Genomic DNA, 142,060 nt, shown 5'->3' on the forward strand with positions numbered 1-142,060 from the left:
TTATTTAGATTTTGAAACCCATCTGGCACCGAGTACCGTTCGCAAACAGGGGTTTGTCTATAATACGGGACCTTTTCGAAAATGTTTTCTGAAACACCCGGTATATAAATGCCACTTTGAAAGTACATTTAACTTTAAAAAACTGACTATCGTATGAAAAAAATTATTAATATTACGAATGTCCCTTCATTGAGAGTTTAATATAAAAAGACAGAATGGAAGCTGAAACAAATTCAAGTGCTGTCTTTTTTGTAAATCCACTTTCGGAAAAAACTCGTCAAAGGCTTAACGCACTTTAATAAACTTAGGGTCGTTAAAAAGGGCTTTTCCTAGACTATCGATCGTGCTATGAGCAAATCTTACCGTGGCACGAAGTGGGGTGTTCCGACAAAATCGCAAAATATTTTTTGCGACGTCGTTGGATTGTCAAATAAAGACCCCAGTGAAAACCGCATTTCAATATACTAAGTAAAACTCAAAGAAAAGGTGAACTTCGCGATGCATTTCAAATTATCCCTAATTTTTCAAATCAAGGGTTGACTTATTGTTAACGGTTCCAAATGAAATTTAAAATCAAATTAAGGTTCGTTTTTTATCTTTATTACGTTTTTAAAAACACTTCGAATCTCACAAAGTAACCTCGATTGCTAAGTTTTTCATTACAAATTAGCTTTTGTCTCTTAAACCAAACTACCCAGTTGTCAAAAAAAATTATCAGCTATTCAGTAATTAAAATAAGTATTGAAATAATCACTATTTTTCTTCGTGCCCTTACAAATCGATTTCTTCAAGTCACTGGATTGCGATGAACTCGTGAAATAAAGTGAATTTCAACTAAACTTCTTACTCTTTGACTAGGGCTATACCCTGTTTAATCTAGCTAATAATGCCCCTTGTGAGAGAGACGTCCAGCTATCTAGCCATCATTGTAGAGGTTTGCCTAGTGGCATCTCCTTGACCTAATCCATCTTACGATGGATCTGGCTCTGTTCTAATGGATTCGCTGCGCATCCGATCTCTTAGAGTGACTATTCTTATTTTCCTCGGTATTCTCATTTCCGCGGTACGGTGCATTCTTTTTGTTGTTGAGTTGTCGTCTCTTGTCTCCGCGGCATATGATAGCACTGGTCTCACACACGTTTTGTATATCTTGACTTTGCTTTCAGCTGACGTATATTTATTTTTCCAGAAAACCTGTCTCAGATATCTTCCAATGCGTGTCGGTTTATTAATCTCTGGAGCTGGATATGCTTACCTCTAAGTAATGACCTGTTCAATGATCTCGTTTACAACTAACTTGCACCGGAACTTTTTTTTACTAATTACCATAGCTTGTGCCTTTTCAGTGGAGATGATTATGTTATATCTCTTTGCAGTTTCCTCGAGTTAATGTAGTAGTGGAAATATATTTTATCGAATGCCCTCGTCAAATTCCCAAAGCAAACAAACATGGGTTTATTAAATTCTATTGACTTCTCAATTAGTTGCCTAAGAATAAATATGCCTTCCACTGTGGTTTTTTCTAAAACCATGTTGCTCGTCAGAAGTCTCTATAGATCCCGTAATCTTTTGAGTTAAGATCTTGACCCTTTCTTGAACCCCAGAATGGTTATGTGCGTTTTCCAGTCAGAAGGGATCAGTGCTGTGGGGATTATGATTTGGTACAGGCTTTGGAGATTTTCGCTTTTGATCACGCCTTATGACTGATCATACATTTTCTAATGTGATATTTTCGTTATCAGTGTTGATATTGCCTTTATCTTTTTTCTTAGTCTCTAATACCGTGCATGTGTCTATTTTGTATTTATTCATCTCCATAATGATTTTTTGGTTTTTGTTATATGATATTCCAGCACCCAATTCGTAGTACATATTTCTTCTCCGGATCATTCTTCCTTGGTAACTGTCCGTTTTCCGAGGCATTTCCACTAGTTCTATGAGCAAGTGATTTTTTTGCAAGAGGTAGGTTGCTAGCCTTACCTCTAAACCCTCCTCGTTTTATCAGGGCTTAGGACTGACAGACGCAGATAATAGGCTGCTCAATCCACCTATCGCTACCTCTGGCAAAGTTGCATATTTGGAAAAATGATGTCTTCTTTATCTGTCTAACTGTCTAACGCTATCAACGCAGTTTTTCATCAGAGAGTTTTGTTTTGCCATGTAAAAATAAAGCCTTGGTTTCATGGCGATCTCGATAATTAGAAGCGAATTATTTTTGTCAAAGGACATGTTTTTTTCTAGACTACTTCATACTACTAGTACTACTACCAAGTTAGATCCGGACGGTAGTTTACTTAATTTTGACGCTGAATCCCTCTTTACTTAAGTTCTTGTTCCTGAAATACTAAGCATCATCTCAAACATATTAAAATTCGAAAACCTTTCTGCACACATTCCCATTTTAATCGAAAAATTGTCTATTTGGAACATACTTCACATGTAATGGACAAATTAATGAACAAATACCAGAAACACTTTCCCCTGCCATCACAAATATTTTTATTAAACATTTTGAAAAACTAGCCATTGCTGAGTGGTGTTTTCGTTCTCTGGTCATATGAACAAGAATCACTTTAAAACTTAAAAACTTCATATCAATTGCACAATTGAATTAGAAAATCACAACATTCTTCCCTTTGTAGACATTCCTGATATACGGAAACCAAACCAAAGACTGAACCATTTCATTTATAGAAAAATGACTCATACGGCTTGATATCTTGCTTGTATTATCTTATCACCATCCAGCCCAAAATCTTCTGAGTTTTCTGAGAACTATCTCTGTCTCGACCCGAATCTCTCAACCGGGAATTGATATATCTCACTGCAGTTCTCTCAAGTAACTTTCGATTGAGATATCAGAGAGTGAATTAAAAAATACACTTCACTAAAACCATATAGTGATATGTAAATAACCAACCTACGTATGGAATACTTCCATCTGTTCAAAATGTCACAAATCAAATATCAAAAATGCCCAATAATTATATGTCCAAACTATGTAGTTTTAAATGTGGAAGCTAAGTTTTTATTTACTTTTTAAGTTTCCACGAACAAGAATAGTAAATTTGGTACTTGAAAAGCTGACGAAAATGGTCAATCATAAACTACACAGTGCAATAAAACTCTGATGGAAACTCCAGATCATGTTCGAAAATCGATAACAAGGTGATTCTGCAGGAAGCTTCATAACAATGGCATTCATTTGTCGTGGAAACCAGGCCAACTTTTGGAAAGAAATACAATACATTCCAGAACAGTTTCAGAAAGTGCTCTGAAGATGCATGAAAACCCCCAGCTTTTGCAAACTACTTATAGAGAGAAGACGGAACAAAAAAAATTGAATTTGTCTTAGCTTTAAAACTATACTCACTCTGAATACAATTAATATGAGAATATTTTAGTAAAAAATGAATTTTCAACATCAAGATCCCTATTACTAAAGAAAAACAATTTATATCAAATTTTTCTAATACCGTACATACGTTGGATACCAGGAAAACAAAAATAAATTCTGAAATGAAGGTGGAGTTTGGACGACGGACGATATAGTAAATATTTTCCATAACTCCATTATGCGAGGTTTCCATAAGCCGCCATTGCGGCAACGTCAAATTAAACAGAGAAGGCCGAAACGAACGCGTCTCTTTCTCAAATAAATCAAAATAACTGCGCACGGGGGTTACGCCGAACTAGTAATTATTCCCCATTTGCTTGACGTGTTTTCAGTAAATTTTGCAACGGTTCCTGCGAGAGACAAGAGCCTCACAATTGCGTAGAGAGTAAATGACAATCAGGAGCTTATTGCGCCTTAATGAGAAATTGTTCGCAATATTTATACTCGGCGACGGAAAGCGGGAAAGCCGGTCGCTGAATGTAGCTTAGCTTTTATTACACGTCGCGGTAAGAAGGCGGTGAATGTTCGGGGAGCCAGGTCCGGACTGTGCATTAGAAACGAAACAGTTATTGTTAATCGTTTTCTTTAACGAAAAAGTAGTTTGGATTGGACACTTACTACTGTATAGGAATTTACCCTGATAGTTTATAAATAGCGCAAGGTCAAATAACATACGAAATGGGAGATGAATATGAAATAAAAAAACTACAGACCTATTTTTTTAATATCAAACATGAAAAGCAATGTTAGAAAAGATTATGTGTAAGGCCGAACTGTTACCCTCAATGACATGCATATGGTTGGGATCAACTTGAAAGGAGTGCTATCTATCAAGCATTACTTGATATTTTAAACGTCCTAAAAAAAGGCAATAAAATTAAGGTTCATATTATTCGAATTCATTCAATTCAAATCCAATTCAACTAATCTCAAATTTAGGACACACCTTGAGAGGCGACCCTCAGCGCTCTGTGATGAATGAGACTCCGTAAGAGATGAACATGAGTTACAACGGTGACCAACTATTTTCCAGACCCAACGTGGTATTCCTTATATGGTATATATGGATAGGAAGTTGATCTGGAAAGTCTACATTTGCAGCTTATTAAATGACCTGGCCTATAGCTTTCCATTAGGGATGTTGTCATTGAGTGGGGACAATTAGGCAGCTCTTTCGGCATATCATCCTTAAATAGAATGGATACTTACCTATGGGGTTGTGGGATAACTCGGAAGGTATTTGTTATCCAAAAATATGTCTGAGGGGCATATTTGGGATTGGCCTTTGTCACAGTTGCAAAGCGGTTATTACTGAATACGATGCAAGTCTTCCAAGTTAGTTTGGGTGAACATCGGTATAACACTATTTGAGACGATCTACGATAAAGCAAAAAAATGTAGAATGTTTGATTAAAACAATACAACAAAACAAAGCCTGCCATTTAAAGAATTTAATTAAACACTTTCAAAATTTGTTGTGGAGAAGTGCTTTTATACTTCAGAAGAGTTCCTAGATATTGGTTTTGGACTTTAACTACTAACTTTCTGGTCTCTTGTTTAATTTTTCCCAAGGTTAATATACAATTTAGTTTTGTATTTCTATGTTTTATTTCACGAGCTGTACCCATTTAAATGGAATGATTGGAATTGATAAAGGATAATCTATCTACTATTAACAATTTATATAGAATAGAATATAAACGACTTTAATTTTCAACTCGTCTATTATTTACATTTTTATTTTTATGAAAATATTTTATGAAAAGATTATGAAAATTCACAGCATCTATAAAAAATCGCTTACTATCTCGCATCACATCTTGTATCTATTCAAATAATGTAAAAACCAGTAGAAAAACGTTCTCTTCTTAGGTTGTATGCCGTTAGCGAACACATACTTGTATCCCTCTACTATATATCTCCACCAGCACTTTTGTTTTCGATCACATTTGCTCTCGATTTTTGATTTGATGGCGGAAGTAGCGAACCTTCCTTTGATTTATTATCCTTAATAACTCCCTTTCCTTTCCTATTTGTTTCAGAACTTCCTCCTGAGTTATTCCATCAGTCTAGGATACCTTGAACAGTCCGCATCTCGAAGGTTTCCAATGTATTCAATGTGGTTGCATTTGTAGTCCGTAACTCCACACCATACAGCAAAAACAACAACACGTGGCACTAGTTTCTTTGTTTGGATTCCAATTAACTCCCCAATATTTCGATATTCATGTTATTGTCTACTTGTACGCTTGCGTAGTCGTTTGATATTTGATGATACCAGAAGAGACTCCATTAACTTTTATTCCCATTCATCGCTTCAGGCTTTTATTAAATATGCTTTCAGAGTACATATTGAACAACAGTGAAAAAATGCTGACTTTTCGAACTCCTGCTGTGGTAAAAGTTTTAGACTTTATATGTGCCGTTTGGTGAAACCACAGCTTTTCAATGCAGCTTATGTCTACGTCTATGAATACATCTTTGCGCACATCCCTGCAATTTTGCATCAAAGTCTGTGTGGCAAACAGAGCATCTCGTGTTTCTAACCCCGCCCTAAAACCAAATTGGACACCCTCCTTTTGGGGATAATTTTAAGGTAAATTTTCAGTGTGTGACTCATTAAGCTGATTGATTACACTCTCTAGCGCTGTCAGTTCTTAGGATTGGAATAAATGTTGATCTTAACCAATTCGTCGGTGTTAGGCAGACTTCTGATGACTGAACAAGGTTAGATTAAAGAAAAACTTACCAAATAAATAGTGAAATAAGTTTAGGACCGAAATTTCACTGATATGCCCAAGGATCTGCAACTATATGCTTCAAAATTATTTGCTTCAGATTATATTTTCGTTAAGGATAAAAAAACTTAAAATATTGAATTTGCATAACTTTTTTACGTCGCTTCGTCGGAGTAGAAAGTTCAATACAAATAGGTTAGTAGATACATAAGGGCTTGATAATACAAAAAGCACAAAATATTGGGAAGGGACATTTAATATACGCATGGGCGTGGTTCTCTGATAGTTAATAAAAAGCAACTTTTATAAAAAAAAATTTAAGAAAAATCAAGATATCTGACAGTTGAAAATTGGTTTGAATCTTAATCATAAAGTTTCCCTAAAACCAAAAAATTAAAATAAAACAATGTTCATTTAAAATGAAGACGTTAGTGGTGATTGACGTTGTAACCCGAAGATATGTGACCTTGAACGATTTTTAACTGAGAGAAAATCTTGAATAATAATAATCAACTTTATTTCACATTGTGTCATAAATACATTACCTAAAAATAATATACCAAACACAAAGGAAATCGGCGTCAAAAAAGGAAAAAGCGCTAAATATTGTTAAAAATTTCAATTTCATCGTATTAATTAAACAATTATTTAAAGATTACAGAAAATGTCTTCTATGTAGTAAGGTTTTAACTCTATCAATAACTTTTTTATTGTGTACTTAACGATTTTTAGATTTGCAATTGTTTTTACCTCATTTGGTAATTTATTATACAATCTCAGGCATATGTAATAAGGACTCCTTTCAGTTAAGGTTAAACGGTGAATAGGGTAATTTACATTTCTGGTATTATATCTATCAAATATCTGCAGTTCGAAGTCCTTTTGATTTTTAAAAAAGAATATCAATGCTTCATAAATATATAAAGCATATACAGTAAAAATACCTTCAGCCTTGAACACCCCTCTACAACTCTCTCTAAATTGAATTTTTTTAACAGTGCGAAGAGTCCTCTTTTGAACCACGAAAATTTTCTGTAGTTGACCACTACCCTCCCCCCCCCAAAAAAAGATAATTCCATACCACATTCGCGACTGAAAGTTTGCAAAGTACATAATTTTTAAAGTTTCCTTATTGATACAACGACTCTAATTCCATAACAAATTGAATTTAATTAATTTAGCAGATAATCAATATGTTCAGAACAATCAAGAAATTGGTCAATTTGTAAACTTATGAATTTAGTGCTATTTACAATACTAATATTTTCTTTACCTATCCCCATTCCTAATGATATTTCATCTCTACATAATTTAGTTCTGAAGATAATTAAATTTGTTTTCTCTTTGTTTAATATCAATTTATTTCCTAGAAACCAGTCATGAGCCCTTGTAAATATATCGTTGCCTTTATCACTAACCTTAGTGAGATTATTTCCACCTATAAGCAGGTTGGTTACCATAGCAATAGTTCCAGAATTTTTTTCAAACAAGTTTTCCCTAAACTCAAAAATCTGTAACACACGGCTGCGGTGAGAAACCACTGTATAGAATGTAGATTATATTTCCAACATTCTTGCCATAAATCTAATTGAATGATGTTTGCATAAAATTTTATTTCACAATCGAATATCTAACTGAACAGCAGGGGAGACATGCAAATTTGTATTAAGCATATAAAAGACAATTTCCTTTTTTTAAAGCTTAAAACTGTAATGGGAGTTATTTGTCAATATAGCGGGTACAATTTCTGATTTTGGAATATTTTGGAAAATATCTCAGAAATAACATGTAAATAAATGAATAAAATTATATTGAGTAACAATTTTATGACTATTATTGTTATGAGAAAACAGCTTGAATAATATACTAAAATACGGACTCTATTGCTCATTTGCAGATATAAAGAATATATTTATGAAATAAACAATACAACTCTTTCTATTTCTATTAAAGCAGATTATATACAGATCCGAAGACATTTATTTTATTTAGATTGCGGTACACTTTAGCGATAAAGAAACGACTAATAGTTTGCGCAATTAAGAGAAAGACTATTTATTTTTTTTATTATTTATTATTATTTATCGATAGGATTCTGTCAGTTACATTGAGGAAATGATTTTAAATCTTCCGATCCGATCAATTTAATATCTATCGAAAGCGGTACGGCCTTACTTAGGAATCATTAGATAGCGAATCCGATAAGAGATTAACCAACGCCGACGTCTATCTTTGCGCGTAATCCGACTCTGATATGGGCGGACGTTGCTGGCTCGTCTTTCATATAAACATATTCCGCTGTAGACGTAAAGCTCGAGAGAAGCCGGTAAAAGCTTAGAAAGCTGGCTGAAAGCGCCCTGTTAATTAATAATTACTGGCAAGTTGCTCTTCCTTTGCCTTAGTCCGTTCTACCGTCGGGAAGAGGAGGCGTTTCGCAATTAGTTGGTGATTTAATTAACAGTTTTGCCGCACCGTTACTTGCGTCTAATTTAATACACGGCGCGATGGCTCCGTAAGAAACTTTGAGAAGTTCAATATTGATATCTGGGCCACCGACGGGAACAATTTCAATTAGGGAGAGATGGATACGAAGAAATAAAATATTCGTCAATCCAAAAACGGTCTGCGCAAGGCACTGGCGAGCCGGAAACTCGTACTGTTTTGAGGTTATGTGTGTTGAACACCATTTCCACATATTTTTCGCATTAGCTTTTTTTGTTTTGTTTATTATTTGATTCTTTCTCCCCCGACTTAATTATCCAAATTTGCCAAAAAGCAGCAGAATCTGCTTTTTATTAAAAAACTTACAAATTGAAAACCTGTACCAACGAGGAAATTTCCAATAAATCAAAAAATCTTTTTGATTTTTGATGATATGTGTAAAAAGCAGTTCAGGTATTTGCTTTAGAAAATTATTTAGAAATTATTTATACAATCATTAACATAAATTATTCTGTAACTTGGGGTTTCAAAAAAAAATTAAATGGTTCCGCATCTGAAAAAGAGGTCTCAAGAAATTATTTTTTTCTTTATTTATTTGTTTAGCGGTTTAATCTATATTTGGGTAGATAAATATTATTATTACTACATATGTAAATTGTTCTATTTTTGATGGCATTAAATTATACTTTAATAGAAATCTTTTCGTAGGGTTTGCCAGCTGCCAGATTTATCATATATAACCACAAATATATTCCAGTCCGTGCTACCAGCTTCTGTGGCACGAAAATCTATGACCCTAGAACGGCTATTAGCAATGGAAATGTGTTAAACAGCCTCTAATCTGCTAATCGAAGGTCCTGGTATCGACATTAAGACTATGGTCGCTTGGAAACCGGCCAAACACAACCAATATTTCGGTCCTTTTACAGTTCCACGTCTTAGTCCTTGAAAGAGATTGTTTAAACTTCTTTTCATCAAATACGTTCTCAGCTACTAAAATTGCACTGGAAAAAAATTACGATCATTCATTCATCATCAAAACTAACCAAAACGTATAAAAACGTTATAAATCATTGAATGAATTGCTTTTATGCTACGGGATTCTAATATGGTATATATACTGATCTTCTTCGCCCGCTATAATTAATGCAAAATAATGTATTTAAAATTATATTAGACCAAAATTTTAGTCTTCTGTAGTGTTAGTATTTCCTGTATCTTGAGTATATATTTCTATATACATTCTTCTAAGCACTAATCAACCATAAGTATCAAACTAAACCAATATATGTTATAAATATGTTATCTTCCCTAAAAGTAATATTGCTATTAATCAGCACTTAATAGTTTTTTAGGGCCAAAATTTTATAATTCGTTTCCTATGCCTATTGGAAAAAATAAATTTTCTAGAGAAGTCAAAAACCTTTCTTTTAAATTATTCTTGCATGTTTGTCTGGTGTGATTAGTTTTTCTGTTAAATGTAATATTTTAATTGTTTTTAATGTTAAAATGGAACTTTTACATAGTGATAATGGGATGAATCAATTAATTTTGACACATATATGCTTCTCAAACTTAGGTGAGTGGTTCAAATAAATTAATATTATAACTTATGCTCATGCTTTCAAATTGAAATATTCATTGCTTCATAATTGCATGTAAATTAGGAATAGAAAGATAAAAAATTTAAACATGCTGTGCAAGTTTCAAAAATTAATATATTAAATTTTATAAACTATGCATTCCTTCGCTTATTGCTGCTTACGGATGTAAATATGTCCTTAATTTTCTAATAAAAAATCACTTTTCAATGAATTTTGGGTTACGACTATACAAAAACGTTGGAATGTAGGTATCTATTTTAAAATTTTGGTTATTTAGACATAATTTCCTTCTGCTTTGAACACAAAATAAGTTAAAATTAGTAATTAGCAATTAGATAATTCAAAATTTGCATTAGCAGGACCTATACCCTTAAAACACCAAATATTGTTTTTGCTTTTGCTTTAGAGGTAAAATAGGTTAAAATATGCAATTAATTAAATCAAAATTTGCCTTAACATGATTTATGTCCTTTAAACGCCCATTAATCCATTTGCTTCATTTAAAAACGACATTTATCTATCTCTCTATATTATTAATTTCCTAAATTACGATTGTCAGTTAATTATCACATTTCGGAACGCACTGAGAATTCACATAAGCAATAAAGAAACAAAATAGGAATTATGTAGATCAGTTCTACCTAGCTAAGCTCAGTTTAGTTATAACCAGGGACAGTGTATTTATTTTCGAAATTATCGCGTCTGGTTTAATTAATTAACCAAATTAAAAATCATTGCAAAATACCCTCTTTCTTATAAAATATTTTGTCTATGATAAGTACTTATTTTTTCTCACTCGGTAAAAAATGTCATAATAGTATTATCTAGAAACATTTCAAAATTGAAGAAATATATGACAGTAAAATTTAAAAATTGTAAAAATATATTCTCATTGCAAAGATATGGTGATGGTGTTGATTTTTGCCAATTAGATGTAGTTAAATATATCCGCAATCGCTAATATCCTACTTTCCAAAGTATATTAGGAATTATGCAGAATTGCTGACTGTTAGTGATTTTGCATAATAACTAAGAACGCTAGGAATTATGCATAAATACTAAATCATCAGATATATATAATATTTGGGATATTCTCGTTAATATTGATAATATATAAACATTTTAGAGGAATTATTCATAATACCTAATACAGTTAGCCATTTTGCATATTTCCTAGTTACTAGAAAATTTCAATTTTTCTGTAGCGTGAGTGCCAGTGTTAAGAATAGACGAGATCCTTCTCGCCATCTATATCTGACCAATGACAATGCACACCAAATTCAACTGTTCATATCAGTTGCTTTATGGTGAGTGATGGAGCAATCCATCATATAAAACTCTAACAAAACCAAAACAAAACAACACACGAATTTTTACTCAAGCTTTGGACCCACTGATCGACTACCAATCTATTTAAATTGAGAATTGCCATTTTAATAATTATTGCGCAATTAAGATTGAGTAATAATATTTTTTTGCTATTTTCCTATAAAGGCCTAATCAGAATCTGCTCCGTATGTAACACTAATCAATTTGAAACAATTTACCCGAACCATTTGCCCGATTTATAATGCCCTTCGTATCGTCGAGTTTTCCAATAACAACGCCTTTATTAAATTTCACTTACTCACTTGGTTGAAAACGTCTTGCTTATCTTATTATAAATATATTAAAGACCCGCGCCTTTCTAAGAAATAGATAGATCCCTATTAGTTTACTATTTTTTTTAGGCTTATGTAATGTCCGATGCGGATTTATTGTTGTGGAAATGTAATTTTGTGCGTTACGTCTCGATCGCGTCGTTCTGAGAACTAAACTGATATGTTTTTATTGAGATTCCCCGAATCTCCAAGTATCGTATTCGGATATGCGGGTAAATTGGACATCACAAAAGTATAATAATTTATTATAAAATACATATTATTAGCATAGGAAGTGGTCCTTGGAAGCTCCTCTGTTATAATTGAATCTGCATTTTGGCGGGGATCGATTATAATACCAATATCAGTGCTACTCTTATGAACAGGTACTAATTTGACACATTTCGAAATAGTGGATAAGTGTTACTATCGTCAATCTAGTCTTAACCATCAACCATCTAACTATTGTTAAGCGGTTTTCCGTGTATACTACTCAACTTTAATTCGCAGCTCTACCAGTGGCAAAATTCTATGAAAGCAGCGACGGGACGCTATCGCCAACTAACCGAACACGTGACCAACAATGGACGGGAGCCATATTGGCCAAATCTTTCCGTCGTCACGAAAATCTCGCTCGGAATTTATCACGACTATACAGTTTCCGCTATCTTTCGATCGCGGATCATGTAATTACACACTTTCCCGTTAAATCACCGTCCTGGACGTGTACCACTTTAATTTCGGTTATTCCTAGAAGATATTTACAATACGTAAGTGCGCGAAAAAAACGAAAACAATCCCTGCCGCTTCTCGGATCCAATTAAAACCGAGACAGAGCGCGGCTATTGCGATTTCCTTCGAGAAAAACAAGTCCGACGGATAAAAACGAAATTAAAATATTTACAAAGCCGGATGGAATCAAATGAGTTTCCTTTGAAATGGCAACGGAGGGGCATCCTTCGAGCAGACATGGAGAAAAGAACCGATTGTTTGAAGAAAGACCGAAAAGGACGCTACTTGACAAATTCGGTTTGCATTCCGGCCCGTAGTTTCCACGCGACTGGGTACCTCCCGCAGCGGTGGAATTGGGTATGCCGCGATTTATCATTCGAGAGGAAAAGATAAGGCTTTGTTTACGCTCTTGGTAATAACCGTAGAGAAACCCAATAAAAGAGAGAGTTATAAATACTCTAGTAAATATCGGATTCTTATAGCAAAATAAAAATGCAAAAAAGTAATAACACCAGACACAGAACATAGCTGAAAAATAAAACAATGGTGCAGTTATGCTGGAACAAAGTTTTCAATTTTTTGCCTAAGTAAACTAAACAAATATCAGAAGAAGCTTGTGAGTAAAATTAAATTATTAAATTAAATTAAATTAAAAAATTAAATATTTTATGAGATGTTGAGGATAACCACCATCTTGCAGCTTCTGAAGTAGCTTCAACGAACAGTTTTGGGTGTATTAAAAGAAGAAAGTCATCCGTACAACATCACATTACCACAGACACTAAACGTAGATGATTCCGACCGCAGGTTACAGCTTTGTGAAACTAATATGCAAATTTGCAACTTAAATCCGTTTCTTCATCAATGATGCCGTCACGTTTTGTTTAAATGGTACGGTAAATAAACAGAATTAAATGTATTGGAGTGTAAATAATCCCCGATAGATGACAGAATCTTACTGAACATATCAAGAAACTAAATGTTTGGGAAGAGATTGTAAATAACAATTATTTCTTGCATCAAAATCTTGTTGAAACCCGATATTTATAATTTCTTCAAAATTGCCACTCTAGCAGTTTCTTTCCCAAATTCAAGTCAGCCTGACATACCACCAGCTAGACAGATTTGGTTTCAACAGTTTGGTGCTCCGCCTCATTTTGCTCGACAAGTGCGTGAATATTTAAATACGGTATTTCCGGCACAGTGGATCGGTTCACATTTATTCCACTGGATTTTTTCCCCTGGGGATATTGAAAATCAAAAGTGTGTAAGCAAAAACCGCAAAATTTAGAATGAAATGAGAAATAAGGCAAATTAGCGATAATGATGAGCGAATTTAGAAAAATGGTCATCCATTTGAAATAAGGAACTTGATATCCGACATCTACTTTTTGACCCACCTTTTATATTTTCTATTTACTGCCCGAGCATTTTTCGTGAAATTCCATACTTAATTTTTACATGGATTTGTTCCATATTTTTGTCGCTCACTTTATATTAAAAAAAAATTCTCCATTTTGCCGTTTTTTTGAGAAAACAAATTGTGATCTATGGGATGCAGACTATTTGAAGAGGACTTAAATAAGTTAAACAAGTCTATAACAGCATTATAAAATCTTCAAAAAGTGATATTGCTGACCCCGCTTTAGAAGTTGTAGACCTCAGAATAATAACTGTTAAACTTTAAAAAAATATTATTATCGAAGGATTATATTGAATTCTTCTGTGTTACCAAATTAATGTTTCAATGGCATAATAGCAATAAATAACCTTTTGATATTTTGGATGAGTTTGTAGACAGCTGATAATCCTTAATTTGTATGTTTCTTTTTTACTTCACGATACATTTAAAAAATAAAATACTATTTCTGTAGATCCCCACAAACCGAACATTTTTTGAACTTTATTTTATTTCTTTGATATTTGTTTTAGTACGTGTCTAGAAAAATATCTCTTTCGTTCCAATGTGTGACGCTGCCAGATTTAGGTTGGCAGCGCACAGAATTCTTGTTATATTAAAAAACATAGTTAATTCTTCTAAATTGAAAAATGTTTTTTCTGACTATTGGAAAGCGTCTAAAATAATTCCTATTATTAAAAACCAGCACTAAGCAGTAAGCATTTTGCAGGTACTATTAAAGGTAATTGAAAAAATGTGAAACGTACAAATTAGACAGCAACTGAAACTATTTGACATATTACCCGATATTCAGTCAGGGTTTCAAACAAGCTATAGGTGTGCCACAGCTTTATTGAATATTACTGATGATATTATTGAATCATTTGACATAGGTCATGCTACAGTATTAGTTTTACTAGACTAATCCTTCATTATATAGTTGTTAGCAAAGAAGCTCTAAGTAGTTACCTTGGTAATAGAATGAAATATGTGCAAACAGAACAACATCAACATCAACTCAAACGGGAGGCGTCCCGCAGGGTTCAATATTGGGACCACTTCTATTCTCAATTTATACAAGCAGTACTATCTGGTGAATCAGATACTGCAAATTGCATCGTTACGCTGACAACACAAAACTTTACAAAAAGAATTAATGAAGACTTAAACCGTATAGTGGAATTTTCGAAGAAACATACTTTTCTAATAAATATATCTAAATCTGCATTTATAGTATTCGGGAAAAATAACCCATTTCTTCAAAAAAACAATAAAATTAAAGTCGGACGAATCAGGTTCCTCACATGGATTCATGTTGGAATTTAGATTAGTTGTTTGACTCTGATTTAAGATTTAAATCTCATATAAAAAAAATGTATACACTAACTTTAAAAAATTTACCCACAGCGACACGTTTTATCAAACTCTCAGAAGTTACAACTGTCGGATACAGTAGTTCTTAGTCATTTTAATTTTGCTGACGTTCTCTATGGCCCTTGCCCTTGCCCTTGCTTGGGCATCCTTGCTATCTCAGTTACAGGATTCGTTTCGGAACCGATGTATACTCATTAAGTTTAAAGTATCATGGATACTAGTTAGTGGACCCTACTCGGGTTCCTGGAAACTCTAGTTCGCTTCTTGATGTACTGGTCACCTCTAATTTATCCATATGTGACATCTCTCATCCATGAGCGACATCTCAGATCACGGTATTGTTTCTTGTAATCTCAGCTGCACAAAGACCGTCATCCAACCCTTTTTCGAACTTTTAGAGATTTTTCGGCATTCTATAATCAATTGTTTATGAATGGTCTTAGAGTAATTAACTGGGATCTCTTATACTCTTTTGATTATATAAACGGGCAAGTATAGAAGAGTGTAGAAAGAAAAGTAGAAATTGATTGCCGTATTAACAAAGTTTATTATCTGTTTGTAGTCATTCGAAGATTGATCAGTTTTGAGTTTTTTGTATTTAGATAATGCTTATTATCTGCTATACACTACATGCTGTATTATCTTAGCGAGTTTTCGAGTGTGGTTATTTTTCGCTATATATTGTTAATAATACTGTTCTTATTGGCTGGGAAGGAAACGCGAATCTTTTTTAAATTGACGTTCAGTCTTCTTTTCGCTATAGATATCACAATGTATAACGTATTGTCCCAAACGGTATTTTGATGAATAAACGTCCTACAATAATAATAAACTTACCAGTGGTTCCAAGGATGATTGGAACTATGATGACGCTGTCTTGATCCCACATTTCTTTGATTTCGTTGGCTAATGGTAAGTATTTGTTAACATTTTCTTAATGTTTTCGTTATAAGTTTGTTGATAATGGTACCGCTATATCAATAAGGTAAGTTTGTTTGGCTTTTTTGTCTACGAATACCATATCGGGTCTATTGTACAGTTTGTATTGATCGTGATCTACAACCAACTCAGGTTTGAATTTGTAGTATGGTGCTTGTTCTGTCTCTGAGTCAATTTTTTTTTTAGCTCTTGGTATACTACTTTTCCTACATTATCGTGTCTTTTCGTGTACTCCTTGGGTGCCAGTGTTTTGCATCCACCAATTATGTGATCTGTTGACTCCGTTTCATCCCCACACATACGGCATTTGTCGGATTCTGTTATTAATTTCATTATGTACTTTTAATAGTTCCGTCTCGGAAAACAGTTGTCCTTCCTTCAACCAGGCCACCGAAGCTTTCTTATCTATATGATTTTGCCTGAGCAGGATATCGACTATGCAGTTCTTTCCCTATCCAGTTTTCCATATTATTAGTCGGTACTCTTTCTCTGAGGTTTATTATTATTATTATTATTAACATTATTATTATTATTATTATTATTATTATGTACTAGTTTTACATTGAAATAAGGCACGAGCTTGATAGAAACATTTAAAAACAGTTCTACGTTTTCTAAACTACCGAATCGTATTCGGCTGTCCAGTTAAAAACCTGCCTCGAAACAAGATGTAAATCGAGACGTCTCGCGTGCACCCTCAGGCGTAATTTCCCTTATATCGGAGGCTTCCGGGGCGACGCCGACGGCCAGCATCGATGTAGCGTCTGTGGCGTCGGCGTCCCCGTCCGGAATCAACTTACAAATCCGCTGGGGATGGACAGCTGGCGATGATGTAAGAGGAGCTTCAGACGGACGAATTGCAAATTCACTTCCCTTGTCCGGAGGTAAAAAGCACTCCGTCCTCTGCATTTTAAACTCTACTTTCAAACTATCCCTTTTAACGGACCAGACGCTCTTTGGAAATTTATATAATGCGCTGCGCAAGAATTGATCTGGGTATAAGGTGTTCGATTCGATCGCTCGAAGGAAAAATAATTGCATTTCTGCAATAATCGTGTACTAAACTTAAACAAGTCGGACTATTGATTTCGATTTGTCCCCACCGGAAGCGTTGGGGGGACTAAATTCTGTTTTATTCCATTCGGTGAAAATTTTCGTTAATAGACCCTTTCATTTGTGAACGAGCATGTACCGGGTGCGCAATTCTCTACACCTACATATAAAAGTTTTTGAATTTTGTGAAAATTTTGATAATTTTGATAATTTAAAATTAAAAAATTCGCCTTGCACTTTACAGAACAAAGTATTTTCTAATAAGCAAAAGAGCTAACATTTTTCAGTATGACATCAACTAGAAACATTGAAATTTTAACATAAAAAATTATTAAAACATTTATATGTACCTGATATCACATTGGGGTTTTATGGACTATCTCTGTTATTTTTTAAGATAGAAAGTTGGGGTTTACACGATACTTGTAAAATCAGAGATGCCGTCAACAAAATTACCAGGGAGGTTCCTTTTGGTTTTTGAGATACGGACTGAATTTCAAAACTATCGATTTTATTACCACCCCCGTATCTCCGTTGTCTTTTAAGATGTTGATGAATTTAAAAAACGTTCATATAAAATTTTTCCCGTAAAATCCAATGTTTTTTACTGGCACTAACCGTTCATTAGTTATGAAGCAAAGATGTATATTTTTTAATGGATCACCCTGTGTATTGTTTTTTACGTTATTTGGAAATATTTGAACATATTTAAGCTTTTCAGAAATACGTATTAGTACAAAATTGTTTTGAAATTGAAGGCTCAAAATTTAATTTTATTCATATTTTATTTTATTTGTAGCAGTAGGCAACGATTAATCTATTAAAAACAATATCCAAGTAAGCAATTATTAACAAACAAGAAACTGAATACTTTAAAATTCAATTATTTAAATCTATATTATTACATTAACTAATACGAAATTACATCATATCTAAAGAATATTGTTCAAATTGGAGGTCATTTTGTCGATTGCAAAATTTGCAATATTTTCATTTTTTTTTAAATTGCATTTAAAAAATATTTTGGTACCCCTACTGCTTGTTCTATGTCTATGCAAGATGATGACGGCGTTGCTTCTATGTAACCTAATACGTTTGTTTCTCTTTGCTCCCTTGGATCCGTGCTTAACTAGATTTACTTTCAGACGAGAAAATATTTCTAAAAACGGTTGTCGTCTCTCTGGATATCTAATATAAACAAAACACAATTCTATAATATAAAAATTATACTGACTATATCATTTTCAAAACATAACCTGTGGTAATATAATTCCGAAACATATCAACATATCATATTTTTAAGAATTTTTGTACACTGTTATTATTATAGAAAAATAATTAAAATGAAATAAACACAAAAAGGACAAATGGATAGATAATTAAAATATTATAAAAACTGACAGACTCGTAAGTTTTTGAAACATTTGCTTTTTTGTTTTTAATAGATAAGCCATAGCCAACTATCTACTTAACATTATAATATGTGTAATAATGTATCATATTAATGAGACATTATTATTTTAAAAAACATGTTTTCATTCATTCATTTACTATGGCCTACTACTACTTTACTATAGAGTAAAAAATGGATAAAATTGAATTTTAAGCTTAATTTTCAAAACAACTTTATACTCATATATATATTTTTTTAATGGTTTTTAATAAACGTAAAAAATAATATATAGGGTGTTCAATTTAAAAAATATATATGTTTGCTTCACAACTAAAAAATAGTTAGAGTAAATAAAAAGCAAACTACGCCACTGGATTTTACGGAAAAAATCCTATATGAACGTTTTTTAAACTCTTGAATAACTCATAAGACAACGAAGATACGGGTAAAAAAAGTAGCATAGTGTCGCGTAAACCGCGACTCTCTATCTTCAAAAATAACCGAGATACCCCGCAAGGGTCCAAAATCTATACGGAATGACGCAGTAGTGCGTAGGATAATGTACATTCCTAATATTTACGTTCCAGCATTAATCATTTAGAGTTCAGTAGAGCACCTTTTCTAAACTGTTGCCAACTTGAAGAAGTTTAAACCAAAATTTTCTCTGATTTTTTAATAAAGCACGTTCGGCTATTGTTTCTCTATCACCTCTATTAAGTTTTTTGGTAACTGTCAATTCAGTTTTTTCCGTAATAATAATTTTTATTAATCGTTTACAAAAATAGGACAACTTAGCGCTTTCTGAGCTGACCTGAATATAAAATAAAAGTGGTCTATTTACATTTGAAAATTAAATAATCTATTTAATGAGCTGTTTTCATGTGCCTATTGCTATAATCGTGTTCTAAACTTAAACAAGTCGGACTATTGATTTCGATTTGTCCTCACCGGATGCGCTGGGGAGATTAAATTCTGTTTTATTCAATTCGGTGAAAATTTTCGTTAATAGACCCTTTCATTTGTGAACGAGCATGTAGCGGATTCGAAATTCGCTACACATGAGAGCTTCACAGTTTCGTGAAAATTATGATAATTTTATAAACATTCTGAAAATTAAAAAAGAACCAAGTATTTTCCTTAAAAAATCATCTACAAGTTCTCAGTATGATATCAATTAGATACATTGAAATTTTAACATAAAAAGTTATTTGAAATATTTCTATGTACCCGGTATCAACTTTTCGGCCCTTTTATGGGGTATGTCGGTTATTTTTTAAGACCAAAAGTTGAGTCTTACGCGACACTGGGCTAGTTTCTTTGTAAAATTAAAGATGCCGTCAACAAAATTATCAGGACCCTGCAATTGGCATTAAAATTCTAAATCGTTGACGTTGTCACATAAATATTATATAAATATAAGGGTGGTCCATTTAAAAACGTACATTTTTCTTCGTCCTATTGCATCATCCTGTACAGGGTGTCCCATTTTGGACAGTTTTACGGGTTATTTCAGTTATTTTTAAAGATAGAGACTCGCGGTTTACGCGACAGTATTCTGCTTTTTTGTGAAATGAAAAATGCCCAACCCAACCAAAACTATCGATTTTGGGACCACCCTCGTATCTCCGTTGTCTTCTCAGTTATTGAAGAGTTTAAAAAACGTTCCTATAGGGTTTTTTCTTTCGAAGAATCCAGTGTTTTTTACTCGCATTAATCGTTTTAATAGAACCATTGAAGCTTTTCAGAAATATATATTAGTATCAAGTTGTTTTAAAAAAGAAGCTCAACATTTATTTTTTTCATGTTATATTATTTGTAGCAGTATGTCACGATTAATCTATTAAAAACAATAATCAAATAAACAATTATTAACATAAAAGAAACTTAATACTTTAAAAATCAATTATTTCAATGGGTTTCATACGTTACGAACTACTATTTGTAATAATTTTCAATTTATTGTGATCTATTATTACATTAACTAATACGAAATAAAATTGTATCTAAAGAATACTAATATAATATTATACTTAAAACTGTTGTTCATATTGGAGACCATTTTGTGGAATGCAAAACTCGCAAATTTTTTAATTTTGTTTGGAAAGTTAAATCCGGAGATCGTGAATGCCATCTTATAGGTCCGTTGGCACCTATCCATTTTTGATTGCAGATGTCATTTAAAAATGGTCTTAAAAGTCCAGAGTTATGACTTGGGGCATCATACCGCTAAAGGTATATATTATTATAATATACCAAAGGAATATATTCGAGTAATTCTAGAACGACTTTCTCAAGAATGTCTAGGTACGTACTTGCTGCGAGACCTCCTTCAAAACTTCGGTAGGCTATTCGTTGTCCCAAAATAAAACCCCAAAGCCTCCTTATTGGGTCCTCTCAAAAATTAAATGGTGGTTTTCTGTAGAGAAGTTCCTCGTGTTATGGCGATTAAAAAATTCTAAACTGGAAAAGTAACATTCGTCGGACCATATTTCAAGTCTCCCAAAAGAATCGTGGATTCGGATTTGTTGCAAATACCAGTGGCAAAACTGCATTCGACGCTCGGCATCGCGATTTATTTTTATTTGTTTATTTTTAGAGCAAATATATCCGGAAATCAAAACACATTTCTATAATATAAAAATTTTACTGACTATATCCCTTGAAAAAGATTGCCTGTGGTAACATAAATCACAAGCTTCTTGGGCATTTTCATTGCATTGTATTATATAAAACATACCAATACATCATATTTTTCAGAAATTTCATACACTGCAATTATTACAGAAAATTAAGTAAAATAAAATAAAGACAGAAAGAACAATTGGATAGGTAATAAAAATATAATTAAAAACTGACAGTCTCTTCACTTTTCGACACGTTTGTTATTTTGTTTTTAATAGATGAGGCAAAGTCAACTATCTACTTCACATTATAATAACATAATATGTATCATATTAATAAGACAGTTTTTGAAACTATATTTTCATCCTATTTTTTGGAAATTAAGTAAAAAAATTCCCTTGTACAGGAATAACTGCTTAGATGCATCTTTGATGCAGTTGATTTACTATGGCCTACTTGTTCAACTTTATACTAAAATATATGTATTTTTGACAAGCTGAAATAATTTCCAATGAATGTAAAAAACAATATATAGGAAGTTCCACTCAAAAAAATGTGGACTTCATAAGTAAAAAAAAACTACGCCACTGGATTGGACGGAAAAGATCCTTTGTGAACGTTTTTTAAACTCTTCAATAACTCATGAGACAAGGGCGGTACGGCGGAGGGCGACCCTCTATCTTTAAAAATAACTGAAATACCCCGTAAAAGTGTCCAAAATGGGATACCCTGTACGAGATGACGTATGTATTTATATAATATTTATGTCACAGCCTTAACAATTTTCAATTTTAATGCGACGTTGTCAACTTATTGCGATAAAATAGAAAATATTTCAAGAAATGTTGTCTTCTGATATACCGTTCATTTTAGTTCTAAACTGATAAGAGTTAAGAGTTCAGTAAAGCGCCTTTCCTAAACTTGTGCCAACTTGAAGAAGTTTAAACAAAACTTTCTCTGATTTTTTAATAAAGCACGATGTATCGTTAGGCTATTATTCCTCTATCACGTCTATTAAGTTTTCGTAACTATCAATTCAGTTTTTTCCTTAATATTAATTTTTAATAATGGTTTACAAAAATAGGATAACTGAGCGCTTTCCAGTTGAGACCTGAATATAAAATAAACGTGGCACATTTATATTTGAAATTTAAATAATCTATAACATCTCCCTATCTATAATATCGTTGATGTTTTTGGTACCATAAGCTGATAAAGAACAAATAGAAAATCTAATTAAAAATAAACCCACCCCCTACGACGACGGATGAAATAAAAAAAAAACAAGAGGTGGGGCGATATATCCAAATTTCTGCCTTGAAGCAATCGTAATAATATACATTTTTGCATTGCAACGATATTATCAGAAACTACTAGTCAATTGTAAACATTTTTAAAATCTTTTTTGATAAATAAAAAGGGTTTTTCTGCTGTACTTATTGAAGTAACCAAAGTAAAATGTTCTGTTAAATATTTCAATATCTACTAGGGTAATAGGGTTTGAATAATATCCCGAAAATATGGCCCACATGCATATCAACCGAACCGAAGGATTGTTCCTGCTATCTTTTGGTTTTAGGATGTGCTATATTTTTTTATAAACCGCAACACCTCTTTACTGCCAAGACTTATTTTAGCAATTAATTTGAGTATTGAGAAACATACAAATTGGATCTTTTTTCTTATTTTTGTTATTCGATCATTAATATTTTCCAAAAAAAAATGGAATTTTAATTGTTAACAACACCTTTATGTTAGACAGTTCCTGCTAACTTTTGACTTTCAGATCTGCAAATTTTTTTATAAAACCTAACACCTGGATTGGATTCATATATTTAAAAATATATATTATATTATAAAATATAACTTGCAAAGAGTAAACCGTATTTACCGCATTTACTATGAAACATCTTCGTCATCAGGGCCAAAATTGGAACTGCTACTACCAGAAAATGATTCTTTGTCTACATTAATAACAATTATTGGTCTGTTATATCTTTTTCCCACTAATCTTTTATTATATTTTCTGTGTGTCTTATACAACGGACCAAATTTTCTTTGGTATCTATCTGGAGAGCTGCCTTCCAACGAGATACTACTGCAGTATCATCGTGCATTTCCATATTTTTCATTTTTAATATACAGGTGGAAGCAGGTAAAATACTGTTGTAAATGTGCATTTTATAACTCTCTCGCATCAAGAAAATAAATATGTATTTATTATAATGCCCAACACTTACAACACTATTTTAAGCCATAAGCAACTACGATCATTTTTATTTATATTTTTTTGTTATTTCAGCAACATTTTTAGACAAAATAAAATCGAATTTTTATTGTAGATAACACTTTTACGTTAGATAATTCCTGCAAACTTTTGTTTCTCAGATGTGCCATATTTTTTTATAAGAATACAAAACCTGCTCAACCCACATCACACACATACATTTAAAAGTTGGCAACCGCGGATGACGCGGGTTGGGGGCGAATATTCCCGACGACATCCAAATAAATCCAAGAAATTCCCAGACTCGGTTTGTTGTTTGCATTGACGTACCATAATGAATTTATAAAGCCGTATGATATTAAGTCGGCGTAAATTCACTCCGATAAAGGGTATGGATTCATAGGAGCGTAAACAAGGGATGAGAACGAAAAGATAGGGAGAGGCGCGACGCGAGGGAACGAGGGACGAGGGAAGCCGAGGCTGCGGGGGTGTAGAAAGGGAACGCTCAGGCGACAATAAATCAAGACTTGGATTTAATTAAATCTTGCATTGAAGTTCCGCGGGTGGCCGCTCGCCGCGCTGCGGTGTGAGATAAAGATGGAGCGGCGGCGTGGCGGTCGTTGGTGGTGGTCCCGTGCTCTCCTGCTGCCGCGTCTCTTCCTTGCAGGAATGGGGGCGCTGAGTTTTACATTCGACGACGGTTAAAAATTAAATGCGTCGCGCTCTTGACGCCGTGTCAAGAACCAGGAACTTCGAGATGTGTCGATCGCACATTATTTGTGTTACAATCCGAAATGCCCAAACTATTTTCACATCCTCTCACCAGACAATCATATCTTTGGAATTAAATAACAACTTTCTGCGAGTTTGCGAGTTTAAAAACAATTTTTATAGACCGAAACAGAGATTACTTAATATTTTGTAAAAATCTTTGAGTCACACTGCCTTAACCTTTAGGCATCAGATTATCCATACGTCAGTCACTCGATATCTTAATAATACAGTTCGCACACAGGTTATGGGGCATCATATTGCCTTTGTTAAGAAATCATTGTTATCATTCTGTGTACAGAGTGGCCCGTTTATTTTGTGGTGATACCTTTTCTCAGTGTATGTTAAAAATATCTAAAAACTCAGAGACAAAGACGACAAGTTGTTTCGATACATTTGAACTTTTAACACCCTGTTTTATTGCATATGCCGGCTGTATTTTTGTAGATAAGTAACAACTTTCTTGCGGAATTTTGCGGAATTTATACACATATTTCATATATGCTTACACACGTGAATCGTAGTTTTTTTGTTGCTCATTTTTTGCAGTAAACAGAAAATCCAGAGGGCGGGCCCAAAAGTAGATGTTGAAACCAACACACGACATTTTTAAATTAATTTTCGATTTCTGTGTCACGCATAATTCATATAGGAAACAGAAATTTAGAAGTAGTAGATTAAATTATAAAAATATGGCGCATCTAAATGAAACTCAGAAAATTGAAATTTTAATTTATAATGGATTTGAAGAGAAAACGACAACTCAAGAAGAAGTTTGTAAATTCTTTAAGACAAAATATCCAGGAAGACCCATTACAAGATCTATAGAGCACATCAAAGAAATTATTTTGTGTTGAAAATACCTTCTTGACCAAATATTATTCAGGATATTTTCATTAATTTGCCTAATTTCTTATATAATTCTAAATTTTAATTCATCTTAATTTTGTAGGTTGTACTCATACATTTTTAATTTCAAATATTTCCAGAAGAAAAAAATCTTCAAATCCACTGATAGCGAAATACCGTGTTAAAACATCCACGCACTTGTCGGGCAAAATGAGGCGGAGCACCATTCTCTTGAACCAAACTTGTCTATCTGGCATATCATTTTCGAAAAGAAACTACGAGAGTAGGAATTAAGTCATTTTGAAGAAATTTTAAATATCGGGCTTCAGTAAGTTGTTCAAAATCCCTACCCAGATATTTATTTTTTGCGTATAATTTGCTCTTATTCACCGGTGATTAGTATTTGACTTCATCACTTGAAAAAATGGATTTTAGTTGCGCAAAACCGTAATCTGCGGTCGGTATCATCTTCGTTCAGCTCCTGTAGTAACGTAATCTTGTACGAATGATACTCTTTTTATTTTAATACACGCAAAGCTGTTCCTTGCTAACATTACTATTTGAAGCTACTTCCAAAGATGGACGATGGGGATTGTGATTATCCTCCGTTTCTAATACAATACAATACATTAGTTTTTGGACGACTTGACTGCAGGCGATCTTTGATGTTGATATTTTAAAAATAAATAAATCCAACGTTGCCAAAAAGTAACATTAGAAATTTAAATGAAAAAATCGGTAAAATTTACCCAACTTTCATTTTTTATTGTTATGGTTACTATAATACAATAAAAATGGTTTTTTGTCACTCAGTGAATGTATTCGTTCCATTTTGCCCAAAAACTCGTAGAAAAAAATACTGTCGCAACTTCTTTAGTTACTGGGTAATTAAACACTAAACTAAGGTGGCGTTTAGTAAACTTCCAAGTGACACAAATAGGAAAGTAAAACATTTCCGGACTTCGTTACTTTTCGCCCCATAGAGTCAACTCCTGAAGTTCTTCCACATTTGTACTTGCCAAATTTTCCTCCCGACTTTGATTATTATATCCCCTCAAAAATCCCCACCACTCACAGATGGAGAGTTTGCTTTATTAATTACAACCTCTTCGCCCTTGGTTAATAATAACTTTAATGAAGAGCCCTCGCCAAGAAACTCGGGGCACGTAGGTAGGGTACGAGTTTGAAAAAAATTAGCATCGGGAGCGGGGACCCGGGGCAAAGGAAACGCAAAGAAAAATGTACACGCGTAAAGGAGACGGAAAAACCTGAGGGGGCCCGACATCCGCTAAAGACTCGGCTGGTTTACCTATAAACTACCCTTAATTCCTACATCCCTCTAAATTACAATCCCCATTCTTTCAGCTTACTTTATTTTCCCTTTACCTTCGTCGGGGTAACTAAATAACTGGGCTATTATCCGGTGATGGAAGCCAGCTCCTGCGAAAGCTGTTCTTTTGTGCGGGGGTTGTAAAGGCTGCTATTATAAGGCCTCATCCCCTCGCAGTTCGACGATATATGAAGATGCCGAATTGGCGGATTTGCATATACATGTGTTTTATGGTTCAATTGTTGTTGTTCTTGGCTTTCTCTTTTGATTTTAATTTTGTTTTACTGCTTAAATTCAAATTTATCCGGTCGGATTTCGTCCTCGGGGGCAATTTGTTCGCTGCGACTTAAAATTGCGGATTTTCGAGGTTTGGATTTTGCGGGACCGAACTCGAAGCCCCCTACAGATTAAAATACGTGTTTATATTATTTTCGAGTCGGCCCCATATGAAACTAGACTCACAATAGAAATATGGCCAGGGGGTTGTTTTTATGAGTTATAAATTACGGCAGGGAATGCGTGCGTATAAGTTTCCGAGTTAACCAAGCAAGCAAGGAGTTGGGAGGGAGAAGATATATTATTGTTCCTTCGTCCATGTATCATTTCTCTTGAGGTCTCGGAATGATATATTTGTCAGCGAACAATTTACCAATCGGCCCTGCAGGATTTATGCTTTGATTGGGACCTTGGCGGCCCCTAATCAAATCGAACTGCCACTGTTATCCATTTAAGTATCGATTTCGATAAGAAACGATCTTCGCTTTCGATGCATTTTCAAGTTTGCTCGGACAGACCTCTTGACTATATTCAGTACACTACAATTAAAATTTCATGTTTGATTGAAGTTTTTTCAATTATTAACTATTTTTTTGAATTATCATTAACTTAAAACAAAACGTACTACTAGGACTCACAAGCGACTGTCAGTACTACAGAACTAGAAGTGTACTTTGCAATACTTTGCATTCTGGTCCTAATGTAGATTTTTTTTAATCTTGTTGTACAGAATCTCTGCTACTACCGCAATTTTTAAAATTTAATAGAAGCTTATCAGAAGGACACTATTTGAAAATGTGCCAAAGTAGTACCTGTTCATAAAAGTGGCAGTATGATTGAAATCACAAACTACCGACCCATATCGCGTTTCTGGTAAAACGCAACATGACTTTTTTAGGGGTAGGTCCGTCGCTACAAATCTCTCACTGTATGTTCAGGATGTGTCTAAGGTGTTAAATGATACAGTGTAAAATAGATACTGTATACACTAATTTCTCCAAGGCATTCGATAAAGTACATCATCCTACAATGTTAGTAAAACCTAAAAACTTCAGTTCTCTTTAAAAAAATGTTCAAATCTGCCATACCTCAGATATCGCACTTGGGATCTGTTCTGTTTTCTTTGTTCATGGAGGTCGTGGGTAAATGTTATCGTTTCGCAAAATTTATTTCATATGCTGATGACCAAAAGGAGCCTGTCAGGAGCATCGACGACTGTCGCAAGTTTCAGGAGGACCTTGATCCGTTTTACGACCACTGCTTAGGAAACCGACTGTTTTAAATACTGAAAAATGTTACTATATTAAATTCAATAAATTTAAAAATGATACAGCTTTTGATTATTAATTCAATGGAGTAAATATTAAAGACGTAAAGTATCTTGCAGTAACTATAGACACAAAACTGAGCTTTGAAATTCATATTGAAAACGTAGTGAAAAAGTCTTACAGAAATTTGGGTTTTACTACAAGGATTAGCAAAGAATTTAAAGATTCCAAGTCGTTGGTCGTACTCTATAACGCCTCTGTGCGCTCCCATCTTTTTGCCAGTGTAAAATGGAGTCCTCAATATTATAAGTATGTAAACAGAATTGAAAGCTTTCAAAAAAGGTTTATTTTTCTGATGGATTTTAGATATAACAACAATTTAATAGGTGTATCGTATGAAGCAAGCCTTGACTTCTATGATATGTTGAAATTATCTGTTAGGCGAATAATATATAGTGCCAATTTTTTGCACACCATTGTTAATAACAAAGTAGACTGTCCAAAACTGTTGGAAATATTATCTTGCTTTATTCTATGCGCCAAAATATAATACAAATTTTGGAAGCAACTCCCTGATATCTCCTTTGCAAAGAAATTATAACAGTTACTTTTTGCACATAGATATTTTGGCTTTGTTAATAAATCTATTTAGGAATTCATCAATAAGAGTGTTTCGATAGGACTAAATTAAATTTATTTCTACATTTTTTCTTGTTTTTCGTTTTTTTTTTTAGGGTTTAGAAATAGTTTTGCTTATTCTTTTGAATTAAGTTAAATGCACTTAATTTTATTGTACCTTTGTAAATTGTGACGTTAGTTTATTTTCGAGTAGCATTTCATTTGTAGTATTAATTTTTTAGTATTAGTTATAAAATAGTACATTACGCAAGTCCAATTACCCCATGATGAAGAAATACTTCAATAATTAACACATCGGAAAATGATAACGAATTAAATTGTATAAAGGAAATAGAGTCACACAATACAAACGCTATAACCGGTTAGGATAAACACATGTATACAGGGTGGTGGCAAAGTACTTGCAATATAAAAATAGAAGTTCATATCATTAAAGGTTTCTAATTTTGGGCTGCTAAAGTTAGAGAAAAAGAATTTCGTATATCAGAAAAACCAAATAAAGGCATATCATTAAAATTCTTTCACGCATGTATACTCATGGTCCAGTCAGAAGCATTTGAATAGTTAGTAGTAGCTAAATACTTGACACATCGCTGACTTACTTGCCTGATACCACGAAAAGAGCTGGCTGGATTTTTAAAATATCTTTTTTTTTAATAAAATTTAATCACCTCTTTGGAAAGGCTTGGTTGGTTTTTGTTAGAATTGGGTTACAGATTATTTTGTTAAAACCAAACATTAGCTGAGTTAAAGTGCGGGTTCTACGTTTATAACACATATTATTAATTATACACTGATACGTGGAATTTAAAATATATTATTCGATTTTAACTTTCATTGTAAGTTAAAGTGATTTGTATTTTCTAAAAAGGACATCTATCTATTTTTCCTGGCGATTGATGGCATTAGGTTTGAGTAACTAAATACATAACAGGCAAACCAAAAAGAAAAATATGGTTTACGTTACGTTACGTGTCAATAATAATTTTCCCAAGAGCTGTTTTAGAACAAGCATTCCAAATTAAAGATGTTACAATACAAAGAAAAATGTGAATTGTAAATACTGAGAAAGGTCATAAATACTTAGTCAAATTCTACGTAGTTTAGATAGATTCCTCGAGAAATTTTATATCAAAAGCTATGAGAAGGAAAGATTTTTAAAGAATTAGAAGCCATTGCGTGAATGTTTTCTGTATTGATTTTTAGCTTATGTATAGTTTATTTATTTATTTATTATAACAAAGTACCCTAACATGATATTCTAATAAATAAATAAATAAACTATATATAAGCTTAAAATTAATACAGAAAAAATTCACGTCATGGCTTCTAATTCTTTAACAATCTTTTCTTCTCACAGCCATTGATATAAAGTTTCCCGAGGAATTTATCTAAACTACTTAGAATTTTACTAAGTAGTTATGACGTTTCTCACTCGAAGTTGTAACATATTTCATTTGGAGGGCTTGATTTAAAACAGCCCTTGGGAAAATTATTATTAACAACGTAAACCATATTTTTCGTTTTGGTTTGGGTGTTTGGTGTTGAGACTTAGTCATTTAAACCTAATACTAGGAAAAATAGATAGATGTCTGTTTTAGAAAATACAAATTCCTTCAACTGTATAGATCTGGTTTAATAATACGTGTTATAAATGTGGAACCCGTTTGTTGGTAACAAAGTTTTTCTCTGTTTTAAAATAAAAGCTCACAAGAAAAAAAGGACACTATACCTCAGCTAATGTTTGGTTTAATCAAAATAATCTGTAACCCAATTCTAACAAAAACCAAACAAGCGTTTCCAAAGCTCAAAACTCTTAAAAATATTCTGGTTTGAAAAGGTCAATTAAATTTTATAAAAAAAGGAATATAATGGTATTTAAAAAATCCAGGTAGCTCTTTTCCTGATATCAGGTAAGCAAATCAGCGATGTATTTAGCTACTACTAACTATTCAAATGCCATGAGCGTACATACGAACAGGCATATGAAACAATTTTAATGATATGCCACTGTTTATTCCCTTATTTTGTGTTTTTTAAAATATAGGCCATTTTTTTTCTCTAACTTTAGCAACCCAAAATTAAAAACCTTTAGTGACAAGAGCTACTATTTTTACATGTGTTTATCCTAACCGGTTATTGAATTATTGAAATATTTCTTCATCATGGGGTAATTGGGCTTGCGTAATGTACTATTTTATAACTAATCCTAAAAAATGAATTTGCTACTCGAGAATAAAATTCTATAGCGGAAACTCGACGTCAAATTTTAATTTTTCGCCCACCTGTTCGATAAAACGCCGAGTCTGCGAGACCTTAAAATTATGGGGACCTAATAAGACACCGTAGCCAAAAAGCATCCCTAAGGCGGCAGACCTTCGTCGTAATTACGAAACGGGGGTGTTCATTGTGTGTCACCTTGGTGATCATCCTCGAAGCGAAAGGTTGCTATAGAAGTGCTCTCTGGGTCGTAAATTTGATTCTACTGTAAATATCCTCTTGTTAGATTTCTGAAAAGTCTGACGAATATCGCGGGGATCGAATACCAGGAATTGTCGGTATTAAATTGCAAGTGGGGGATTTCTGTATTGCCCACTCATTCCGTGCAAATATAGAACAATCCAACTATCAACATAGTAACAACAGCTAGTCTCCGAAAGAATAATTTCTTTAAGCTACTGGTTTAATTAAATGCAAGAAGTTTTGTAAGCGACGCTTTAGTCACAAGTGACAATAAACGACTGTCTACAGAAGGTCATGCATAATATCTTTTTTCTACGATCGTCATAAAAAAATTTACAATTTAGCAAATTAGCAAATTATAATTAAACCATAGAGGAAAATATGCCTTGAGCGAAATTATTAATTTTAGGGAAAAAAGGAGCTTTGTCCTTTAAATTTAGCAATTTCAAACAATTTTATTTGTTATGTACTATTAATTAATGCATATCCATTAATTATTTTGCAAACAAAAAAAAAATAAATATCAAGTTGTTGAAGGAACGTAATATTAACTCTAATAATAAAGAGAACTTAATTTTCACTAATTCCACTAAGTCATAGACAATCTCGTTGAATGCATTCTATTAACAAATTCACGAAATATGTTCCTGATTTTTTTCTGGAAAAATTTCATGACATTTTTTAAAAATTATTTTTTCTAAATAATTTTCTCCCACATTTTCTCTTCACTGCTTAACAACGCTACCATATTAATGGATCAAAGATTTATTAGTTTGTTAGAACATCCTAGGTCATACGCAAGTGCAAATGCGCATTTCAAAAATGAATAAATTTTTTCAGTGTTTCAATTGCATATTTGAACGCAGTTCTTGGTTCTGGTCAACTTTTTTGATAATATATTTCGATATTTGTCAATTTAAAGGTACTTTAATTTTGAGAAAAATTCATGTTCTTTGAAAAAGCTCGAATTCTACAGAAAAACTTGATATCTGATGACTGTATTTTATATTTGAGAATATACAGAACATTTCATTAAAGGTTAACTTTCTTCCCTAAATAATAATAAAATTTTCCATACGGTTCTAGCTTCCTGAGACGTATTGTATTAGATAAGGATAAACAGAGTGCAGTTTTCTTTAGAATAAAACAAAACAAAATCACAATAATATTTTCTTAGCACTTTCTGAGGTAACAATGCTGTGTCAAGCAAAACGAGGAATATCAATTAATATATTTCGATAACTGATATTGATAATCTGCGTAGAAAACTTAATAGCTTATCTGATATTTAAATCTAAAGTCTATTATTGGATTGTGGAATATTTCTACCTACCTAGACACTTGTTGAGGAATTTTTCCAAAATAAATATGTTAAATATTTTAGTTTCTACATTTTTGGATGTTTATTATTTATCCCCAAAAATGAAGACAAATTTGATAATGTGCATTATGTACATGCTTACAGAGCCAGGATTCTACACCGTTCCTATCCAATGCTTGGATTAACTCATCAATAAACTGTTCTTTTTTAATAAATTCATTCACCAATTCATTAGAATTATTCACGAAGAAAATAAGAAATACTTTTGTTTATATTTTAACCGTGTTTAGTTTATCACTGTCGGTGCTTCCAGTACTTTAGTCGATACAGAATGTGTAATAGGAACTTACATTGTAGAATTACTTAAATAAACATTTACGAACTTATGAATAAGCTGTTCAAATACTGTAAAACTTTCAACGAAAAAAAATTTTCGATGAAAAATGAAAACACGCAAAAATTGAATTATTGGCCATTAGAATAATGTTTATGTCACTTACTTGACAAGCAGAAACATCGGAACCGAGAAACGTAATAATCTTGTCTTTCACAATCCGTTACTAAAGCACCAAAAACGGTGCATAATTAAGTATTTTAGTGGGAGGCATAAATATAAAATATTAAATTGCAACGTTATTATTGGAAAATGTTTTTTTATGACCTAAACGAAAACTTAAAATTTAAAAATTACCAATTCATCAACATTTAAATAGATAATAATATTCATAATAATAGTAACAAACACCCTTCTGAATAGAAAGATGACACTTTTTTTAAGTGGGTGTTGTCAAATTATGACAAATTAAATTAGAACAAAGAATGTTCAGATTTTCACAGTTTTTAATACTTTATGACAGCTGTTTCGGCAACACCGTGTCTTTATCCAATATATATAAAAACAGGTAGTAATAGATATTTAATTACAGGTATATACAATTGGTCATTAATAAATTGGAATATCTCATTTTGTTAATCTCCATAGCTTCCAACAAATTGAGTTTTTTGCTTGTTGAATGATTATGTAAAATATCAAAATTATCGTCAAAGTTGTTCATTTCTGAATTTAAATGGCATAATTAGAATCCGAACTTTTATTTTTATACGCCCTTTTATGTTCGTTAATGCGTTTCTTAAATGTTCTACCTGTTTGTCCGATATAAATTTTGCATTTCAACTTGTAGACTCCGGATTTTTGACTTTTTCGTAATTTAGTTTTATTGCTTTCTAGAAAACGTCCTATGGTGTTTTCAGTTTTAAAACAATATTAATACCAAGTTTGGATAGATGTTTCGAAATTTTCTTACTAGGTTCGCCTATGTATTTTATTGTTTTATAAATTTTGTTTTCGGTGTTTAATAAAATTTTTTAACAATGGTTATTGCCCCTCTTTGATAGAAAAGATTATAACCAAAAAGCAGTTGCAAATAACTCTGAACTCTATCTATCCCATATTAAACACCGAAAACAAAATTTATAAAACAATTTATATACAATGGTATAAATTTGGTATTAATATTGCTTTTAAAACTGAAAACACCATAGGACCCTTTCTAAAAAAAAATAAAATTAAATTACGAAAATCTGATTTAATTTGTGTTAAATAGATTTTCTTCAGGTACAAGCCACCACAGTCCGATATTTTTCAAATTATGACATTATACAGATTCACTCTAATAAATCAAGCTTTTATACTCAGTCTGACCCTCATTTCTACGCAACGTGTTATGCACACTAGTTAATGATTACCCGATACCGATAACAATTCTGAATAGAAAGATATCACATCCTTTTTACATGTTGTCAAAATGTTGAATTAAAAGTTGTTAATGAGGTGAATATGGTAAGTTTTGACAGCGCTATAGCTAAAGCAGCGTTTACATTGGGCTGAATTATGTTCTGGAATAGCGAACAGTTCCCTATGGCGAGTATTAACTGAAATAATATCTGAACTACGAGTAAGTTTCGGCCTTTGGAGACTGATTATTTGGTTTAGTTTAAAGTAAGAGCTGCGATCTAAACCGGAAAACGAATTGCTACTTTGTGGTATATTACAAAGAGCAATGGAATTATCAATCTTGCCACCATGTTTCTCTTATAGTTTGCGAGATATGTATACCTATGTATACTGCTGCCGTTAGAAGTGCAGTCATAAAAAATCCTAAGGATACACTAAAAACGCACAATCAGATTAGGACCACCGAAAAAAGCACAAGGAACGAAACTGGATAGAGCAAATAAATTCCATTAGCAAATTGGTTTCTGTCTATGGCTCGATACGGCGCTGTGGCAGTGTTTTTCACAGCTTATTAAGTTATACGATCTCTTTCGCTTGGTTTCGCGATCCGCAATTACCTGATGGCCGCAAATTAAATGCGAAGTTTTCTCATCGATGTTTCGTTTTTTTTTAGCGCCAGCTTAAATGTGTGTGCGCCAGTGAATTCTAATATAGACCGCCTTTTAATAAGTCCGTTCGCAAAGCGGGGGGTATAGGGGATATATTTTAATATAAATAATGAAACTAATTAAAGTACTTTTCGGAAACTTCGAATTTTGCTTTTAATGAAACCGGCGGCCGACAGTGCAAAAGCGGCGTTATAAAGTAGCCCTTTATTTGGTAATTGCTAACATAGGGATAAGGGTTGTAATGTTGTAATATTAAGGCCCGGGGGATATTCTAGATGAATCGTGAGGGAGGGAGGCTGCTTTGCGCGGAATTCTTTCTTGTTGGGAAATCGGGTATCGAAAAGTAAATACATAAAATTATGCTCCTCCGGGGCTTGCGCTGCTCTACGGATTTTGATTTTACGATGTTTGATTAAACTAAATTGTACGGCCCGATGTATGTTGATTTCTAATCAATCATTATCGGTGCCGGATCGGGACAAAGGAAATCTTTATTGACTCAACTTATTTCCCGAAAATATTAAATAAGTCTTTGATTTTAATTTTCTTATAAGAAATTACACATTCAAAAATTATATTTACGTCAAATGCGGATATTAGAAAGGTGCACAGTAGATGACCAATTAAATAACCGGAGCTATAAATAAATAATTAATTAATTAATATCCAGAACATAAATAGGCCTGTATTTAAAAATGTTGAATTATTACTTTTACAGACACTGAACCAAAAATGTGTCTAACTAAAATAAAAAATATATATGAATATGATGTTATGCGGACCTGCAATAATCTAATGAAAGTGATTCCTAGTTTCTATAATTCCGATTTATCAATTTACAGAATCCACTCATCTAGTTTTGCATTAATAAGCTTCAAACAAAATAATTCGTTTTTCTATCTACTGCAACTCATCATTTATTTATTTCGTTGAAGGTTAAAAGCTGTTGCAGTTGTTTAATTCACTAAAAGATTCTAGACCTTACCTACAGCTACATACTCGCAATCTGAAACCATGTCATATCCACTGCACTTTTACAAATAAATAATAAAGTAACAATGTATAGCAAATTCATGATTATTCAAATAAACACATACAATTTGTAACTTTGGGTACTGACAAGTACGTTTCATTTCACATTATGTCGATATTTTCATAGTTTTAGAAATTTGTTTTAGAAAGTTAAATAGAGTTAGGGGAAACGATTTGGTTTTGAAATTAGTCTTTTTATTGACGGTTAAGGCGTCTGACTGGACATCTGATTCTCGCTCTCTCTTGGCACAGGTTCAATGACTGCAAACGACCTTTGCTTTGCTCCAAAATAGACTTATTGGTTTATTTCTATCCGAATGGTTTGAAAAATAGAACTTTCAATCACAAAGCTAATTAAAGTTACTACAACTACAAATAATGTTGTTGAATGTTCCTTGAGACAATAAGGATATGATTCTTCACTAATATTATGAACTTTCACTGCCACTTTCGGATTTCCATTTGCTTTCTACCTCTTATCTTTTTGAAATACTTTATAGGATAGTTAACATTAAATTAGTAATGAAAAACAAAAACTTTTGTTCTAAAAATTTCAGTACAAGGAATTAGAACAATTTTAGTTAATTTCTTCGGTAGCATTTTAAAATAAAAGATAATCACTATCTAAAGAGTTTTAATTAAAAAAATGTCTTCTTGTAGACATTTGACAGTTCCAAAAATTCGAAGCGCATTAATCTTTTTAAAGGCTGAACATATTATTACAACACTTTACTGTCTCCTTGGCAATAGTAAGGAAAACCTATTCCGAATATTGAGACATAAATAAAAAAATCATAGTTTGAACAAAATTGGGAAAAGCGATGTTGATTATTCACACTAACCTTTCTAACTATAAAAATCTTTGTAAATCAATTTTTATTAAAAGTAGATGTAAATGGAATCCTAATAAATTATGCCTGAATGTGCAATGATAAAGAGAATTGATCACCATCATATTGGTAGGCTTAAAAAATGAAGTTAATTTTGAAAGAAAATTCCAGAGGCTACTGTAACACAATTTACGAAAGTTCTGGATTCCTTCCGAGTCGTTTGTTGTTAAATCGAACTTGCTGACGTTTCGCCAATCATCCTGTTGCCTTCTGCCGAGCTTGACTGAAACTGACTGGCATTTTACTCGGTGCCTGCTTATATATTGTTTGGCGGGGGCGGAGCTGAACGCGAATCATGATCATGATTGACATCGAACATTGCCGACAGGTAAAGACCTGAGTCGGTGTTAAAATTGTTAGGTTGCTTATAGATTTCTATAGACTCTCGGATTTTTCATTGGTAGAAAAATTGATTACATGCAAGAATTTTAGTTTTATCTAATTACATTTTATAAGCAGTTTCGTGATTATCTTCGGCAACTGTTGATAAGTTTATTTGTCTCTTTCATGTTCTTTGGGTCTAGTTAATATATTCTAGTTTCTCAAACGGAGTTTTGTCTTTGACGGATAGAAGGTGTTGAGAGATTTTTGGACAAGTGATAAGTCTGTATTTGACCTTATATTTCTTAAGAATTTTGAAATGTAGTCAGTTATGTTTTGAATGTAAGGAAGGACAAGAGTCGAACATTGAATTTTATTCGATAAAACTAAAACTCTTGCATGTAATCAATTCTTCTACCAACGAAAAATTCGGAAATCTATAGAAATCGATAAGCAACCAATCTTGACCGTAACTCAGGCCTTTACCGTTCACCACCCTCCTCCTCACCGCCCTCCTCAAACAATATATAAATAGAGAAGAATGCGAGGCAGTTTCAGTTAAGCTTTGAAAAAGTTAACAGGAATCAAGAAGGTTAGTAAATAGTAAAAAATGAAGTTTTGTTATTCCCTTATTTGTTTATCAATTATATACACTTCATCTGTATCCAGATCCGTAACACTTTTATTTTTAATGACATGTTAATTTTGTTTTGTTTACACGTAATCTAAAGCTGCTTCTTTGTTCTAGATCAATTTTTAATAAATCAGATTTTTTTAAAATCTGAGATCGCCCTGTTAACCAAGAGCTTTGAAACCGCCTATCTGTTAAAAGCAACAAAATTAATCGATTATCTTTATATTCCAGGTTTATGAAGACATTTTCGAATAATGGTTCCTTAAACGCGCGAATGTGTATTTACTATCTAATGACGGCATTGTAGGGTTACATTTGGCGCAGCCCTTATTGAAATTTCTACCGGATCCGCGCGAAGCTTTAAAAATATTATTTATAAAAAGCTCCGGTTCTTATTAAACTTTTCGACGAAAGATCCCGCTCGGAAAACAGATGTCGCCAACAGAAGTGCGCATGCAGCTGGTGTCGACACGGAATTAGGGCTTCCCGCTCCCGCCTTATCCACCGCCGTTTCTGGGATCACGACACCACTAACGCAACTACCCCTTTTCACGAACTACACCCTGGTCCGCCGATATGAAGCCGGGTTAGCCGTCGTAGCAGTATGTGGCCGAAGCGTAGTAGCGGCACAGAGACGGATTCACAAGCAAACTTTAAAAGTATAAATTCAATTGTTCGTTAACTTCTCAATTTCTACCAGTCGACGCTGGCATCCTCATAAAGATCATCATAAAAATAAAATTACGCGCATATACATTTGTACACGTTGTTTATGTACTGAGGAAGATTCTTGCCCTTTCGCTCAAAAAGCCACCCTACATCACGAGTCACGTTTTGCTAACGAACTAGCAACAATTCCCCTTTCCATATTTAACTACCCAAGTTCATCATAATAATGAAAAATTGCTGATCGTGTGGTACAATAATGGTACTCTTGGATGAGCGAAGCGAATGTAGGTTGAAGGATAGAGGATATTTAATTTTATTGCCTAAAGAAGATATCTGCTGAAATGAGTTTCGACACCCTAATTGGTGATTCGCATAACAATTTGTTGAATAATGGTGCCAATAAAGAGCGTAACACATTAATATCAGGAATTCTCACCCTGCTAGCTGCTTCCTATGACCCCGAGAATAATTACAAAAAAGCCGGTTCTGTTGGGCATTACATTGATTTGCTTACACTTGTCATCGGTACTTCTCCACCGGACAAATACAGCATCAAAATATCCTGAAGTATATATTAGAGAAAGGGTATGTAGTACTCGCGAATTTCAAAATTCAACATTTTAAAGGATGAAGTGGATAAATACAAAAGACGATTTACAAAAAGTAGTCCGCAAGGGACTCCGAAATAAAATGTCTTTAAAATCACTACCGATTAGTTTTATTTAACAAGTTATTTGATTAATAGAGTCACGCAGTCATTTGGTCAAGATCTTCATCCACATCTGCTGCGTTAGAACAACATTCATATCGCCTTTTTTATGTGTGTTCATTTGTGGCGAGAAAGAATTCTAATATCAGTAGTCACGACTCAAATGTCAAATCGAGCTGTAAAAAGGGAGGTCGAAAGCGATGCAGGTGTGTGAAAGTTGGATTGTGATCAACAACAATGTCATTTAATTGTGAGCAAAACACCAAAACGAGTTCAGCATTGGGTTTTTCTTCGCGAAAGGTGATAAAGTTTCCACCGTGGGATAGGGCATTTTTATCGTTTATTCACACTACTCATGCTAAGCCAAAATCGTGACTTATTAAACAAACAAATCCAAAAAAACTTATAGCAATGCTATTTGGTAAAGTTGTGGATGTTGATTCATTATTTGAACTAGTTGAGGAAAAAAAACTTGACTTTACGCTTGCACAGTTAATTGGCCACTTAAAATGCTTAAATGGTTTTAAAAATATTTTACACCAGTGACGTCGTCTGGAAATACAGCTTAATAATATTTTTTTGGATTAAATACGACAGGGCGGTTAGTCATAAACTGAAGGAAGTCCGATAGCTTAATGTGAAAAACTGACGATATCTCCACGAATGCAATCTTTATCACATAATTATAAGGTTCAATTATCCACACTATATTTTCAAGAAAATCGGTTTTCTGGAACTTTTTAATCATCTTTTACATATTACATGCCTAAAACATATGCATATTAGTCAGTCAATTACTAAACAATGTTTGTTGTATTTAAGTAACTTACATTCATAACATGTATGCCCTTCTATTTGCTTAAATCTTACTATTAATTTTTTGTTTTCTGTATGTGTATCTTTCCTGCCCAGAGCTACTACCTATTTTTAGGATTTGTATTCATCTGAACTGTTTCCATTTCATTTAACATTTTTATAATTTTTTTGAGCAATGGAGTCTCACGGTCATTTGGTCGAGACTACATTAGTACAGTATTCATATAGCGCTTTTCATAGTTACGACGCTACAGGTGTATGAAAAATGGTTTGTGCTGCACAACAATGACATATAATTGTTACGGACAGAGTTGTTGAAATTCTGTCGAAGACGATTTTCAAAAGGCAATGTTTCGTTAGGAATCTACGCTGGAAACTATTAAAAATCGGACCAAAAACTCTACCTTAAAGGTGGTGTGAAAACGAGCTCAAAGTACATAAGTCCGTTGAAAAATTATTATGGTATTAACAATTGCACATTCTATTATAGATATATGTAGAGAAAGAACTTCTCTTTAACTTCGATGGTTTTCAATTTTTGGCTCATACTGATAATTATCGAGATAAATAAAACTAACCAAAGACGGCGCTGGGTTAATTTTTCTCTTCCCGCTGTAAACTCTATTTCCCAAGATCATTTATCCAGCCCTGGGTTTAAATCACAAAAAAACATATAACATTATATTAACAATATAACATACAGTTTCAGCCAAGCGCTGAAGAAGCCAACAGGATGATTGGCGAAACGTTAACAAGTTCGACTCAACAACAAGCAACTCAAAAGGAATCCAGAAGTTTATTTAAAGTATTACAGTAGCCTGTGGAAGTTTCTTTGAAAAAAATAAATAAAAATAAAAATAAACTCTCTGTTGACATCATCATATCTTAACCGTAAATGTCTATACTGCAAGTTGGAGAATGTAAAACGTCATGTAGGAAAATTTGGCAGCATGAGAAAGTGTAGGACAATTCTGTTATTAAAGACAGCCATCCCGAAATTTCCCAGATACCGTTTAAGCCTCAATATTTGTAATATACAATCACGTCTTTTGTCCACTGAGTCAAGGCAAGCGCCATAGACAGAGCAGTGATTTAACTGAGATAAAAGCAAGGAGTTATACATGAGTTTTTTCTATTCCAATATACCAAATTAAACTTGTGACTAAAGTGATCATTTATAGAATTTGTTGTGTCAAATTATCCATTACATACTTTTTTATACAAATCAAGAGCATCGTAATTCTTAGGAAAGTCTCTAGCAGGTAACCGTTACGGCAATTCTATTCGCAAACGGTATAAAAGAACATGGCAGACAAACGCGAGCATAGAAGCGCTGCAATCGATAACGTCCGTTTCATCAATCAGTTTGATAATAACAAGAAGTGACGTAGCTGGCACCTACATCTTCTCTCTAACAAAGGCTTAGTTGATGGATGAACTTGCATTGTTGATAACGTGATGAATTTTCTCGCAACTTTGTATGGCGTTGTAGTAGACGCCAAAGTTTAGTAGATCTGTGTCGGGATAGGCACTGCGAAACTGTAATGCGATTTATATCTGCGTTTGCAGGATTCACGTGTCAATATTATGCAGCGACATTATTTATCAAAAGTAATAATGAAATGTAGTTATAGAAATTGTGAAGCACAAAACTTTTTAGATAAATATGAAGATAAGAATAGAAATACAACATGAGCAGTATATTAAAAACCAATTGTCCAAATGGAAAGTGATTTCAGCAATGTCCTATTATTTTAACCTGCAGAATATATGGTTATTCTTCAAATAAGGAGAATTTTAATAAAAAAAAAAAACGTAAATGCTAAAACCAATTTTTTGTAGTAGTAATTTGTATAATTTTAATGTCCTTTCTTTTGAGTTTTTCTTCACGTAATATTTTTTACTTACTGTGCTTATTTATTTTTACCCTTGTGTTAGCAATTTCAAAAACGTGGGATTAAAGGGGGCTATATAAATTTATCCTTTTATAATTCCTCATTCCAAAGTTAATGTTACTGTAGTTTCAATACGTTTTAAATACAAATGTTTACAAGAGGCATAAAGCTTAAACGGACTACTACAAAAGAAAATCGATGCGAATTCGTGGGCGTTAATCAGGAAAAAATGGGGATGGTATGAATATATAATATTCACCAAATTTGTATTTATTTATGTTTCTGAATGGCTTGGGAAGGCCCGCCTTTAGTGTGTTGATTTATAGAAAACGATGAAAGAGAAGCCTAAAAATATGTTTTGGAAGATTTTCTGAGCCGTCCTATTATTCTTGTTATGGAGAAGGTAAATTTTTGCAATAAATGTTTTTGGGAGATTCTTTTATGTTAATAGAGAAGTAGGTAACAAATGTTGATATTGAGAGAACATCTTTGTCTCTTTGTTTTTAAAATGGACCTGCACTCACACAGTTTTCTAATATATCAGCACATCCTGAATAAAGCCGATTTCAAAACAATTAGAGCGAGTTTAACCGAATAAGTTTCAAGTAGTCGGGTCTACCTTTTCTTAGACAAAAGTGGTGCTTAAGAAAAAACACTGTGTTCTAATTTTTACAGAACTTCTGAATCCTCCTGCGTCGGTTTTTGTAGGGTCGAACTTGCTAACATTTCGCCAATCATCCTGTTGGCTTCTTCAGAGCTTGACTGCCTTTCAGTTTATGATTCAGATCCTGTTGATGTTACTGACCCGCAAAAACCACTAGAATTACACTTGCTACATTGCCCTACAAATTCTTTTGAAGAAATCTAAAAAAAATAATTGGTTTCAAAGATTCACCCTGCAAGATTCCATCAACAAAATCATAATGATATGGATCTCCAGATCTTTTTACTATTTTGGAACTAAGTTTTGTATGATACTCGTTATTTTTTCACTAATACCGTTTCTACCAAAACCAAAAAATATATGGATCACGGATTGATCTACTTTTTGTGACACTTTGCACTAATGAACTAACTTATACATTTTATTTCTAAGTTTGCAGTATTTACGTGGCAATATTTCTACTCAGTTCAAATTAAAACCTGTGTTACTATTATTTTAACCTACAGAATATAAGGGTGTCTTTTAAATACATAGAGTTTAAATTTACAGTTACTTACACTTAATCTAGTTAAGGCGAAGTAAAGTAAAAAATGTATCATAAAAGGAGCTTCAAATCCAAATTTTTACGGTATACAGAAAAGTTAAACGAACTACCATTTTGCTGCAAAAGAAAATCGATGCAAGTTCTTGGGCCTTCGAATAAGAAAGGAATAAAGGCAACGAGAAAATTGTAATACTCTACTGCCTTGGTTCACAGAAAAATATTCTGAGCTGGTCTATTATTTTTGTTATGGGGAACGGAAGTTTTTGAAAGATTTTGTTAAGTCACTATAGAAGCAATTAATAGAAATGTTGATTTAGATAGAATGTCCTTCCAAAGTTCCCAAACTTTTGAGAAAATTCACAAGTGGCATTTTCAAAATGGACTCATTCACTCACGCAGTGAATTTTCTCGAGGTAGATTTTATAATTACATAGTTATGCAATTTTTGCACTGAAATTCAAGAGACGCTGAAACATCCACTTAGACAGTCAGCTAGCGGGCATGGATATTAGAACAGTCAGGATAAAACAGATTTAAGAATAAGCAGCGGGGATTAACGGTATAGAATGAAAGACAAAGAAACTGCTTGAAAAAACAACCTGCATTGTATTGAGGATATCATTTTAACTTTACCACTAAATGCCTATACCATACGTCTGCGAAGGTATAACGACATGGAAAACTGTAGGGGCTAAAAAAGATAGGTATAGCAAATAACAATTTCTAACTCTTAGCTAGTCTAATAAAACTTGTCGCTGCTTTTATACTGGTCTAGTATTAACTAGAAATAGTAGATAAAGTAAGAGTAAAACCTGAAAAAGACAGTATAATTTTCAATATTTCAATAGCCCAACAAGCCCTTTTGAATGGAAGAAACCTTCTATATCATTAAAACACATAAAGAAAAGAATGGAGCTCAAATATTTATTCATTTTGGCACTGTTGTCTAAGTTTTCTATGATTCTCATTATTTTTGCAAACCAATCAAACCCAAACACCCTACATTTAAAAACCGAACCTTGCTTTTCTAGCAGAACGAGTGAGACAATCGACCACAAAAAAACAAGTTCATTCATTTCCCGCTCGTTCGATAAGGACGGACATTAACCAAATGAAGACGCAGCGATAAATCCCAAACTAATCAGGAGTTGGCTTTTATAGTAGCGGTCGATAACGCGGCAAATCAAATTTCCAAGTAACAAATGTCCCACTTCTGGAAGTTGTTTGTTGGTAGACCGAACTCTGCCCAGACTGTGACCGTCCAAGTCCGCGGTTGAGGCTGACCAGAGGTCTTGTCGAGGATAAAAACATTCTCGCCGAGGGTGGACCGACGTGAGGGGTTTACTTAGGGAAGGGAGGGCTAGGATCGAACGCTAGATCGAGTGTTGGCGATTCGTCCGACCTTTTCGACGGTTTCGATTGCGGCGCGGATAGTTTTTCATTTGCATATCGGTGGAAAAAAGTTTTACAATTTAGCTTTTCCGGTTGGCGAAACGCGGAGTTTTCAATTTTTTTGGGTGCGGTTGGTCGCAAAATCCAACTAGGTAATTCGCTGTGGAATTTGTTCTAGAATATATTGGAATTTATTTGATGGAATAAAATGGAAGGTTGAAATTAATTAATTAATTATTTATTTAGCTTTAAGTAGATGATTTTTTTTTACTCAATAATTACTAAATTACTGCCTTTAATTATTTAGAATTCTATGGGATTATTATGGAATCATGTAAAGTAAGCCGGGATATTATTCTTTATTATATGAGAATTTATAAATCACGGAAAATAAGATATCTATGTTATTTATTACTGAAACAAGCTGCTCGATTCGGCTTAGAAGTACATTACCAGTAGTAATTTTTTTTAAAGAAACTTGCACAGGCAACTTAAAGAATATTTACAAAACTTCTGAAATTTCTTACACAATAACATACGTTTTACCATTGAATTAGAAACTAATAATAACCTCCCATTTTTGGATATTCTTATCAATAGAAATTCAGACCTAACATGGAGTCATTGTGTTTACAAAAAACCTAAGCACACAGAACCATACCTTAATGCATTGTCACATCACCATCCGGTCCAAAAATTGTCGGTTTTCAACTCAATTATTTACAGAGTCGTAAAACTATCTCAGTGCTAGTCACGGAAACCAGAATTTTACTTTTCTCTCTAATAATTTCCACCTGAAAGATATTAAGCGTTCCATCGAAAAATACTCTTTACCGCAAACTTCACTGACCACATATCAAAAGTTCATAAGAAATATAACATCAAAACAAGATTTACTACTTGTCCAAAAATCTCTCAATATATGCAATCAGTCAAAGACAAAATTCCATTTGAGTTTACAGCATTCCATGCATATACGGCAAAAAATACATTGGACGAAAAATATCAACTAGGCTAGAACATGAAAGAGTCTTAAGACTAAGACAAATGAACACATCAGCAGTTGCCGAACACAGTCACGAACTGGACATTAAATTTAATTAGATAAAACTAAAATTCTTGTATGTAATCAATTCTTCTACCAACGGAAAATCCGAGAATCTATAGAAATCTATAAGGAATCTTGACCTCGACCGTGATCCGAGACGATGTTCATTCACGTCATTTAGCTCCCCCCCTGCTCCTCAAACAATATATAAGCATATACACAGTAAAATGCGGGCCAGTTTCAGTCAAGCTCTGAAGAAGCCACTAGGATGATTGGCGAAACTTCAGCAAGTTGTATTTATAAATACCCGATGCAGGAGGAATCCAGAAGATTTTGTAAATAGTATTATAGTAAAAAAACTCATAAAAGTAGCTTAAAATCCAAATTGTTACATGATGTAGTAAAGTTCAACGAATTATCAGTTTACTAGAAAGCAAAATTGATTCAAAGTCATGGGTTTTGTTAAAAAAAATGGGAATAAAATACGGATATAATATTCACCAAATTTGTATTTCTTTGTATTAATGAAGCACACTACTATATTTTCTCAATAATTAGTTTTTGGACACATTTTTGCATGGAATGACGTGTAATATAACGGGCAGAACTAAGAAACAACAGTGCTTAAAGAATCTCACATCTTTGCACACCGCTGCATAAGTTTGTAGTTTTGAATAGACAGTAGAAACAATATTGGCATTTCAGAACTAGTCGACATGTACTTTCCAGTTAAAAAACATTTTTTCAAATTCCTCAGCAGTAATGATAATACAGAAACTTTCAACTTTATTTTCTTGCACAACGGAAATGTATAATTAATTTTCAATGAACAAAGTATAGAAAAAAAAAGAAAGAAAAGAGAAGACAAAAAATTAGTGACAATACGCATTAAAAGGAAACAAATAAATGTAACCAAGATTATAGCATATTATTTTGGATCTCTGAGTTGCTCTATATATAATTTAAGTTTTGGGTTAATTGATGGCAATGCCAGGCTAAGGGGATTCAGAAAAACTATTATTAGTTTTTACGACATTGCATATAAAACTCTGTTGAAAAAGAGCCGTATTCTGTATCTGAAAGTGAAAGAGGATGCCTAAACCATAGAATTTATGTCTCAATTGTTTTTTCTCATGAACAAAGCACTCTGCTTTACATCAAGCCTAGCGGCTTCACGTAGGTAACGATTGGTCCAAGAGTCGTCTCAGTGTATACCAAGCATGGCTTTACTCCCAAACGAGTTAGCACATGCGCACTGACCTCTTGTTATCGCGTTTTCCTGGTTTGGTCTGGCAGCTCTCCTTTAAGCCAGCTAAGGAGCGTTTAAGACAGCTAAGGGTAACACATTGCGAACAAGGGGACGGTGAGATTCTAATGATAGTCTGACGTAAAACGTGGTCTATAAAGTACCAGAACTACCAGGTGAGTTTCAACAGGTAATTTTCTTTGGGGCTAGAGTAATACCAGCCAGCTCTGTTTGCAGCACACTAAGCATCTTACCCATAGCCGCCACAATGTTAATTTTGAGAAATTTGAAGTACCCTCTGCGTTCTATTCCTTTTAATCCAAACCAATTAATACATATGAATAGACGTTAAATACGCCTGCCTCCTGATCCGTATATTCTGGTGTTAGATTTGGCGACAGCAAATAGATTCTGCGACGCGAATTCGCATGAATATCGGTAGACCCAACGCATCGTGAATGTGAATGGCTGCTTAAAAGCGATAATCGTGAAGCGTAAGTAACAGTTTCACATCTCTTTTTCAAATTATGAGAGCGGCGTTAAAAAAGAAAACATGATCGCTAATATTCACCAAATTGAGTTAAGTGTTAAGTGTATATATGAATTTTTTGAACATTATGCTGAATTATCGCAATAAGGTGAGAAAAATTTATCTAACTTCAACTCTTCAATTAAAATGATACACCGCAAACTCGCACTAAGCTGCGCTTGAATTACTATTGAGATGTTGAAACTATACCCTAATAATTTCAAAATGAATACCTCAGCTCAACTCTATTTGGTAGACTATTTTGAAGTTTAACGGATTTAAATATACCATACCCAATTTTTAAAAACCCAAACAGGATTTTCATATTTCGGATTTCACTTTAGTTCAAAAGGTTTAATTTTTAGTGAGGTCCGCAGATTGAAATCCAATGGCGCATTTAAAATTTTTTAATTGTCGTAGTTTAATGGAATTAAAATGCTGTTTGGGGTTCACGATTTGGACATCGAAACGACAATCATAAAATTTTGGAATAAATTAAACCTGACAATCAAAACTTTCCAAAAAATTAATCGCGATGTTACGTTTCAATTTAGGATATAATAGCCGGTTAGACTTTTCCGGGTTCTTTTGAAGTTCGCCGCTCCTTAGTCGAACGTCTTTGGTAAAAAACTGATTGACCGTCTAAGCGTTTGATCTTGCTAATTCTTTCGCCACTTTTTAAGGGATTTTCCAATATCGCAAATGGTACAAAATACCGGGCATTTACATTTGCCCCTCTTGAGGGAGGTCCGATTTCCGGAAGGTCGGTTTCAAAGCGAAATACGTAAGTGGTATTGCTGACGGTTAATTGAAAATGTTATCCTTTTGATAGGCTTCTTTTGCGTAGATATACGGTTGGTATCTCTAAAAATTTTTGGAACACGGAACATGGTATGATATTTGTGACTACCTATTGCTTCGATTTTTTGGACAGTAACGTATTAATTTATGAGTTAATGTAATATGGATTTCAGGGCACTCCACTTACAATCTCAAAGGCTGACCGTTTCCAATATATGGAATGGAATGGCGAAACAAGTAGTGTGTGGCCAATGCGACATGTTGATCCACCGTCGTCATTTCTCAGGCCTTTGTTTTTGATGGGTAATATGTAAATATAATTACGACCTGCATAGCTAGTTATTCGGTAAACTCAACAACAATAATTTGTTCATTGGTAAGGGACGAGCCAGGTAGATGTCGAGCACCTATCGGATGATGTCAGTGACACTGTTTAATAACGTATTTTACCGTGGATCACTTTAAATGCAAGATGTGACGTAAATCTTCAATAAGCAAAAGAATTCAATGAACAGGAAGCTTTTAAAAACCTGCCTGCAAAAACGCCAATATCTTCGATAAAGGAAATTGTTAATCGTGAATTGTTAAATCAAAGAAGAGAACCTAGTTTTCAAGTTCACCATCTAATAGTCAACATGATATGACAAGAAGGAAAGTATATTTACCAGAACCAGATGTTCCTACTTTGGATAAACTGAACTAGAAGAACATGAAACCCGTGTCATCTTCCATAGGGTTATTTATAGAATGACATCTATATAAAGCAAAATATACAAAAATCAAGTGATTATGCAATTTCACAGATTGTGCACATTGAGGTTTAATTAACTTCAGGAAATTAAAAAGTGTTGATTCGAAACATGTAATAGTTACACAGATGCACCTTGGCTCGATACATACGATACAGTATCCAACGAAAAATAACAGAGCAATGTATGAAAACGAATTATCATGATTCATGCTGAATGAGAAAAGTTTGCTGTTCTCTGCTAAGCATATTGAGGACTCTAGCTCTAACTTTTTGAAAACCGATTGCAAAATTAGAAAAAACAATATTTCGCCAGGTGCACAAAGCACCAAATTCATCAAAAACAAAAACTGAGAGTCAAGAATACTTGTCACAAAATGATATTTATTTTGAATCGACTTGCAGCAAAGAACAAGTTTCGGAAGCGATCTGTCTATTTCTTTGTCGAACATAACATGGTCATTTTAACCTCAGCTGAACACCCGTAAATGCTACTGCATAAAATAAGTGACCGTGAGTACTGTACAGAAAAATGTCACTTTTAGCTTCGTTAGTGACTGTCTCGAGTCAGTTCGGATTTTAGAGCGATTGGAGGTTTTTGGCAGATTTCAGCCATAGTTGATATTTGGACTTTATCAATGCTAACGATTAAGTCATATGTCACTCGGGAAATATATTCCTACTGTGGCATGTCCCCAAAAACTAATGGGCCAAAAAAATGATAGCATACCACAAGTTGATACATTTCTTCATGTCATAAGTCATAAAGTCATAAAGTACAATTTCTTCATTATTTTTATCCATAACCTTGACTTCTCCTATATTATCGTATATTATAAAACTATCCAAACTTGTTGTAACGGCATTAAGTGTTAAGTTTGTGAATTAAATCTTAAAATATTTAGTATTATATTAGCCACTCTTATTTCCATTTTAAATATTGGAAAATATTAAATTGAGCATTCAAAGCCTTCGTTTGTCCATTTATTTTCCATAATAAATATGTAAATCTAACCACATATTTCTGAATAGGCCATATCAACCTTTTTTATAAGTTTATTTATATTTTTGATAAAGTTTTATTTTTATCTTTTTTTATTCTTCAATTACATTTTATAGCAAACCTATATGGCATTGTTTTCATGTAGAATATGGTAAATAACACCCTGTATAGTAAAATCGTGCTGAACTTGCATCATTCATCTAGAACAGCACAGACAATCCGGAATCGATAATGCGACATTCGAGAGACTACTTGATATTAAACTGGCCGTATTATAGGGGCAATCGGGGCCCCAAAAAGAGAAAACTTGTTCCGGGCTGCCGGATCGAAAAGGACGGAAGAGCGAAGGAAACTTGGGAGCCAAAGTGACCGTGTGATAAAATCGTAAAACTTATCGATGGCGATGGAGATTATCAGCAGTTATGGGTTGTTTCTTGGTCGTTTCTGTGTTTCAGGGAAATTGCCGGCAGTTATCTTTGACTCGTTGTCCAATTTATGGCTTCCAGAGTTTCTTAAAATTTATCGAGATGACCGGCGTCTTGTATAGAAATTGTTTGTTATGGGGAACACGGTTAATATCAAGTCAAAATTTCGACTAGTATTTCTATGCACATTTTTATAGGGAAATTTAATTCCACGCCCGTATATTCGCAACTTTTTTATTTTGAATTTGACCTTATATATTTTATAGAGTTCATTCTATTCTTGATGTCCACTTTTTGTAAAAATTTTGATAAACTGAATTTCACCAAGAACAAGATGAAACTAAAGCTATGGCAAAAATTTACTAGCTAAAACCATTTGCAGTATAAAGCAAGATGAATACAATAAACACCAATTAATACAAACAAAATTAATTATTTTTAACAATGACATAACAACAACGCTTTAAATCAGTAACGCTAAATGGCAGGGGTCCCATGAATCAGGAGTGCTATAGAGCGCCGCTGAAGGTAATCAGGAGAAATTTCAACGTCAGAAGGAATGAGGTGTTTATTAGCGACTAATTACAACTTATTATTCCGCAGAGGGAGAATTTGAAGCCTATTAAACAATATTGTCTGAAGCTTAGACCCGTTATGGCTTAACTATGACTTCGTTTGACGGCTTAGATTTTCAGAAAAAAAAAAGATTATCGAGAGATACATAATTGTTATACATGTTGATTCAAATAAAATCAAAAACTTTATGCAGACAAATAACCTTTAACCTAAGACCTAAATGCTCTTTAGTATTCAGGACTTTTGTTCGGTGTGATTAAAGTACTAGTTGCTTAAGAAATGATTGACGTAGCTTAATAAATCATTCATTCAGTAGAACATCATTGAGTTCAAATCACTAAATAGGAATTTGAACTTAATGTTGTCTACTGAAATAAAATGGGATGTTATTGCATAATTCATTTAGGTCCCATACAAGGATTGGAAAACGCTATCATTAATTATAATAAAATATTCTATTTTTAGAAAATAATAATAACAATGTTATCAGGATTTCTAGGGATATGTTGTAACGATTTTCTGAGCATTATAGCCTCTTTGACAAGTAATAATAAAAAGTTCTCATGCTAACCCAACATCTTCCGAAGTCTGATATTTCACATTTATTTCACCGAAATATGTTCGTTCTATTAGCTCCTTGATATTGCCCATTTTTATTTACTATTTTTTTAAAACCGCATAATTTTTTAAATGTTAAAATTTTAGTAACTTTTTGATTGTGTGATGTAATCTATCAAATTGTATAAGAAAATACCAGGCGAAACACTATTAGAAATCTATTAAGGATCGAGGCAGATTGCAAATATTTTTATTACCTTATTTTCACAATTTTTAGTAGGTAATTGTAAGCTGTAAAAAGAAAATTTTACTAAAATAATAAATGACAGATGACAAGCACTTGCATATTTCTTTAGTATTTTTAGTAAACATTCAGAGGTACTTGAAAACAAAGATATTGGTAATAAGGTCAATGGAATGTAAGTAAATAACATACTTTTTATAAAACTTCTGGATTCCTCCTGCGTCGGTTTTTGTTGAGTCGAACTAGCTAACGTTTCGCCAATCATCCTGTTGTCTTCCTCAGAGCTTGACTGAAATTAGTTCGAATTTTACTCTGAGGCTTAATGAGGGGCATAAACACCGTCTCGGATGACTGATTCCTATATTGGTGACAGGTGACAGACCTGAATCGCGGTTAAGATTGTTAAGTTGCTTATAGATTTCTCTAAACTCTCGGATTTTTCGTTAGTAGAAGAATTGATTACATGCAAGAATTTTAGTTTTATCGAATAAAATTTTATGACCGGTCTTAGTCTTAAGACTCTTTCATGTTCGTTAAGCCTAGTTGATATTTTTCGTCCGGTCTCTCCAATGTATTCTTGGCCGCATATGCATGGAATATTGTAAACTCCTGAAATGGAATTTTGTCTTTGAAGGATCGAAGATGTTGAGAGATTTTTGGAGAAGTGGTAAATCTGGTTTTGACGTTATATTTCTTTAGAACTTTTGATATGTGGTCAGTTAGGTTTTGAATATAATGAAGGACAACAGTGGCAAGTGTGGCATTGCTTTCGGTTTCATTGCTATTGGAAGGTTGTGGTGAAGTGTATTTTGCGATAGAACGCTTAATATCTTTAATGTGGAAATTATTAGAGAGAAGAAAAGAGGTAAGGGGTTTTAATTCTGTGTCCAATGACTCGGGCTGAGATAGTTTTATAGTATTACATTACCCTGTGTAAGTTTCTTTAAAAAATTAAATAACATACGGTATGCGGATTACACAATTTTCATTACAGATAACATAGAAGATCTACAACAAGTACGTGGAAGAGGAAGATAGCCTACCTCGGTCACGTCATGAGAGGCCAGAAGTACCGACTCCTGCAACTGATCATAGAAGACAAGATAGAGGGCAGAAAAGGATTGGGACGGAAGGAGATATCATCTCTGCGAAGTTCAGGCGAACCATGGACATACATTCGTTGGTTCATGCCGCCCAAGATAGAGGAACAATGGAAAATGTATTCGCAAACGTCCACTAATGGATTTGCAAAGGTAGCAGAAGATGATATTTAATATTATAATTTATAGTTTTTGATAGTATATCTTTGGGAACTTGATTTAGTTGGCAGAAGTTATAAAGCCCTTGTCAACCGTCATTTGCAGCAGCCCCCCTTAATAACAAGACATTAGTTTCTCGCTCGGATTCTTTTCACTTTAAACAAATTGCTTTTACATGCTCCCCTCGCGAACTTACGAAGTAAAAATTTAAATGCAGATATATTTTTAAATTCTTAAATGGTGCGTACGGTTACGATAGCAAACCGAGGGCTTGTATCCCTTTCACATTCTTCGACGCAATGTACCGCTTTCTCCCGTTACGGGGAACGCCGACTGGGCGATTTTTGCAATTGTTTCGTCCAAGTATTCCCAATGTCCAGTCGCGTTTGCATTCTATAGTTACTTATTGGGATAATGCTTAGACGTAAAAATAATTTTATACGGTCACATTGGAATTAATTAAAGATCTTGTTTTATGCTGCGGGATAAATAAAACATACCTGGTGGGCCGAACAGATCGGTCAACTTGTTAATAGCACATTGTAGCAAAATATTGGAGTTTTAGCTTTGCTATGGGATTTGTGGAAAATGTTCTCATTTTTAAAGTAATTTTGTTTAACGAACCCCTTACATTGAATAACTCTTCTTCCTTGTTTATTTTTGATTGCCATTGTAGTTTTTAGTATAATGTAATATTTAATGTTATGTAATTGGCAGCCTATTAAACTCTAACAAACCTTTATTTAAAATGGTATTCAACATATCTGTAGTTTTACATCGATTGACTAGGATGAAATCAGTACGGTTTCTATAGCCATGAACATTCTATAGTTAGGTATGCTAAGCAATAAAGTTGAATAATATTGCAAACGTGGCGCCGCCAAGTTATTGTAAAGTAACTTGCTAAATTTTTGCCTGCTCTATATATGAAGCCCACCATTTGTGAGAGAACTTTCTCATTATATAATCACAATGTGCATCAAAATTTAATTGTGGATCTACCAAGATAGACTCAGACACAGACAATGTACATTAATTAGTAAAAAGTTGAAAAATAAACATCATTAAAGAACTTGTATCTTGAATTAATTCACTGTATACTTGTAACGCATTTGTAATAATCATTAGGTAAGCAAAGGAACTACAGAGTGATCTAACTATTCAATGCTTAAGCCACTTTCATTATTTCTCAATAGTTAAAAAAAAACGATGTACTTTCTTCTCTTAATACATACATATCTTCATTCTATAAAAAAGGAAACAACAAATACTGTAAGTATACGATGCGAAAAAAAAAATCACAGAATGCCCTGGTATGAAGCAAAGATATAAAGAAAAAAAGATGGTTAATTTTTTTTAATAATTTGGTCTTATAATTAGATGTAGATGTGCACTATTTTCTCTCATCAAAAAATTCAATTCTCTGCGTTTCATAGTGGCAGAAAAAATATGATGGACGTGTATGAACGTTTTTCTTTAATTACTATACCGGATTTATAAATTAACTTGTTTCACATTTTAGCCCTTTACTTTATATAAATTGACCTACGCATAAGGCAGACACCGAAATCGAGCGGAACTGGACGGAATTTCCAATATTATTACTCTAAGCTTTTCTGAAAAACGCCACCAGTATACACTTTTATGTGCATTGTTTTTTTCATTTTTATCATAAATCAATTTTATGATAAAAAGTATCTTATACTTTAATACTATTTGTATTTATGAATTTCCAATATTATTACTCTAAGCTTTTCTGAAATACGCCACCAGTATACACTTTTATGTGCATTGTTTTTTTCATTTTTATCATAAATCAATTTTATGATAAAAAGTATCTTATACTTTAATATTATTTGTATATCATAAAATACAAAACGACGTCCTTACGACTGGCGCCCTAACGCACCCAATTTATCCGAAATTCCCCAATAATTACGAACAGCCGCACCGGCCCCGAACCCCAAGAATGCGAAACAAATTGCGAAAATAATTCACATTCACGGAGGCCAAAAAACAAAAGGGGGGGTCACAGCCGCGCCCGCTGGTCCTAATCAAGAAATTGAAGTTTCAATAAAAGCAATCATTAATTCTGAGTTTGGGGTCTCCTCTGTGTGTTTCTAACATGACGTTACTTTCGTACAGTCGGCCATGCCGAACCCTCGCGACGGATGGCGCTATAGCTAGAGGGTACGGATCGAGATGGACCGTTGGCGTCGTAGCTGCGTAATTTGGACAAATGAATACAGACGCACTAAGCAAATTAGATTCGCACATGGGTGTCCACAAAGTCGACCGGAAGTTCCTAAAACGTTTTCACGGTTCCAGAATTCGACAATGCGAATCATTAGTTTTGAGCGTTGTCTTTGTAGAAAATAGATCCAGCAAGATGAGGGCCGACCAACAAAGCAAAATAAAATTGTTTGAAGTTACACGTCATTCAAAATGGCACGCTTTTGCATTCTCCACCATTACACACCTTCTTGCATCGTCAAATTTACTGTCCTAAGTATTTTTCGTTCAAACTAAAATTGAGAGGGGGGGATAAACGCAAGAATTTGAGCAGTTCCCTTCGAAAAAATATGACGTTCCAAAAACTCTTTTTTTATACAAGAATCTCTGGATTTTGCGCAATCAATTAAATGTTGGTATTTTAATGGCATGGATATATGGAATTTGTCTCATAGATTTCTCCTACATATGACAGTTTCAGACAGCCCTCTCAAGAAGCGTATGGCGAAACGTCAAAGTCATTTCCCCAGGAAGATGTGCAAAATTGCGCATTGCGCAAAATTCAAAAAATATAATGGAGGAGAACAGGAAACTCGCTTTTGTTGATGGGTTGGAAACATCAAGTTTATCCTATTTACCCAATGTTTTATTACAGTATTTTAAAAGATTACCAACTACAACACCCAAAAGCAACTGGAATCCAAAAGATCTGTATCTACAATAATAATAAAATTTCAATTTATTATTTGATTTTTTTTTATATTTAGGAAGGTCTTAATCTTCCCCAGGAAGCTGCGCAATATTTTAAAGTGATTGCACAAGATTCCAAGATTCTAATGGTTCAAGAAAGTTCTAACTTAATTGAGGTAAGGGAGAAGTATTGAAATTTGGGAGGGTCATTTCCCCAGGAAGATGTGCAAAATTGCGCATTGGTTATAGAAAATTGCGCAAAATTCAAAAAATATAATGCAGGAAAGCAGGAAACGCGCTTTTGTTGATGCGTTGGAAACATCTAGTTTACCCTATTTACCCACTGCTAATACAGTATTTCAAAAGATTGTTTGCAAAATTTAGTTAATTAAATAGGTCAGTTGTGTGACTACTTTAAGTCCCCCCCCCCCAACTTTAAACTTGACGGAGCCTGGTAACTGACCGATTCAATCAATTAGATTTTGAATGGTGGGAACCAAAAATTGTTCTACCTAAGTATTATTAATAAACCCCTGATATATACGAAAACTGAAATAAAACAGTGGGTAAAGAGTTACCAAACTTCAATAAAATTGTGTCCACCTCAGCGGTGAACATTTATTGGTAGATTAACATAACCTCACAAAAGCAGATGTTTTTGTTCCCATAGATAAAACTATGATAAAGTGCTTTTTATTTCATTGCTGAGAGCATAAATGACAAATCTGACAATGAAAGACATCTTCTGATTTTGTGACGACAACTCAACGAAAATCTACAATTATTTTTATAATATAATTTTTTTGGTTCATTATTACTTAAAAATCACAAATTACTGTTATTTTTCTCATTCGGCTGATAATGATTTTATGACCTTTTTATTTTACACCATTTTAAAATGGATGCAGAAAGATGGAAACTAAGACTAACCAGTTAGAGTAAATAGATTTGACCAGATATATTTCATAAGTTAATATTATTGATATTTAGTTTGCGTATCTGTAAGGATACAGTGTAGAATAATTTAGGATAGTGGAAAAAAATCACAAAATATTCCATGTACAAAATTCAAGATGGTACGAAAGCCTTCCAGAAAACTTCTATCATATTAGAATGCTTCTATTTTACCATTTAGCCATTTGTTCTGTTTTACGGCTACCACTCCTCTGTGCAAGGAATAATTTTAAGGTGGAATTGTTTTAATTTGAAGTTTTTGATGGTTTAACCAGTGTACATGAATTTAAACGAACAAAAAGAGAGACATATAATACAACAATTTATTTACAAATCATTAATTAATAATAATCAACAAAAAACCGAATTCAAAAGAGCCTAATCGATTTATAACAATGTATTTCATTTTACACGAATATTTACACAATATTTATTATCGACATAAGTGGGATAATGTTTTGTAAAAATTTAAACAGAAAAAAAATTGCAAGTGCGGTTAGGATTTTTAAAAGAGCTAGCACTATACGGATATTGAAGATAAAAAGAAGTAAGCACAAATTAATAACATAATTGAATTGTTTACAATTTTCCTAAGCAGCACATTTTAAAGTCAATTTCCTTGAAACATTTTAATCAATTTCTTGTTTTTTCCTTGTATCTCATTGATAAATATGTCTTTGTCAAAATTTATCATAATAAGTTTAATATAAACTGGCTCAGACTTATATACCGGGTTCGAAATACAATTACCGTTAATATTCAATTCAACAAGAAAAATATTATGACCACCGATATTCTCGAACCGAGGATAATACGAAAATATTGTTAAACATTTTTTCAAATTTACTTTCATTTAATACGGCCTCCACACATCTGACTGTCTACCACTGCTGTCGTTCCTGGCATTCTTCAGGCTATCTCTATCATGCGAAACGACATCTTTTTGCTTATCAAACTTAACGGATGATTTTTTCAGTTTTTCCACTTTGATGCTCAAATTTACGCCCTGGCAATTTTTCTTGTTCTCCGACGGTTCCGAAGTATCCGATTTTTCTGCTTTTTCCTCGTCGTCTAATTCAGTGACGTCCACCTTCTCGCTAGAACTGTCAGGGTGCTGAGAGTTATCTTCCAGTGGCGAATGGGACTGGTCCAGAGACGCGTGTCGTAAGTTGATCCAACTCCAATCGTGTGGGTAAAGTTGCGAATAAAACCACTGACTAGGAGCAGGCAGAAGAGGAGCGTTTAAGAATAAGCTAGCAGCTAAAGCGTTATTAAATAACTGTTGGTTGCTGTGAATGCCAGGATTAACTCCTGGGAACGCCGGTAACGGTTTGGGCGAAGGTGTAGGCGATGCTGTGACTGATATGTCGTCCTCCTGTGGTGACTTTGACCCATCGGCGGTGGCCAGTAATCCAACATGTACAGGCGAGCCTCTTGGGGACGTCGTGCTATGAGGAGCGCTCCCACAATTTATTGATATAGGTCCTAACGATGTGGAAGATGGTTCTGAAATAGGAATAGTGACCTGGTGAATATAGAGATGGCTTTGGTCAAACATTTTTTACCAGTGGAGGTTCGCGGTGACGACTGATGAGTAAGTGGACGGTCCAGCGACGCAAACATGTGGTGCGGAAAATGTGGATGATGATGGTGGTGGGGGATTAGAGGTCCGTGGGGGTACGCGTGGCGCCCTAACAGAGCCCATTCCGGAGGTGGGCCCGGTAAACCTGCCAGGTGATGCGCGATACCTGAAAAAATGATTACTTTAATCAGTCGTTTTCATTCTAAAAGGCTTGCTGCTGTGAAAAAAGTTATGGCCAAAGTGGCCAAGACAAAACGCTGGAAATTATTTTTGAATTTATAGAATAGCCGCAGATTCCCTCCCCTAATCAAATTTTGGATGTTATTAAGAAATCATCTTATATTCCAGACAGCTAAAATGAACACCATTTTAAAGATAGGATAGATTCGATTACTTTCAAAAATTTAGTGTTAAAATATATTTAAAATGTTAATGATATTTAATGCTGTCCACAGGAAGCTCGAAATTTTTAAAATGATGGTGGTTTGGATAACAAATAACAAAAATAATAACAATAGGGTATGAGTGTCAATCATATTAAGTTTGCAGCAATTTAGAGTGTATTTTGGTGACCTTATTTGTAAATATGCCTTTTCCACCTGTGGAAGCGTTTGATGTGCTTCGTGTTTATGATAGCATTCTGAAAATATTCCCAAAGATGCGACATTATTTCGAGTTCTTATTTCTTTATTAACATTATAGGCAAGGAAAGCAATACCAATATCCTGTTTTCATTAACGTATCCGACCCTAAAGTCTGTTCATAGATATAAGAAAGTGACCAACTGACATGAATTAAGGAAAGACCCGGACAAGCTGTAAGAATGAAATATGGCCGAACAGGTCCGTACTTTGCTTAGAATTTATTTATTTGAGGTTTTGTTAGGAAAGATACTAAACAATATTTATTTATTTATGTGTGTATTTATATTTAAATCTAAAATAAAATTACAATTACTTAAAATTATTCACATAATATAGCAGTATCACTATCGCTATCATCGCCTGATTTAATTATTATTTGTTCTATATTATTTGCAATATGGATATACGATTGTTCTGCTTTTTCTACATGTTTAACAGAATTTGCCCAACTTTATGGAGGGATGTTAAAAACTTGACGAATGGCAGATTTTAGTTGGTACCAAACATGTTCAATGGGATTAAATATACAGTGGTGAAGTGGAAGCCTTAAAACTGTATGCCCTAGATTTTTTGCATAATTAGCACAGAGGTATTCCTTTTGTAGGTTCAATCTTTGTAGAACCTCAATTAATTGCTTTGTGGTATAATCTTAGTAAAAATAAATGTCGTTATTATACACGTAGTTTTGGATTGTTGCTTTTGTGTCACATGAGGAAGGGGTTTTAGTCAATTGTCTACAGTGATAACTTGCATTGTCCAATACAATGACGCTATTAAGAGGAATGCTTGGAACTAGTTTGTTTTTAAACCAACTTTCAAATAAACCATCTTTAGAGCCGGCATACCTCTTTTTGATGGCGCGTTTGTTTTACACTTGTCAGTTGAGTCAACCCTTCCCTTTTTCAGGGTATCATAAGTGTCAAACCAGGTTTCATCCAAGTAAATAATTGGCCTTTGTTGTTCTCTGTAAATCCTAATTTTTTCTAGATATTCCAGTGGCCATTTCCGAATTCTAAATGATTTCATTAAAACTTGCCATTTGTCATTTTTTTAAATCTAAAACCCGTGTGTTGAATACACTTCCATAAGGTAGTCCTGCCACATTTAACACCGGTTTCATCTTTTTCAAGCCTCCTAATTAAGATATCTAATGTAGGCACGCTTTGTTCCTCGTATCACTGGTAAATTGTACGCCGCACTATATCTTGATCACTTTCATCTACACTCGAGAAAATGTCAGCATCGCTTCCTTTTTTCCTCGCTGAAATGGGATTTTTCACAATTTTCCATACAGTTGATTTTCCAATCTTCGTCAATGTGGCCGTTTCTTCTAAAGATGCTTGCTTGCTGGCACCACGTTCAGAGAGTCAAATAAACATTGTTTATAACTTCCTTAGCCTTTTGCATAATTCGCACACGATTCAACACACGCTGTATTACATACGAAATAATAATGGTTACTGATAAACTTAAAGCAAGTAGTATACCAAACCAAAGAATATTAAACAGAGGTAGGTATAAAATTATTTTCTATTACGGACCACAATTTTACCTGAATTTAAATTCTGAAACTTTAGGTAATAATCTTGTTGCATTGTATGTTAATGACCACCCTTGGATAATCCGATTCAAAAGCACTTGGTCACTTTCTTATATCTATGAACATACGATACCTTTAATTGCAGCAATAGTTATATTGTTGCATGCATGCCATCAAGTGCCGCGTTCATAGTCTTGTTTATGAGTTAAAAATAACGCTATTAGTAAAATTATTTGTTATAGCTCATTCGACTCTGAATAATGTCTAGATAATTGTGGGAGAAAATTGGACTGGTTCATTAAAAATTTCAAAAGTTATAAACAATTAAAGGTAAAAATTAATGTTTAGTTATTGCTTATAGTTCGTAAACTAATATTTTTTTTGGATTTTGAACGAAACATCCTTAAAGAGGAGGAAATATATAAAAAAAAATTGGGATTCTCCAAACTATTATTAATTATTATTAATTAATTATTATTAATATTAATTAATTAATTAATTAATTAATATTAATATTAATAATATTATTAATAGTGCCATATTGAGGTTGCGCAAATGGCGTCGCAAGTTAGTAAGTTACAATAAAAATTTTCTTTGGGAATATAAAGTACATTTCAAAAGCTAAAAAAAATTATGGTAATCTAAAAATTTCAAAAAACCTATCACCGCTGAAATTTTTCATTCAAGTTTTTTGTTTTTCGTTAACAATTTCATTGTTTATTGTATTAACAATTTGTTATAAACAAATTCTTAACTTGTTTGTGCGAAAGTTTTAAAAATTACAGCGTCATAAATCGTAAATGTCACTTCTTCATGAAGATGTAACAAAAAATTCAAAATGTGGTAATAGTCCATTTGTTTATAAAAAATTGATAAACAAATGCGATTACATTTTTTTTGGTGAAAAAATGTATTTTGTTAACTTAAAAATGGTAAGTTAATGACAAACGAAAAAAAAAAAACATTACATTACCGTGAATTTTCTTCTTATGTTCACTTCAAAAAATAATTATAAACAAAGCATAAAATTAATTGTAACTTTTATTCACCCCATCTTATTTTACTCATAAAATACAAGAAAGGCTCCATAAAGCGGAAAAATTGTACGGCAATTAATTAAATACATTTTTTTAATGTGCAATGATAAAGGAAGTCCCTGAAATAGTGTTTAATAAACGAGTGACTTCAAAATTTTACCGAACTTGTTACATACTATACTTTTTCTACGACCTTTAGTTTTTGGGGAAAAACAACACTAATACAATACATTCACTGACATGACCGTCAGTGAAAACACGAACACATCCGAAACGAAAACATCCGATTGCTCCCAAATCCGTGCGGTAATATCCCGAAAATGTCCGAAGAGGCTTGGATCCGTGGAACGAAAAACTCACGTTGTAAAGTGACGCTTCCCGCACGCTGGATCGTTGTGTAATTAGGCATTTTACAGACGAAAGCAGAAAAAACTTGTTACTTTACAATGGTCTACCATAATTGCTTTAAATTTTTGAATCTTCTTTATATATCCTAAAAAATGTCTTATTGTAACTCCCTAACTTGCGCGCGTCATGCGGCGACTTTCAAGGTTAAACTAAAATTATTAATCCTCCTCTTTAAGGAACCTTTTTTGAAAATATAAAAAAATTATTAATTCACTAACTATAAGCAAAAAACTTAACACTTCATTTTACCATCTTTAATTGTTTATAACTTTTGAAATTTTTAATGCACCAACACAATTTTTTCATTTTAGCAATTGTATAAATGTTCAATTAACGTCATTTCAAACTTATTAACTTGGGCAGCCTAAGAAGAGTATTCTCCAACAATTGCGAGTTAGAAAAAATGCTCGTTCTGACATTTAATTCTGGAAATATTCAGGCATCCCCACTTTTCCTTAAAAGTTGAAGCAAAAAACAAGAATGCACGCGCCAGTGGAACTGAAATTTTAAACGCTCCTTTTCATATAATATTGTTTCATATTTAAATAATTTACCAAATAAAATGAAAAACTTAATTAACCTCAAACGTTTTAAAACTTAAGTTTCTCAAAAGCTACTGTATGAATAAATTAAAGAAAGTTCCAAATAACTTTGTTCTAAATGTGATTTGACGATTGTCACATGAACACTAATCATTTTTGTTTGATATAAGTTACAACTTATAAAATGTAAATTTATATGCTTTTCTTCCTCTATTTCCTCGGGTTAATAAAACAGTATTACAAAGTGTTTATAGACTAAATCTCGCGTTTTTGTCAAATTGTTAATTTGTTATTGTTATATTAGCGATAATTCAAGTGAATACCTTTATTATTATTATTATTATTATTATTATTATTATTATTATTATTATTATTATTATTATTGATTGAATGATTGATATTCAACGAATTTTTCATTTTCCGCTTGTAGATCTCACGTTTACCGATATTCAGTCATCAAACTGCAGGAGTTTTACTTAATCATAACTGTGTTTTTCTCAGTTCTCATTTTTGTAACCACAATACATCTTAACTTAGCAACATTTAGTTATTAAAAACAATATCCTCTGAAAAGAGAGTGATTTCCTGACGTTCCCATTAAATTCCCACTTAATTGTATCAATTTCCGGATGTGTCCCTCAACAACAAAATTAACTGTAAGTGAAAACCAAAATTATAAAGACTGAGGATGAACGCTCAATTGAAATGTAATTGGAACCCAGTTTCCAATTTTATGGGAGATCTAAGTCTTCAATCTGTAAAATATACTGTTTTCCACAAGGTGTCATTTTAAAATATTTACGCTCAATTGCAAATTTTCTCATACTTAGGAATGAGTCAATCGAATAATTCATAGATAGACACAATTACGTTTGGCGAAATATCGGCTGCTTTATTACTAACTTAGCTCCACGGTTCTCATGAAGTGTTCAGGACTCTGATAGACCAAATATGGTTGTCCTTGTGATAATAAAATCGGAACAAATGCAGTCGCAGCAAAGAATTGCAACTTAAAACTACGTCTAGTAGAGTGAAATCGTCCATCCAGCGCTATTTCCTTACGAAACGAGCACAATTAAGAAACATGCAGGATAAAAAGAGCAGCAGCAGGGCATTTTTATTAAATTCTAAGTCGCAACGCTCTGCAGCTCGACATCTGTTCGTGACACGTTAAATTCCATCCGTCCAGTTGGTTCGCTGACTTCAACGTACAACGTACTCCGGCTTAAACGGAAAGGGTTAACTCTAAGATGGCTCATTGGTTAGAGTGGGGGAGGTCGCGGCCTCATTGGCGTCCCACACGACTACCCCGCTAAACTGTTCCATCAAGATCCCTGCGGAAAACCAGTTTTCGCGGCTTTTAGTCCAGGCGTGTGACGTACCAAGTTCGAAATGACTTTTATACGTTATACGCTATAACAACATTGGGCTCAAGGAAAAACAATTCCAATCGTTATAATCTATAACAATTCTTCAACTACTAATACTCATTTTGTACTCACTTCTGCAAAATACCTAATTACACACCGATCTAGCGTTCGGGAAGCGTTACTTTACCATGTGAATTTTTTGTCCCACGGATCGGAGTCAATTCTGATGGCCATGTCAGTCAATGTATTAAGTGTTGTTTTGCAAAAACTTACCCAAAAACGAACGGTTGTAGAAATAGTATACTTGGCAACACGTTTGGTAAGTCACTCACTTATCGTTTACCGCACTTGTTGCATAATACACTAATTTCAAAATGATATGAGTACACAAGTTTATGTGAATGTGTACGTATGTGCGAACAACCTTAGAGTTGAAGATATACAACTAACGGATTTGGGTGACCAGGACACTTTATTCTAAATTGAACTACAAACGACGTCAAAAATACTTTAATCAAAATCTTAGGCATATGGCTTTACTTTTTTTGTGTATCTTGGCAAACCAAACGAGAATTTTTAGCAAATGAACTTAATCTGTAATAATTTATATAAATGTTTAAAAGGCCCTACTGAAATAACCTTACGACCTAAATGTTACTAAATATTTTTGCAAAAGTGTCTTCGACCAATTTAAATATCACTAGTACAGACCCTGGATTAATGAAAATACCACAGAAACACAACGTATAGGCATGTGCAAGTCAGCAGTTTACTAAATTCCAATACCCACCAAAACGGTAACCTCAAGTTATTGAATTACTTCAATGTCACTACACTACAATTTTGACCGCACCAAATTGCACTAGAATAATATCTGACGTTTAAATCCATATATTAAATTGTGATGTGGAAATGGTCTTATTGCATGCAATTTTAATTGGACCCACTGTAGACATCGACAATTCAAAATAACATTTTTACATTGTGCCTGCAAAACAATTATATGTCAAACTTTCTTCCAGGCATTTCTTTATTTGAAAACTTACTAACATCCTGCGTTTTTAACATTCCACTTGGATCAGTAAAACGTTTCTTTCAACGACTTGGTTGTATCCATATCTAATCAAATTGTAAATGAAAGCAGCTATTTTTTCATCAGGTGTCGGTAAAATATCACAATAAACCATACGGGGCACACAGGAAATGGAATAGAAATACCAGGCAAAAGTAACAAAATGAACAAAGGTGAAAATAACGTTACGGACTTTCACCAAAATTTGACAGTAAAATTAATTATCACCGTCGGAAAACCAAATATTGAGTGTCTATGACCTGCTTCTAACGTCGTTGTAAAGCAGGTCCGTTATTTTAGGTATAATTATACTATAAATTGAGACTAACATTTAACTTAAATCAGATAAATTCTACTTGGCAGATGCTTATTAAAAAATACGTAAACTGCTTTTAAAAAAATGCGTATTACTAGGAGATTAAGACCAAACTCTTACTAAAAACGTTCTAGTCAGACAACGCACTGCAGGCATGAGCGGCGAACGCTTGCTTTAAGCCTGGACTATATCGTTCGCTCCCGCAGTCTGATGCTGGATGCTTTTCCGGAAGCGGAGCTCCCAAGTTATTGTTTGCAGGAAATATGAGGATTAAACTGACAAAGACGCTACCCTTTGCTTTCAGGAACTAAGAGGATCGTGTATACCGGTGCCGCTACGAACTTTGCATTCTGCATTTATATGACGCACAATGTTGTTGCTCGGGTGGTTTAAAAAGTGAGGTGGGCTATGCTTTTATTCCGCTTTTCCTTTCTTTGTTTTTCGGAAACTAAAATTGAAAACGTCACTTGTGGCTGGTAACAGACTTGAGCCAAGAAAATTTTACATATATTCCGTTCTATATTAAATATATTACATATATAACAAACAGAAATTCTAATTCTTTATAGAAATACACTGGATCCCCACTAATTCATAGAGAATCGAGAATGGTTAAAATGACGATAACGGTTAAGTTAGAGAAAAGCTTTAGAGCTTGTTAAAAATTCATTTTCGCTATTCGAAAATTTCCGTTAATTTCGGAAATACAAAGTGATTCAGAAAAATTGAAATATGCTATGTCAAGTATCAAAAAATCGGTTAATTTAGATCGACAGCAGTTTTATTATTGCGCTCTATACCATGGCATATTTGGATTTTAGCTGCAATGTTTCGTTTCCGAAAAACCATCATCAATTACGATGACTACTGGATTTTTCTCAGTTTTGCTTTCTGTTAGGTATTCCAAAAATCATAACATTTTGTATTTTTTGTGAATGATTATAAAAAGACAGATACGTATTTTAAAAAAAATACATTACATACAATACCATACAAACAAGTCCTTTATTTCTCAACCAATGGAAATTTGGCAACCGCGGGAAGATAATACGTTTACTGTCCCTATAATGTAACAAACTTATCCTTTTTTAAATATATCAGATTATTTTATGATAAGCAGCATTTGAAAAACAAGACTTTTGACGATTTTGTACAAGATGGATAAATCACGACTTTGTAAACATTAAACATCCCGAATTATATTACTCTACAGGAACTAGTACCAAGAAACCGCTAGAGATAAGCATAGGGCAGGAAAGTGAAAACAAACAGGAAAAGAAAACAATATACATGTTGCCTCATCTTTCAAAAAATCGTTTGTTAAGCACTCGATCCGCTTGTACCAATTCAAACTCGTGACTAAAATGTCCTTTATCAAACTGTTATTTACTACTCTTTTTTTTTTATTATTTTTGTACTTTCGCCATTCCAAAATTTCCGATAATTTTCAAAAATACATTGTGATTCGGAAAAATCGAGATTTAATATGTCCAATATCTAAAAATCGGTTAATTTTAGGAAAAAGAAATCTTTGTGCTCTATATCCTGGTGTATTTAGATTTTAGCTGCAGTGTTTCGCTACCGGAAAACTATCATCAAGCATAACTACCGCATTTTTTTCAGTATTGCTTTTCGTTGAGTTTCCTAATGTCATGGCATTTTGCATTTTTTTGTAAATGGCTATAAAAAACCACATCTCTATTAAAAAAAAAATAATTGACGAGAGGAGATCTTTAAATACACCTTAGCGTACCTAATCAATTTAATTCTTGTATGTATTCACATCCATTTTTTAAATCTGTGAATATTTGATGATAAATAGTGTTTCGATTTAGAAGAATTATAGAACTCTACACGGCTTAAGCAGTCGCTCCACTGGTATGGTATGTTCATAAATATAAGAAAGTGACCAATTGCTTTTGAATGGGATTATCCAAGGGTGGTCATTAACATAGAATGCAACAAGACTATAACCTAAAATTTCGGAATTTAAATTCAGGTAAAATTGTGATCCGTAATAAACAATAATTTTATACCTACCTGTGTTTAATATTATTTGGTTTGGTATAATACTTAGTTTAAGTTTATTAGTAATCATTCTTATTGCCTGTGTAATACAACGTGTGTTGAATCGTGTAGAAATGTAGAAAATACTATTCTATTGAGACTAAGGAAGTTATAAACAATGTTTATTTGACTCTCATTGAATGTGGTGCCAGCAAGCAAGCATCTTTAGAAGAAACGGCCAAATTGGCAAAAATTCCAACATCAACTGTATGGAAAATTGTGAATAATCCCATTTCAGCGAGGAAAAAAAAGAAGCGATGCTGTAATTTTCTCGAGTATAGATGAAAGTGATCAAGATATACTACGGCGTAAAATTTACCAGTTATACGAGGAACAAAGCGTGCCTACATTAGATATCTTAATTAGGAGGCTTGAAAAAGTTGAAACCTGTGTTAAATGTGGCAGAACTACCTTATGGAAGCGTATTGAACACATGGGTTTTAGATTTAAAAAAATTGACCAAAGTCAAGTTTTAATGGAATCTTTTAGAATTCGGAAATGGCGACTGGAATATCTAGAACAAAATAGGATTTACAGAGAACAACGAAGGCCAATTATTTCCTTGGATGAAACTTGGTTCGACACTTATGATAACCCGGAAAAGGATTGGGTTGACTCAACTGATAAGTGTAAAACAAACGCGCCAACAAAAAGAGGTAAAAGAATAACTATTTTGCATGCTGGCTCTAAAGATGGTTGGATTCAAAATGGACTTTCTCTGTCTGCGAAAAATATTAAAGATTCTTCTCTGGATTACCTTGAAGACACCACCGCTGATTTATTTGAAAGTTGGTTTAAAAACAAACTAGTTCCAAACATTCCTCCTAATAGCGTCATTGTAATGGACAATGCAAGTTATCACAGTAGATGGTTGACTGAAACCATGTGGTACAAAACCAACAATCCAAAACCACATGTAAAATAACGACATTTATTTTCACGAAGATTATACCAAAAAGCAATTAATTGAAGTTCTACAAGGCTTGAACCTATAAAAGGAATACGTCTGTGATAATTATGCATACAGGGCATACAGTTTTAAGGCTTCCACTTTACCACCGTATATTTAATCCCATTGAACATGTTTGGCACCAACTGAAATCTGTCATTCGTCGTAAGAATGTTTTTCCCCGGGTTAACTCCAATGTCCTCAAACTTATAGAAACCGAAGTCCTTAACATCTCTCCACAAAGTTGGGCAACTTCTGTTAAACATATAGAAACAGCAGAACAATCGTATATCCATATTGCAAATAATATAGAACAAATAATAATTATAACAGGCTATGATAGCGATAGTGACACTGATATACTATGTGAATAATTTTAAATAATTTAAGTAGGTAACAAAAATAATTTGTGATTTTATTTTAGATTTAAACATAAATACATACATAAATAAAAAAATATTGTTTAGTATCTTTCCTAACAAAACCCCAAATAATTAAATTCTAAGCAAAGCACGGACCTGTTCGGCCATATTTCATTCTTACAGCTTGCCCGGGTCTTAGTTCGTATCAGTTAGTCATTTTCTTATATCTATGAACAGACTTTACCAAATCAAACTCGGCCTTTATCAAACTGTTGTATAATATAATATATAGAAAACCTTAAAGATGGAATTTTGACGTATAACAGTCCGTTCCTCTTATGACTAAAGTGTCGTTTATAAAATTTGTTGCAAACATATTATCAAATTGACCATCTCAATACCGATCCGTATTTTAGATTTCCCTCTACAAGACCTTTCGCAAGCAAATTACGTATTTTACAACTTATTCAATTTTTTTATGTTAGGCATTCATGCAAAACGGAGTCAGCTTTTTAGCTGGAATATCGTTGCAGTTTTCCAATTACTTAAGCTCAATTGCAATTCTAAAATTAAATCAAAAAAGCTGACTAACAGTCCGATAATTCTCCAATCAAATATTTCCGAATTGCTTTTATAAAAGTTTGTAGAAGGAACGCAATTTTTTCCTGCATTAGGTCTATTGAATACATCCCCAAGTTAATCTGGAAATACTATTCCGTTCGGGGTAAACGCAGAACCAGGGTATAAAGGTCGACCGACACGTCGAGCGTCGAAACAAAGTGGGAAAATGTGTAATTGAGTTATAGTCTCGCCTGCTGTTGCTGATATCTCGGGGAGCTGATATCTCAGACGAAGCCAGCGCCCGTGCGTCTGACATTTGCAAATATCAAGAGAGAACCGGAATGTTACACGACCGGACTCGCCAAATGGATTTTAATTGTTTGAAATACGAGTGATTTTATTCTTTTATTGCCACATTTCGGTGGTATTAATTTGCTTATTTTTTTATTTTCGTTTTTGATTCGTAAACTGCTTTACCTTGCCTTGTACTGATGTCCGGTATTTCAATAACTATTAAATATGAATACGTCGTGTTATATTTTTAAATATGTTTTAAATATATTTCAAAATATGTAATATTGGTATATCATAATTTTCAAAGCTCTGAAAAATATTGAGAAGCATCGTTGGTAACACAAGGACGGACAGACTTACGAATGAAGATATCAGGTAAAAGTGCAAATTAGCTCATGGGTTCAATAGATGATGGCAGAGTGGAATATACATGAATTAAGACTGAATGAAGATCGGCCCGGAATTATTATAAAAATGCACTTTATTCGACAAAATTAAAGAACTCGATAAAAATTGCAAAATGTTCAATCATATTAGTTGACATACCTCTACAGATCATCTTGTGCCCATTTGTTTAACACCAAGTTAAATTTTAAAAAAGGTAAAAGCAAAAAATTGGCACTGGAACCAAAACTAGTAACCAGGTGTAGACTCGTCCTCCAGACATCATAGTCGTTATATAGGAATTAGTCAAAATCTAACAGAAACGCTGAATAACACAACAAATAATAGCGTGGTCCCAAAAAACCACACATATCCGAGTTGCTTTCAGACCAACATGTCCATTTATTTTTTTGGGTTTCCTCTACTACTTCGACAATTTTAACTCACGCCATCTAATTCGCCTCTCATCACACACAGCACAGCTTCGAAAGTAGCTCCTTGGTATAGCTCGTCGCCTCTGGTTTGGTTAACCTCAGTCTCGATAAGAGTTGACATTGGCTTTGTGGATATTTCCTCCACTGCAGTGACTGTAAACTCACCATTATTTTATCAGCTTTTCTTTTGTAGTTTATCTCCAGTAAATTTGACCGATAGACTTCTAAGGAATTCGTCGTTTTGTCTTTGGTCTGGCATAACTCTCCGCTAAGATACCTTTCCTTTCCTTTTATTTTACTACGTCAACTTCGTTACTAGAAGTCACTTCGGACCGAGCCATATGTGATGTTTTGATATGAACAAGCGACATTTTATTGCAGAAATATAGAAAATATTTAAATAATATATAGAATTAATGGCTTATTAGAGCAGTTATATTTAATTGACTACATCAACCACCATTTCCCTGTTGTATTATTTAGTATAGTGTTAACGCTCTGTACAAAAGAAAAGTCAACCTCAAACTGACATAGTGACACCAGATATAGGAGGATATTTTGATCACTTTCATCTATACTCGAGAAAATGTCAGCATCGCTTCTTTTTTTCCTGGCTGAAATGGGATTATTCACAATTTTCCATACAGTTGATGTTGGAATTTTCGTCAATGTGGCCGTTTCTTCTAAAGATGCTTGCTTGCTGGCACCAGGTTCAATGAGAGTCAAATAAACATTGTTTATAACTTCCTTAGTCTCAATAGAATAGTGTTTTCTACATTCCTACACGATTCAACACACGTTGTATTACACACGAAATTAGAAGGATTACTAATAAACTTAAACTAAGTAGTATACCAAACCAAATAATATTAAACACAGGTAGATATAAAATTATTTTAGGAGACGGTAAAAAGAAAGAAGTGTTCATTGGTATTTTCATTAAAAATTATAATACATCTCGAAAGATTTGCTTTGTTTTACCCTTAAGACAGCTCAAAGCGTTTTATTAAAAAAGATGCGAAGAGGTAATGGAAAAAATGGAACGACATGAATTTTAAGAAAGTACATAATATATTTATTATTATTATATTTAACATCGCGTAAAGAGAATCTAACGTAAGTCAGGTTATTATGTCAAGTTTGATTGGTTTGATTGATTGATTTTTTTTTAAGTTTTTTTTTCGGAATTTACCAGGGAAATATCCAACTTACGTATGTACCTTATACGTATGTACGAATAACAAAAAAATATATGTAATAGACGACCCAACCTGACTCGTCAGAAAAAATTGATTTTAATTAAAATTTCCTGCTTCATATCACTCACATATTTGAATAATATAAAATAGATGTCTATACTATCCAGATAAAATTGGGCTAGAAGTCATTGAACAAAGTGCAATTCAAAACAAAAACCTGGTAAATGGGGAAATTTGTTTAATTAAAAAAGAAATCACTTCCTATATTACTTTGTTCCGGTGTTATCAGGGGTATTTTTGGCGCAGACAGAATAATGTAACCTGGTTTAACGAGTCGAGTCGATCTTAACATTTTGGAAGACGCCCGTAACCCTTTTAATGTCGGAGTGGCATTATTCTGGTTCCGTTTAAAAGGGCCTGAATAATCGTCGCTGGACGGGCGACTAAGTCTGGCCCACCCCCAAGATAAATGTCATTGCCTCCTCCATTTGCCCAGAATGAACTTATTTAAATCCCACGTGCAAGAGGAATTCGGGACTATATTTAAAGCGGATAAATTACGGTTGGGACTACTGTAATTACATTTCCGGGACTTAATTGGTATTACATGTTCTTTCCGAACAAACCCCTATTGAGACATATCGATTTTTATGTTGTTATTTTTTATTAAAATTATATTCTAATGGTAGCGATTAAAACATCAAATTTTTTCAGAGAATTGAACTGAGGTGGCTTTTACTTGATGAAAATCCATTTATCAAAATAAATAAGAACTAAAAGTTCAGATTTTCACGAAATTATATATTATGACATGACAATTGTTTCGACAACACCGTGTCTTTATCAAATTCGTGAAAATCTGAACTTTTAGTTCTTATTTATTTTTTTCAGAGATGTTGAGAAGATATTCAAAGCACCTAATTTGTAGCTATTATAAGTTGACCGGGGGCTTTATCGTAGTTACCCTTTCCAAGATTGGTGAAATAACAAGAACATTTTTGTCCGCCGAGATTTGTATTTGCATTAGTTTAACGCAGATGTTCAGTAGGGTTTAAATATCCTCAGGAAAAGTAACTGAAGTGAAAATATTATGATATTGATTTTTGAACGATTAAGTAAGAAGAAACGTGCACTTCAGCCAAAAGCTTTGCAGTACTAAGTATTGGCAAGGTTGGATATTATATTAGATTTTTATTAGATTCAATGACACATCCTTTTTACTAGGTTCGTGGTATATTTTGAAGCAAACGATTAATGTACAGTACATTGCTAAGTATCATGTTATAAGTAGTCTCAAAGATAGAAAGTATGTTAAAATTGATAATCCTCCTTCCTCCCTGACTTTTAAAGCCGGTTTGAAACAGATTTATTTCTTTAATATCGATTATTATTCCGGTAAGCAATGTTGAGTTTTATAATACCTTTAAAGAATTTGAAAATATATTTAAATTTTTAAGAAGTGTGTTTATAATAAACAGACATTTACATCCGCTGTCTCATTACTAAAACAACGAATTATTCGCTATAGTTAAAAAATATTATATCTCCAAGACGTTTCGGACGTATTATTAAATGGTTAACCCTACTTAGCAAAAGTACAAATATAATATAGTAGCCATAAGAAAAATCTTAAAAATGTAAGCTTTAAGCTTTGTAGCGTAGCCCAGGAAATATGCAGGCAAAGTAGAATATTGTAATAAATATTTCATTACATTCAATGACATATATTTTCTCCTAGGTTCGTCATATATCTTCAAGTAATTGGAAATTAATGTAAATAGAGTGCTAAATATTTTCTTACATTCTCATAAGTAATAAATATAAATACTAAGTATAAAAATAAACATTCCTTACTGCCGCAAATGTAAACAGATCTTCTAGAACTATATCCACACTTTCATCGTAATTTCGGCATTAACATGTTCAAAATATTGAAATAATCAGGTTCAACAGGCAATGTTTCAACGATTCTCCATCATTTTATGAACAAATCTACTAACTTATGAACATGAACAATTTATCAATAAAACTTACGCATTAAAATTAAGTAATATATCAACAAGACGTTTTTGAAACATTCTTAAACTTCGAATAGAACAAAATTTAAAAGTTTAAGTCTCTAAAGGTTTTTAATAATCTTAATAAAAAGTGTGTGGTCAATAATTTAAATGTAAGTAAGAATATAAAAAATATAAAAACGGAATTAAATATTATAAATCGACGAATGATAAACGCTTGGGAGAAAAACGCCAAAAATACCGTTTTCTTAATTCTCTTCATCACATTACTGAAAAAAAAAAACAGTTTTTACCCACTGCCGATCTATTCGCAATTTCATGCACAACAAACGACCAAGGTTGTCCAAACCGGAGCTTAAAAAACGCTTCATCAATATGCCACAAGTTACGTTTTTATTTAACTGATAACGATGTAACCCGAAACGTCTTAAACGTTTTCTTTTAAGGTGACAACGAAAAGCCAGTCAAGGGGTTCTAACCCGGTGAGGGCAACGGATGTTGTCTTTTAGGGATTCCCTAACGAAGTTTTTTCCTTGTCGGGAAATGTTTTTTACGCCTTCGGCTTATCTTTAAGGGCTACTTTAATTGCGAGTGGATCTTCTAAATTTTCACCCCACCCTCGTCTTTAAATTGCCGTATTTATTTTATACTAAGCTCTTTCTCCTTTGATTAGTCGCTCGCTACTTCCTGTATATAGGAAATTTAATATTTTTCACCCGGCTCCGGTGCGTTCAGAACCTTTGATTCGTTTAACGAGCTTCGATTTATTAGTTTACGCCATCGCAGCTATTTCGAACTTGGATAACGCCGGCACAAGGAAGAAAAAAGGAATTCGTTATAGTTTACACTATAATCGTCTATTGCTAATATTCTAAATACAACACTTAATGCTATCTAATGCTAAATCAATGCTATATTAGTCCACCAACGACCGACAATTTCGTTTTCAACTGTTAGTGATCGAATATCTGCAAGTGCCTCTGATGAGTGACTCTTTTTATCTTGATATCATTGGGTACCCGAGTTGTCATGTGAATAAGCAAAGAAATGTAGTTTTTTTTGCGAAAAATACAAATATGAACAAATTAAAAACTCGTTTCTAATACGATCGTAAATTTGTCAAATCTTCCTAAGAAGTAAATTGTTATTTCCCTTTAATAATGTCGCATCCCAATCGAACATTTTCAACACCGCACGTAAACTATATGAGAAGTGTTCTAAAGTCAGTTTTGCAATATTTATACACTTTTCCATTAACCAGAAATTCCTTTTCACTCTTACAGTAACATTTAGCAATCAACATATTATTATTTCCTTAAGTGTGATTTCTATACATACGCACTTTATTGAATACAAATAACGAAGTTTCAATGAGCTTTTAAACGCTGCTTTTAATATAATTAAAAAGTTTGCACAACAAAACTAGCTTGTAAAGCCTTTTTTTCTGAAAATGTCTAGGATAATTTGCAATAAAACTATTAATAAATAAATTAGAAATTGAAATTTCGTTGGAAGTATAAAACAATATTCTATTTTTTTTATATACATCAATGATCTGTCGAATTGTTGTGACTTAATAAAACAGTTCTTCGACCCAATTACCCAAATAGCTTATGAAAAAATAATGCATCGAGCATTTAGGAAAAACGGAAGACCGGTTTCTGACCAATAAAGTCAATCTACTGAATAAAATCCAAAATATCTTTTTTACATTAAGAATGAACCAATAGAATGGACAGTCAGTGAAGTTTATCACTGACACTGGCTGGGTAACTCATGTTAATAGCTAACTTATCAAAAACAATTTTTTTGATACGAATTTTAACGAGATATTGTTGTAAGAGATAAGTTTGTTACAGTCCAACTACTATCTTTTCTCTGTATTTTTGCCTAAAATTTTATATTATATGTAAGGCAAAATCTAGAACTGTTCAGAAAGCACAACAATGAATATGAATGAATGATGAATGAAATGGGGTATAATTTTACAATATTCTTCATCCTGAGGGTTTAAGTAAAGAACTACTTGTGTTCTACTAGTCTAAGGTGTACGATAGCAGCGATTTTGCTATGTTTATATTTGAAATAGAATATTGTGTATAAATTTCTATTCTATATAAATCCGTCAAATTAAATTTAATGAAGATATGAATAGTTTTTGGATAAATCAAACTCGTTTGAGTAACATATTCGTATTTGTATAATTTTTTATTATGACTTGTAAAGGCGTAAGCTTAATATTACACTACTTGAGATATTGAGCAGAGGTGGCTTTTACTTGATGAAAATCCATTTAACAAAATAAATAAGAACTAAAAGTTGAGATTTTCACGAAATTATATATATATATTCACATGACAATTGTTTCGATAACACCGTGTCTTTGTCAAATGTAATATTTACAAACTAGCTGCTACTATATATACCGAAAAATAACAATAAACCCTTAATTAATGTTGTTGCGAGAATTTAAGTTTAATTATGAATTTAAATCTATAATAAGTATTTAGATCTAATTGATAGTTAAGCAATACATCAATTCAATTCAATCAAATCAATTCAATTCAATTCAATTCAATTCAATTGAATTGTCTCCATGGCTTCCAATAAATTTAATTTCTACATTTTGTGGCTGTATGTAAAATATCAAAATTGTTGTCAAAATGTGTTTTTCTGTGTTTAAGTGTGTAACATAATTTGAATCTAGACTATTGATTTGAAACGCTATGTTCGTTAATGCGTTTCTTGAAGGATCTATCTGTTTGTTCAATATAAATTTTAGGACAAAATCCGCATTTCAACCTGTAGACACCTGATTTTTGAGATTTTGGACATTTCGTTTTATTGTCTTTTAAAAATTTTCCTATTGTGTTCTGAAAGTTATTTTTAAACCATATTCAACTGTTTTGAAACTTTTCCACTGGGTTCTCCTATGTATGTAATTGTTTTAAATTGTTCATATTCTGTATTAGGTTTCAGATAAATCTAGTTTACTGTTGTCTGGATTTGTTTTTTACTTATAATTTTATCGATAATGGACAGATTGTAGCCGTTGTTCTGTGCAATTTGATTAATGATATTAAGTTCTTTGTTGTAATGTTCTGTGGCGTATTAGGAAGTCTGTGTATAAAAGAGTGAAATGCAGCTATTTTGTGTGTATAAGGATGATTTAAACAGTAAATGTATTACTGTGTCCGTTTGTGAAAGTTTATGGTAAATGGAAAATTCTAATTTGTTTTCGTATTAGTTAAGCCTAAAAAATTAATAGTAGAGTTATTAATAATAGAGTTATCCTGTTCAATTTCGATAGTGAATTTTATACGATTATGTAATGAGATAATATAATTTAAAAAAGAATTCAATTGTCTGTCCAAAAAAGCAAGCAAAGACATCATCCACGTATCTATACCACCATAGAAAACATTTACTTAAAAGATGTTCTAGTATGATATTTTCCAAATTATTTATAAAAATCTCGGCTAACAAAGGGCTAAGTGGGTTTCCCATAATCTTAGAAATGTAAATCTGTCCATTAAATTGAAAATAATTTTGGTCTAAATATACTATTAAGCAATCTAATAAATTTTGTTTCACCAATGGGTTAACCTGTTTCCGAGTGAGGGTGAAATCTACTAAATCTATCACACCCATAGGTGGAATACTGGGAAATAAGTTTTGTAGGTCAAAAGACATTGGTGAAACAAGATTTATTAGATTGCTTAGTAGTATCTTTCGACCAAAATTATTTTGAATTTAATAGACATATTTACATCTTTAAGGAAGGTTTGATTATGGGAGGAAGGTTTTATTGTTATTTTTCGGTATATATAGTAGCAGGTAGTTTGTAAATTTGATAAAGACACTCAACTTTTACTTCTTATTTGTTTTACTACTTGAGATACTTATCATCATCACCTCCATACGGCCGCACATCGCGAAAATTCTATTTTATTTTTTGGAACCTCTGCATGCATAATCCATCAAACAAATGAAGTGCGCCCTCTATCCCGCGGAGATCGAACGTACTACGCGATCAAAGGGTTGAACGCATTTCAAAGCGAGATGGCTACTTCGTCAAAATCGATGCTTTACGTGGCGCTTCATTACAGGAATTAACTGTTAGAAACTTATGCCTAGTCGATAACAAACTTCGTGCACTTTGAATTAAACCAAAAACATGCAAATTTCATTAGAAAAATATATAAAAATCAGCTTATAGGAAAGGAATGAAATTAAAAATTATTGATTTTGCAGGAAGAAAACTCTACAAATTTTTTTACAGCAACTAGTAAATATATTGAAACGACCACAGATAAAAGCAACAAAAGTACAAGCACCAAAATAAAAATCAATCAAAAAAATATCCATTCCTGTTTTTGATGGTACTTTTAACTTATTATTTGAATATTTGCCCTCTTTTCTAACCGCTCTTCTCATCGCAGCTCCATTATATAAGTACTCTTTTAATCTGACTTTTGTTATTCGTACAACGTATAATATGATGTAACAATTTTTTCTAAAGGAGGCTCCACCATCTAATGCTATGTTTATTTTTCTCACATTAGATCTGTGATCTTGCATTTTTTGTGATCCTATAATATCAAATTTTACTTTCTTATATGTTTATATTTTTTAGTAAAAAATATCACGAAAATGTAAAAACAAACTTGTAAGGATGTACATAGTAGTAATTCTAAATCAGACTTGTTGAAATATATCTAACAAATTACCTTTCATTTTCATATGGCCACAACTCCAGACTCGACACTTACTTCGATTATAACGTTAAAAATATTTTAATCGGATGAAGCCCATCGAGGTTTGTTAACTTGAAGAACTTTCCCATAACCAGATGAAGAAAAATCAGCTAATAAAATTTGTAAGTATTACAGAAGCATTTCAACTTTTTGATCCGTATACGTTTATACAAGGTGTACAATGTATCTTTTTTACTACTATTTATAAAACTTCTGAATTCTTGCTGGGTCGGTTGTTGTTGATTCGAACTTGCTAACGTTTCGCCAATCATCCTGTTGGCTTCTTCAGAGCTTAACTGAAACTTTCTCAGTTAAGCTCTGAGGAAGAATGTTAGTCCAACCAAATAACCAAATTTTAACAATGTGGATATCTTCATATACCAATAAAAAAACGGCTTAAAATAATCTCTGATACTCTGACATTTTAGAACATATGCTTGTATGAACTGCTTAAAATTAGGCTATGAATGAATAGTAAAATGGAGCACAAGCAACACCTTGTAGCAATAACAGCACATTAGTCCCTTGGATCTGTTGCCATGGATATTACAGACATCAAATTCATTATCAGGCCTCTATGTAGTTAATAGTTGGCATTTGCATTTTATTAACTTAAATTCAATCGACTTTAAATTAAAAATGGGCTTTCAACCACCGCAAACGTAAAACGTCCAAATTAGGGCGAAAAAAATTGAAACCGTAATTTTCATCGCGAAAATTGTGCGATATTTTACCACGCAAATTGACCTAATGAGTTTTTGATTATTCGGCTGGTGTTAACAAAATCGAACGCTTTTTTCGCATTCAGCCTAAATTAAACCGCTTTAAATAAATGCTCAATTCTGACAACCAAATGGAAATTCTGAGAACCAAAACAGATATTTCAGTTTCGTATTTTCAAGACATTAGCAACAACTTTCCATACCTTAGTACACAATATTATAAATATGAAACATAATAAAACAATTTAGATTGATTCCATAAAACCTTTAATAAAATAAAAAATAAAATGTTTACTAAACTAATATTATTCAATTTTTTAAGATTTTTTTAAGAATAAAGATTTCCATGTGCAACACCATAAGTGTCGGATAAAGCACAGCTTTCTTTTCCAATAAAGAATTTAAAATAAAATTTACGCTAGTTTTTTGAATCGAAGAATCGATTTAAGTGGACACCTCATATCCACAATCGACCAGTTAATGCAACAGTATTTATAATTAAAAGGGAAAAAAATCCGGTATTGTGTTGAACAGCGTATGCGAAAAATTCCGCGTAATTTTATTCCAAAGACCGGTTTAATTAAAAAACATTTGGGCTCCATCAGCAGAAGTCAATTTGAATATCTTATCGGATTTCAATTGCATCAAAACGGGGTGACATTTGTATAGGCGAAGTTTTTTTTGTGTCGAATTGGTTAAAATTTGTGATAGACACTTGATTACAGCTGTAAATGGAGTGTATGTATGGAATAAAATAAATCTTCGTTGGAAAAACAAAGTTTAAAATAAATTAAATTAAAAGTAGATGCAGGATGCAAATCAGGATTGTATAGGGAACACAAATATTAATTTCTAAGTCGAAAGTTTCTGATGTTTTCTTAAAATTTAAATACCATGATTCAAGTCAGGAATATTTAGTACAATATTCTATTCGCACAAAACTAAGCTTTAAGCTCACCACAACTAGAGTTCAAGCAACTTGTAAAATATCTATTCCGTTATTTTTACACCCACCAATTCTCAATAGAAGACTTTCCAGGCGGTCAAAATTTCACACTAACACAAAAGTAAAACAGGAAATATTCAACCAAAATTTGGAACAATCTCCGTGAGCAAAGTCGAATTAATAAGTAAATTACTAAATGAAATAATTAGTCATATAATTTTTTGACCAAAATTTGGAGAAAATTGCTCAACACGTTTTGTTATATTAAAATTGAGGATATAAATAAACCTCTAAATTAGTATTTAAATTATTACAAATTTTGGAGACTTTTTCAATATTAAATATTACTAGTGTGTTTAATTTTATTAGTAATATTAGACAAGTCAAAGCAGAATAATGAGCTTCCATCGTTTTTCCGTTCAATTCCGGATAAAATCCGTTTAACCATTATACTCGATTTAATGGGCTACATAAAGTCATCTTAATTTAAAGTTTATCGTCAAAATAGTCATCCTAATTACCATTCTTAGCTTAATCTTCAATAATATGTTACTGAATACGTGCGTTTTATGACTTAAGCCATACGAGTTGTAAAAGTGAATTGGTTTCGGAAGGTAATTTAATTAATGAAACCCCTTTAAGGGTCCTAAATGCAAATTCAAGAATGAAGCGCGGCTTTCTACCCTCTTGTAATAAGAGAATCCAACCGAAGTTTTCCTAACTGACGTCAGTTTTATATTTACTTATTCAGGCTAATCTAATGAAAGCGAAAACCCACTATTCGATCGATTGAATGTACAAGGAAAGCAAAGATCAGAACCTAAAACTACACGTTTACTTTAATTAATAATAATGTACTACAAGACCTCCCGAATTTGTTTAATCTATATGTTGGAAGAAACGTACATAATGTTTAGTGAATAAAAAAGTTTCATATGATCGAATACCCAGGAAAATTTTATTTCTTTTGATTTTAAATAATAATCCTTTTTTCGTTGTAAATATTGCACCATTTTTGCAGATTGCAGATTTTCTCGATTTTTTCAGCAAAGGCTCAGACACCACTATCTTGCTGTCCTGTTAGTTTCACAAAGTTTTCTTCTCTCGCTTTTTTGTTAAAATTTCTCCACAATTTTCACATATTTATTTTGAGTGTTTAAAATATGTTATTTGCGTTTTTACTAAAAGCATTTTCCTAAAAAAAAACAATAAATTATATACCCGTTGTAGATCAGTTTCGCAATTTTTTTGGTATTTTTCAAAATGCGAAAATTGAACCATTATACTAATAACTTAAATGTTGCTACACACACAAAAACAAATTATTACCAACGTTTATTGAGTGTAGTTAACGTCTGCGTGATTCTCTTTTGCAGATAAGACATTAATTTTTGACCTTCGTGGTAGATTTCTTGTGATACTTTACATATTCCCAATATTTTCTTAGATATCTTAGAATATTTTGAAAGAGGTAGTAGTGATATATTGAACACTGTGCTTTTCAATAATTCTTGACACATGGAAACTGATTTGGTGAAAAATCAAAACCTAACCGTGATATCGTATTTCAAAAAACAAATAATTTTGATACATTTTTGACATGTCAGTTTTGTTTATGTGAAAGGTTTCAGGATCTCCGAAACTAGTCATCCATTTATCCGTCCATCTATTGCCCTTGGAATTTCCACTCCGTCATTCTATGAAAAAGGCGTACTCTGGGTATGTACAAACTGGAGAAGAAATACTATTTACAACTCTCCTGGATCCTTCCTGCGTCGGTTGTTGTTGAACTTACTGACGTTTCGCCAATCATCATGTTGACTTCTTTAGAGCTTAACTGAAACCGTTTGTACTTCTTAAGAACTTTTGATATGTGGTCAGTAAGGGAAGGACCATATGGGCAAGTGTGGGGTTGCTTTTTGACTCATTTTCTATGAGAGGTTTGTAATGGAACGCTTAATATCTCTAATGTGGAAACTAATTGAGATAAGAACAGATATTAGGCGTTTTAATTCAGGGTTGTGAATCGGGTTAAGATAGTTTTATGGCTCTTTAAACCAAATGATTTTTAGGGCGGATTTTGCTGTGACAACTCTAGATTATTCTGGAAACTGAATGACCAAAGTTACGTCTCATTTTCTATTAATAACAATGTCTGAGAATGGGGGACAGTTTCTAATCAGTCATCTTAAAAAATGTTCATGTTCCTTTAGCTCCGCCCCTCCCCCCCCCCAGTTTTTCTTTGAAGAAGCCTACAGGTTGATTGGCGAAACGTCAGCCAGTTCGATTTATCAACAACCGAGACAGAAGGAATCCAAAAGATTTATAAATAGTATTACAGTAGCTTACGTCTTCAAAAATTAGAGAAGAATTTTTAGTAGGAAATAATGTATTGACGAATGCTTTTAATAATCTAAATCTAATCTAAATTATATTATACAGAGTTTATTAAGTGTTTGAACAAAAATATTGCGATATTGTAGCAATTACCTGTAATGATTTCGTTCACTCTCATTTGGTACTTCTTGTTTCTCGTGTATTTTATAAATTTTTCTACTCCCGTCTGTAAAATACCTAATTACACACCGATCTAGTGTGGGGGAAGCGTCACTTTACCACGTCAGTGGTAAAGTGACGCTTTACGGATCCGAGCCACTTCGGACATTTCCTGGGTTTTACCGCACGCGTTTGGGAGCCAGTGGATGTTTTCGGAGATATTCCAAACGCCTTTAATTTTGACGTTTATCAATTCTGACGGTCTAGTCAGTGAATGTATTCGAGTTATTTTGCAAAAATTTACCCAAAAACCAACGGTCGTAGAAAAAGTGTAGTAACTTTTTAAATCACTCGTTTATTAAAAACTCACTCCGCTGCGCTCCGCTCGTGTCAAATAAACTCGTGAGTCAAATGCCGTTTACCGCACTTGTTGCATAATATACTATTACCGCGCTTGTTGCACTATATACTATTGTGTGTTCTGGTTGTTTTGCAAACATGTATCCAAAAACTATCGCTCGCTCCGCTCGTGCCAAATAAACTCGTGAGTTAAATGCCGTTTACCGCACTTGTTGCATAATATACTATTAATTGATTATTACATCATTTTCTAGCTATGATACGTAAAAAAAAGTTTTCTATGAGCAGATTAAGTTTGCTAAAAAGTCCTGGTTCACCCTGTAGAACGGAAGCCCTGTTTGCAGGGGCAACCCTGACCCGGCATTAAAAAACCGCACATTTCAATTCGAAGGATTCTGTATCCAACAAACAAACAAAAATCGCATATCTGTTGGCTTTTATGGGGAAAAATTTTCGAAACCGTAGTTCCCGAACAAACCAAATGCTGAAAAAATATTCCAACTTAAACATACAAGTCGAATAAGGCCCAGTTGGGATTAAATTACGTTTCATTTTTCAGCATTTGCGTGTGTGTGTTTTTTTAGCCCGACCGTTCAAACATAATTGAAAATTGCACCGGGGAAATAAAGTCGGTTTATATTGCCAAGTCGTCATGGTGAATATTTTCCGTTTTGTGTGTTTATTTGGGCTATTATTCTATTTAATCTGGGCCTAAGCGGATTTCGGAATCAGTTCCACTTTCCATCGCAGCCGACGCTGAATATATTTTGTCTAGCACCGCGGATGCGGTTGCCATAGCGATATTTGGTAACCGTAACAAACCGCTTTTGTGTTAAGGTGCGATTAAAATCGGCTGCCATTTTGAATTTTTACTACGTCTTGAGGACAGCTTTTGCGTTCGTTTCGAGTTTTTCGGTTCCCCAATTTAGTAATTTATAGCAGCGTTTTAATTAAATCTAGATGGAATATCATTCTTAAAAATTATTAAACCATAAGCACCAATCCAAATGTGGTTTTTAAATCCGATTTAATTTTTTTTTGTTTAATTTTCCATAAATCATTTTAGGTCGAATCATCCGTGTTTATGCTGCAAGGAAGTACCCTGGAACTATGCCTGTACACTATTTATACTTGTCAGTTTGATCGGTCACTCAAAATGGCTTAAATATCATCTATATGCTGACGACACACTTATATACGTCTTCTAATGACATTAAATGCATGTTGCTTATAAATTTAGGAGGCCTATGATGCATTAAAACTACTTTACACCCACCGACATTGCTTATCACGAGAAATCAAGAAACTTCTGTGTAACTCCCTGCTTTTAGCACTTACGATACAGCAGCAGCGAGAAGAACTTTTTAAAAGATCTTACTTTTATAATATGTATTACCAATTTGATTAATTCACTGAATTTGAACAGTTTCGACGATATTTGCTACATTATGGATTTGCGAAATTTTAAATTTGCAAATACGTATTGCAGAAAGTTCATTGAATTGAATTTCAATAGTTTTATTATTACTTTGTTAACTGGGTAAATGTACTACTTTGTAATAGTTGTCGAAAATTGTGTTTCCATTTGTAACTACTGTGGTACAGGCAAAATAAGAAAATAGTAATAATAATAATAATAATAATAATAATAATAATAATAATAATAATAATAATAATAATAATAATAATAATAATAAAAATAATAATAATAATAGACTTTAGATTTTAGACTTTAGACTTTATTGGCCATTAATTACATTACAAGAACAACAAATGGCAAGTCACATGTGTGAATGAAAATGAATTAACACAATATCAAACACATCCTAATAAGTAAACATTGAAACTAGAATTAGCTACAAAATTTCCAATTAGTATTATGGAGATACTCGTGACGCACCACGGATGTACTCATCTGCAGTATAGAATGCATTCTCTAATAAAAATTATTTTATTATCTTACAAATTTTAGTGTATGACAGGTCCTTGGCATCAGTTGGTAGAACATTGTAATAATTAATGCACAATTTATTTAACTCGGATGAGCGCAGCCTAGAATGGCATTGGACAATTATTTCAGATCCCCTGATGTAGTGATTGTAGTGATCACAATGCTTAGAGATATCGTTCTTTAGCTCATGTATGCGAGTGACTGTATGGTAAATAAATAGTGATGGTAAGGTCAAAATATAAAGTTTTGAGAAGAGCGGACGGCAGTGATCATGAGGTTTTGCATTCGCAATCACACGTATCGCTCTTTTTTGCATAAGAAAAGCGTTGAGGGCATGCACGGAACCATCCCACAGGCATCTTAACTGGAGCATTATTTAAATTGTACACCTTGCTACAAGAGAAAATAAGATGGCTTGTTTTATTTTCATTTAACTGTAAGCAGTTCGAGCAGAACCATCCAAGCGCTCTTGTCTTGTTGGTCACACTATCGATACTAAGTTCATATGGGTTCCTAGCTCGGGATGAAAGTATTGTATCATCCGCGTAAAGGGTAGTATTACATAGTATGTGGGAAGACAAATCGTTGATGCAAACTATAAACTATGAAATTATGGCCCCGAGGACCCAGCCCTGCAGCACTCCAGACGATACCGGCAAGCTAGAACTACTGAATCTTCCATTCACTTCGACACACTGAAGTCTGCCGCTCAGGTAAGAGCGCAATAATCTATGAGGCATGCTATCATGCCACACCACTCAAGCTTCTGCTTCAGTACTCCATGAACCACACAATCAGAAGGCTTCGTGAGATCGCAAAAGGTGGCCTCTGCCAAAGCGTCAAAGCCCTCAACAATGCTCCCAAGAAAATTTAGCAGAGCAGGCGTGGTGCACCTTTCGCACCTAAACCCGAACTGTTCTTGGCACAAGAGTTTGTGTTTAATAGGTCTATAATTTGGGGGAACGTTGGTATCTCCCTTCTTGTGCAATGGCACAATCCTGCTTACTTTTAACTGATCTGGAAATATCCCAGTCTCGAACATCTGCTTAATTAGGTGAGCTATAGGGTTAGCCAAAAAGTTGCAGTATATTTAAGAATTTTTGAATTTAGATTGTAAACGTCTACAAAATTAGAATTACTCAAGTCTAGAATTGTGTTATAGACTAATTTACTGGAAACCTGATCCAGGAAAACGACCCCTGGAGCTTGATAACCTCTCATACAGAGCATTGGATCATTTATTTTTTTGTTGTTTCGGCAGTGATGTTCGATGCCACCTGAGAAAAATATCAGTTGAAATCATTGGGAGTATAACCTCGATTTAAGATTTTTCTAACAAACTGACCATAAGCTGCAGCTTTTGTCTACTAAACTTCTTTTTTACAGCGTTTAAATTTCTATACTGCTGCCAATGATCCGAACTGCCAGACGCTTAGGCCATGGCCTTTATGTGTAAGAGCTTATCATGCAGGAAACTTAAGTCGTTGTTGTACCAGTGAATTAGTCTCGAACTTTGTTCGTTTTAATAATCTGGTGATGATTAATATTTATGATAATAATAATAATAGGTATATTGCATAAACACCATTACAGCAACAAAATAAAATATTCATATGACACTATAGCAGCAGAATTCATTAAAAATTTAAAAATTATTTCCTTTGAAGATTTCTGCATAGTGGCGTGAACATGAACAATTTACATACTGGCAGAATATATTATTGAATTTAACGCCTTCTAGTAGAGTAAAAGATGTATAAGTAAAAGCCTTCGGTTTTCATTTGGCTAACTTCTGTTCTTTTATATCGGTTATTCGGTCGATAAGTAACACCTCTAACTTGGAGGTAGTTTCAGAATCTTCAGATTTCATTTTTATCACTTGAAATTAGTTCGTTTTTCTTGGGACTGAAAATCTTTCACCCAGTCACTTGGCATGTGATGGTAGAATCGTTTTTGCTTTTAGATCGATCTGTCGTACGCCAAGTAGAAATAGCCGTAAACACGAAACTTGTGGTAGAAATGTCTTTGGGAACTGTCATGTATGTACAAATTTATATTGCGGTTTTGACTCCCGCATTGGTCGCTATATAACATAAACACTGATATTTTTCCATAGGTTTTTACCATGTGTGCTTGATCTGTGCTTAGATCGCAGATGTCCAAACAATACGTACATAACTGTCTTTTACAATATGCCACTCCAGTAGAAATATTAAGAGTTGCTGAAGTCTTCAATAGATCAAAAGCGATTGTTGTTGAATAGTGCTTTGACTCCATCTTCCTTCCTCTTTTTCTTTTTCCGCTGTATTTTTCGTTGTCATTAGAGATTTCTATTTTCATATTATATGTAACATAAAATCTGAAACATCACTATCAGTTAGGAAACTAAGTAACCAAAAACCGTTGAGCAATTTCAATTTGAAAACCATTCTACCTTTTTCGAGAAATCGAACAAACTCTTGGCTTCGGATTTTTACTACGACACTGCGCGAACTACTTGGAACTTAACCTTACCCATTAGTAATAGTCTTAAATTGTTTTCGATAGATCTAAAGCACTGCTGCCATTTTGGCGTTTGTGAGTTTTGATAGCCACGCCATACATCACTAAGTCAATATATCGTATGCTCTGTTCGCGCTTAAACAGTGTAGTTTATAAAACTTGGTGCATAATATAACATTAAAATGTGAATATTTGAGAATTAAAATGTGCCTACATTCTCCGGGGATGCTTCCAAATAGCTACTGGGTATATAGAGGTCTTGCCTACGTTAATAACACGGGCACAAACCAATTGCAAATGTTCAGAAGGAATATTCAAGGCTTGAGACCTGTAACATAAGTGTCATAATATATAATATATATCTTGACTTCAGCCTACGTATGTAAGTATTCAGCAATATAACGTTTAACTTCTCTAGCTGTGTTCAATTTTGAATAGACTTTTTGGTCGTTTAAAAAAACTGTTTATATTCGTGCCAAAATGGTTCAAATCTGATGTCGTGTTGAATTTATATTTCGTTGTTGACTATTTCTTATTAAAATAAGGATTTCCCAAAATGTCAATCTAATACGAACAAATATTATCAAGCTTTCTGATGTCTTTCGCTTTTTTTTGTGATTCACAAAACCGTACCAGAACCTAGGTAACATAATAAACTAAACTACAGGTATTCTACTGGTATATAAAGCCCAATATCTGCACATCAGCCAGGTGTTTGCAGACATGATCAATGTTTATTAAGCCCCATCAGATTTTGCGGTATTTACGACCTCTATGAAATAAAAATACGAAAGAGATTTTAATTTCGAATTGTACACATGTGCTTAAGCACCATCACGAGGTTTTGATTACGAGCGAAGTTCTTTAAATTGTACATTACTGCCCTATAGTGGATTTTAATACAGATAGAAATATAATTTGACAGGAAGTAAGTAAACTTATTAAGAATCGAACAAGTATTAGCATAAGTGAATATTTTGCATTTTACAAAATATTCAATAATTCCCTTTCCTTCCGAATAACGACTTTTTTTTTAATTTGACACAAATTTTGGAAATCTGACTCAACTCACAGGAAGAAAAAACATGCAAAGTGAGAATAATATTATTATTATAAAATTTAATATTACAATATTTCAATATTAAAATTACAATGACTGTTTGACCTAGACCTAGATGAACGCAGTACGTTTTCCCATATTAGAATGCAGTATCATAGAAGCGGTTCAACTAGCACTTTATAAATAAGTGTAACAATTTTTCTAGAAATAAATTCTCGTAGCATACAAAATTTATGAAATAAAGATCTGATTTTTTTTGTTAAGTACACCACATGATTATCCCATTTAACATTTTTATCAACCATAAGTATTTTATAACATTAGTTTCCTTTATTGGTCCTACTAAAGTGTCAGTATATATTTCTGAAAAGGTGGGACGATTTTTCCCTGTCTTATTTACATTAACAGATATTGTTAGTATTTTTAAAGCAATTTTCATTTTCCACCAAAAATACTCACCGTGTCGTGCGTTTAGGAAACAGCCTTGCCTCAAATGTCTAACTTTACTAATTCATTTATAGATACATTAGATAATAGAGGCACAGTTCCTTGCGGTGTATCGGCTTGGAGCTTTGGTCACTTAAAAGATTGCCTATTTTTGTAAATTGAAGCCTATCGGTTAGATAATTTCTAAACAAATCGCCAACAATGCCACGGATTCCATTCTTTTCAAGTACATCAAGTAATTGTACATGTAACAGACGCCTTTTGTATGTCGAGAAAGACAGCAGCATACTGATTACCACAATCCAGATGGTTAGTAATTTTGTTACTGAGCTCCACAATTGCACCATCAATACTCATCACTTGAGTGAAACCAAATTGATGACTGTTTAATAGATCATTACCTCTAAGAAAATCGGAGAGCACTTATGAAGACATTTTGATCTATAATTACAGGCATTCGATTTACCTCCTGCTTTATATATAGATGATACTATAGTCATTTTAAACTGATAGGGTACATTGCCAGACTCAAATATCATTTTTATGATATGACATATATATGATCGACAATACGTAGTGTTGATTGTTTTTTTAAATTGCTATCTAATTTACCATAACTGGAGTTAAAAACACTGATGGTACACTTTTTTGTTTTATTATTATAGGAGAGACGGCCAACTCTACTTTAGCAGCCATTTTTTCTCCTACGTTGATGAAATATTCATTGACGTTATTAGCCAGTTCTTTTTATCAGCTGTTAAAATATTATCAATTTTTAGCATTCATTATAGATTTATTTAGCCAATTTCCATAAGTTTTATATTCAGTAAATAATGCAAGTGTGGGATTTTTATTCAGTTTTTTTTCATTCTATCTTTAGATTGTATAGCAGTAACGATTCCATTTGTAATTCTGTAATTCATGGTTTTATTTTAAGGTAATCTTTTAAGTTCGCAAACAAATATAAGCTTGAAGTCAAACGAAATGTCAAAAAACTGCGAATATATTAAAACGCTCTTTTGTGAGAATCGGCTATTGATTTTATCTCAAATAATCCCTAAAATTTTATTTTGCCTGTTTGGGCCTCATTTATTTGTTTATTTCGGACATTTTATTAAATATGCTTTTTGAAGCATGCCCACATGCACTGGCTAAGTTATTAGCGAATTATTAAATTATCAGTATTTTTATATATGGTCGCGAATTTAATGCATTCATAAATTCGTTAAAAACTGCCGACCGATTAAATTAAATATACATATTTCGGTTTGAAAATATTATTAGGGTTCGATTTTTCCCCCTCAAAGTTATATATGATGCAATATCTATAGAATTATCGTTTATCATACGTGACTGCGTATCTAAACTTAGTTAACGAACAAGTTACAATCGTTTGATTGAATAAAAACAAATATATAACAAAAGTAATTCGGGTGAAAAAAATATTGCGGTATAATCAAATCTGATGACATCTGCGTTCGTTTATATGAGTGGGCGGTGCGTGAAGAATGCCGTTCAAATTAACGAAATCAATAATTTACGTTATTTGTTAATACCGTTTTACTTCGACGCTTCAGATGCATTGAACGATTATCCACCATTTTGAAAATAATTTCTCGCAGAACCATAGGCAAAATTGTGTACAAATAAGAATCTAGCACACTAGTGAAAAGTGCATTTCTTAAGCTATAATATCAGTCAAACTTTTTGAATAATATACCATTTCCATAGATGATCCGTATCAATTTTTAATAAAACTTTTATATTATAACATTATTGGGAAAACGATCTCACTTATTTTTTATGAGTACTCAAGGGCCATTTTATTTTTTAAAGTTGGTCACCCTGTATACGGGCGCCAAAGGGCACGCACATGAGAGAGAGTGAGAAAATACGTTGTGGCCAATCTGATAACATGAAATTCGACTTTGACACATATCATGTGACCACTGGAACGACGACAAAGTTGAACAAACGTATATGAAATTGTCGATAATCAGATGGATTGAAAGAAAAAATTGCATTAATTGCTTAGAATTTAATTTCACACTTAACACTTTCACAATAAATAGCAGTAATTTTAAATTTTGAGTAATTTTGAGGTCGTGGCCACCTCTGATACACGCAGTTCAGAAGATGTGAAGCGCTGAGATTTGATACATATGGTTCATAGGCATGAAATTGGATAATGTCAATTCACATAACCTGGGTGTATCAAAATCGATACAAAAACACTGGCGTTATTTTTAATTATTACTAACAAAAAAAACTTTTACACTTACATAGTAAACTAAGTAACTTAAAAACAATTCAGACACATAAACTTTTTGTCAAGGCAACCTGCACATCTTGTAAAGCACCGCTTTGAGTTTTTTGTCCCACGACCCCTTTTGAAAAAAACTATAGCATACAACCCAGCTACCTCTTTTATCAAACCCTTCCAATTTATGTGTGTTTTCATAAACTGGGGTAATTTTTTTCACATATTTCATCAACCAGGTGCTCTCTGAACATACATACATAGCTTTCCCCCATTTATAACTCACGTATCTGTCAGAACTTCCATTTCTACCTTCCTATACGATTTAGTTTTGGGTAGTTGATTTAGTTGATCTTCGAACGGAGTTGCTGAAAGATTACCTTTGATCTGAAACATCTATGCATGATTTAGCAGAATTGTATTTTATTTTTATACTGAGCTTCCGTTTGATTCCTCTTTTCGTTTCTACTTCGAACATTTCAGGAAAGTATTTTGTTTTAAAAAAAACAGGCTTCGCGTTTATCTTCTGAAAAAACCTGTATAATGGCCTATACCGATTAATATTCTACCTGTTTTGTAAATAGGTTCATTCCATAACTAATTTACTGTCAACTGGCTGTTAGTTGTTTTCTAGCATAAAGTTTTGCAGTGAAAGTATATCCACTTCGCCAACAATTTAAACGGTTTTGTGCCATACTTATGAGGATAGCCGCCCTCTGATGTGCTTAACTTGAGGGGATCTACTTCAGGACATAAAGCAATTAGCAAAAAGTGCCTCAAATCAAATTCGTGACGTGTCGGTAAATCCAACATTTGTGAATAAAATTTGTACTCCAATAGTCCTTTAGACGTGGTTTTGGATTTTGCCCAATCCATATAATTATTCCCAAAAATGACCACATCTCTTCTTTATTCGTATCAACACAATAAGCAAGGAATGAGTTATGCTTTATTGTTTCATGAGGCCTTGGCTCTGATTAAAAATCACTAGATCTATTAAATTCATTAAATCATTAAATATTCTTGTACTTCCCTTGAAATTGGGACCTTTATTTGGCGGAACATACATTATACACTAAATATTAATTACTTTACTGTTAATTATTCTGATTAGTTTTTTACTTGTCGTACCGGTCACATGACATTTGACAAAATCAATTTTCCTAATCCTTATCGCTATGATTTAATAATAAGTATTATATACTGTAGAATGTACAGTGGATCTGACAACTTATCTAGGACAAACCAATATAAAATATACTATAAGTCATTATAGGATTTGATTCGTTCGTAAAAACATACAGGCTGTCTTGTAAAACTTACCTTTCGAAAAATTTTGGTAATTTTAAAATGGATAAGGAGTTTATAATAATATTCATCGCATTTGTGAAATGCATGTTTTTGTTCTATAATACGACATGCAATAATGGAATGAGATTGATTCAAATTCAAAAAAATACTGAATTTCACCTCTTTCTTCTTGAATTTAAAATTTCCACCCGTTTTTTCCATCGCAATTTTTTCAAGGATTTGGTTTTTCTGTTAACCTTTCATCTTCTTAAAATTTGTTGTTTGTTTGTTAATTAATAAATCTTAAATTATATTAATTGGTTAATAAAAATGAGAACCGAAATAAAACCCTACTAGGAAAGTCGACAAAGAAAACTTACCACTTAACTTAAAGGGCAAGCTGCCCGTAAGTGGGTCTGGGTGAAACGGCCTTGGTCCGAACGGAAAGTGATGAAATCCAGCTTGGCGCGTCTTGGATCTTGGTTCCCTTGGTCCATCGACAGTAACCTTGATGGCCTTGCTGAGTGTGGCCACTTGCGGTGGTGATGTCGACACTATGATGGTTAAAGTGAAACTCTTTCCTGAAAAAACAATCGAATGTCATCGTTTTATAGCAACAAGGCCATTAATCGTCGATGATTGCCAAATCAATTAAAAGTGGCGAAAAACGGAAAACCCAAATTCGTGTAAGAACCCAGATAAATTTCATTTCGATAACCCGTGGTGTAAACCTGCGTTTGACGGTTTTGACAAATGTTCCCGAGAAGGCATTAAATTACAATTTAAATGGGTATCGTTTCGAAGTATTTCATTTCAGAGGGGAGAGTTAGAAAGAGGGCGAGGTGATGACACCGTAGGTCAAATAACTTAGTTCCATTTTTGCGGAGTTTTTAGTTTGGAATGCATAACTAGTATTCATGTATTTTCCGTATACGTTCGTTAGCAGTGACATTCAGTAAACGTACATGAACACTTTCTAAATGTAGAATAATAAAAATAATCAAATAAGTTATTTCTTTATGTGCAACCAAATTTAAGGGTAGTCCATAGACGTTGGTTAGCCGTGGCACTCAGTAGACATATATTATGCTATTGACGGCGATGAAAACTTTCTTAAATAGGTCGAAAATGATCATGGTAAAATGAGTTCAGTGTGTGGAGTATGCTAGTATGCTAGATATACTATTTTTCATGTAATATACTCTATACCCAAATTCGACCGTTTTTGCAGGAATGACAAAATTTTTAATTTATTCAGTCCAGCAGAATTTAATTTATAAACGACATAATTAAGGATTTTAACGAATTGGTAAACTTAAATAATAATAAAAGCTACGATAAATCGATGAAAAATGTGCTTATTTTCACAAATGAACAAACTGATGTGCTTCGCAGTACGACGTTTTTTAAAGCATTGATGGTATTGATGATACTATCTTATCATATTGTTTTCAAATGCTAAGCTTCATTAATGACAAGTAAATGTGTTTAACAGGGCTCGCGTTTATTTTAGCCTGTATCACGCGTATGTTCATAGCAGAATAACTTTTGCTTCTGTCTTTTGGAGCCCTAATGTATACAAAAAAGTCAATCAGAATCGGTCATGTCGTAGTTTATCGTTGTAGTTCTTTGTTTAAAACAGAGAAAATAGACATACGTCCTAACTCAAAATTTCAGTTTCAAATTTCGATATAAACAAAACTGCAGATAAAGTTAAGTTAATTTTGTCTTAACTATAGATTGAATTTAGAGCCAATGGTGCAAGATTCATCCTTGCTCTATGTATTAGTTGTGTTGGATAAGGTAGCGACAATGTTCAATTGTTTATTTATTTATTTATTTACTTGCCCTTTGGAACACAAACAGGTTAAACCCCCTCTTAAAAATCCAAATATAACAACATAATATTATGTTAAGCTTAGTTAATAACAATAACAATGCGAAAGAACAATGTGAAAGAGAAAAATAAAATAACTAAATGCGATGAATTCAACCCGGCATAGAAAAGAAAAGTAACAATATAAGTTACATTTCAGATTGAAAAGCGCACAGATAGTACAATATTATCAAAGGGAAGGCAACAGAAAAGAAAACAAAGAAAAAAGAAAAGGTTCTGACTTATTTATTTATTTAAGTGATATACTTTGAATAGGGTGTAAGGTATATAGAAGCGCAATACACAGCGTCTCGTATACAAATGCCAAACTGACCTACACGAGCTACAACTTTAGGTGTACGGTACACCCTGTCTACTAACGAGGATATGGCGAGCGAAGGACTACCGGGATAAGTAGTCCCCCACCCAATGGTCAACAGTTTCGGGTGGAGGAAACATTAGGTGGAAGGACACCTCATTGTCCTGGGATTCAAAAATTGACCTCAAAGGAGGAATAATCATATGAAAGATCCACTGGATATCTCAAGAACAATCGATATGGCTATGTTCAGATCAAATCAGTCCGGAGTTTCAAGCTCCCCAATCGGATCTTTGGAGGGAGCAGGTTTAAACAGTAAAATGAGAAATGCTAGCATTAAAATAAGACAACCTAGGAGAAACTATAGAATATATTACTCCGAAACAACGGATGGAAGGTACGAGCATGGTACGAGTAATCATACGGACAAAAGTGGATAAACACGCTATCAATTTTAGACTTGTGAATGAAAGGATTATGCTTCTTCAGGTATATACTTCGCCTGTGAACACTTACATAATTCAAGTTTACGCACCTACCACAGACCACAGTGAAAATGTGCAAGAATTTTATACCAAGATTCACGACTTGATGAGAACGTTGCCGAACCCCTAATGCTAATGGGAGACTTTAAAGCTAAAGTAGGCAGAGGAAGAAAGAGCGGACACATTGGGCCTTACGGACTTGGAGATAGGAATGACAGAGGAGAAACAATCAGTATATTCACAGCCGAGCACAACCTAGTTATACTAAACAGATTCTATAAACTACCACCATCAGATCGATTACATCCTGGTAAATCACAGACACAGAAATAGTTTTACCAGTGTGAAAACATATCCCGGCGCCGATATAGAATCCGATCACAACCTAGTAATAGGAGACTATAAAACTAAAGTAAAGAGAGTACAAACCCAATGCCCTATAAAACATGACATCAAAAAACTCAAAGAAAATACAAACACAAATCCCTAATGATAAGTGCAGCCAGTTTTTAACGACCCGAATCAGCAACTTCAGGCACTAAACAGAACGGTGGAAAATGTAAAAAAAGAACTAGTTAAAAACGACAATGACAACAGAAAATCTTGGATAACAGAAGAAATTGGACAACTTATAGAAGAAAGAAGAAAACACAATAACGACATTGCAAAATACTAACAACTCAACAGACTAATACAAAGAAAGATCAGCGAAGCAAAACAAAAAGAAATAGAAGGAAAATGTCAAGAAATGGAAGAGCTACAAAGTAAATTTGATGAATTCAACTTACACAAAAAAAGTAAAAGAAATAACTGGAATGTATAAGAAAAAAACTGTATGTAAGCTATTCAACGAAAACTGAGAATTTACTTGTGACCGAAAAGACATTAAATAAACATGGGAAAAATATATAAACTATCAATTCCACGATAGAAGTGGAGACTCACCAACCTCCCAAGCAGAAACCTCCCCTAAAATACTAACTTATAAAACTAGGACCGCCATTAAGTCCTTGAATGAAGGAAAAGCTCCAGGGCCAAATGAAATACAATCAAAAATACAAATCTGTAGAATTACTAACGAACATTTTTAAATATTTTATTATCTATCTCTGAGTTCATAATGATACCAAAAAAACGTGGAGCCAAAACATGTGGAGACTACAGATTAAACAACTTGATGAGTCACTCGCTGAAACTATTTCTTAAGATAATTCACCGAAGAATATGCGAAGAAAAAGTACCGGAAACGCAGTCCGGCATTATGAAAGTAGTTGGTACAAGAGATGCTTTGTTTAGTGGACAAGCGCTGTTCCAGCGATGCTGTGATGTCAACTGTTACGTATATGTTTGCTTTATCGATTATGAGAAAGCGTTTGATAAGGTACAACACGAGAGTATGATGCAAGTATTGAAGAAGACTGGAATGAACGACAAGAATATTAGAATCATAAGAAACTTATATTGGAATCAAACAGGTATCATAAAGTCCGATGCAGATAAGCAAAGCAATGCCATTGCTATATATTTCTTCTTTGAACTTCAACTTGTAGTCGGAAGAAACATTCGCTACAGCGTTGGAAAATATCGACAAGGGAATTCTACACAACGGAGAACGCATTAACAACATTCGATATGCAGACGACACTGCTGTATTCGCTGATAGCTTGCAAGAGTTAATGTGGGTGGTAATATGGCCTAAGCATGAACATTAGTAAAACCAAGGTCATGATAATAACTAAGCAAAATATCCAAAACTGTCAAATGTTCATGTTAGTAGAACGGGTTCCTAAGTTCACTTATCAGGGAACGACAATAGAGAAAGCAAGGCAAGCCTTTATCAAAATGTCAAAGCTTTTTAAAAGCCGCAATCTAGACCTGAATATCAAAATCAGTCTCTTAAGAACAAGATCATCATAGCCAGAATGATCGCTAATATTCGAAACGAATAGGCACCACCTGAAGAAGAAGATACTTTATATAAGAAAAAGCAATAGAAGGTTACGAATCAGACAGCGATGTCTATTCAATAATCCCACGGTCAGTGTCTTCTTTAAAGAATCATGTGAGATCGTAAATAAATCCATGTCCAAACAGTGAAAATTTGCAGTTCTCAGCATACGCAGCCAGGGAGAATTTTGCATTAATACGTCGTTTAAATCTTGGGGTATTAAGTTAAGATTTTCTTTGCAAGAGGGGCATTTAAAAAATTTCGTCTGTAAACATTAAATCCTATTTTTGTATACATTAGGGCTGCAAAGGACAAAAGCAAGAGTTGTTCTATGGACCTACGCGTGATACAAGCTAAGATGAGCGCGAGCCCTGTTGAACGTTTTTACTAGGGTATAAATCAAGCTTAGCATTTGAAAAAGGGATGATATAGCGTAAGTATAGGCGGGGCACCATGACTTATCATTACAGCAGGTTAGCCGGTCTGTCATCCCCTAAGCTCATTTCTAATATTTCTAAATTGCTTTCTTAAACCTTCGCTGAGGACATCTGTTGATGTATATATTTCAATCACCTCAGTTCACATGCGCACCATTTTTGCATTTTGAAAATTACTCAGTTTTATAACTAACATAATTGGGTAAAGTTCGGTGTATTTTTTCGGTATATATTTCGAAAAAAAAATTGTGCCCAAGAAATTTTTACAAGATGAATTTTATATTGAGGCAACTGAAAATGATAGATTGGATAGTGATAATATTAGTGACTCTAGTAGTGGTAGTGATATTATAGTTACTAAAAGACAGAGAACCATACCTTTACCAATTCAAGCAGTAGTGAAGAAAACGAGAACATAACACAACCTGATAATTTTTGTCCATGGCAGGACGTCACATACCATGATCAGTTACCCGCCATTTACTTCTGGGTATAAAATGGTAGGACCACAAATTCCTGCTACTTGTACAAAACCCATAGATTTTTTTTAAGCCCTTTATTACCGATAAACTAATAATAAAAATAGTGGAACAAACAAATAACTACGCTAGACATAAAATAGCACAGAAGACACGTGTCAAAACGTGGGTAGATACTACAGTAGAAGAGTTTACCGCATTTATTGGGGTTGTCCTAAATATGGGTACGATAATGTTATCTAATTTTCAAGAGTATTGGTCACAACCTTCTAACGCCAAAATACCTTTTTAGTATCATGTTTAGAAGAGAACGATTTTTACAAATTTTTGCATGAAAACCATCTCTCTTAGGGCTCGACCTCACAAAGTCAGTCACTACGAAAAATCCGAGAGTCTATAGAAATCTATAAACAACCTAACAATCTTAAACGCGACTCAGGTATCTACCTGTCACCAATATGGGAATCAGTCATCCGAGACGGTGTTTATGCCCCTCATTTAGCTCCTTTTAAACAATATATAACCAGGTACAGAGTAAAATGGCGGCCTGCATTGAGTCAAGCTCTGAAGAATCCAACAGGATGATTGGCGAAACTTTAGCTAGTTCGAGTCAACAAAAACCGACGCAGGAGGAATCCAGAATCATTATAAAAAGATACTATTCAACCGCAAATTTAGATTTAGATAAAAAAAACAACATTCGCGGAAGATAACACATTTGCATGCAGATCAGGTAATTTGATCTTATTGGCATATTTCAGGAACACAACCTTACTACTTACAAGTTGTAAATAAGCCAAATGTAGCGGTCAATTTCAATAAATTTATGGGAAGTATCGACCGCACAGACCTTTACTCAGCGTCATACTGTTTCCTGAGGAAGTCTTTAAAATGGTGGCGAAAGTTATTTTTCTGGGAACTCGAAATGTTTAATATCAATTCATATTTATTATATAAAATTTGACAGCGGGATCAAAAAAAATCAATGACACATCTAAAGTTTGTTCGGGAATTAATTGACAAGATGACAAAAAAATTTTAGCCAGGGGTCCAAAATTTCTAGCAGACCATCATCTGTAGATATAAAAGAGCGGCATAATGGTAAATTACATATTCTACGTCAAAATGATGGAAAGAAAAAAGACTGTGCGGTATGTTCTAACCGTAAACTACAAGGCGGCAGGCGGGAACTAGGTATATTTGTGACACTTGCACCCATAAGCCTGGAATACACATTGGTGACTGCTTCGAACGGAACCATAAACTACAACATTACAGGATGTATTTTTTTTATATTGTGTGTGAAAAAAGAACATAGTTTTAATGAAGCGATTTTTTTTTATTAAAAAAAAATCCAATAAAAAAAAATCCGAGTAGACAGATAAGTAAATAAAATAATAGTCCGAGTACTGTGTACTCGCGAAAGGACATATAAACTAGTGCAAAAGGTTAGACGAGAGGTATTCTTAGTTGGACACCCAGTACACTTTTTCTAACAATCATCAATTTTTAATATCGCCGAAAATGTTTGACATCCGAAACAGATTTCAGGTTCCATTCGCTCCACAAATACTGGCTCAAATAATTTATGCGGCGCAAATGATTCCATCCTGTTTACTCTATATCTACGACAATAAAATGATTATCGATTAAAAAGGGGAGGTTTCTTTTAACAGTTTTCGCTGCGGATCCACACCTGTTCCTAGGCAATGTCCTCTATAGTTTTATGGCATTTTAAAGCGTCCTAATTCGACAAAATATGGCTACTGGCTGCCGTGTCGATAAATCAGGGATTTGTTAACTCTCAGGTATAATTCATAGATTAGAGAACGGGCAGAGCTGATCCGCAAACAACTTAAATAGTTGTGTTTGCTTAACGATGTTGGCTTTTAATTAAGGGTAGGTGTTCCGGTTTTCCCGTTTTAGGCAAAAAATAGCGAAAACGCTTGGTAGTTTTCAGGGGACTAATTTTGATATGTTAGTATTAAATTAAACAGGTTGTTTTCTAGCTGGTATACAAACTCCAGATGTTACATAATGTCAGTTTGTCAACTTGGGAGTCCCATTGAATTAGTAAATACAGAGCAACGATATTAGTAATAAATATATGGTATATTATATATTGTTTTTAATTCATTATCATCATTTTAATCATCTCCAGAAAAAAAAGAAAATTTACAGCTAAACAACCACAAGAAAAAAAAAAACGCGTGACGAAATTAATAAATGACATGTTATATTGAACGTTTGTACTTTTAAAATTTAAATATGAACATTTTTCTTGTTAGTGAAAATTAAACCAGATTATTTCAAATGTTGAAATATTTGAATATCTAAAAATTATTAATTTCACAATGCAAACCTGCAGGTTCATTTGAGGAGGAGGCCTTATTCTTAAATAGAAAAGAATTCTTGCCGGAGTAGAAAACAAGTAAATTGTGTGTGGCCTGCAATCTGCGTACATGGGAATGATCATTTTTCTCTAAATGGTTGTCAGTGACTTTGATTTCTATGGATCTACACCATAAATTTAAGTTTCAAATTCGATACAGAATCTTGCACAGTGGCTCGCCTAAAATCACACCTTAATCCATATAAGTCATATAAATATATCGTACTTTACATGAAAATGACATCGAAGTTGTAATTAAGGGTGCTTTAAATGTGACGTTAATAGGTAAGCTTCTTTAACCACTGTCGCTAATCACTTTTTGACATTTGTCAGTTGTCATTTCTTTATTAAACACACGTTGCGATGCGCTTCACTTTTGACAAATCAAACTCGTAAACTAAATTGTCGCTTATTAAACTTGCCGCATAATATGCTACTAACCGACCTCTTTTCATTACTTTCCGGGTGGTTTGGATTCCATAGTAACAAAATTAGGGAACCAAAATATTTTGCAGAGAATTTCCAGTAAAAATTTAATATTTTGTTGCTGATTTAAGAAAAAATAGTGGACGTAAAGCAACTATTATTCGAAATATGACTTGGTATAATTTGAGTTAGCCCTGTATAAATTAAATAAAAAAATTATTTTAAGATAAATAATATTATTGAATTTTTTAATTTCTAATAAATACATTAACCTGATTCAGATAAAGTTTTCTTTTTACTACAACAATCGTAAAATTTCATCAAAATTAAGCGGTTTTGAGGTTCCTCTAACTACCTAATAGTTATTTTGTATAATAAATAGTTTCCAAAAATCAAAAAAAAAAATTTTTTGACACGTTCCAACCAACTAATACCAAATTCAGATTTCCATTGCAATACAAAGATTTCATTTATAAACAAATATTTCCTGATAATGTGACATCGCCTTGAATAAAACTAACCCTTTGAAAACACTGACAGCATCAGAAATTTTGTTGAAATTTGTCAATAAAATAATACGGCACTTTCGTCACTGATCATGTAAAACGACCAGTCCCGAGAAGTCCAATTCGAAAATGTTGATATTAAACACGAAGCACAGCCTTTTAATTCTCAGGTTCCCGGAAGAACTTTTAATTACCAATATCATCGAAATTCCGCGAAAAAAAAATTCTATTTAACCGGTAACTTTCTGGTCGATTTCGATGTTAAGCGAATAAATAAATTTCGAAATTTAATTAAACACGCGAGACGTAAAAAAGGTTAATTCCAAAAGTATTATTTATTTCGATTTCGAAACTGTCCAAACAAATGCAACTATAAATAATAAAAATCGTCGAGACACGCAGCAATAAATAAAAATTAAATCCGACGAACAAATTTCCGAGCACCGAAAAAAATATTTGGAAACATGGACGGAACGGGGGTCTAGGACCGTGAAATCAATCAAACAAAAACCCTAAAATATGATAGGAGTAGTTAATAGCACAGGCCGCACTGTTTCAACCAACAACATGGCGATTCTTTTTTTTTGTTGGTTCCAACACAAAAAACTGCCGATTTTATTAAATTGGGGCAATATTTTCGATCGAACTGTGACTAGTGGGCATGGAACAGTTTTAATTTAATATTCTTCATCTCCCAAATATATCATAATTGATTAGGTTCATTGATCATTAGCATTAGAAAAATGTCTCACTTTCAATAGTATTAAAATTTAGCATTCGAAATTATCAGTATTCTACATCTCAACTTGGTTTTACGACGTGAACAGAAGCAAACCTGAAGCTATAAAGAAATGCCGATTTAAAGAAATAAATTTGATCTAATACTGGCTAATTATTGCCTAGCAAATAATTGAATCATCAAATAGAATATATCATTATTTATTTTAAAGCCTGGAGTTTGTCTTCTTCTTAAGATACGAAGTATTTTATTTGTAAATTTTGCGATAACAAAATACTTACATTGTGTTTTCAAAATTTTAAACGGTTCTTATCAGAACCATTTTCATAAACAAGAAAGTTATCTTTAAGTTAACTTCATATCTCAGTCGGTAATGAAAACAAATGCGGTTTTCACCATTAAATATTTCTCCAAAATCTATCTATTTCAGAAACATGTTTCCCATGTTCAAATACAAACAAACAAACAAACTTAAACTCTTGCACCAAGCATTTTCAAAATGTCAAAAACGCTTTAAATCGAATTGGGTGTCCTTGTTAAAAATAATTTAAAACAAGCCGATCCTGGGAGTACATAACTTCCAAATGGAAAAATTGTGAGAAAATAGTATATTATGCTACAAGTGTGGTAAACGCCATTTGAATCACGAGTTTTTAATAAACGAGTGAGTTAAAAAGTTTACCGAACATGTTTTATACTATACTTTTTCTACGACCGTTGGTTTTTGGGTAAATTTTTGCAAAATAACTCGACTACATTCACTGACATGAATGTCAGAATTGACAAAGGTCAAAATTCAAAGCGTGGGAAATATGTCCGAAAAGATCCGACTGCTCCCACATCCGTGCGGTAAAATCCCGGAAATGTCCGGAGTGGCTAAGATTCATGGGAAACGAAACTGACGTGGTAAAGTGACGCTTCCCGCACGCTAGATCGGTGGGTAATTAGGTATTTTGCAGACGGGAGTAGAAAAATAGTATATTATGCAACAAGTGCGGTAAACGGCATTTGAGTCACAAGTTTATGTGTCACAAGCGGAGCGAGTGTTTAATAAACGAGCGAGCGAAAAAGTTTACCGAACGTGTTGCATAATATACTTCTTCTACGACCGTTAGTTTTTGCGTACATTTTCGCAAAACACGAATACATTCACTGAGATGACTGTCAGAATTGACAAACGTCAAAATTCAAAGCGTGGGAAATATCTCCGAAAACATCCGATTGCTCCCAAACCCGTGCGGTAAAATCCCGGAAATGTTCGAAGTGGCTCGGATTCGTGGGAAACGAGACTGACGTGGTGAAGTGACGCTTCCCGCACCCTAGATCGGTGGGTAATTAGGCATTTTAGAGACGGGAGTAGAAAAAACTATATATTCCACATTTCGGCTAACGAAAGCACCAAGCCGGTGGCTCTGTAGCAATCTTTAGTTTTACAAAATGGTTTGATAGACAGGTTTGCAACAATAAATAGAAGGGCCCAATACAACTACTGATGTCTGTGGTTTTGTCTACCATAGTTTTGAGTTGGGTCCGGGCAAATTTTATCATTTTCCTTATTTGCTGTTGGTAGTAGATAGTGAAACAAATTTCATTACTTAGACTTTAATTTTCAATCGTGTAATATTGATAAAAAGAAACTTAAACTTAAATTCAAAGATCGTTCAACTGGTATACCTAAAGAAAAAGTGAAAAAGCCTGAAAGTTTTCCGAAATCCAAATTAGCTTTAATATCTTACGTTACGTCATTGCTACTGCAAAAATATAATGCTCGATAAAAATAGCTCCGCAAAAATGCTAAATAATAAAGCGCCATCAAAAGCAAAAGTCGGAAAACGCATATTTTCGCCGAGAATCATGAATTTCTATGCTGAATCTTGGGGCGCCAAATTGTGTTTCAATATTGCCCGGGTTTTACATAATCGTCGTAGTTTTTAGAATGACGCACATAAATGAGGCATTTTTCATCTCCTATTTGAATATTTATCTTAGTAACTGCGATAGAAGGCATCCATCGTAAAAAACATTTTTATTGTCCGCTTCTAAAGCGCATTCGCAAGTAACAGTATCAATCAATCAATCAATTTAATAAACTCATACCCAATTAACGAATGTTAACAAGCACCATTTTGAGGAAAACCATCCCTCAAAATAGTTTCGTATCCATCCTGTGTGGGAAGCAATTATAACTAAAGCTAGAAAAATATTATATACATGTTTTATATGTACTGGAGGAGAGAGGGTAAATAGGAGTACGTACAACGATATTTGTCCACTCAATAAAATCAGGCTGTCTAACCAACAATTCCGAATCAACATGAAAAAAGTTTTCTTGCAAAATGTACTATAAACCAGCTCGTTATGCACAGTTCCTGTCAAAGCATGTGATGTCAAGGATTCATATGTTGAGCGTTTGTATTTTAAAACGTTCTTTCCTATAATAAATTGCTAACCTTCTTTCCCAACTCCTGCCCTCGAATGGTGCGCAGCGGACTAGGAGATGAAATGTAATTTCTTCTCTAAGAGGCAGCATCGATTCAAGGTTGCATCACCAAAATAATCAAAACTAAACCAACCAACCTGACCTTATCCAAGGAACTAAATTGTGTCTTAACAAATTATTATTCAGCCCTAGAATTATCAAATCAACATTATCGCACCACCAAAGCAACCAACCAACCTGAAGATATCTAAGGAACTCTAAATTGCTTCTTAACAAATTGGACCAATGATTTGCCTTCCTATTCTTGTTGTTGGTGTTGTTTGTGCACTGTTTCATTTTTTTGTGCTGTACTCCTTTTCTGTTTCACTGCGAACAGTAGCGAAATTTTTCGAACCTAGTACATTAAATAATTACCTTTTTTTACCTACCAGAGAGAACGGGTCTCGCAAACTTGACAGGGTCCATTAGAAATATGCCGATCGGTTTATGAAGAATTTAAGCAAAATCGAATGGTCATATTCACCTCTTCGGTGTCCGAAGCGCGTTTCGACAATTCCGTGACGTTTCCGTGTCTTTTCGAATTCCCATGCAGGGACATATCTACTTCCCGGCGAGAACTGAATTTCATTCATTTAAGTCAAGCAATGTGACTGCTTGTTCCAGAATTGACGTTCGCATATCTAAACATTTTTATTTTTAGCCTTTCTAGTATATATATTGGATATGGGTAGTTTAATAAAACCTATGAAACAGGAGTAATACCAAGGGATGGCTCCAATCAACGTTTGTCACAATATCTAAGACACGTAGTACCAAAAAATGCGTACTATCAGCCTAATAAGTCATACACTAATTGTCTTTTTCCATGTCATCCACCGTAATAGTTAAACGAAACTGGAAGATTTAGCAGACACCCATTTCGGCTTCAGAAATGGTTTCGGCACAAGAGAGGCTTTATTTGCTTACAACGTCTTGATGCAGCGATATCTTGATGTGAAACCAAATGTGTACGCCTGTTTTATTGATTGAATTTTAAGAAGACCAAGGATATGATTGTTACCAAAACTAAGGTGCTCAATGAACAGTAGCACGTGGAAGGTGAAAAACTGGAAAGGATCAAAAGGTATGATTACCTAGTGTCGACTGCTCCGTCGATTACTATTTAGAAATAAAGGCTTGGCATTCAGAAGGCATTCTTTAAGAAGATCAAAAAACTGTTCTGTATCCGCGATCTGAGCTTGGACCTAAAAACACGGATGCTCAAATGTTATGTTTTCCCAGTCCTTTTATATAGTGTAAAAGCTTGGACTCTCAACGCATGCTGCGAAAGAAAGACTAGAAGCTTTCGACATGTGGGTCTACCGTAGGATGTTGAGAATACCTGTGACCAACGTGAAGGTCCTGAGAAGAATGGAGAAATATGTAGAAATCCGTCAGGAAGTGAAAAAGAGAAAGCTGCAATATCTCGGTCACATCATGAGCGGTCCTAAATATGAAATCCTGCAACTCATAGTCCAGGGAAGAATTTTAGGAAAATGATCTATTGGAAAGAGAAGAATATCTTGGCTCATAAATCTGAAAAAAATGATTAATATCACATCATCTGACGTGATAGCGATAGCAATGATGATAGCAAACGTCCGAAATGGAGGCGGTACATGAAGAAGAAGATATGGGTGGTACTCATCGAATAGAAGAAAACACGCACATATAACGTTGGCACTGTTATGGGATAAACTTTCGTAAATGATCGCTTTTGTGGACTGAACCAATAAGTAAAATAATCAACTTAGTACTGGGAAAATATAATTTGGGTAAATTTCTGCACTGAATTCATAAGAATAGCACCTCATATATCTGACACCATTTTAAAGCACGGATTTTGATTTTCTTGAACAAATTATAGTAGGACTATCGGCCCTTTTGCAATTAAAACTAAAGTATGACAAAGCAAATAAAATGGCTTATCCGAAATTAAAAATTTGAAAAAGCTAGAAGTCAATACTAAACCCAAAAAAAAGCACTTTCAAAAATATCAGTCAGTCTGTCTATCGGCCAATGTCCCTGCATTAATTAAATATGTATTTTCAAGCAAACAGATATACATTTTGTCTGTCATTTCTGACGGTCATCAGCACACTCAGTGATTCTGTATTAAATAAATTTACAAAAAAAAATACTTGTCGTCGGAAAAAAAGCATTCAATATAATAAGGACGTCTTCAGACACTCAGTATTTTATTATTTATTGTTTCAATTCATAATTAAAACCAATGAGAAGACTAAAAAATAATTCCAGTTGTTTCACATCTTTAAACAGGTTACTTCTAGCCTCGTTATAAGAAGTACATGTAAGGAGTACGTGGAATAGTTTCCTTTAAAAAAAGTTAGGTTTTGTAAAATAGTACCTCGTTAAAACTATAATCCTAGTTGCGTGGAGAGGCCAATTAGAGCTGAAGTATTTTGGAATGCATTTAAGTCACTTAAACTGTTCTAGAACATCGCGTGACGGGAATTTCAAGCAGTCGAAGTCATCCTGAAAGCAAATTTCTTTGTATTTAATACGGATGTTAGGCAAAATGCATTTTAGAGTGCGCGTAATTGTAAATGAAATTGTAATTGTCGATCGAAATACCTCCTTGGGAGTCCATCGGATACTCAAATTGCAAGAGAGCAGAAATAGATTTCGAAAACATTAGAAAACCTTTGAAGAACTTAGATGGTGACTTTTCAAAAATATCGAAATAAATTAAACTCCATACAGTTACTGGAAAAACAACTGACAATGATACTATCGAATTCCTGTATGTTTTCAGGCACAGGTTTACTAAATACTCACTCTGCTGGTGCCTAAATAAAACTCGGACTATAGTCTCATTTACAAAACTTGTTCCATAATATACAATTGTAATTTCAAAATGAGATAATTAATGATGCCTATTTTTAGATCTTTTCCTCATAGCAATTTACAAGGGTAAAAAATTTGAAATTTTACAGGGTTATTAAGATTAAGGGATGTTTTTCTGTAAATTTGTAGCAATTGTAGCTAATTTTTATCAAAATCATTTTGTAAGATACTGGGAACACAGTGGACAACAATTTCACAATGCATGTTTATAAGTAAAATATAGAAGCCCATTAACAAACCCGGTTTTCAGAACAAATAAAAAAAAAACCTAAAATACTTTTAAAAACCTTATGTTGTTTACAAAACCGAGGAGCGGCAAAAAAGAATGTAAGTTAGTGGAGAGTAATGTATATTTAAATAGCTTAAACGTGAATACAAGAAGCTGGAAACCAGATGTACCATTAATATTTCCATTTGCAATTTTCCACTTTTACGGTTTCACAGTAGCCCGGGGAATCGTAAATATTCGGCGAGCCACAATATGATTTGGAAAATCATTAAAAATTTTATTGTAACCGCCCGATTTCATCTTACAATCTCTCTGGCGGATAAGAAATATGTTCGCGGCGACTAGCAATTTTAAAAGCTTTTTCAGAATTCATATTATACTTCTTTCAATTAAATTTGTAGGATTTCTCAGAAATCAAAAAAATGTGCAAATCATACCTTATGTTGAAGAAAACAGATCAGTTTAAAGTTACAAGATAAAAATAATGACAAATCTTTAAAGAACACCAACTAAAAACATTCTCAACACTTTTAAGACTTCTTACACTAGTCGCTGCGATTTCCAGGCCAATTCCGACAACAGCCATCGTCAGTGTCTGGTAAAGTATAAAGCTTTGGTTTAAAAAGCAACAGACCACGGTCTAACACCAAGGAAAATCGCATTGATTAGGCCGTGACAGCTTATGCAACTCCTCACAATACACAAATTATTCAATACTTTATAAATGATGAACTGCATGAATCCTAGCTTGGATTGTCAAGCCCAATAATCACAATTTCATATGGAATCCCTGGTTAAGACTCTCATGTATATTATAATATATATACCATATAACTGAACTGTGTGCTATAACCGTTTTAAAAAGAACTGTGCTGAATTCGGTAGCCTCAAAATATCAGTAATAACTTTAGTGAACATAAGGACCAGTAGGCGCCCAAGATTGAAATCATGTATTGCTGCTGATGGTGCTAAGTAGAGAAACGAATTATATGCATAGGATTTCTAAAAACTAATTAGTTTCTGCAACAGTATGGAATAATCTATGCGATGGAACGCTTTAGCAAAATCTAAATATGCAACTTCTACTTGACCATGGTGATCCAATAATAACTGATTAAAGACTGCAAGGTCAGTGACCATAGTGGCCATAAATCTATACGAACTCAATGAAATCAACCGCTTCATAGAAGCTTCTACTCTATGGTAGAAAATTAACATTTTCAAGGAAATTGCTAACAGTGTCCGAAGCGCTTTAAAATTTTACATACTTCGAACTTTTCCATAAATCCAGAAATAAACATGTTTTCATAGCTAAAATAAAAAATTTCATATAAAAATATTTTATTTGATGCAAGTGCATATAATGTCTAAAAAATATTTGATCTATTACAGACACTTTCAAGCACTTTCACTATTGAAATTGAATTAAATTAGTTCATGCTTTATCAAGAAGATATCATTGAGTAATCTATAACCCGAGGTGCAGTTTTTGAATAAGGTATCAATCAGAGGTGAGCAGATTAAGGAGCTTTTCTCTTAATTTTTTTAACATCGACAGACCATTTATTTAGGTTATTAGTAAAAATATTTAATTTAAAGTTAAAACAAAATCTTTCGGACCGAACTTACCGTGACCGTGATCAAAGCTTAATGAAATACAAAGCATAAAAGCTGTAAAAGTTTTTTTGATCAAATTGCTATTGTTGTAAGTATTTGAAATGAAGGTACTGATAATGCTGTATAGCAAACACGAAAATATTGCAGTTTAAAATAGCAATAAAAAAAACTGCAACAATTGTAACATAAGCAGTAAGCAGTAAATAAGAACAGCATTTTCTCGTTATATCTGTTGCATAAGAAGGAAAACCCAATATAACCTGTTATCATAAAATAGCAATTTATTATAACTTTTCTTGCAAACACAGTATACTTGAGTATATGAAAGTAAATTAATTTTTTTTTCTGTTTCTCGATATTTTCTTGATGAACTTGCTGGGCATAGGTAGGATGTAGAGATCACACAGAGAATATTGTGATATAACATATTAATTGAGGAAATATGAAAGAGCGACAATTTAATATAAATTTAACCAAAAAAAGTATTTCAAAATTCTGCAAATTACTCTGTAGTGTGACAATTACTGACATAGATATACTGTAAAACATACAATAAAATATTACACATATAAAACAGTAATTGAGAAAAAAAAATAATCTGAAATAATCTAAATATAAATTGAACTATACGCTACTAAATGCAACAGATTTTTCTCTTTATCTGTTAGATGAGAAGAAAAATCCGCTAGAGAAAAAATTGTGAAGTTTCATGTAGAGAAGACACGAGAATATCGCAATATTAAATATTAATTGAGAAAATAGAAACCTCTGCTTGCAAGAGGTCGGAAAAAATCACACAAAAAATACGTTTAAGATTAAATTAAAATAAAGCACATTGTAATGAGAAAAAAATCTAAAAGATTCTCAACATTTTCTGGACCAACTTATATATGCTTATCTTATATATGGTGTAGAGCAGACACGTGAGTATTGTAATGTAAAATATTAATTGAGAAAAAAAAGCTCAAAAAAATCTCACACACAAACAACATATAAAAAATTTGAACAAATAAAGCTTAACTTCTTCTTATTTCCGTCTCTGTTTAGTGCGAACGAAAACCCATTGTACCTAAGAATGCGCGACAATTGAAAAGTAAATTTAACCATTGTTCATAGGAACCTCTCCTTCCAAAAGCTCAGAAAAATACCACGTGCAAAAAACGGTTCAAAAATATGTAAAAAGCGAGGCGTAGTGAGAAAAAATTGTAAAAATTTATTAACTCTTTGCAATATAAACTATTAATTGATAAAAAAAGAAGAAACCATGACAATTTAAATGTGAATTTCACATAGAAATATCCACTTGAAAAATCTCGATAAAATTCAACACACAAAAACGTATAAAAAAATACGAACAAAATAAAGTCTACTTCTACTCTATACCGGAGGCATACGACCAAACCTAACAGTTGTTTCTCTCTTTGTTTAACAAGAACCACCTTTTTACAACAAACTAGAAATTTATTACAACTTTTCAAAGACGTATAAAAAGCGAGAGGTAGTTGTAAAAGCTCGTCAACACTTTCTTAAGCAAAGACACGAGAATATTGCAATAAAAAAACAATCCGCGATAATTGAAATGTAAATTCAACCATCGTTCATAGGAACCTCTTCTCTAAAAACTCAGAAAAATCCCACGTACAAGAAATATAAAAAAAATATTACCAAATAAAGCCCAACAGCATATACAACAAAATACAACAGTTTTCTCTCAGAGTCGCTTCCAAAAGCTCAGAAAAAAATTGCACACACGAAAAACCGTATAAAAAGATATGAGCAACAACGGTTTGCCTCACTGTGTTTAGTGAAAATGAAAATCTAGTGTCTTGCTGAAAAAATTGTAGCGTCTTACCTCGGCCGCTGCGTCCGACGAACCTCAAATCGTTAAACTTGGCCACTTGGTTCTTCATGATCGCCGTCGCGTTCCTCAGCTCCGCACAATAATTCTCGTCGTTTCCCGCCCTAACAGTTACCACCGTCCCATCCCCCACGTCTCCCAACGCCACAACTTTAAAAGCAACCGGCAAAGTCTTGTTGGAACGCCAGTGCGGCGGCAACACGGTACAAACCACATGAGGACTTCCGGTCCTGACCAGTTCGCCCGGATGTTCGGCCAAAAGTCCATCAATCGTTCTTTCCGCCAATATTTCGGCCGTCAAATTACTATAATTGCGGTCATACTGACCCGTCGTCGAGCTAACTTCACTGGCCAAATGCATGTTTTGATTTTTCCCGCGCGTTCTCACCACTCGAACCGACGGTCGGCGTCGTCGTCGGCAGCAGCAGCGGGTGGCGACCTAACCGGCATGATAATGCAGTTTAAAAAACTCTCTCGTACGCGTTGATCGCAGTAGCCTGGTTTTTACAAGTCGAATGACTGACCGGTCGGTGCGCAAATATGATGAAAAATCACGCGTTGCTGTGGTGGTAGCTGCGGACCGCAGCAGTTGGAAAAGTGCGCGCGGAATTCTCCATCCTTTGCTTTCTTTCACCCGTTCCTGTTTTTCTAATTATGTGCCGCTGTCTCGCTCCCTTTTACTGATTGTTTTTAATTAGGCTGCACGACGGTCTCTCGCTCTCTACGTGTTGCTACTTTGTGCCACACAGGACCGCTTATTTTGGTCGACGTCCGGATACGTCGGATTAGAAGTCAATTTTCACTTTTCCGGGTGGCCGTGGGCGTTTGATGTTTATTTGGTTTTTCCCGGGGCCTGCAACGAAAGTATTATTATCGGCAAGGGTGTTTGGTTGAAGGGCTCGCCTTAAATTTAGGGAAACCATGATTTCGTAAAACCGAGGAACTTTCCTTCTTGTCCAAATACAAGACATCATGAAAAAACTACTTAGCAGAGAGACAGCAAAAAGCATAATAAGTGGAATTCCAGATAGCTCGATTCTAAGTAATATTCCTTTCTTTTTTCAAAGAAACTTCCACAGGCCACCGTAATACTTTTTACAAAATTTCTGGATTCCTCCTGCGTCGGTTTTTGTTGAGTCGAACTTGCTAACATTTCGCCAATCATCCTGTTGACTTCTGAAACTGTTTCAGTAAAGTTCTGAAGCTCCAACAGGATGATTGGCGAAACGTTAGCAAGTTCGACTCAACAAAAACCGTCGCAAGAGGAATCCAGAAGTTTTGTGAAAGATAATCATATTCTGTTCATTATTTTCACAACTAAATTCTTAGATTTTGTAGAGTATTGTAGCAAAAATTCATCTGCTGACGACAAGCAATGTTTTTGACCCCTCTGGCTTAAATGCCAAAATGTCAACGGCGACTTTGAACGAATTAACAGCATTACTAAGGATTAATTTTTCAAAGAAACTTCCACAGACTACGTAGTGCTTTTTACAAAACTTCTGGATTCCTCCTGCGTCGGTTTTTGCTTGGTTGAAATTGCTGACGTTTCGCCAATCATCCTGTTGGCTTTTTCAGAGCTTGACCGAAACTGTTTCATAATCCAGAAGTTTTTTAAAAAGCATTTCTAAGGATTATGCTCTTAATCCCAAAAATGTTTTTCGGCCGACCTGTGGATGTTTATCGCCTTAGGCAAAATAAATATGCCATTAGAACACCAAGCAAAAAATTTGGAAAACGCTTCTCGGCTTTTACACAAAGGATAGAGCACAAGGCATTTTCTAACTGGAAATCTTAGAAAAAGGTTACGCGTCGGATATCGGCGTATTAATTAAATTCAAAAATGCTACCTGAGCAGCATTTACTGCGTCCATTTTGGAAGACCCGTTAGCCACAATGTGAAGGATGCTGGTTGGACCAATATTTCAACATCATTAAAACGAAATACGTTGAATACCTTACAGAGAAAATAACTTTCAGGACACACGTAAACAACTTAAATCTAAAGCAGTCAATTTCTTTTCCAAATAAACTAAAAAACACAAATCTACAAATTTTTCATTTATATATATAGGTAGATACTTAACAAATATGAAGTTTTAGTCTAAACCATATGAGAATTTTTTGATACGTTTTCTGTTTTTTTAAGGATAAATGTAGAAATCGGCAAACAGATACATATGGGCACTGCACTCTTGTCTTTTCCTGTAATAATACTTGTCGAAATTACCTGAATAATAGTATACTATGCAACAAGTGCGGTAAACGGCATTTGACTCACGAATTTATTTGACACGAGCGGAGCGGGTGTTTAATAAACGAGTGACTTAAAAAGTTTTACCGAACGGGTTGCATGGTGTACTTTTCCTACGACCGTTAGTTTTTGGGTACATTTTCGCAAACAACATGAATACATTCACTGACATGACCGTCAGAACTGACAAACGTCAAAATTGAAGGCGTGGGAAATATCTCCGAAAACAGCCGATTGCTTCCAAACCCGTGAGGTAAAATTCCGGAATGTCCGAAGTGACTCGGATTCATGGGAAACGAAACTGACGTGCTAAAGTGACGCTTCCCGCGCTAGATCGGTGTGTAATTAGGTATTTTACAGACGGGAGTAGAAAAAGTATATTGTTATTATTATTATTATTAACAGTATTATTGATATTATTATTGTTATTAGAAACCTTCACCCAATAGAGACAAACACTTTTGATTGGTAAACCCACAAACGTCTAGTTTAAAAAGACCGCGTAAGTCATTCTAAAAATTCCTGTTCCGATGGAAATATAGCCACTGAGGAGTGTTACCTAAATATAAATAGTTGCTATGGTAACCACATAAGGTGGCAGAAAATAATTCCAGGAAGTCAAACAAAACAATTAGACGCATCAAAGTGTCCTTTGAAACCTTGCAAAAGAACAAATACAGAAAAGAAGAAAATAAGTCCGCCCGCCCATGAGACACGTCTTCTATTTGTTTACATACACATGATATGAAATTTCGGAATTCAAACCTCACAGTTCATTGTATGCTTTGTTGAGGCATTTTTGCTATCACTTTTTGTAATGGCAATATCTCAAACATCTTTTCACTTTCAAACAGTCACTTTTCCCCCTAAAAAACATCAAAAGTATAAGACGCACTCGAAAACTCTCCTATATTGGCGTAAACGTTTATTCTTGAAAAAAAGGACATTTCTGCTTAAAAAAGAATTGTTTACTATTTTATTGAACGAACTTTTAGGAACACTTTTGTCAACGTTCACCGATTGAAATTTCCAATTTATCTAGTATTCTGTGTATAGTGTACCTGTAAAGCGCTGGTAACATTTGTTCCGCCCTTCAAGATATTTGCAATATTTTAAAATGAATACGATGCTTAATTCTATATCTATGGTACCATACTTATATTCTTTTCAAATAAACTTCACAAAATAAACATAAACGACAACATGCAAATTTCTGCTACGTTTGACACATCTCTTAGCCATATTGGAAAATGCATTAAGCAAGTTCATCACCTTATTGGAAATGAAGGAACATTAGAGAATTGATACTCTCTGATCTGAATCACCTTATTCATGGAAGCTAAATCAATCATATAACCTACTACCATTTAAAAACTTCTGGATTCCTTCTACGTCGATTGTTGATTTTCGTTTCGTTTTCTTCTTCAGAACTTAACTGAATAAAATGGATTCTATTGTGATGAGGGTCATGAACATTGTCTTGAATCACTAATTCCCATATTGTTTGGTTGCATAGAGATTTCCCTGGATTCTCGGATTTTTCTTCGGTAGAAGAATTGAATGCTTGCGAGAATTTTAATTTAGTCTAACAAGAGTTGATGATTATGTTCGGCAACTGCTGATAAGTGTGGTTAATATTTTTCGTATTGCTTCTCCAGTGTGTTCCTTGGCTCATGGGCATGGAATGACAAGTGTTTAACATCATGTTTCTTAAGAACTTTTGATATGTAGCGAGTTTTGACGGTAAATAAGGATCACAGTGACAAGTGTGACGTTGCTGTTGGACTCATTTTCTTTGGGAAATTGTGGTGAAGTGTATTTTAGCACGGAATATATCTAAGGTAAGGAAATTATTTGAGAGAAGAGCTGATATTAGGTGTTATATTTTTAAGCCCATAGATTGGGGTTGGGATCATTTTACGGCTCAGTAAATACGAGAGTTGATAATCGATGATTTTTGGGTCAGATGGTGATGCGACAATGCATTGAAGTATAGGTCTGTAACCTGAAATATCTAATGATAGATCTGGTTTGCTATCAACAAGAAAATCTACGGTATGGAAAATTACTATTATTAGTTTATAATTCAATGGTAAAGTGTATGTTAATTCCTGAACATTAAGTCAAAGAACAAAAGTACCGTCGTTCAGAGTTTCGGTTTTAGTGTTTAGTAGTAGTGTAGTGAATTTAGTGATTAGTGTCGAGTGCTTTCTTCGCAAAAGCTACCATAAATATATTTGCGATGATGGGTGATAATTGAGAAACCACTGCTATCATCCAAGACGATGATGTTGTGTGTTCCGCCTTTACCTCCGCCTTCGTCAAGCAAATCAGCGTAAACATGTCAAGCTTAGTCATAATCAAGATGCAGTAATATGCAGGGTGTATAGTGTACATATACCAGAAGTTTTGCAGATTTAAAAACTTTTAAGATAATCAAAATACCTAGGAAACTATAGCACATAAGAAAATTTGAACAACTTTCTCTGAAATTGAAAAATAAAATATTTAAAATCAGAAAGTTAGATCCTGCGAGTCACCCATGAGATAGCAACTAATTTAGTATAAGTTATCTCACGCTACGTAAATCTATTGTCCGATTCACTTGAAAGAACGCCACCTGTGTTTATAGCCTCAGATGTCCTGTGAACGATACAGTCCGAAATTCCTAAGTCAAAGTTTACGACTTGCTTAATTAAAAGAGGTGTATCATACTTTTGTGCTCAATTAACACTCCGAAAAATTTAAATACCAAACCTGAGAATAGAAAACTGCAATTGTCGAATAAATCATCAATTTGGCCAAATTCCACTCTTGAGCGTGAACACGCGCGACATTAATCACATCGAACATGTGCCCGCCTTATGTCTACGACAAGTGTTGCAAAATGTTCCACTATCACGTAATTAGTTTTTTTATAACGTCACCCTCTCGCACCCTTACGCGCGGCGCCCCCTCTGTCTTTATAAAGTGGGGTGAAATAGAAAATATTTGACAATCGCTGCACGTTTTGGTCCAGTTAAGTATACGAAACGGGGGGTTGAAAATCAGCTGATTTATGATTCATCGTTCTCTCGCGTCTTCCCATCGGGTGCCGAATTTTGCGTCTGAATTGTTTACATGTTATAGAAACGGTGTGACTGATACGGCGCGTTTCACACTTTGATTCTTTACGGTAAACGGGGTAGAAAAATATTCACGAATTATCCGAAAAACTGTTTTACACATTACACTGACATTCTTTTGGGTGAAAATTTTCTTTGGCCTTTTGTCAAATATTGCCCTTCTTGGTCACAAGAATTCAATTTAACGTTGAATAAACAACACATACTGCTTAGGAAATAACATATGGCAGATGGATTTGTTGTTATATTCGTATCACGTATTACGTGCTATATCCGATCTTTGCGTCAGTAATTATGTTCACAGATGAAGCAAACCTTTCTTGGCACTATTAAGAGTTTCCATAATAATCATATGTGGCCAGACTAAAACTTCTATGCAATGACCGAAATCAATTAATTTATGGACAGGAATTATTATCAATCACCAAAAGTAAATTTTTTCCAAAAGAAAATGCCCAGTTTGTTTAGATCAATCGCATTTAGGGATCAAATCCGAAATCATTTAGATACGTAGATCTCAAAAGTTTTCGTTTTCTGGGGTCACCTGAAAGGTCTATGGTATAAAAAAACCATCCAGAGCTACTTACTTCTTGTTAAACTAATCGAAAAACCCATATGTAACTCGTTCATAATATGAGTACTCCGAAATACAGCACTTAATAATTTTAATCCAAAAAGGTGCAAGGCGACAAAAACATTAAATTTTATTAATAAATTACTGATTATCTAAAGAAAATATTTACTTGAAGAAGTATCAGTGACGCAGCATTTTTTTCTCAAACAATATGCAAATACATCTTAATCTTTTTAAGAAACACTCTGTACAACCCATCTACCAAAACAACGGGTTGACTGAAACTTATGAGAACCTTTTCATATTTTGCAGACGTTTTCGCAACGTATATACAAATATATTAAAATAATGATAATGAAGTGTGTAGCTTATGAAATATTTAAAAAAAATTGAGATCAATCTTTCAACAGTAAATAAACAAACCCCTCTTGCAGGAACCTAGGTAGGAACAGCAGGCCGTATTGTTTGCATCACCCGATTTTGTTCTGAATTTACGAGTTCTCCTTATATCTTCAAGTAAATGTTGAGGGAAAACCACAGCAGTGATTTTGCCTGGGCGTTACTTATTTCCATTAATAGAATATAAGCTTTCGCGAACAACACTCTATTTCTCAAAATTATTTATAAGATTTTCGTTGCTGGTAGCTTTTCTTTAGTGATTTTTTTCAAATTGACCTGATACTTACATAAATTGAAATTGCTGTTGCTTTCAAAAAATCTTGCCACAACATAACATTTGTTACTTATTACATCGCTTTGTTTGCAACATTGCTATAATTATTACATGAATGTAAAGTGTAAATTCAGCTAGTCAACGGTCTCAAGGTTCAGTTTAAGGCACTGTACTCTTCATATTATAGGCAATTTGTATGTTCAAAAATTTTACCTGATACGTTTTTTGTGATGACTGCGAATGATGGTGATGGCTTGGTGATCTAGTGTGGAAATGACGATGACCCCTCAGAGAAATGCGTTGGGGTACTCGATAGATTGATAAAGTGGTTTGAAAAAATTAATCTATATTTCAACGCAAGCAAAACCAGACTAATTATCAGAAACTATGTGAAAATTTTAATATCTGTTTAGGCAATGACACTATCGCAAGTAGGGATACTGTGAAGTTTCTAGGGTTGAGTTTTTAATGAATGTTTAAACTAACCAAAATTAACTAGGCAACAGTTGCTTAATTTATACTATGCAAAAGTGGAGTCCCGATTACGTGATGGGATCATTTTTTGGGGAGCATCTGTAAATGCCGATAAAGTATTTTTGACTCAAAAACGTCTATTAAGGAGTATTGCGCATACTTCCAAGTTTACATCTTGTAGAGGTTTATTTTCCCATTACAGAATTCTCACGAGTCTATTGTATTTAACTATTTATCGAATTTTAAGTTAGTTGGTGACGTACATTCTAAGTATACAAAACAGAACGATAAGCTGCATGTGCCCTACTGTAGGCTGTCGACGACTTCGAGATCACCTGATTATTTAAGTGTTTGTGTTTTTAACAATCTGCCTTTGGAGTTAAGAGACAAAAATTTAAAACCTTATCTATTTAAAAAACGATTACAAATATTTATGTTATCCAAAACATTTTAGAGTCTAGGCGAATTTTTGTTATATGTATATAGTACCTATTTCCACTATTCCTATACAATTTTGCAATTGTCTTTGGGTAAATAAATATTATTATTATTACTATTATTCTTATTATTATTAATGTTATGTTTTTCTCGTATGATACTGTGCTCGCCTCGCAAATCATTTGGTTTTAAGCATTTGAGCATCTGATAGCATCGAACATAAAAAGTGCTGCTTAAACGTAATAAACGATTAAATATATCTGCGTTGCTCATATCCATAACATTTTAAATTTTTTCAAAGAATTCAGAATTCGTGAAGAGCGAAGGCTGCTTCCGGATTAATTTCATGGCTACTTCCAGGGACCATCAAGGATATTCCTACTAATCAGATTATGGGCTTCATTAATATAATATATAGTATATACGGTGAAAATTAAAATTGAAAATCACGCATATCTAGGAAATCATCTTGAAGGAACAAACCACTGCCTGTGAAGCACCGTTCAAAATAAAACTAATCCTATATGGCAACTGATGCAAAAAATCATACTAGGAAGCACGAAGAGTTTTTTTTTGTTCTCAGAATCTCAAGTTTACTGCACATCCCGTATATTGCGGCCATAAACAGTAACAAATACATGACCATTTAGAAGTAAGAAGATCATATTATATTTAGAACCCCGTAGGCATCCATTTTTACAAATATGATAAGCCTGTGAAGCACCATTCAAAATGAAAGTAATCCTATATGGCAACTAATGCAAAAAATCATGCTAGAAAGCACGAAATAAGAGTTTTTTTTTGTTCTCAGCATCTCAAGTTTACTGCACATCCTGTATATTGCGGCCCTAAACAATAACAAATCCATGACCATTTAGAAGTAAGAAGATCATATTATATTTGGAACCCCGTTGTTAACACAAGCAAAATTGATGCCCTCCGTATTGGCTTGGAAACTAATAATTTCACGAGAACTGTATCAATCGCTACAGATTTATTTAATAAACAAAGCGAACCCCACACCCGACACCATTTGGGATAAGTTTAATTTTAACCCGTCCGGGATCATCTTATCGAAACTATCAGACTCTCTTGCCAGCAAAATCTTCAAACTTCGCCCCTCAGAACTTGTAGTAAATGGGCTAATCGAGCACTCAAGACCTTTAATAGAGTTAATTGTTAAGTGACGTGTGATAACTGAAAAAAAAAGACATATCGATAGAATTTCTATCAGCTTTGGTGACCTGTAGGTCACTCAAAATTAAACTATTTTTTATTTTAAGTGTAGGTAAATTTATCAACAGTATCACTCGAAAATTTAACGCCTAAATAATATACGGGTTAAATTAAAAAGTAAGGGGAAATGTAACCGACTCAGTGGACTGTTGCAGGACTAAATGTCTTTACTTTCGAAAAGAAAACAAAGTAAATCAAAAATTGAATTTCAGATAAAGCAGGTGAGCAAATAATATAATCTGTGAAATTTGGGAAAATCTTCGTTATCTGTGAAATCCGTGAAATATTTGAAAAATTCTGACGTTAGAGTTTTGAGGACTTTCCATCAATTAAAACTATCTATAAATAATAAACAAAATTTTAAAAAATGCTAATATGCAATTATTAAATAACTATTTTTAAGTTATTTGTAGGTTGGCGTCTTAAAATGTAACATTTGGTTGGGCCGTAACCAATTTCGAAAAATGCTATTGTTAATTTATATGAACTTCATTAGTGGTATCTTCAATGATTCAAAATAATTTTCTGCATTTACTGTATTTTTTTTACCCTTATCTTAATCATTATCAAGGGTCTTTTTTCCTTTTTTATAAAGAAAATTACTCAATTAGAGTTATAAAGATGTAGAATTTAATATGTAAAAATTGTTCTGTTCAAAAAAAAGGAAGAGTGGCACATCTAAAATCTAAAATATAAATTTATGTTATAGTTGCGAAATAACATACACATTCCCGGTAAGTGATGCAATAATTTTTTGTGATGTATATAAGGGCACATACACAATGTGCTCATAAGCATGTTGATTTGTTAAAACTTCTAACTTAATTAAATCTTCCAAAAGAGAAAAACACACACAGACAGAATTTGAAAGCAAATTTAAAAACAGATTTTTTACACCAGTTATGGATTTCTTTATATAGAGTATTATTATATATATTTAAATTAATAATAATATTTTAATTACAATAATTATGAATTAATTAAATAACAATGGAATTTCAAATAAAAAATCCGTGAAATCTGAAATCTCTATGGTAGTTTTGGATGATGATTTGCCCCTCGGTATATACCTTTTCTATATTCTAAGAAAAAATGTTTAAAAAAATATTTGACTTATTAATTTTCAAATAAAAAAAAAAGAATAATTAAAACCGACATTATAGTTTGTGCTTCATTGTGCGTTGTTTTATATTGGACACCAGATATTACTCGAAACGGTGAAAAAAAATTGAAACAATTTAGGCGATTTTTGGAATTGCTTTTGACAAAAACCCCAAAAACCAAAAAGAAATAGTACAAATACGCCGTCACCGAAGGTTTCCTCGTAGAAAATATATTATATAATTATGCGATTATTGTATACCTTCACGTCCGCCCCCTGTATTTACGAAATACCACTAACAACCAACCACCGGCAATAAACCGCGAAAAAAAACCGCCGTGATAAGATAACGTGATTTTTACGAAAATGACCGAGGCGCGTTCTTTTCTGTCGCGAGATATTCTGACATTAAGAAAGAGTATAAAAGTAGTTGGGGGGTCGTCGGGCGGGTGGTTTTGGGGGGTAGATGTGGGCGGAGCGTGTTGAGGTAGACCGCCACCGCCGTCGTTGCCACCAACCAGGAAAGACGGCGGATTTTTGCCCTCAGACCAGCGTCGTTTCTTAGAGGTTTACCGATGCCGGAGACGCAAGCGCGCAACACTTATAAAACGTCTTTTGGCCTTTTTTATGGGCGCCGTGTCTCACTCCGACGCCCGCACGGGACGTCCGCAGTTGTCTTTGTCGCTTTTCTTGAAAGAAACTTTCTAGCTGCGTCCTTTTTCCGGCCTGGTTTTCTTGGTCCCGCTCTAATTCCGTGCATACTTGGGTGATGTAAAGGTGTTTTGATGATATATTTACGGGGCAAGCAGGGCCACTGCGACAGGGCGGGCTTCGATTCGATTCGATGGCTCTTTACACCCGTATAATCCGTACATTGACTTTAAGAGTATCTCTCAGTGTGGCAGAAAGCAGTGCCGTATCGTACCAGTGTGAGTGTGAGTTTTTTTCTAATAATCGAGACCCCTTGCGGAAGCCGCGGGTATTTCTTTTTAATAAAGCACCCCAATTTGTAAGAAATTTCTTAAAAATAATAAAAGTAATATTTGGTTTGTTCGTAGACAGGAATTTCAAATGTATTGCCAATTTCTCACACTTCAACACGCAGTTTGGCAATTTTTATTCTACGTGCTGGTCGAAATCTATATAATTTTATTTATTTATTTCTTTACATTACAGAAGGGTACAATATATATATATATATATATATATATATATATATATATATATATATATATATATATATATATATATATATATATATATATATATATATATATATATGATGACACTATATTCCGGGATATCATCCGTTCGCTCGTTGAACTCCGACTGGAATCTTGCATCCGACTGGAATCCTGCAGACGTTTCGCCAAAATCTCACTTGGCATCTTCAATGGAGCGCGAGCATTGAAGATGCCAAGTGAGATTTTGGCGAAACGTCTGCAGGATTCCAGTCGGATGCAAGATTCCAGTCGGAGTTCAATGAGCGAACGGATGATATCCCGGAATATAGTGTCATCACATTTTTCCATCCGTGAATCAATACGTGAGAATATATATATATATATATATATATATATATATATATATATATATATATATATATATATATATATACCTGTACAGTTTTCAAAACTACGTCCACACCTGATACGTTGAAGCTTGAATAATTTATACAAATTTATACAAAAAGTGTACGTGTTGCGTACTATACTCTTTTCTACGACATTACATTACAATTATGCAAAACAACACGAACGCATTCACTGACATGCCCATCAGAATTGACAAACGTCAAAATTTAATCAATGAGGTAATATCTCCGAAAACACCCGATTGCTCTGAAACCCGTACGGTAATATCTCGGAAATGTTCGAAGTGTCTCGAATCCGTGGGAAACAAAACTTACGTGGTAAAGTGACATTTTCCGCATTCTAGATCGGTGTATAATGAGGTATTTTTTTACAGAAGGGAGTAGAAAAAATTGTTTTTGCATTTCCTATTTCGACTACGTATTTCTAGATGCAAGCTGCGGATGAGTATTCTAGAACAGATTTTATATGCTATTATACACAGCAATTGCCAACTAATGGTTGTTGAACCCTTTGAGATTCTCAGAAAGAAGCTCACATTTCTCCAACTTTTATTGGCCAATAGCTTCTATATAAGCCTTAAAGTTTAATTTGAAGTCAAGAACAATTCCCAAGTCTTTTACTTGGTTAGCTCTTTTCAATTGTTTATTATTCAGTATTAAGTTAATATCTATGGAATTCTTTCTTTTTCCTTATGAACAAGATACATGAACATTTATCGAGATTTAAGAACAATCTGTGGTTTCTGAAATAATCTCTTTTTTTACTTCATCATCGCCAAAAGAAGCACGAATAGAATAGTGAGTAAAGGGCCCAGATAAGACCCCTGTGGTACACTCGCGATAACATTTAACAATGAGATTCTTTTCCATTGGAAACAACAAATTTGAACTTTGCATTATTTGAAAAATGTCGCCATGCACACCGAAATTCCCAAGTTTTGTCATCAGAGTTGGATGATATACTTTATCAAAGGCCTTTAAAATCAGTAGGTAGATAGAGAAATTGATGTCATGGATAAACGGAGCCGAGTTTATAAGAACTGAAGGTTTTTGGTGTCATTTTTTACAGACATATAGTAGCGTCTGTAGAATCACCAGATACTAAATTGAGACTATCTGGGCCGCTTTCCAGTGGTTTGGAAATGTCCCATGAGCGGGGCATTTCTTAAAAATAATGCTAAAAAGTTCAAGATGCAGGCTAAGAGTGAGCAATTTTTATAAATTGTAGTCCGTCCGGCCCTGTGCCCTTTTTAGCATCCAAGTCGAGCAATATTTTTTCAACCTAGCCTAACTTTATCGTCATTATGAGTTTTCTGTTATTTTTTATCTAACCCACGAACGGCATTACCTAGTTTGGTAGACAATGATTATCATGTACGAAAACGTCATTTGAAATTACACATTTTAAACTTTTCCAAAACAGAACTTTAATTTGTACTACTGAGTTTTCGTAGTTTTAACATTAGGTCAGCCTTCATAATCAGATCTCTATAATGATTGTTGTAACATGTCGACTGAGTCGAAAATGCTCCGTGGATCACTATAATTTGGTATTATTAATTGTAGATAAATTTCATTTTTCTGCCTACATCTTCCATGGTTCCGTGAAAATAAATTAAAAATTCTTCATCACTTACAGAAGAGCTTGTGTTGTCGTCTAAGATCTGAAAAAAAAGGAAGATAAAACCAATCTTGCAAAAAACTTCATGATAAGCCTGTGAATAAACCTCTCATTTCATCAAATTTAATAAACTCTTAAAACACTATCGATAAGAGATTCATATTCATAAATATAAACGGTAAAAATATATTGATTATTTGTCTTGTGTTTTAGCGAATTATTCTACTAACAAAGGATTTTTAAATCAACAGTTTTCAAATCGTTCCTACGAACGCTTTTATTTAAATGCTCATGCATCTGATCATTGCTGGAACTTTATGAATTTTTTTCAGTATAAATTTAGCCCCCTATGATGGGCGTTTTTTATGCATTTTGTTAATGACTTATTTTCTGCCAAAACTATCAAGAACCATTTTTATATATTTTTATAACCTTTTTTTTCTTTTGAGTATAACTGGTGATATTAAACACTGCGCTCCCACAAATTCGCTTCACTAAGAATGAGGAAAAGTTCCCGCCTATGTTGGAGTACATTGCTTTTACCTTTTAAACTCCATCTCCTCGAAGAAGGGTTAGCAAAGTAACAAAAGAGCTTTTAAGTTGGGATTAGAATAGAGGAAGGATTAACGTTGAAAAAGGATAACACCAACGCGCTGCGAAGTGCTAAGAATAAGGCTACCGTTTTCAGGACCGTATAAGTTAATATTACCATTCCTGCAGTTTAGAAATGGTGTTTTTACAGGCCCTGCAAAATTGCATTTGTATTTGCTTTTTCATACTGTTATGAGAACAGAAAAAATAATTGAAATACATTTTGACCAGTAGACATTTAATTATTCAGATGGGACATTAAATGAAAATGATATTTTCAATACATGAATCCTACACATCGCAAATAATGCAAAGTTTTATATCCTATACCAAGCCAGTGAAGTGTTGTGTCGCACAAACCGAATGTGAATACATTCAAACAGTAAATAAAAAGCACGATAAATAAATAGCTTCTTTCTCAGCCGCAACAAAATTACCGCCATCTGCTTTGTTCCTCTATAGAGAAAATCATAGAATGTTGCAACTTTTATTAAAATTGCCGTTTGTACAATTTCTTTATTTCACTTTTCATGAAAGGTTTTAATATCTTATATTCAAATCAAATTGAATTAAATAAATAATGTCTAAAATGATAGATGCAAAGACTAAATAAATAGAATAATAACGCCTGAAAGTTTGTTTGATTTTCGAAATATCTTATCCGTTATAAAAGTTTATAAACAAGGAAACCGCTTGTCAAAAACATCAAACATTTTTTTCGTATTTTTCTTGTTGCACGAAACAAATTGAATAATTGTTTAATTTACAAAATGTCTTTTAATAGGAACAACTATAAAATAAACGATAGATAGATAGTTCAGGAAAAATTAATAACCTGCAATCAGCACGAACACCACCATATCTATTAATTTTTTGTTTAAGGAATCAATAAATAGATTTTCCATTTGATCAAAACCCTTAACCAATGCCACCCTGTTCTCATTGGCTTGTACGTCCTTGTAGACGCATAAAGGGTGAACCCTGCAAAACGGGGAAGGGTGGGATATTATGTGACAAATTGCACATCATTGAAATGACGAAGGATTCCGGCCCGTATAAACTGGAACGACGGCAGCTTTAAGAAAGGAGGTGTAAAATGGAGTATTTAGTAAAATAAAGGGGGTTGAAAGGGGTCTGGAGTTTTCACTTAGTTGCGATTTAAATGTTTTCCACCCTCGGGCCGCTTGGAGGCGAAGTAATTGTTTTGCTTGTAAGTTTATGGTACCGTCGAATTCAATACGTCAGCATCCAATAGGCAAGTCATTCGAAATGACTACTACTACTACTACTATTATTAAAAACTCCTTAAGAACAAGTTCTTCAGATAGCGGCCTCATTTTTAATTTTATATTAATAGTGAAGTTCCAAGCCATTCTACTGACAAATTTACAAACAAAATTTGTGAAATGTATAGTCTCTCTTTTTCAAAGAAACTTCCACAGGCTACTGTAATACTTTTTCCAAAATTTCTGGATTCCTCCTGCGTCAGTTTCAGTCAAGCTCTGAAGAAGCCAACAGGATGATTGGCGAAACGTCAGCAATTTCGACTCAGCAAAAGCCGACGCAGGAGGAATAAAGAAGTTTTGTAAAAGGTATATAGTCTCTCTTTTATTATGGATTGAAATGGCCACCATAGATACAATTTTTTGGTATCTTATTCGAATACACACGCAAAACTGAAAATCTGTTTTTACACACTATATAATTCAATATTACCATATTACTGGTAATATCTCAAGAATATTAGAGCTATGAGTGAAGTATTTTCTCTTGTAATTGTCAATTGAAACTTGTCTTCCTTACATGACACGATTCTGCTGGAGTAGAGTTTTGACTTTATAAAGTTCCAAAGTTTTCTTTCTCTGTTATTAGAACTGATAACTTAACAATATATGCATGCCATGCAGCTGAATATTACAAGTTGGAGAATTATAGAATTTTTATAACAAAGATATTTTGACCGCCCGCTTTGACAGAAAGTAAAATATCTCAATGATTTTATGACTAATCTTTTTTTTTTTCAAATTCTTTTGTGGCCTCGCAAGAACAGCAACACTTTTCAGTATAGCGCCAATTTTATTTGAGTTCAGCTTAGCATTCTTATTACCAACAGATCTATCTTTTGGTCACTGATCACACTAGATTGAGAAAATTCGGTACTCGAAATTTTTACTCCAGCGTATTAATCTTCTTAATTGAAATTTTTAGACAAATGTGAGTCATTAGGTCAATTAAGCACGTCGACACACTGCATAGCAACAAACCCGGATGTGTCTCCGAGGACGCAGTTTAACAACACCCGATCCTGCTGCATTCTGTGCCATCGCGAAACAAAGCCAATTCAGCATTTTTGCGGAAACCGGTCGAGTGTCCAAATTGACTGGCGATAAAAAATCAAAGGGAGAGCGGGTGCCGAATATAAAAAGAACACCGAAGCTGCCTTCGTATTAGATTCAGTTACACACCAATGCCTTAACTGTGGCACCCTCGAACACATAAAAAGCGACACGCAGTTCCAAAACACACTATCGTATACCGGGGCTGAATGAAAGTTATTCTCATCTTTTCTGTTACCGTCTCAGCTCCAATTGCTAGTGTAAAATGAATAGCCCTGTAGTATTATTCGAAGTGCTATATATTATAATAGACAACAGAACATTTACTCCGAATATCAAACACAAAGATCTGGCGTCGTTGACGACACACCACAATCTGCAATGGAGCGAGAAACAGCTGGACCCCTTTCTCAATCACCTTAATTCTTTTAAATGGAACACAGAAACACTGCCATTTTCTGTATTTAGATATTCTTGTGACGATAACTAACAAGATTGCTTCCGAAAAGTCATCACTGGTGGGGCAAGTTCGTCGCAAGTAACGCGAATTTCAAATATCTTTCAAATATCTCGCCCGCCCTGTACAATTTCACTCAGAATGAATAGCTTAAAATATCTTTCTCTCTAAAATCAAAAAATTTTTTGTATCCCCTTTAGTTGTATTAGTTTAGTTGTGATGAAAAAAAAACAAAAAATTAATTTTAAATAGTTCTGATAAGGGTTACAATAAATTTTGTTTAAAGAATTATCCTTCTCTTTTACCAGTCTACCGTACAAAAAAAATCATAGCTTTCCTTATTGCATTTAAACACTGGTTGGTACGATAATTGATTTGTTGCCAACGAGTATTGAAGGAGGCGCAAAATAAGGTATTTAGTAAAATAAAATGGGTTAAGAGGGGTCTGCAGTTTCTACTTTGTTGCAATTTAAATATTTTACACCCTCAGGCCGCTTAGAGACGAAGTAATTGTTTTCCTTTTGAGTTCATGTACCGTCAAATTCAATACGTCAGCATCCAATTAGCTAATCATTTAAAGCTACTACTGCTATTATTAAAAAATCCAGTAGGAAGAAGTTCTTTACGTATCTGCCTCATTTATAATTTTATACTAATAGTAATAGTTCCAAGCCATCTTACTGAAAAAATTTTACAATACAATTTTTTAGTATCTTATCCGAAATACGCTACCAAAACTGAAAAAAAAATCTTTTTTACACATTATTTAGTTCAATATTAAACTATTCTCTATTCAGGTCCTTTTCATTACCAGCCATATCACTCAAAAATATTAGAGCTGTAAGAGAAGTTTTTTTTGTAATTCTTATTAGCGCCTTTCAAAAATGAAAAGTTGTATTCTTTACATGATACGATCCTTCTGGAGTTGAATTTTGACTTTATATAGTTCCAAAGTTTTCTTTCTCTATTGTTGGAATTGATAACTTATCAATGCATAATAATAGTAATATTTTCTATAAAATTTTCATAACATTTTACGAATATATATGAAAAACAAGACTAATGACATTAAAGGAAATTTTCTACGACCAGTGGTAAAATACAATAAAATATAACTTGTTCAATTTTAGTCAATTGTACATTTCGTGTACTTATATTTATGTATTATGCGCCTTAGAGAATATCTCTTGGTATCATATCTAATGGAATGTAGATTTTACTAAAATAAAACATGGCCCGAGTATAAAATCGATAAATTTCAGTTGCACTTTTAATGTATTTTGTACGCCACGCAAAATCTGATTTTAGGTATTATCCAGTACGGGGGCGCGATACACCTATTTATCAGTTTTAGAACCGCCCTCGTATCATTAGATATATTGCAAGCTGGTGTGAAAATGTACAGTCGGATACGGAATCAGTATTATGACATTTAAATTTGACGCGACACTTGGGAGCTGTTTACTTCGCCAATCTTACACCGACTGGGCGCAAAGAAGGGACCGGGGCAAATTTAAGGGTAAATAAATTGAAAAGTGACAACTTTTATGGAAAGACCCCACCTTATCGTCGAAATCGAAAAGAATATCCGGCGATACGACCAGTGAGATTTGTTGTCAAATTCGTATGGGGTTTGTTCCAATAAATTCAATGAATTTTTTTAAACCTAACGCGTTCATATCCTGCCTACAGGGTTGGACAAGATTAATGTGAGTTTAAGTATTACTTCAGCGGGTCTTAACCGAAGTTTATATCTTGTCCGTACTTCAAAACTTTAGTTGGTTCATTGAGATTGAAGATCTCGTCAACATTCATGATATTTTTGTAATGTATTAATATCTGTTAAAACTGGAATCGGTAGTATCAAATTCGATTAGTTGCTTTATACATTGGAATCAACCAAATAAGATAGAAAGAATCTCTCAAATGTGAAAAACTAAAATAAGATGAGACCTTTGTTGCAGTCATATACCAAGTTTTAGACACATTAGGCAAAAGGCTGCAGAAACGGAGGTTTTCCACTTAATCGAAGAACTTATTCCCAAAAATTATATTTGAAAATATATTTGAAACTTCAAAAAATCTAACTTGGTTTGTTTCGCGTGCATATTTCTGAAATTTAAAAAAGTTTGTGTAGCAGTGCAAAAAAACTGAAAAAAATTTATTTCTCTTCAAGTATATAAGCAAATTAATTGTACTTTAAATTAAACATATATTTATTGGTTATAGAATTTTCACAGAGAATTTATTGATTTACTAGCAAGTTATTGTTAAAAACTTAAAATCTATTTCAGAAAGTAGAGTAAAGTAATAATAAACCTCAATAAGTATGCAAAGGGACTGTAGAGGTGATCCGTATACTTTTAATAATCAATAAATTTTAAATACAAATGTCCTTTGTGTTCAAGGTCATATTTAGATTATTCAATTTTGGATTATACAGGATGCTACAATTCTTAAGTAGTACTAGTAGTTAGGTAGGCAGTCTAGAATCTTATGTGTAACGCCTTATATTTCATTGCGTTTGTGGAATTGAAACAAAGGTAACTTTCATCAGACCGACCTATTTCATTTCCGCATATTAGAATAGCCCACAAACCCTAACAATAGTTGCAAAAGGACAAGACTTAGATTTAATGAATGTCTAGAATTATACCGGGTGTACTTTATAATTTTGAAAATTTGTCAAGATCTGGAACCAAATCGCAAAAATAGAGTCTGCGAGTTCCGATTTCACGCCAATAGACTTCAAGATCATTAATAATAAGTCGGAGATATGTGACCTTTCTGAGAATTTGTGTGCGAAGTTCTTTGAAAGCACATTTGTTATGTTGGTTATGGTCTGTTCATAGATATAAGAAAGTGACCAATTGCTTTTGAATGGGATTATCCAATGGTGATCATTAAAATACAATGCAACAAGATTATTACCTAAAGTTTAGGAATTTAAATCAGGTAAAATTGTGGTCCGTAATAGAAAATAATTTTATACCTACCTGTGTTTAATATTCTTTGGTTTAGTATACTACTTAGTTTAAGTTTAATAGTAATCACTCTTATTTCGTGTGTAATACAGCGTTTGTTGAATCGTGTGCAAATTATGCAAAATATATGCCAGTCTAGTGTATCTCAGGAGATGCTCCCGCCCAAATGTAGAAAACACTAGTCTACTGAGACTAAGGAAATTATAAACCACGTTTATTTGACTCTGATTGAACGTGGTGCCAGCAAGCAAGCATCTTTAGAAGAAACGGGCACATTGACGAAAATTCCAACATCAACTGCATGGAAAATTGTGAATAATCCCATTTCGGCGAGTAAAAAAAGAAGCGATGCTGACATTTTCTCGAGTATAGATGAAAGTGATCAAGATATAATAGGGCGTAAAATTTACCGGTTATACCAAGAATAAAGCCTGCCTACATTAGATATCTTAATTAGGAGGCTTGAAAAAGATTAAACCGGTGTTAAATGTGACAGAACTACCTTATGGAAGTGTATTCAGCATATGGGTTTTAGATTTTTAAAAAAGACAAAAGGCAAGTTTTAATGGAATCTTTTAGAATTCGGAAATGGCGACTGGAATAGCTAGAAAAAAATAGGATTTACAGAGAACAACAAAGGCCAATTATTTACTTGGACGAAACCTGGTTCGACACTTATGATACCCCGGAAAAGGTTTGAGTTGACTCAACTGATAAGTGTAAAACAAACGCGCCATCAAAAAGAGGGAAAAGAATAACTATTTTGCTTGCTGGCTCTAAAGATGGTTGGATTCCAAATGGACTTTCTCTCTCTGCGAAAAATATTCTTCTCTAGATTACCATGAAAACACCACCGCTGATTTATTTGACAATTGGTTTAAAAACAAACTAGTTCCAAACATTCCTCTTAATAGCGTAATTGTAATGGGCAATGCAAGTTATCACAGTAGACAGTTGACTAAAACCCCTTCCTCATGTGGCACAAAAGCAACAATCCAAAACTACATATATAATAACGACATTTAATTTCACGAAGATTATACCAAAAAGCAATTAATTGAGGTTCTACAAAGCTTGAACCTACAAAAGGAATACCGCTGTGATAATTATGCAAAAAATCTAGGGCATTCAGTATATTCTGGATATTTAATACCATTGAACATGTTTGGCACCAACTGAAATCTGCCATTCATCGAAACAATGTTTTTCGCCTTGTTAACTCCAATATCCTCAAACTTATAGAAACCGCAGTTTTTAACATCCGTCCACAAAGTTGGGCAAATTCCCTTAAACATATAGAAAAAGCAGAAAAATTGCGATGATAGACGATGATAGTGATAGTGATACTGATATATTTTGTGAATAATTTTAAATAATTTAAGTAGGTAATAAAAATAACTTGTAATTTTATTTTAGATTTAAACATAAATACATACATAAATAAATAACTATTGTTTAGTATCTTTCCTAACAAAACCCCAAATAATTAAATTCTAAGCAAAGTACGGACCTGTTCGGCCATGTTTCATTCTTACCGCTTGCCCGGGTCTTTCCTTAATTCGTATCAGTTAATCACTTTCTTATATCTGTGAACAGACTTTATCTACGGGCCCCAGCTCATACTCTGAGCGTAACCTAATTGCATATACCGAATACCTGGGAGAATGTATGCACAATCGTGTTCAGGTTGAGGAAGTCTACACCGATCTCAGCAAAGCTTTGGTAAAATAAGCTGCTGCTAACCTGTCTGAGGTTGGTGTGAGTACGTATTAATAGTCAAAGCTCCGATACATATTTTGCCATCTTCGGGGTCCCTCAAGGTTCCCATTTAGGGCCTTTGTCTTTTATAATTTACATTAATGATCTAACGAAATTTTTTCTGAATAGCAAATTTTATTTCTATGTTACTACACTTTCCGGCTGCATAAAGTTAAAGGAAGAAATTCAGAGCTTGGGATCACACTGAACTAATTTAATAATGGCCTCTAAACATCGAAAAATGCTGTGTTATATCTTTTACTAGAAATTGGGTTCCTATTCGCTTCTCTGTCACAGCAACAGAAGTGAGCGTCAAGATAATATTTCGATCTCTAAGCTAGGCTTCATTAATAGACAAGTAAAAGTGTTCAACAGGGCTACGTTCATAGTAGAATAAATTTTGCTAATTTGGAGCGCCAGGTATAATGAATACAAAAATAGGATTGAAAATTTACAAAGAAAGTTTTTGAAATGCCTTTCTGGGAAAGAAAGTCTAAACATAATACCCCAAGATTTAAACTACGTAAGAATGCATTATAAACTCTTAACACTGGAGGATCACTGATATTCTTTTCTTGCATAAAATTTTAAATGGCTGTGTGGACTTCTCTGAGATATTGGCAAGGATTCCATTTAATGTAGCACCCCGACATTTTAGAACCTTGTTTTTAGTTATTGTTTCCTTAAGAAACATCAATAACTTCTTAAAATACTGCCCTCCTACTTATACTGAAAGCTGCAGACCTTCACTTTATTTACGATCTCACATGATTCCTTCAAGAAGACACTGACCCTTAAACTGTCGGATCGACATTCGTTATCTGCTTCGTAATCTTCTCTTGCTTTGACTTCATAATAAATCAATAAGTCAAAACCTTTTCATTTCTCTTTCTTTTCTTTTCTTTTCTTTTGCCTTCTATGATAACATTGGAGGATTTGATGCGTTTTTCAATATGAAATATTAATTATATTTTTACTTTTCTTTTCTATGCCGGTCTCAATTCATCGCATTTATTTAGTTTATTTTTCTCTTTCACTTTTTTATTGCTATTAACTAAATTTTGCATAATATTATGTACAGGGTCAATACAACGTCACCCTATACCTTATTTCAGAATATACAGGGTGTTTTGAAACGAAGTTTTATTTTCTTATATTTTTGCATATACAGGGCACTCAGTATTGCCTGGGTAAAAATAAAACATAAAAAAAAAATATCCTGTATATTATTCTGGACTCAAGTCTCTAGGAAAATTTCATATATAATGTTCTATACCTATGTCAAATGGTTTTTCTACTCCCGCCTGTAAAATACCTAATTACACACCCATTTAGCGTACGGGAAGTGTCACTTTACCACGACCATTTTTTTTCGAGTTTTTAAAGCGGGTTTAGGAGCAATCGGATGTTTTCGGAGATATTTCCCATGCTTTGAATTTTGACGTTTGTCAATTCTGATGGTCATGTCAGTGAATGTATTCGTGTTGTTTTGTCAAGAATTTACCCAAAAACTAAAGGTCGTAGAAAAAGTATAGTATGCAACACGTTCGGTAAACTTTTTAATTCACTCGTTTATTAAACACTCGCTCCGCTCGTGTCTAATAAACTCGTGAGTCAAATGCCGTCAATATTTTTCCTAAAAGGAAATTTTTATTTTTTAATATGGGTTTAATACCTTTTTGACAAGAACATACTTTTATAGAATTTTCATAAGATTTTTATCACTATTAATACGATGTTCAAAAAGTAATATTAAATATTAAATTAAGAGAACTTACAAAAATCTTTTTTTTTTTTTTTAATGGAAACCACCAAACTTCATAATTCTATCTTTTTTACCATTGAAAATAAAGGTAAGTTTGGATAAGGTTATCTATGCTGAAAATGTTTAGTTTTCGAAAGATTGACAAATTAATATTATTATATGACGATTTTGCTGCGGGTCTCAACCTTTCTTATATCTATTCTTAGTTGGTTATGACGGCGTTTAAAATCAATCATATTTCAAAGAAATGTATGAGACTGGCGGTTACTATTTCAAAACTGGCAATAATTTTTTGACCTAATTTTTTTAAAAAACGTCATATTATTGGTTAAAAAAACTATAACATATCAAGTTTCGACATTTTTTTTTAACAACGAAAAATAATAACACAGAACAACTAATACTTTTTATAAAACTTCTGGATTCATCCTGCGCCAACAGGATGATTGGCGAAACGTCAGGAAGTTCGACTCAGCAAAAACCGACGTAGAAGGGATCCAGAAGTTTTGTAAAAAGTATTACAGTAGCCTGTGGAAGTTTCTTTGAAAAAAAAAACAGAACAACTAACTTGAATTTAGATTGGAAGAATAGATATTATAATTAATTTTCAACATGTCCTCCATGAACCGCCAAACACGTCGTATATATAGTTTACATTTTATTTATATTTATATATATATATATATATATATATATATATATATATATATATATATATATATATATATATATATATATATATATATATATGTATATATATATATATATATATATATATGTATATATATATATATATATATATATATATATATATATATATATATATATGTATATATATATATATATATATATATATATATATATATATATATATATATATATATATATATATATATACATTATTTTCTCTATTGAAATCTCTCTATTTTCCGTCCGATTTTGATAAACTATATTTTTGAGGTTTGCCCATAGAAAGAAATCTATTGGCGTCAAATCAGGGCTACTAGCTGGTCAAGGTATTGTTCCGTGTCCACCTATCCAAGTTAGAAATCGGTTGTTCAGCCAGTTAATAACAAGTCTTGACGTATGATACGGAGCACTATCTTGTTGAAAGATTAAATCATGTTTAATTTGTTCCGGTAGAGTGATCACCATTAAGATACCCTTCATAAAATGTCGTCCCAATAACTCTATTAGATATTATACCACACCGAACAAATACACTTCTGTAACCCTGCTTCTGAATAATTCTATTACCGGGTATGTTACTAGTAGACCAGTAGTGGATATTTTTTCTATTAAAAATGCCGGCCGTATTAAGTTCACAATAATTTTTCAAATATATTGGATTCAAAGTAACGGTTCATCATTATAGCGCAAAATGTTGTATCCTTATCCTCAACTGTTAATAACTGAACAGGGAGGAATTTAAATGGAAAATAGTTATTTACTTTCCAAGCGTTTTGAATGCTACTTCGACTTACTTAAGGACAGTTCTCCGTTTCGTCCTGGTTGGTGTTTTTTATGACTGAATCATTTTGTAGGTCACGCAGTATTCTACTAAAAATCTGTTTAGTGAGTAATCTGCCTGCTGGGTACAACTGCCAGTACTCCCGAAGAGCAAAAGCTGGACTCATTATACGAATAAAGCACTCATATAATTGCCAGCACTCTTCAACAGTGTATGAAGCCATATTTTTGATAGTAATTAAATAAAAACGATGCAATTACATTTTACCGAGAGCATGTGACATTCTCGTTTTTTTTATCATAGCCTACTCCCGAAGAGCAGAAGCTGGACTTTTATTATGCGAATAAAGCACTCACATAACTGTCAGCGCTCTTCAACAGTGTATGGAGCCATATTTTTGACAGTAATGAAATAAAAACGATGAAATTACATTTTACCGAGAGCGTGTGACATTCTCGGCTTTTTTGTTAACAATGGCCTTCTTCACTTTTCAATTGTTGTCAAGTATAACAAAGCGGGTTTCAACGCAGCAAAATCATCATATAAGAATATTAATTTGTCAATCTTTCAAAAACTTCAGCATAGACAACCTCATAGAAACTTACCTTTATTTTCAATGGTAAATAAGATAAAATTATGAAATTTGAGTGTTTCCACATAAAAAAAATATGTTTTTTGGAAGTTTGTTAATTTAGTATTTGATCTTACTTTTTCAACACCCTGTATTATTAGTTATCAAAATATTATGGAAATTCTATTAAAGTAGGTTCTTGTCGACATTAAACCCAAATTAAAAAATAAAGGTTTCCGTTTAGGAAAAATTGATAGTTTTCTTAGTGCCTGCAATATTTAAAATAAAAACTTAAATATTTCAAAAACCATTAGACATAGGTATAGAACATCATATATGAGATTTTTCTAGAAACTTATATATAAGCAGGATGATCCATTTAAAAAAATTAAATTGTGTTTACCCAAGCAACACTGAGAGCAAAAATATAATAAAATAAAACTTCGTTTCACATCAGATGACTTTTTTATTTAGGTTTTTTTGTACACCCTGTATCTTCTGAGATAAGGTATAGGGTGAGGTTATATTGGCCACCCCGTACTTATATTTGAATTCTCAAGAGGGTACTTTTATGGCTTTAACCTGTTCGTGTCCCAAAGAGCAAATAAGTAAATAAATAAAGGAAATAAATAAACAATGTTGCATAGTTCGAACTTTTCTAAAGTAAGGCTAACTTACTGCCTGTTATAACAAGTCAAATTTTGGCGGGAAGCAATTTTAAGCAACTTGAAAGACTTATTTTTTATCCTCTATGCTCTACTTATATCATATTGTATCATCTATATTTACCAAATTGAACAATGAACCATTGGGTTATTATTTAAAAGCACTTGGATAAATAAAAAAATTACGCTGACTGTTTTGCTCATAGTTGTGATGTCTAATTTCTGGAATAGAGACTTTTGATTTAGTGACATAAATAATTATCGTTACCGTTATTGTTCGATTTTTTTCTTTGTTATTGTTTTAAACGCGTCCCGTTGAACTGTTTTGTGCATATTTAATTAAATATTGCAACTGCAAGGGTATTAATGATACATCTGGCTTTTAATTTAATTAAAAAACGCGAAAGCAACATTTTGTTACAGAAACTCATTCGTAATTAGTAATTTTATCTCGTTATAAAACCCTACATTATTTGCCCCCGTAAACCGAGTGGGTTCTTCTAGTTCTGTGGTTTCGCATTTTGGGTAATTTTCGAACAACGAGGAATAAAAGTTAATATATAACAATTAAAATTTATGCTTCTATCGTTTTGACGTTAACGCTAGTACACATTGGTATTTTAATTTTGAAATTATTATGTATTCCAAAATTTTGTATCCAAGCATAAATGCGAAACTAAACAACTTTTGAATTCTCAAGCTATTTACTGTTTGGATACACACGAAATAAGTAAGAAAAAATGTTTAGTTTCAAGTTTTAATAAAGCAATCGCCAACTTTCTAAAATTTAATTGAATGGGTGGTCAGTTATATTATTAACTTTAAATAAACTATATATTTTAAAATGCAAAAAAAAGTCAAAAGTTTTTTTATTTAGAAGAAATGCAAAAGCAATTTACAATTTGCACAAGATTCCTTTAAATTTAGTTATTTTGTAATACACTGTGTGTTAGTCTCTAAATGAAGGACGAAAATTCCATATTCATTTCGTTCCCCCATCGGTTTAAAAGTTCCTAATGGGTCTTTAATTATTCAACGCTAATTTTTCTTGAGTTTTTTGGGGATCTTCCTCTTTTAATAGACGTTGATGAGGGATGGGGTATATGGAAAACTAAAATCCCATATACGTCCAAGCACTTCCTCGGTATTTTTACATTAGCTTACGCGGAGGGTAAACTCGTTAGGGAAAATTTTAATAATTAAGATGCCGAATGGGTAAAGTCGGGAGATTTTGAAAACACCGTTTTGGCAAATACCTAAAATGAACCGATAATCTGTGCAGCTTTTTTAATGCACCGCAAACTACCAAACTGCTTTTAATTACGTATTAGCGCCATGTCCCTTATAATAACGTTCGCTGGAAAACTCATTAAAGCTTCGTTCCTGACTAGTTTCCGTGTTATTCCCCTAAGTAAAGAAATTGAATTATTGAAAGACCAAACACTTCAATCTTCTTCTCCTTATTCACTGCTAGCGTTCATATAACCATCAGCACTGCGCAAATAGTCAGGTGCATATATTTAACCATCCCTTTCTAACTCAATAATTTACAGTTCTCCCGCTCCAAATAAATTAATTAATAATGCCCTACGGGGCGCATGGTTTTAAGTTAACCTTATAACCTTTTAACCTTAGCCTAAAAAATATTTAAATTGACCCTCAAAATGGCTTCAACTTGTATTTTTTTTATTACAATAAAACCTTCTTTGAAGATTTTGAAAAGTTTTACCAAAAAAAAAATTTCGAAAATCCAAAATAGAAAGATTGGGAGAACATAGGGGCCATAGAAAAGGTCTACCTAACCAAAAAATCTTCCCGCAACGACTAAATACCAAATTCTGGGTAATACTTTTAGACCCTAAACTAAACTATGGGACTCCATATAGACGAGGTGGCAGAATATAATCTCAATAAACGTTTATTTAATACGTAGCCTTAAGGGCACTGTAGACAATAATATATTACTGACAGCATATTATGCTCTTCATTCTCACTTCCTTTATAGTCCGATAAGTCTGAGTGAACTAGGTTAGCATCATATTTCTATTGCATCCATTTTTTCTCCAAACTAAAACCAGAGGCAAGTTCAAAAACGTAGTAAAAGTTAACAAAGCAAGCCTTTAACAGCTGGGAGGAGTTTATTCTTTTCCAAGATATATAACCAGATTCGGTGTTTTTGTGATGTGTTTTAATATACGTTCAGATGCCTACAGCGTTTTTTATTCACCATTAACTACGAGAATATGTATATTCTTTCCATTATGTATAATTTAACTGGATTTTATTTTATATAATATTCTCCTGGTGTATACATTTACTGTTATGTTTGTGACATGCTAATAAAGTGAAATGAAAAAGTCATTGCTCGTTTGGTTTACTGTTTTATATAGAATAGCAATAGACCCACTAAATTAAACATAAACTTAAATTAAACTTAAAGCAAACTGTGCAAATGCAAAATTTTGAAATAATCATCAGCTAACAGTGTTGACTTATTAAAAAGCAAAGATTAGGACAGAAAATTAAAATACAACAGTTTCATATTTCACCCATTTAAATGTCTGGCAAAATTCAGTTTGTACTGTCTCTAACACACTATTGCAACTATACAATTAAATACCGCATCGTTTATACTGTTCGATAATTTTTGTTTATCTTAAGAACATCAAAACAAAAGCCCATTTGTGATCCATGAAAAACGTAAATAAAGTTGAAATTACAAAAAAAATATGATTGCAATTTGCAATTGCATTTAATATAAATACTTTTATAAAGAAATTCATTTAGTTCCATTTTTTTTTCGATACTATATGGTACCAAATATCGGTCAGGAACAATCTAAATGGAAAAGTGTTCAAGAAGCAACTCTAATATGAGATGAAATCAATTCCTATCCTGTTTTTGGATTACTTTTTAGAAAAAGTAATCAGGACATCAAAAATACTCTAATAACTCCAGAAAAATAGAATGCAGAAAATTGAAATATTTTCCTATAAGAGAATTCCACGTAGGCGATGAAAAGGTCGTCTCCCAAATTTAATTATTATAAAAATGCATTTAAATTGTGTCTGAAAAGAGAGTAAGTATTATAAAAAATAAATTATTATAAGAAATGTCAATAAACAAATTATTATATAATAAACTTAGGCAACCTAAACAAGGTAACCTAAATTAACCCTGCGTCTACGAGAATTGCCCAGAAATTAATATATTACTGTAATTAATTTTGACAAAAAGTTTAAGTTAAAAGACGGAAATCTCTCAATGTCTTAATGGTGTTGTTTAATTGCTGGCAGTTCTACTCACGCTGAAACAGCCACCAGAGAGCGCAACCCTAATAGTAAAATAAATGGAATAAAATCTTCCTGGGTATTCAGTCATATAAAACTTTCTTATTACGTCCGTTTCGACCAAAAACAGTAGACTATCTTCAACCATATATTATACATAAAGGAACTTAGTAAAAAAATTGATTTGGTTCATGTAAAATATTCGTTAAATAACAAACAAAACTATTTTGCAAGAAGTTATTCGGTGGCGCGGAACTTTACTTTTCTAATTTTTGGTTAAGGTAAAAAAATGGTTATCATTTTTTCAAAAAAAACTTCAATAGGCTTCTGTAATATTATTTACAAAATTGTTGGCTCCTTCAGACCTTCTGCACCTGCTCATCTCACTTGAAAAGTGCGATCAAATTTTTGAACAAACGTTGGGAACAGCTATGGGTTCTCCATTATTACCAAATATATTTATGAAAGCGTTTGAGACAAAAGCCCTCGACAGCTTCCATTTAAAGCCAAAATTATGGAAACGCTACGTTGATGATACTTTTGTTATTTGGTCTTATGCTCAAGAATCCCCACGAGATTTTCTTAGCCATTTAAATTATATACACCCTCATATACGTTTTACTCTTGAATTAGAAACTAATAATAATCACCCATTTTTAGACATTCTTATCAATAAAAAATCAGATCTAACATTGAGTCATTCTCGTTACAGAAAATCTACGCACACAGACCAATGCCATAATGCATTATCATATCACCATCCGGCCTAAAAATCATCGATTATCAACTCTCTTGTTCACAGAGCCGTAAAACTCTCTCAACCCGAGTCACTGAATACAGAATTAAAACACCTTACATCTCTCTCTTCTCTCTAATTAAGCGTTCCATCACAAAATACAGTTCACCACAACCTTCCAATAGCAATGAGCCCGAACGCAATTCCTTGTGTTGTTCTGCCTTAAACTCAAAACATCACTTACCACATATCAAAAGTTCTAAAGAAATATAACGTCCAAACCGGATTTACCATTTGTCCAAAAATTCCATTTAAGATGTCAGGAGTTTACAGCATTCCATGCATATGCGATGCGATGGAATACATTGGAGAGACCGGACGAAAAATACCAACTAGGGTCAAAGAACATGACAGTCTTAAGACTACGACAAACAAACTCATCAGCAGTTGCCGAACACTATCACGAAACCGGTCATCAAATTTTGTTCAGTAATACTAAAATTCTTGCATGTAATCAATTCTTCTTTGGGACATAATAATATTCTTTGTCTACTTAGATATGATTAATATAAAAGCAGTGAAACTGAAATTGTAAATAGAATTTATTACTTTTATGTACATATTTTTAAAAAAATACAAACGAACCTTTAGTTTTAGTTTTCATGCTTTCGCAGCACTGGTTGTTGAAAAACGTGGACATTTAGCTTGAAATTTTCTCCCTAATCAAAGTTCTCGTCGAGATCCCCTCGAAGAAACTTTGAAAAAAGAGCCCCGCAAAAAATCGTACGTAGCCGGGAATGAAATCGTTAAATTTTAACTAGAGTGTCGAAGTGTACGTCCCAATTCTGCCTAGCGTGAAACATCATTAAATTTAAAGCTAATAAGGACGGTTGAAAGTAGTAATCAGGGAGGCGCGTCCACCGATAGAGTTCTACAGGGAAAAAGCAAGTAAATGTGGAACATTTAAGAAATGTGTCGGATTTTTTATTTAACATTTAAAAAATATTTAAAATATGGAAAATATTTTGTGAAGGTAAGAATTTAAAAACTGATCTATCAAGATTCTTGAACAAAGCAAGTTCTGCTCTGCCTACAAGGCGAAGGTAAATTACTTAACAAACCAAACTAGTTAAACCAATGAAAAAATGGTGTATGAAAGTTTGCTTAAATAACTTTAAAAGCCCGACAATGAACGGAAAGAATAAATAAAGATTTGAAAACATCATACAGGAAAAGACATAATGCCGTATATATTGATGTTTGAGGTTTTCGTTTTCCGGCAGATTAAAAATGGCGTAATATATAAACCGAAAAACAGGCAAATAAGCGAAGCCACTTGACATGACATAAAGAAAATA

General features: G+C 33.4%; 1 protein-coding gene across 1 annotated transcript; it reads right to left on the reverse strand.

Annotated features, from left to right (window-relative positions):
* Positions 1-57,146: 57,146 nt before the first annotated feature.
* Positions 57,147-121,249, reverse strand: LOC132699469 (runt-related transcription factor 2-like). The gene is made up of 5 exons (XM_060666205.1): positions 121,125-121,249; positions 110,982-111,840; positions 92,710-92,910; positions 58,325-58,507; positions 57,147-58,265 (listed from the first exon to the last, which is right to left on the reverse strand). The coding sequence occupies exons 2-5, from the start codon at positions 111,346-111,348 to the stop codon at positions 57,613-57,615; spliced, it is 1,404 nt and encodes a 467-aa protein (XP_060522188.1). The 5' UTR covers positions 111,349-111,840; positions 121,125-121,249; the 3' UTR covers positions 57,147-57,612.
* Positions 121,250-142,060: the final 20,811 nt, after the last annotated feature.

The sequence above is a fragment of the Cylas formicarius genome, unplaced genomic scaffold (genome assembly GCF_029955315.1).
Source record: "Cylas formicarius isolate icCylForm1 unplaced genomic scaffold, icCylForm1.1 PGA_scaffold_3__17_contigs__length_32017465, whole genome shotgun sequence".
Taxonomy (NCBI): Eukaryota; Metazoa; Arthropoda; class Insecta; order Coleoptera; family Brentidae; genus Cylas; species Cylas formicarius.

Coding starts and splice junctions, on each gene's coding strand:
- LOC132699469 (XM_060666205.1), bottom strand. CDS start 111,348: ATGCATTTGGCCAGTGAAGTTAGCTCGACGACGGGTCAGTATGACCGC. Junction 92,911..110,981: donor CGTCGGACGCAGCGGCCGAG/GTAAGACGCTAC, acceptor TTGTTTTTTCAG/GAAAGAGTTTCACTTTAACC. Junction 58,266..58,324: donor GTCACCGCGAACCTCCACTG/GTAAAAAATGTT, acceptor TTCCTATTTCAG/AACCATCTTCCACATCGTTA.